This window comes from Artibeus jamaicensis, unplaced genomic scaffold (assembly GCF_021234435.1).
Source record: "Artibeus jamaicensis isolate MK-2021 breed Jamaican fruit bat unplaced genomic scaffold, CSHL_Jam_final contig_1803, whole genome shotgun sequence".
Classification (NCBI taxonomy): Eukaryota; Metazoa; Chordata; class Mammalia; order Chiroptera; family Phyllostomidae; genus Artibeus; species Artibeus jamaicensis.
The window spans coordinates 445,416-565,830 of record NW_026521356.1 but is presented as its reverse complement, the minus strand read 5'-3'; the positions used below and the strand labels follow the sequence as shown (position 1 = coordinate 565,830).

The following is a 120,415-nucleotide window of genomic DNA, read 5'->3' as shown; positions in this document are numbered from 1 at the left end:
TAGAATCCTTAAGTGTAGAAAGTCCCCACTTGGTCCAAGTTTAAACAACTAGGTCATTCACTCTAAGTAGCTGGATAGTCATTAAGGGAGAAAGAGCCTTAAAATAAAAATGTAATATCTACACAAGTAAATTAAGATGTAGACAAGAAAAAGAGAGGAAAGGGTATAGTTTCTTGCCTTGGGGCCCAGCAAATCTCCCTTTTCAGGGTCTCAAGTTAACTGTAATTGCTGAGAATATTTGTGATTGTGATATCTTCTATGTTCCTGTTTTCAGGATTTGACAGAGTGGCTGATGTCAAGGAGAATAGGGATAAAGAAGAAATTCAAGAATGTAAATGTTAAAACAAAAAAAATCATCTGACGGGATCATGATTCTCTTATTGTATATAACACAAAGAAGTACCCAAAGTTCTCCTTCTTAAGATACTGTGTAGTTTACATATTTAATATACTAGCCTTTTACAGTCATAACTGTCTATATCTTTGTCAAAATAAAAGCCTATGTTTATGAAGCATGAAACTTAGATCTTTCTTAATTCTGTGCTATCATTTGCACAGCTGTAGAAAAATTAAAACCAAGGGTTGACCAGAGATCTGGGAGAGTTTGAGGTATACTGATTTCATTTTATATGAGGTGGGATCCATTAGCAAACAGGAAACAAGACCCCCATAAAGAGGTTGTCATCAGGTAAAAGCAGGCTGACAGTGCAAGTACTTTGACATTGCTCTCTTTTAGCACAAGTGTGGAAATGGACTGCTTAGTCAAAGAACATGTGTGAATAACCCATGGACAGGGACAGTGGAGAAGGTATTGACTATGGAGACAGGTGGGCTGGATGGAGGGAGACAAAAGGGAAAAAAATGGGACAACTGTAATAGAATAAACAATAAATTTTTAAAAAATTTTTCTTTCTATTTATAGATTTGAAAGAGAGAGGAAGGGAGAAAGGGACACATAGAGAGAAACATCAGTTTGTTGTTCCACTTATTTATGCATTCATTGGTTGATTCTTGCATGTGCCCTAACCAGTGATCGAATCACAGCCTTGGCATATTGGGACAATGCTCTAACCAAATGAGCGAGCCAGCCAGGGCCACAGTAAAAAAAAAAAAAATTTAATTTGTTTAAAAAGTCAAGGAATCTTTTGAGAGGTATATAGTGGGGATTGGTTTCTCCTTTGCACTATGAGATTTTCACATTTCCATGTAAAACTGAAATTACCAGAGTGTGTGACTCCAGCTCTTTTTTTTTTTTAATGTTTTTTTTTAAGATTTTATTTATTTATCTTTAGAGGGGAAGGGAAGGAGAGAGGGAGAGAAACATCAATGTATGGTTGCCTTTCGTGCGTCCCCTGCTGGGAACTGGCCTGCAGGGAACCTGCCTGCAACCCTGGCATGTACCCTGACTGGGAATCGAACCGCGATTGTCTGGTTCGCAGGCCCGTGCCCAGCTCTTTTTTATTCTCCCCCTTTTGGAGCTGCTGTCTTTGGTCCTTATCTGTTTGATGGTCTTTCTTCCACAGAGTACGGCCTTCCCACTGATTTTTACACTTTATGACTCAATCATCTAGTATTCATAAAGTCAGTTAACTAATGTTATGATAGCTATATCATTTAACCTTCACTCCATGCTTGAAATGCATTCTTTAAATCCTTATGTCAATTCTGTGAAGCAAGTATTTTTATTATGTTTGTATTACAGATGAAGAAGCTGAAGCTTAGAAAGGTTTTATTCCAAGAAACACAGCTACAAAATGGAGCTGGGATTCCAACTCCAATTTAATTCTAGAGCTTATGCTCTTAACCACTAGGCTATACAGGCTTTCTTGGGACCTAGCCTATAAGAGGCTATCCTGCACCCGTCTTCAATATTTTGTTCAAATAACCAAGATCAGAATTTTAAGGGCCTGCAGGGAGATATTTGGGAAAGAGAGGCCTGTACTTGCCATTTAAATCATCCTGTTTGGTTTGCACATTCCCTCCTCCCCCCTCTCCCCAAACCCCTTTTATTCCACCTCTTGTTACCCTTTTTCCTCTCCCTCCACTCTCCTCTTGTCTCCCTTCCATTCCTCCATTTCTTAACCCCTCCTTTCTCCTCCTCTACTCCTTCAAATTTCTGAGGGGCCATATAGAGTAGTGGTCAGGAGCAAGGACTCTGGGCCAAACAGCCTGGGCTCAAAGTCTAACTCCACCATGTATTAGCTGTGTTTCTTTCATCATATAATATATCTTCTTTATACTTCACTTTCCTTTACTGTAAATGAGGATTACAGATGGAACAAAAGATTGTCATTGTGAAGAATAAATAAATATAAAGTGCTAGAGCAGTCCCTGGCACATAGTAAGCACCCAGTAAATGTTAGCTGTTATTATCAATTAAATTTTTATATTTAAAAATAGATAATATATTTATGTGCTACAAAATTCAAAGAGCAAAAGTGTATAAAAATGAAAGTCTTTCCCATTTTTGTCTTCCAGCCACCAGTTTCCCTCCCCACAGCCGAACCATGTTACCACTTCCTTGTGTGTCCCTGAAAAATTATTCTGTGCACCCACAAGCTGTAATATGAGCATTCGCTGTACCTTTCTTTCCCACAATGGTACTAATCAGACATACCATGTTGCTCCCTTTTTGCATTTATTTCCCTTAGGGCAATTTTAAAAGAATTTTATTAAGATAAAATTCACCCTTCTATGGTGAGCAGCAATTCAGTGGCTTTTTGTATATCACAAAGTTGTGCAACCATCACCACTAACTCCAGACATTCTTATCACCCCAAGAAAGGAACTCTGTGCCCATTAGCATTTACTCCTCACTCCCCCTTCCCAGAATCCTTAGTGACCACTAGTCTACTTTCCATCTTTATGGATTTGCCTGTTCTGGATATTTCATATAAATTGAACCATAATATGTGGCCTTTTGCGTCTAGATCCTTTGACTTAGCATAATCTTTTCAAGGATCATCCATGTTGTAGCATATCCATTACGTGGATATGCCACATTTTATTTATCCATTCATCACCTCATGGACATTTGGGTTGTTTCTACTTTTTGGCAGTTTTGAATAACACTGCTATAAACATTTGTGTACATGTCTTTTTATGAACATGTTTTCAGTTCTCTTGTGTATATATACCTAGGAAGCCATTGCCTAAAATGAGGTCACAAAGATTTACTCCTCTTTTTTCTTCCAAGTTACAAAACTTAGTGTTATCGAAGTGTTATCTCTTACATTTAGCTTTTTGACTCATTTTGAGTTAATTTTTGCATGAGTGTGAGGGAAGTTTCCAAATTCATTCCTTGGCATATAGATATCCACTTGTCTCGGCACCACTTGTAAAACAGACTATTTTTTTCCTCATGTAAATGACTCAATACTCTTGTTGAGGTATAGTTTTACTAGATGTATGGGTTTAGTTTTTTTTCCCTGAACTCTCAATTTTCTTCCATTGTCCTACATATAGATCCTTATTATACCAGTACACAAGTCTTGATTATTGTAGCTTTGCAGTAAGTGTTAAAATCAGGAAGTGTGACCCCTCAACTTTATTATTATTTTTCAAGACTTTTTTCCTATTCAGGGCCCCTTGCATTTCCAAATGAATTCTAGGATCAACTTGTCAATTTCTACAAAAAGGATAGCCCTAATTTTGATAGAGATTGTACTGATTCTATAAATCAATTTGGGGAAAATTGCTATCTTAACAATATTAAGTCTCTGACCCATGAAGATGGCTTATCTTTTCCATATATATTTAGGTTTTTTTAACATTTTAAAAAAATATATTTTATTGAGGTTTTCTTTAATTTTTTCAATGATGTTTTTAGTTTTCAAAGTACAAATCTTGTACTTCTTTTGTTAAATCTATGCCTGGGTATTTTATTCTTCCTGGTACTATTATAAATTATTTTTTTCTTAATTTGGTCAGGCCCTTAAAATTCTACATTGCTAATGTATAGAAATAAAAAATAATTTTTACATATTGATTTTGTACCCTGAAACTTTTCTTAACTCATTTATTAGCTCTAAGTATTTTGTGGACTCCTTAGGATTTTCTATATATAAGATCATGTCATCTGTAAACAGAGATGATTTTGTGTCTTCCTTTCCAATCTGGATGCCTTTTATTTATTTTCTTTGCTTGATAGCACTTGCTAGAACCTCTAGTACAATGTTCAATAAAACTGACAACAGTGGGCATTTTTGTCTTCTTCTCAACCGTAGGGGGAAAGCTTTCAGTTTTTCATTTTCAGGTATGATGTTAGCTCTGAGTTTCTTGTAGATCCTCTTCATCAGGTTGAGGAAATTCCATGCTATTCCTAGTTTGTTAAATGTTTCTATCATGACAGGGTGTTGTATTCTGACCATGCATCTGCTGTCATCTATTGAAACAATCATGTAGTTCTGGTTATTTTTTTAAATTAATAGGGGATGTATCATACTGATTTTCATATGTGGAAGCAAACTTGCACTCCTGGGGTAAATCCTACTTTGTCATAGTGTGAATCCTTTCTGTTTCTGGGTTTTATTTGCTAGCATTTTTTGAGGATTTTGGGTTGGTCTATAGTTTTCTAATGATCTCTTTTGGTTTGTGCATCAAGGTAAAATGGGCTTCTCAGAGTGAGTTGTGAAGTATTTCTTCCTTTTCCATTTTTTGGAAGAGTTTGTAAAGGATTGGTTTTAATGTTTTTTTGTAGTATTTGATAAAATTCACGAGGAAGGCCATGAGGGCCTGGGCTTCTCTTTGTAGGAACTTTTATGATTACTAATAAACCTCCTAACACACTTGTTACAGTTCTATTCAAATTTTCTATTTCTTGAGTCAATTTCAGTAGTTCATGTCTTTCTAGGAATTTGTCAGTTTTATCTAGGCTATCTAATTTGTTGATATCTAATCCTTCATAGTATTTCTTATAATCCTTTTTATCTCTTAAAATCAGTAGTTCTTTCTCCAGTTTCATTCCTAATGTAGTGATTTGAGTCTTTTCTTTTTTTCTTGGCCAGTCTAGCTAAGGTTTGTCAATTTTGTTGATCTTTTCAAACAACCAAATCTTGGTTTTGTTTATTTTTTTTTCTATTGCTTTCTATTTCATTCATTTTCTAGTCTCTAGTTCATTAATTTCTGCTCTAATCTTTATTATTTTCCTCTTTCTGCTTGTTTTGGGTTTAGTTTTTTTCTTGTTTCTAGTTTCTTCAAGTGGACGTTTAGGTTATAATTTGAGATTTTTCTTCTTTCTTAATAGAGGTGCTTATAGCTATGAATTTCCCTCTAGGTTCTGACTTTGCTGCATCCTCTATATGTTGATATATCACATTTTTATATTCATCTCAAAGTATTTCTAATTTCTCTTGTATTTCTTCTTTGAACCACTTGTTATTTAGTAGTGTGTTGTTTAATTTCCACATATTTGTGAGTTTTCAAAATTTACTTCTGTTATTTATCATTTCATTCCATTATGGTCAGAAAACATACTTTGTATGATTTCAGTTGTTTTTAAATTTATTGAGATTTGGTTATCCTGGAAAATGTTGCACATACATGCTGTTGTTGAGTAGAGTGTTCTACAGATGTCTGTCAGGTCCAGTTGATTTATAATGTTGTTATAATGTTATAATGTGTACTAGTTCCTTATTGATATTCTGTCTACTTGTTCTATCTAATCTTGAAAATAGGATATTGAAATCTACAACTATTACTGTGTATTTTCCCCTCTGTTCTGTCAGTTTTTGCTTCATGTATTTTGAAACTGTATTGTTAGGTACACATGTATTTATGATTGTTATAACTTCTTGATGGATTGACTCTTTAATCATTATTAACTGTCTTCTTTTTTGTCACAGGTACCAGTTTTTGTCTTAAAATCTATTTTGTCTGATAATAATGTAGCCACTCCAACTCTCTTTAGCTAGTTTGCATGATACATATTTTGCCATCTTTTACTTTCAACATACTTGTGTTTTGAATCTGCAGTTTGTCTCCTATAGGCAGCATATAGTTGGATTGTGTGTTTTTAATCTGTTCTGCCAATCTCTGCCTTTTAATCTACTTATATTCAATGTAATTACTGATAACATAGAGTTAATGTCTGTCATCTTGTGTTCTACTTATCTAATGTTTTTCCCTCTATTCCACTGCTGTCTTTTATTATACAGTGTCCTGCCTGCCTGAGTGTGGTTGGTAGGTAATAATTTGAGTGTAATAATTTATACTTTTAATTTGAACATTTCACCTAAAACGTCATATGGTGTGTTTAACTGTGATATTGTTATGTTACAGAATTACATGCTTATGATTTTGTAGTAAAAGATTTTGTAATAAAAATGGGGCATTATTTGTGTCAGACCCTGCATTAAATAGGTAATTTTTGTTATATTTTATTTTTAATTCCTTTATTGCTTTTTTAAATTTATAATTTTGAGTTATTTTCTTAGTGGTTGCTGTGGAGATTACAATTAGCATTCGAACTTAAAACAATCTAGTTCAGATTAATACCAACTTAATTTCAGTAATGTAAAAAACTTTTATATAGCCCACTCCCTCCCTCCATTTTTATATTGTTATTGCCATAAAAGTTACATCTTAATAAATGGTGTTTGCATCAGTTGTGCTTTATGAAGTTGTGTTTTAAAGTCATATAAGAGGGGGAAAACACATTTTTCTTGAGTAGACATGCATTGAATTGATGCAAGCCATTGTTTAATTTCCAGACTTCGGAAAAGGTAGAGTCTGACAATTTTTACCAGTTTTCTTGTTGCTTTTATGGATGAGAGAATATTTTACAGTTCTTTAACCATCATTTTTGTTTAAATCACTCTTAATGTACTTCTAGTTTGTACTTCCCTCATATAAAGTTAAACATCTTTGCTGTTTATTTTTCCTTTTGTGTGAGCTATATGTATATATTTTATTATCCTATTCTATTGTTTGTTTTTCAGTTGATTTGTAGGGTTAGGGAAATCAGCTCCCTGACTTTGTATGAGTTGCAGAATTTTCCTCATTTTGTGTTTTGTCTTTTGTTCATGGTGATTTTTGTCACAGAGAAAAAGGTATCAGTCTGTTCTTAGTTTATTTTAATGTATCAATTTTAATATATACATGAACTATGTTAGGGCTTCTGAGTTTTTTATAATACTTTAAAGATCTTTTTCCTAAGATTATATTAATGATTTACCAGTGATTTTTCAAATGTCTTTAATATCAACTTTATCAAAATATGGCTTACATACAGTAAAATGCAACTATTTTTACTAAGAATTTTCATAAGTTTATACTTCCATGTAACCACCACCATAATCATGATAGAGAACATTTCAATCACTCAAAAAATTATTTTAGGAAGATGGAGAAGTAGGTGGAGAAACCACCTCGCCTCTGTGCACAACCAAATCTAAGAACAACTATTTTTAACAGCAGTCACAACCAAGCCACACGGAAAATCGACAATACAGACTCCAAAGGACAACTAGATACTCAGCTGGACCGGTACGAGGAGCGAGGCCAGCAGCGGAGCAGGTTAGCAAGAAAAAATTCCCAGGGCGGTGCGCGGTGCGCGCAGGCAACCAAGGGCGCGATCGCGAGCGAGCTGGCTGCCAGAGCGCACAGGGAAGGGGCCCAGTGGGTCGGTCGGTCGCACGCATTTACGTGCCGAGAAACCAGTGAGAAGGGAAGCCGGTGCGGGCAGCAGGCTCGCACAATTCCGATCGGATAAACAAGCCCCAGGCGTGAGGAGTGACTGGATGCGCTGGGCGAGCGGTGAGGACCGCCATTGCTCCCTCTCTGACCACGCCCCAAACCAGCGACCTGGGTCTCCCCGTCCTGGTAAACAACTAAGGCTTCGCTCCGCTCACTTAACAGCACGAATAGACCAAAAATGGCTCTAGGACAACTCAGAGCCCCAGAACCGATAGACCTAAGTGATGAAGAAATAGCCAGTCTTTCAGATGCACAGTTCAAAACACTGGTTATCAGGATCCTTACAGAACTGGTTGATTTTAGTCACAAATTAGAGAAACATATGGAAGCTAAACTAATTGAAATGAATGGTGATACAAAGGATACCAATAGTAATGGAAAGAAAATTGGGACTCAAATCAAGGGAGTGGACCAGAAGGAAGAAAAAAATGATCAAACAGAAAGGAATGAAGAAATAAGAATTCAGAAAAATGAGGAGAAGCTTAGGAACCTCCAGGACATCTTTAAACGTTCCAACATCCGAATTCTAGGGGTACCAGAAGGGGGAAAGGCACAGCCACCAGTGGAAAACTTATTTGAACAAATAATAAAGGAGAATTTCCCCAATCTGGCAAAGGAAATAGACTTCCAAGAAATCCAGGAAGCTCAGAGAGTCCCAAAGAAGTTGGACTCAAGAAGGAACACACCAAGGCACATCATAATTACATTAGCCAAGATTAAAATGAAGGAGAGAATCCTAGAGGCAGCAAGAGCTAAGGGGACAGTCACCTACAAAGGAGTTCCCATCAGACTGTCAGCTGATTTCTCAAAAGAGACCTTACAGGCAAGAAGGGGCTGGAAAGAGGTATTCCAAGTCATGAAAACCAAAGATCTACAACCAAGATTGCTCTACCCAGCAAAACTTTCATTTAGAATGGAAGGACAGATAAAGTGCTTCTCAGATAAGACCAAATTCAAGGAGTTCATCATCACCAAGCCCTTATTATATGAAATGTTAAAGGGACTTACCTAAGAAAAAGAAGATAAAAAAGATGAACAGTGAAAGGACAGCAAACTCACAGTTATTAAGAACCATACCTAAAACAAAAGCAAACTAAGAGGATAGCTAGATCAGGAGCAGAACCATAGAAATGAAGATCTCATGGAGGGTTAGCAACAGGGGAGTGGGAGGAGGGGAAGGGGGGAGAAGGTACAGAAAATAAGTAGCATAGACAGTAGATAGAAAATAGATAGGGGGAGGGTAAGAATAGTAGGGGAAATACAGAATCTAAAGAATTTGAGACACGTGTTCATGAACTAAAGGGGGAAATGGTGGGGGAGGGGTATGCAGGGTGGAGGGGAATGGAGGGTGGAATAGAGCAAATGTAATGGCATAATCAATAATGGCAACTTGTAAAAAAAGTTAAAAAAATTATTTTAGGCCCCTTTATAGTCATTCCCACTTCACCACCAGCACAAAATGCTCTTATGATTTTTTCATTGCCTTTATATCTGAGATTATATCACACTCATCATTTTTTAAAAGCTTTTTGGATTGGCTTTTTTCTATTTAATTACTTTATTGTTGTTCAGTTACAGTTGTCTGCATTTCCCCCCACCACTCCCCCCCACCCCAGCCAATCCCACCTCCCTCTCTTGCCTCCACCCTGTCCCTTGGTTTTATCCGTGTGTGCTTTATAGTAGTTCCTGAAAACCCTTTCTCCCACTGTCCTCTTCCCCATCCCCTCTGGCTATCGTTAGATTGTTCTTCATTTCAATGTCCCTGGTTATATTTTGTTTGCTTTTTTCTTTTGATGATTATGTTCCAATTAAAGGTGAGATCATATGGTATTTGTCCCTCACTGCCTGGCTTATTTCACTTAGCATAATGCTCTCCTGTTCCATCCATGTCATCACAAAGGGTAGGAGCTCCTTCTTTCTCTCTGTTGTGTAGAATTCCATTGTGTAAATGTACCATAGTTTTTTGACCCACTCATTTACTGATGTGCACTTAGGTTGCTTCCAGCACTTGGCTATTGTAAATTGTGCTACTATGAACATTGGAGTGCATAGGTTCTTTTGGATTGGTGTTTCAGGGCTCTTAGGGTATAATCCCAGCAGTGGAATTGCTGGGTCAAAAGGTAGTTTCATTTTTAGTTTTCTGAGGAAATTCCATACTGTTTTCCACAGTGGCTGCACCAGTCTGCATTCCCACCAACAGTGCAGTAGGGATCCCTTTTCTCCACATACTCTTTAACAACTGTTGTTGTTGATTTGTTTATGACAGCCATTCTCACCTGTGTAAAGTGGTATCTCATTGTGGTTTTAATTTGCACCTCTCTGTTGGCTAGTGATGCTGAGCACCTTTTCATATGTCTCTGGGCCATCTGTATGTCCCCCTTGAAGAAGTGTCTTTTCCCCATTTTTAATTGGGTTTTTTGTCTTCCTTGAGTGGAGTTATGTGAGTTTTTTATATATTTTGGACAAACACTTACCCGAGGTATCGTTGGCAAATATGTCTTCCCATATAGTTGGTTCCCTTTTCATTTTAATGCTGTTTTCTTTAGCCATGCAGAAGCTTTTTAATTTTATGAGGTACCATTTGTTTATTCTTTCCTTTATATCCCTTGCTTTAGGGAGCATATCGGTGAAGATGTTGCTGCATGGAATGTCTGAGATTTTCCTGCCGATGTTTTCCTCTAGGACTTTTATGGTGTCATGACTTATATTTAAGTCTTTTATCCACCTTGATTTTATTTTTGTGTACAGTGTAAGTTGGTGATCGAGTTTCATTTTTTTTGCATGTGGATGTCCAGATCTCCCAACACCATTTGTTGAAGAGGCTATTTTTACTCCATTTTATGCTTCTTCCCCCTTTGTCAAATATTAATTGACCATAGAAACTTGAGTTTATTTCTGGGCTCTCTGTTCTGTTCCATTGGTTTATGTGTCTGTTTTTATGCCAGTAACAGGCTGTTTTGATTACAGTGGCCTTGTAATACAGTTTGATATCAGGTATTGTGATCCCTCCTAGTTTGTTCTTCTTTCTCAAAATTGCTGCAGCTATTCAGGCTCATTTATGATTCCATATAAATTTCTGAAATATTTATTCTACATCTGTGAAATATATCATTGGTACTTTAATAGGGATTGCATTGAGTCTATAAATTGCTTTGGGTAGTATGGCCATTTGGATGATGTTCATTCTTTCAATCAATGAGCATGGTACATGCTTCCATTTGTGTCTTCCTTAATTTCTTTCTTCAGTGTTGTGTAGTTTTCTGAGTACAGGCTTTTTCCTTCCTTGATTAGGTTTATTCCTAGGTACTTTATTTTTCTTGTTGCTATAGCAAGTGGGATTTTTTTCCTGATTTCTGTTTTTGATATTTCATTGTTGGTGTACAAAAATGCCTTTGTTTTCTGAATATTGGCTTTGTATCCCACTGTTTTGCCAGGTTTCTTTATTAGGTCAAGTAGTTTTTTGGTGGAGTCTATAGGATTTTCTATGTATACTATCATGTCATCTGCAAATAATGACAGTTTTATTTCTTCTTTTCCAATTTGAATGCCTTTTATTTCTTTTTCTTGTCTGATTGCTGTGGCTAAGACTTCCAATACTATGTTGAATAGGAGTGGTGAAAGCAGGCATCCTTGTCTTGTTCCTAATCTTAATGGGAAAGTTCCCCTTGTCATTTTTTATTTCATCCTTCTTCTTGAGTAAAGTAACTGATACTTAATCTCTTTTTTAGTTAATTTCATTTCAAAGAATTAGCTCTTTTATTTATGTATTAGTTATATCATTTTTCTCCTTTAAAATCAACTAGTTATTTGAGTAATATGTTTAATTCTTGTTGTTAAGGGTGTGAATTTTCCTTTAGGAACTTCTTTAGCTGAATTCCAAAGGTTCTAATGTGAAAGAATCATCTCACCATGTCACCTGAATTTTCTTTGCTTTGTTTTCATGTGTTTCTTATAATAAAATTTAGGTCAGTATTTTTATCTTAAAAGTTATGTATAACTACAACTTCGATTGGTATTCACTGTCTTCCTACCATGAGCAATGAGGTCTTCCTCTTCCCTCCCTCCCTCTTCTCCCCCAGCCCATTGGTTATCTTCCTTATTGCTTTCCTTTGTACTGCTAAATATACTTTTATTTCTGTCAGGTTCTGAAAAGTACAAGATACATTTAGACTAGGCTAAGTTTTTCCCAGAGGGGTTCTTTTTAGGCTTTTTTCTGCCCATCCCCCTCATTCTTCCCCTTCCCTCCATCCCCTCACCTCCCTACAAGGCAGGTCCTGGGTCATCTTATTCAGGGAAAATGAGGACTTAGTTGATGAGGTCAGCTGCTGCCTCCAAAAGGGACAGAAGTAAATTTAGGTTCTGTCACAGACCAAGACTCTATCAGGGAAGCTCAGAACATCCTGCCATAGCTCCCTAAAAATAGCATCTCTAGGCTTATACAGCTGGAGCCCAGGGCACAGCCCTTGCCTGTTCCTTCTCCTGAGATGCTTAGATCAAGCCTAGGGCCCTTCCACATGGGGAAAACCTCTTTATGCCTAGCTCTCCATGATTGTGAGACAACTAGATTCCTGAGCATCTTGGTCATTCACCTCAATGTGGGCAAGTATCTTCAAATTGAATTGTTTCCAAAGAAATCCTCACAGAAATCATAAAGGCTCTCCCACCCCCAACCTGAATTACTTTTTATTTAAACTTAACCATGGCCACACCCATATTATGCATTCCCCATCCCTCCACCCCCATTTTCCACTGGGCTCTACCCATGCTCTAGAGTTCAGGCCAAAAGGAACAGTGCTACCAGACGGCCACCCTGTTGAGAGAGGCAGCTCTGGCAAAACTGGTGTCTGCAAAGGTCTTTTATCTCCTGGTGTTTGAAAGTCCTTTATCCTGCCAAGGGATGATATTGGTGTATATTTGTGTTTCTGTCCTTATCTCTATTTCTTTTCAGCCCCCTTTCTCACACCCCATCTATCCTGAGTCTCCTTGTTTGTTTGTTTTTTAATTGTATTTATTTATTTTTAGAAAGTAGAGAAGGGAGGGAAGAAGAGAGGGAGAGAAATATCAATGTGAGAAACAGTCAGTTGCTTCTTGTATATTACCTGATCAGGGACTGAACCCACAACCCAGTTTGTGCCCTGATCTGGAATTGAAGCAGCGACCTCTCCCTCTGCAGAACCATGCCCAACCAATTGAGCCACACTGGTCAGGGCGATCCTGAGTCTCCTTTAATTATTATCCCCCTCTCCCCATGACATGCTGTCATAACAGAAGATGTCACTTGTTTATAAGGTGTACAGCAGAAGCAGAAAAGATTTGTAGACTCAAGGAAATGAAGCTATACTTTCAGGTATCATGAGAAAAGCAGAAAATACTTTTGAAGAAGCCTTCTCAGTGCCCCTTGAATGAAAATGCATTGCAGTGTCTGGAACAGGGAATGAAGCCTCTTCCCATTGGCTGGGCAGGCAGGAGGTGATGCAGTACAAAATCCAGACTGGAGTCTGTTCAGTTCACAGGCCATGTAAATAGTCAAACTTGGGCCCTTCCCTTTCTCCTCAAACACCAAGAGTTTATATATCATCATTTAGCATTTATTTAGCCCAGGGGTGGAATGGCAGAGGAACCAGCATGGGAGGCTTCTCCAAGACACCTCAATCACACCCAATTGTCACTTTCCAGGTTAGAAAAGTCAAGACATTAGATTAGACCCTAACATCCCCAGTTGCTCTGATAGGGTGTAGAGCATGGACTGGCTGGATGGACGCACAACAAGAAGCCCAGGATGGTCTCTGGGAGCACACAGTATGGTGAGCGGTTCAGCTGAGTGGAGTCTGGCTATTAGAAGGATCCTGGGCTGGCTCCCAGGAGGCCCCTCCACTCTTGTCCCGTCCAGGGAAGATGACTGTGGCATATGTCACAGGCTTGGAACAGGTCAGGACCTTAGGAGTCAGAGGGGGTGAAGAGGATGGGGCTGGGTATGGGGTTTTCCTTGATGGGGGCTCAAGAGGTAGGCTGGTATAGGTGGTATCGTCAAAGGAAGGTGGTGAGTCGAGCCTCGCATATGGTACATTTGACGGCACATCTCCAGCCAGTCCGGAATCATCAGTGTGGACCATTGAGGAGGGTGCCTATAACAAAAGCAGGCAAATCAAGGAAAGAAAGAACACCTTCTTCAGCCCCAGTTCCCTTTGGGGTGAATCCCAGAACCATACTGAATCTGTCTCTCAAATCCTAAATATCTCAGTGGGCAAGAGGGCTTCTTGAAGATTTTTAAGCCCCAAGTTTTTTCCGAAATCTGGGAAGGTGGGATACCAAGGTGGGAAGGTGGAACCATCAGTGCCAAGTTTATAGCATTTAGGGAGATGGTTTGGACCCCGACTAGGCCCCAGTCCTTTCTCCACCCCATCAGCCCGGGACCCCTCAGTGAGCATGGCAGGTAGAGGGTCCGGGGAAATTGTCTGGGAGCCTGCAGAGTCCTCTTACCATGCCTGGAGCTCCACTGCTCTTGGATTGGCCACAGAAAACAAGCCTGTTCCCTGGCAAGACAGAGGATAGCAGCACAGTCTGCTTCCTGTCCTGGCTCAAAGCCCATCCTCTACCCTGTCACCCACTCCTCTTTTCAAGTCTGAACTCACCTTCCCCACTCCCACCACCGAACCTCTCCCCTGGGACTCCACAGCCTCACCCAGCCTGCCCTGACTCTCCCCACCCACTTACTGCTTCCACAGCTCTGGTCCAAACCTGCCCGGACATTCACCCTAGTTCCAGAAGACCTTTTCTCGCCTCTCCAGTCCCCTGTCTATAATACCACTCCATCACCCTTCCCAGTTCCTGTCTTTCCCCAGGCTGCTCCCACTGAATCTCCTTCCTTCCCTCTGCCCCTCAGCCTCAGGGATTCTAGGGTCAGGGGGCAGACCTAGAATGTAGACATTGCTAATGCCCAGACAAGCTAATTGCTAATGCCCATAAAAGCCCTCTGTAGGGGGCAGACCTACATTCCTGGCTTCGTCTGTAAGACTGGCTGACAGGCCCAGCAGGGCCATGCTGGGGTAGGAGAATGAACCACTACCTACCTTTCTTTCTGGCCAACACAGCAAGCAGCACCACTGCCACCGCCAGTAAGCCCAGCAGGAGCACAGAGCCCCAGATCAGAGGGATGCTGAGGGACACAAAGGGACAGGTGAGCTTGACCCTCAACTTACTTGGGAGCTGCTAGCCAGGAATCCTGGAGCAGTGACACAGGGTACAGTTCTCGTGGAGCCATGGTTGGAAGAAGGACATTTGAGGAGTGGAATGAGGAGGGTAGGTGCAGGTGGGGCAGAATAGAGACACATTATCAGGGTATTCTGACTGAAGACCCTGCTGGATGAAAGGACTATTGCTGAACTGGGATAGAGAGGTAGGTCTGTCTGTCTGCCTAGCTGCCTGATCAGAAGTTCCCCAGGAAAGGAAGGAATCATAAGGTTTCTCTCTGGCTTAGTCTGGGGCTCTAAACAAGCCATATCTTCACCACCACCCTTGTTGCAGCTGCCCAGACAACGTTCTTGTCTGTACCTCTTCACATTCTGCCTCGGCTCCAGAGGGCTGGCGCTGGCTCCAGAGTCTGAAGAAAGGTCGTCAGCCAAACTGTCAACCTCCTCTTCCTCGTTCAGGCCACGAACTGAGTCAGAAGGAAATATTTAATGAGCACATACCCACTGGGGGTAGGGTTAAGGGCCTGTTGAGGTCTGAGCAATGGAGGAGTAGAGCTGAGGAAGGAGAGGTTTCAGTAAGAAACACAGGGAAGGGTGTTGGGGTTTTCCTTAGGGTTCTCTCATACTGGGGCCTGGGAATGGCATTCTTTATGCTCTACCTGACTGTGAATATGTCCACTTTCCCCTCTACCACCCCTCCCACCCGCTTCCTTCTTATTTCTCTAAAGGAGCTCAGCACAGCGACCGAGGCCTCTTCACACACCTGCCGCCTCGTGGCCCCCTGCAGGCTGGCTGAGCCCCACCCCGAGCTCTGCCCTCGGCATCTAAGGAACTGCAGGGTCAGCCCTAATGTGATACATACCAACTGACCCTTGCTGAGGGAATGCCCAGATCCTGAGATCCAGTGTGGTGACAAAGCTTCTGTCATCCCTATAACGTGCTCAACTTCAGTCTGAGGGACTCAGGGTTGGCTTCTCTGGACCTGAAGGTCTGTCTTGGGAACCTGGCCAGTCCTTCTAGTCTCTCTGGGAAGGCAGCCTCACCCTGTTCTTAAGAGAGTCGCCAAGCCTACTCCCCACCCCATTGCCAAACCAGGAAATGGAGGTGCTGTGGCCCCAGTCTTGCTGCATATGTCCTGCTCTCCTGGGACCTTTTAAGCCACCACGGAGGAACCTCCCTGAAGCTAAAAGCTTACGTTACCTGCCCCCGACATCCTCCCTGGACACTATGCTCCACCTGCCTGCTCAAACATGCGCCGTCTACAGCTGTCGGGGCCCCACACCTGCCGTTGCAGGTCCCGTCTCCCTGCCCCTCTTCCAGTGCACCTTGTCTCGTCACAATTGCACGAGTTACAGCCTTGAGTTCCCAGACCTTGGAGTGTCAAGGAAGAAGGACAAAGACGACTCGGACGAACAGGAGTGTACTTTTTAGCATAAAATAGTAATCATGGACCCCACATAAGAGGGACTCTCACAACAACTTAGTCCATCCACTTAATTAACAGACAGGGGAAAATGCCTTTCTTAATTAGTTATTTGGGGATTGAGAAAAGACCTGAAAATGAAAACATGTCGGCATCCCTAAGGAAAATTACTAGCAGTCTCTGCTTCAGCAGCTAGCTGACCATTTCCCCCCCCCCAGAACACATTTTTTTATAACATCCTATTTTTCTGGGAAAAATAATTGTAATACTTTAAAGTTTTGTCTAAATTAATGCTTAGACATTAGGTAGCTGTAGCCTGTGTGAATAAAATCTATTTTTTAAAGATAGTGTTTTCTATTCTAGAAATTAGGTTTGAGAATATTAGCTTAAATAATAATGACACTTTTCTCATTTTTAAAATGGAATGGGTTGAAGTAATTAAGACATTGCATGTACCTGCCTGTAGGTGAGACACATACTAGATGCTCCGTGAAGACTTATAAAATTAAATAAGATATGAATTCAGTCATTTTCAGGTCATCAACCCATTATTATAGGAATAAAAAACTGTATGATATAAAAGAGTAGTTCAAGTTGATGTGCCCCAATTAGAACTTTGTTTAAAATATTTTCAAGAAAAAAATTAGCATCGAGTATGTTGGAAACGTTGGATGAGGAGGCCAAGGCCATGGGTGGGGAGGAGGCTCTGCCTTCCTGGGGTAGACCAGCCTGTGCAGGGGGGAGGAGGGGGCTGCGTTTGGCTGTTTTATCTAAGACTTCTCAACCAGTTTGGTTTCCGTTATTGCAGAGCTGTCAAAAGGATGCCTCCTCCCGAGTCCTCTATCCCAGAGCCCCCACCCCAGGACCCAGGAGCAGTAGGTGGGAGTGGGGAGGGCAGTGCAGGGAAGCAGTGGCCAGCCTAGGGTAACTCACCTGCAGGGAGGATTTTCAGAGTCACTCTGTGCACCGTCTGGGGCCCAGTGTCTCCCTCCACCACACAGCCGTATTCCCCAGCATCCTCCTCCCTCAGGGCAATCATCTCCACCTGGAGCAGGCCACTCCCCAGGTCGGTGAGGAATGCGCGGCTGTGCCCTGGCACTCTGCGATCCACTGCTGAAGACACCAAGGGCTGGCACCCCTCTGGCAAGAACCGGCACCACACCTTCTGAGCCTTGATGTCCTGGAGTCCATAGAGACACTGCACCTGAAGGGAGCCCCCCGCAGGTGCCTGAAGCTCCTCAGCCAAGCCCTGGCCTAGGGAAGGAAAGGATGTGGGAGTGTTAGACAGGAGTTGGGGGAACCTCCCAGCCCACCACTGGCATAGGGACACAAGGACCTGGAGGTCCACCTTCTGGGCCCTACACTTGTTACTGTTACCACAATAATGTTGATTATTTCTAGGCATGGAACAGAGTATGCAGGGCCCAGAGTACTGCTCTATCTGAACCTTACCTGTGTGGAGTCCCAGGAGCAGCAGCAGAAGGAGCAGGTTGGGACCCATCGCTGGTCAGGGAGATGCAGCTCAGGGGCTTGCCTGGGCACTGACACAGCATTCCCCCGGGGGCAGGAAACATCTGCCTCAGACAGTCACATGGGGCTCTCAGTGACCATGGGGTGGGAGGCAGATGCTGGTGGGGCCCTCTATGGGTGGGGACCAGGAGTGCTTCCAAATGCTGGTTGGCTGATTGCTCAGAAACTGACCCTGAGGGCAGGGAACAGAAAGGCAGGGCTGGGGCTCAGCTAAGGCAGCTGGAGGGCATTAGAGAAAGAGGAAAAATGATCTTCAAGGTCTTCCAAATGCAGACCAAATACAGACTGAGGATGCAGAGCTGTGAAGGAGGGAGGTAGTGTTCTACCCACAGTCCAAGGCCATTCTGATTCTAAAGTCTGTACATGTGTCCCCGCCTGAGCTTTCGGATGGTCCTCCTGTGGTGCAGCCTCACCTTGGGAGGTCCCCCCTTGAAGATGGACCTGGCCTGTCCTTGTTTACTCTTCCACTGTGGACCCACATTTTTCAGCTCCAGGAATTGCATTACTTCTTTGATAATTGCTCCTCCATTTTCTCTGTCCCCCACCACCCACCATTTCACTAGAACTCCCTAATTAGTCAGATATGGAACCTAAGGTATTCATCTCATTTTCATATTCTTTCTCTCTTATTTTTCATCATTTTTTGTCCATTTTGTCCTGATTTTTGGAGATAGCATCTTTTCCTTCCATCTCTTTTATTTTTGTCTTTTAAATTTTTATTTTTTAGTGCTCCTAATTTTTAGTGCTCTTAATAAGATTTCTTATCCTCTGAGCATTTTTTATTTAGAGCACATTTTTGTTTTAACAATACACTATCCTCCCTGTTAAGGAGATAATTCTTTATAAAGATTTTCACATTTCTGCCTGGTCTGGGCCTTCTGAGCACAGGGCACTGGCCAAGCTCTGCCCCAGGTGGTTGAGCAGCAAACGTGCCTGAGACGCCAGAGACAGGGCTGGCCCGGCCCCGTCCTTCCCCTCCCTCCCTCCCGGGAGAAGGTAGGCTTGTTTTGTTTTGTTTTGTTTTGATTTTATTTTTCAGTTACAGTTTACATTCCGCATTATTTTGTAGCCCGGTAGATATTTATTTTCTTTTTCAGTAGAAAAGGACTGTGAGGCTCTGAGTTGTTAAGGAACTGGCTTAAAGTTTCTTAGCAGGAGGCAAAGCTGAAGCTTAAAACCGAACTATCCAAGCCCCTTCCTTCCAGCGTGCCCCCCAGAGAGTCCATGGCAGGGGGTCCCAAGGCAAGAAAAGGCTGCCAATACCAGGCACTTGGCCTGGGGAGCGAAGTCTTCAGCAATGTGCAGAGGGACGGGCAACAGGAAGGGGGAACCCTGCTCAGTTTAGGCTCCACTCAGTCTTGACGACTGTCCTGCCTGGGGGTGTAAAGAGGAAGTTCCACGTGCCCCTGAGTCAGAAGACCAGGTCGGACAGAGAGGCAGCCTTGCTGGGGAGTGAGGCTCGGCTGGGCAGGGCAGGGCTCTGAGGCCAGAACACAGCTACCTCAAGGATCCAAAATCCCAGGGCCCACACTCAGGTTAGACAGAGGCCAAGCAGCCACGTGGCCCAGGGCAGAGGAGCTCCTTTCCTCTTCTTCCCAGCAGCCCACCCCCCGGGGAAGTCTCGGTCCAGTTTCCCCTTTACTCTTGGCCTGAGTGGGGAATGTGTGCTGAACACTGAGGCGAGATTCGCTACCACACCCCTCCAAGTGCTTCTCAGGTGCTGCCTCTGACTACCCTTTAGAATTCCATCACCCCCATCCCTTCTGTACTCCCAAAGTGCCGGACCAGCTGACTGACTTATTCACTGTTTCCTCTCGCCTGCCATCAGAATGAGGCTCCACAGGGGCAGGCACCTTTGCCTCTTTTGTTCACTCTGCATCTCCGGTGCCTAGAATTGTTCTGACACAGAAAAGATCTGTTAAATGAATAAATGAGTGGATGAGTAGGACTGAGCTAGAGGGAAGGGCCCCTTGAATGCCAAGTGTAATTTGGATTTCCAGGCTCTACTGGGGACTTTGGGTAAGTCCTTTCCCTTATGAGACTCAGTTTCCCTTCTGTACAATGAGGGACTTTGGTCAGTAGTTTCCAGTTCCGTTGTGTTACCCTCTGTAACTCATGTTTTGTCATTCCTCTGGAAGGGAAGTAACATGATGAAAGCGAAGCTCCAGAAAAGGATGAGTCAGCTGGGAATTGGATGGACTTGGGTGTGGGCATGGGAAGGGAGGAGAGAGGCCTGGGGCAGGGAGACCAGCCATAATCTTAGGGAACTTACGGACAGGAGGCAGGAAGAAGAAAGAAGAGGACAGGAGAGGAGAGGAAGACTGGGTGCTAGAGAAATTCCAGGGGAGGAAGAGGACTTGGTAAGTAGATCTAGGGGAGGGAGAGAGGAGAACAGAAAGACTGGCTACTTTGGGGCTTATGAGAATGGAGGGACATACTATATCCAAGATCCTAGGTTCCAATGAGTCTGACCTTTTTGCTCATCAAAATTTATTCTCTTGGCACTGAAGCAAAAGAAAAGAGCTTCATGATGCCCCAAAACAATCCAGTTAAACATGAAGTCTCAGATTTATCTGTGAAAATTTTGATGTCCAATGTCCAGAAATGGGTAGATGGTCTTTCCACCTCCAAGGCACAGGTGCCTTGTACGTGCGCGCGCGCACACACACACACACACACACACACACACACACACACACACACGACTGGAGCCAGGGGAAGCAGAGCACAGGCAAAGTGGCGATTTGCCAAAGCAGAACCGGGAGTCTCGGTGGCTGACAGGCGAGCGTGCAGACCTCCCAGGGCCTGTCATCCCACGTGGGGTCCTCTCCTCTCAGGTGTCTGTCAGCCCTGCAACACACAGAGTACTCACGCTGCCCCTCTCAGCCCCACCTCTCCTCTCTGCCCCACCCACCCCCAGCCACACTGTGCTCTCCAAGCTCACCTGTCAGAGTCTGCAGCTGGTAGCCTGAGTCATGGCCGCAGTCGGGCCCCCTGGCCGGGGATGTGCCCCGTTTACACCCATGCCAGGCAGTAACCCAGAGGGCACTGGCTGCTAGAAGCTTGATGAGAAAGATGCAGGCCAGGAGGAAAAGGATGGAAGTGGGTGGAAAGGGGAGCTCCTCTTCTGAGAGGTTCCTTGGAGAAACAAGGAGAGCATGTGGGAGGACTCCAGGTGGCCCCAGGGAAGGATGCAGAGACACCAGGATCTTCCCACAGCTTAGGGTATGCCCCACCCACCCAGCACCACCCCTGGTATGGAGCTTTGGGGCCTTGGGAAGCCTGTTTTCCGGAGACCTAAGTTCTAGGCAGGGGCCTGCCTGCTAAGTGCATTTAAACACACCACCTTTCCTCGCTGAACAGTTTCTGCCTTTCGTGATGGAATGGAGTGGTGGGGGCGGGGGGGATGTGCACAAGGGGAGAACATGTGAGCTCCATGGTCATGTTTAACAATGTTTAATACAATACACAGACATGAACCAATCAGAAAGGATTCTGGTCCCATCAAAGGAACACATTGGGGTTCCCAGTTTTGCACCAAAGTACTAAAATGCACATTGCTGCTGAACTGTGCACATGTCCTAGGGCTGCCTGGGGAGGTGCAGAAAGCTGACCATTTGGAATCTTGAAGCTGCAAACTGTTTATGAAAGAACTTCAACGTTTTAGCAACTGGCACAGTCATGCCAACATTCACTGGCTGTTTGGAAGGGCGTTTACATAAGATCATTCCAGGCCCTTTCCTACTCCAACTGCCTTGGAATTTGCAGTTCTGGGACCTGCAGTATCAACCCCAGGCCCGGGACCTGGAGGGCCGTCTGCCAGGGATTTAGGAAAGGCCCGTCACTGTACCTGGAGACGCTGTGCTCCACCTGGGCATCCTTGGGGATCCAGAGATCATCGGGGTCCTGGCGATCAAGGGGGTCTGTGGGAGACAGAGTCGCTGAGCTTCGATGCCCTCCCCCTGAGGCAGCCTGCCCAGGTGGGGAGAACTTCTCTGAGCAGGCGGAGGCCTGTGGGCTCTGGCCCTGTGCGGAACAAGTTGTCAACCGTTTTAAGTCTCAGTTTCCTCACCTGTAAATTAGGGCAATTAGGAACATCTCCTCAATAATACCTTTGCAAATTCAGTGGGAACATCTTTGTACAAGTCTCTAACACCCTCTAGGAGCTCAGTAACTGTGATTCCCATCCTCCCATCTCCCAGGGCCTTTGGGAAGATCAGGTCATATAATGAATGTGTCCAGAAGTCCTGAGCAAACTACCAAGCTGTCTGCACCAGCTATGGATTCTTTTCTGCCACACTCTAGGGAGTCGGCTGAGCGTCACCCTGACAGAGCTGAACATTTGTGTCTCCTCACCCCTTACGCCTCTTTCCACTTAGCAAGGTGGTGGAAGTGGGGTCTGGGGTAGGCAGTCTCTCCTAAGCTCCCCACCTTAGACAAATACTACTCTGGAGCCACTTTTCCATTAGGGGCCATGTTGTGAGGAGGAGGAGGTGGGGGAAAAGAGAGTCAGAAAAAGGAAGGCAACCTCAGATTTCTTCTCCTCCAGGATACGGTCTCTCCCTGGAGACACAGGCAGTTGCTTTCCTGGAGGGCACCCCCTGTGCAAAGCTCAGGGGAGGGGGTAGCCCTCCCCCTGGTTCACCCAGTAGAGCCTGGAATGAAGATGCCAAGCAGTTCAGCAGCAGGGGGCTGGGTCCCGGGCTGCCCCGTACCCCTAAGCCCAGTTAACTCTCATCTCACGTGTGCCTCTCAGGAGCCCTGCAGAGTCAGCAGGACTGATCTGCTCCAGATGAGGAATTAGAGTCCCAGAGAGGAGAAGCAGGGGCTCTGTGGCTCAGGGGCACAGTGTGCCTTTCTTGAGTTGTTTTTCTATACCTAGTTAGTGCTTAGTTTATGTTGGTAGGAGCATTGGCTGGTTGGGTAAGGAAATGAGTGAATCTCTTCCCATGGCTCAAAGACTACCTTCAGTGTTCACATCCCAACCGATGCCAAAGGGATAGAGCTGTTTTGGGAATCAGGACCACAGTTAGCTCAGATGGCCCCTGTGCTAATCCCCCTTCTGCTAGTGATGCAGTCCTGCCCCAGGAGCCACGGCCTGGACAGAGGTGGCAGGGTTGGACCATGGCCCCCTGCGCAGCGAGCAACCTGCATAACCACCCACTGTGACCCTCGGTGCAGGGACGAGATCTACAGTATGGGTTTTCCCAGGGCCGCCAAAAGGCCAGAGGGTAGTCCTACACACAGACACCGAAGACATGAGCCCCCGCCCAAGGGCAGGCCAGGGTGCCACCAGCTGCCCACTCACCAGCCAGTACCTCCACTAGGACCTTCCTGAGGGTGTCGGCCTCACTGCCATGGAGGCTCTGACACTGGTAGAAGCCAGCATCCTGGGCTTGAAGATTCTTCATTGTAATGGTGAGGGTGCCACCCAGGGTGTCATCTGCGATGGCCGTGCTCCCATTCCGCCTCTTCACAAAGGACAGCAGCCACGAGCTGTGGGTGCTGACTACCCGCTGGCATTGGTTCCCTTCACCCAGCTGGCGGCACCAGGCTTTGCGTCTCCCCAAGTGCTTCAAGGAGTCGTAGGGGCAGGAGACCCGCAGGGACTGGCCTGCCACGCCCTGGAACACCGTGGTGTTGTGGGCTCGGGACAACGCTGGGGAGGAGACATTCATTCACTCTTTCAGTCGTTTGCCTAATATTTATGAACACCTACTATGTGCAGTGAACAAAAGAGACAGAAATCCTGCCCTTAAGGAGCTCAGGTTCTTCTAGAAGTTAGAAGGAGGTGGCACAGTCCAGGCATAATGTGAGTACGGAAGACTGGGACCAATGAACCCTGGGTTCTGGGTCTGGATCTATCATTGTCGTACTTGCTGAACATCATTGAAGAAGTAACTGACCCTCTCTGGGCCTGTTTCCAAAAGCTCTTGGTTCTGAAGTTCTCTCCAGTTTATTCTACACATCTTCTCCCTATCACATGGAAATGAGGCATCTCCTCACCCCTCTCCACCTCAAGAGAGAAGAGCTAGTGCCCCTCTCATGCCTGGGGCTAGTCCATGGGGGATGGGCAGCCCCTGCTTGCCTGCCCTGTTTGTTCTGCTGCCGCTGCCCACACTGGTGCCTCTGCCCACGCTGGTACCGGCTTGGCATTCTGCTCTTCCTGACCTTTAGCTTCCAGCTTCCCTATTTCTGTGGCTTTGTTCCCCTTTCAAGATGGACTTGTCTCAGCTATTTTGGGGGAGACATGAGGTTGCTATTTTGGGGGTCCTCCTTGGGGTGGGGGAGAGGGGCTTAGAGCACTAGTCTACTTCCAGGGCAGGGGCTACAAGGGAATCATTCAGAGCTCTCTGCCTCAGCTTTCTCTTTCTTGATCCTCCTCCATGGTCACCCCATGGTCCACCGTACGGTGACAGAAACTTGAAAAATAGGGTCGTGGAGCTGGTGACCTGTTTTTTTGGAAACAGAGAGGCCTGGTGAGCAGTCCCCTCCCCGTGCCATCCCTCCATCCCTCTGCCTCCAGGTAGGCCACACCCCCACCTTCCTCCAGCCCACCCCAGCTCCTCTCACCCAGGTTTGTGTCTTGCTCTGGGGAAGCAAAGGCACCCTCCCCTCATTGAGAAGGGGCAGCAGTTGTATGCAAGAAGTGGGGGTGTCAATTCTCCCAGCTCGGTAACAGAAATATTCGGCCCCCTCACCTCCTCTCCAGAGCTGAGGACCTTCCAAGCATGGGAGGGGTCACCCAAAACACATATTCTCAGTCAGGTTCTTTCCCCCCTCCTTCCTGCCACTCCTCTGGGGCTAGTCTTGTGGTTAAGTGGTTCATAAGTCTCGGGGTTCTGACCAGTACCCTCCAAACTTCCCTCAGCTAATCTCTAGTGTTTGAAATGTCACCACCAGAACTCCTTCCCTTTCCATGTGACCAGAATCCACCAGCTCTTTATACCTGAGCGTGCATTAAAGAGTCTGACGTGGGTCCTGTTCCCAGGGAGGGGAGAAGGGGAAGGATACGAGGTGGGCAGAAAGAGAGGGGTGCAGAATGTGCGAGGACTTCAACCTCCTTCAGCTCAGTGCTCCCCAACCAACTACCCACCTGCCATATACTCAAGGAAGGGGAAGGAAAGAAGCTACCAGCAGTGGAGGGAGGGGATCCTACCTGTGACAGAGAGCAGGATGAGCAGCCGGAGAGGCTCCATGACACCCTTCCCTTGCAGAGAGCAGACGCAGGGTGCCTTGTGCAAGATCTCGTTTTTCTCTTGAATTGCAGAAAGAAGAGGGTCAGGACATCAGGCGCTGCCCACGGACACCAGCTCCTGGGGATTGAGCAACGGACCGGACCAGGGTCTGGCTTTATGATTCAGGGAGGGGCTGCAGTGTGGGGGAGGAGAGTAGAGGAGAGGTGGAGCCAGCTACTGCAGCCTCCCCCAGAGGCTGAGGATCTCGGACCTCAGAGAGGCCAGCCCTTCGTCTGTGCACCCCCCAGGGTGACCCCACAGGGCTGGGGCTAGTCACGGCTGGAGGCTGCAGAGCCTACAGGGATCATGACTTTCACCACGGTGCTCACACCTTCCTCCAGTGGCACTGCCTGCCATTCTCTGGTTCAAGCCTAATAGGGGATGAAGGACAGTTTCTCTTCTTGGAAGAAGCCAGAACCCTCACCCTCTGGACTGGCATCCCTGCGGTGTATCAGTGGTATAAAAAAAAATAGCTCTGGAGCTAACTTTGTGACTTCAAGTCCCTTCTGACTCACCCCTGTGTGTGCAGCCACACATCCATAGTCTCTCTGTGTCTCAGTTCCTATCTCTGTCAAATGGGAATGAGAATAGTGTACAGGGTTATTGGGAGGATAACACGGGTTTCTACAGGCAGAGTGCTTTAGAACAGGACCTGACACACAGTAAGCACTCAACAAAAGTAACTAGTACCATATCCTAGTGAGCAAGGGAAAGAAATAGTGGGCTATCTGTGAGAGGGACAACTTTCTGTGCCCCCTGGAATCTCCTGCCCAACTTTAGTCTCCTTTACCCAGCTGGGCACCTCCCGAGGGCACACACTCACATGACCATTATATTGTGCATACACACACCTTTGATTCACCATCATCCTATGGAACAAGACAGGATGTGACATTTCCTTTCTTCCTTCCTTCCTTCCTTCCTTTCTTTCTTTCTTTCTTTCTTTCTTTCTTTCTTTCTTTCTTTCTTTCTTTCTTTCAAGAAAGGAAGGGAGGGAAAAAGAGAGGAAGAGAAACATCAATAGGTTGCTTCTTGCACAAGCCCCAACCAGGGATTGAACCCACAACCTAGGCTTGTGCCTTGACTGGCAAATGGACAGTGACCTTTCCCTCTGTGGAACAATGCCTAATCAACCGAGACACACCAGTCAGAGCAGACATGACATTTCCTGGAGATCTGGGGGATGAGAGGTGCTTTTTCCACAGGTGCAAGTCCAATGAAGGGTGATCCAGGCACAGGGACCTGCATGTGCAAATGCACAAAGGTGTGAAATGACCACGTGAGTCAACATGGGGTGGGGGACCCAAAGCAATTCCCAGGGGCAAGGAGTTGAGCTGTGCCAGCAGAAGTAGCAAGACAGGCTATAAGAGACCACTGTGGCCTACGGATCACCAGGGCCTACTCTGGTTTCCTGCAAGCACTCTGACTTTTTCTTCCATTCATTTATTTATCGATACTTACTATGTGCACACCATTTGGGCAGGGGATGTGCAGAGCGATGGATAGTTAATGATGAACATAAGATCATCCTTCACCTACAGAGCCAACTATCCAGTCTCAACCTGGGGCCTAGAGAATGCAGATCTGAGGCCAAGTGAAGATCACTGTATAAGATCCCTCTATGGTCTTTAAAGTTGGGATTATTGGCATATAGTTTAATACAAAAAATTCACCCCATTAGAATGTCCATTTCTATGGATTCTGACAAACTCTTACATCTACATATCAACCACCATAATCAAAATACAGAACATTTCTATCAGCCAAGAAACATTCCATCACACCCCTTTGAGCAGATCCAGGCCCTGGAAGCTATAGATCTGACTTGTGGTCCTAGAGTACCCTGCCCTTCTAGAATGTCATATACATGAAATGATATAGCAGGTACCCTTTGGGTCTGGCTTTTTTCACATATCATGGTACATTCAACATTCCCAAAGTTGTGCTTCTCGGTGATTCATTTCTTTTTATTGTTGAGTAGTATTCCCTTGTGTGGCTGAACCACAGATGCTTTATCCATTCATCACCTGATGAACGTTTGAGTTCTCTCCAGTTTGGGCAATTATGAATTAACCACTGTACACACTTATGTGCATATATTTGGTGTGGACATATGTTTTCATTTCCCTCAGATAAGACCGAACCAGTGGGGGTGCTAGATCTCGTGGTAAGTGAATGTTTAATTTTGTAGGAGCTGATGCACTGTTTTGCAAAGTGACTGCACCATTTTTGCATCCTTGTCAAGACTTGATATTATCAGGTTTCTTTTTCAGTCATTTTAATAGGCTTATCACGATACCTCATTATGGCTTTAGTTTGTATTTTCCTAATGCCTAATGATGTTGAACATCTTTCACTGTTTATTTGCCATTTGTATATCTCCTTTGGCAAAGTTCAAATCTTTTGTCCCTTTTAGTGGTTTATTATTATTGTTATTATTTAGTTACGATAATTCTTGATATATTCTGGGTATGAGTCCTTTGTGAGATATGTGATTTGCAAGTATTTTTCCAGTCTCTAGTTTGATCATTTCCTCAACAGTGTCTTCCAAAGGGTAGAAGATTTAATGCTGATAAAGTTCAATTTATTGATTGTTTGTTGGGTTGTTTTTGTTTTTTTGCCTACAGACATCCAATTTACCAACATCATTTATTGAGAAGACTATCCTTTCTCCCTTGAATTGTTTTAGCATCTTTTTGCTAAACCAATTTGTTGCAAATCAATTGACAGGTAGATCTGTTTCTTGATTATCCATTCTGTTCCATTGATCTATGTGTCTATCTTTTCACAAATATCACACCATCTTGACTACTCACTGTGGTTTAATGACAAGCCTTTAAATCAAGTGGTATGGGAATCCAACTGTTCTTCAAACTGGTTTCGACTATCCTAGTTACTTTGCTTTGCCATGTAAACTTTAGAACTAGTTTGTCACTTTCTCCCTCCCAGCCCCAATTCCCACCAAAGAGAGAGCCTGTTGGGCTTTTGTTTGGGATTATATTGGATCTATAGCTCAGTTGGGGGGGGGGTGGACTAGACATCTTAGCACTATTGAGTCTTCCAGTCCAAGGACACAGGTTAGCTCTTCATTTATTTATTAATTTTATGGTTTCTCTCACCAATGTCCTATAGTTTTCAGTATACAAATCTTCCACATATTTCATTGCAGTTCTACCTAAGTATTTCATGATTTTGCTGCTATTTTAAATGTGTTTAGCTGTCTACATCTTAGACAGAAACAGGACTGAAAAGTCCCATAAATCTTTATATTACTTCCTTGGCCATTTATGCTCCACTATGACCCCTTCTTACTTCATTTCTACCTGAAGAAAGGGTCCTTTTTCTTCCTTCGAACCTTATGTCAAAGGCCAGACACCAAGAAATATTTACTAGTTCTTCCCAGCACATGTGTATCAAATGTTCTCATCTTCTAGCTTGTGCTAATGAAGTTCAAGCTAGAAGATGCTCAGATCCTCTTATCTGAACACAGGAACACTTATGCTCTGCCCACTCCCAAGCACAGGGTCCTGCCTTTCTCTTTGATAAATCTGAGTTCCAAGACACCTGCCACCTCACATTTGGGCCTGGTGATCTCTTTCCCTCTGTAATTATATCTGAACATCATCATTCACCAATGCATGCATTTAACCACCATGAATGTGCTAGTCACTGTGGTCAGCAACTCAGGTCTCTTGGAGATCCAGTATTTCTTGATATGGTGTTGGCCATTGCTCAGGAAACCACAGAACCAGCAGCATGACCGGACACACAAACTACTCCAGATGTCTAACGTTGGCTGGAACTTCACAGCTGCCTTTCAGAATTCCAGCAGGTTGTCTAGTAGACTCCTTATAGCAGCTGCTCAAAATTGTCACCCTCCTCAAACACACACTTCTATCCACCTCCTCCTTCTACACTAAGAATATATGTGAGAATCTTCACCTTCTTCCAGATCTTCCATCATCCTCTCATTCGAAGTCTTGCCTTTTTGAGCAGCAAGAGAAGTGCCAGAGCCTGGTCAGGACCATGGCCAGCACTCAGGCCTGCACTGGCCTCCAGGAGGGGTGCAGTTGGAACTGATGCCATGGGAACCACTCAGACTAACAGGACACCCCATCAGCCCAGCCTGGGAAAGCCCCACCAGCCCTCCCTGAGAAGTGGGCTTGAGAGAGTAATTGGTGGTGCCCACCAACCTTTGGCCACCAACCTCAAACATCAGATCCCACAAATGTCATTTTCTGATAAGCAGCCAGTGAAGACTTCCCTTCCCCAGTTCCCTCTTTGATCTTGTCTTGGTTTTACTTGATCTAACCTTCCTGGATTCAAACCCCTGCCTTCAAGCCCCAACCTCACCTCTGACCCTTTATAAACTTGGCCATCTCCCATCTCTCTCCTTATATTTATACCATCACTCTGGCACTTCCAGCTGAGTCAATCCCCCCCATTCTTAGCATCTTATGTTTTCTAATTGAAGGTTTCAGCCCTTGTCCAAGGGCAATGACTTTTCTTTTCATGGCAGAGCATCTCTCAGGAGGTGAGTGCGGAGGCAGGGACCCAGGCACTGAACACCATACATGTCATCCTAGGCACCTAGGGCTCAGACACAAGCACAGGGACTCTCACCTGCTGCCTGATTGGGTCAGGACTGGTCCACATTCTGGCTGAGGTTGGGGGAAATGTCTAACCTGGGGTCAAAGTGTGGGCACTGGAAGGCCAGGTGGGACAGAAACTGGAACTACAGGGAGGGGTTAAGCACACAGACTGTGGGCTATTACAAATCTGTGCTCAAATCTAGCTGTTAATTACCAGCTATATGGCCTTAGGAAAGTTTCTTAACTCCCTAGTCTGGCTTCACTCTCTGGGTATTTAAAGTTATTGTACATCGTTAAGTGCTAAAAAAAAAAGTAGCTAGTATTATTTTTTCCCCTCTTTAATATATTTTTCTCAAAAATCTTTTTTCCTCCTGCTTATCTTCATCCTCAAATTCTATCTCCTTTTCCAAGATGATCTCTCTCTCTCTCTCTCAACAATCCCTAGGAACCTCTCACCTACAGCCTCTCTTGTCCTCTTCAAACCCCTCCCCCCACCCAGCACCTTTCCCTTCCTATTCACATGGGCACAGTCTATCCTGTCCTGAAAACCCTTCAGTTGTCTGCATGTCCCCTTCAGTTGCTGCCCTTTCTTTGTCATATTCTTATTATTTGTTTGTTTTACTTTTCAGGGATTGACTGAAGGGGTTTCAGGGAGTGACTTACTAGTCACACTCACTGTTCCTTTGAGTCTGAGAAGTCACCAGTGGCCTCCTTTCAGCCCTCCTCCCCTTGGCTTTTCTGCTGCCTGTGACATCCTACACCACTGTGCCTGGTCATCCTCCACTGCCACCCACCCCAACCCATGCTTTCCCTGCTCAGTCTGATCTGTCCCTAGGAGAATGGCCCTTCTGGTCTCCAAGGCCCAGGCCCACAGCCCGTGGGCTCCCTGCTCAGTCTCACCACATGGGGCTAGTGACAAGAGCCCAGACAGTGGCTGCTTTCCTCTGCAGCCGCAGCTCCTGCAGGTTACTGTATCTCCTTTCCCATAGTACAATAACACTGTTCTCTCTCCCTCTTTGTTCAAGCTTGGGGTGTCAGCAGCTCCCTGTCTTTACACAGCAGCACCCCTCACTGGTTCCCTTATCCTTGCCTGCTGCTCTCTAAAGAACTCAGTTAAAAATGATTGGCAAGTGAACCCTTTTGTGTGCATCCATTCCTGGGAGGGAACTTGGCCTACAGTGCACCTCTCGTTTTGGCATTCTTCTTACTCTTCTAGAAGGGAACAGGAAAGCCAGAAGCACTCTTCCCAGGGGCACAGTCATTTACTCCACATATATTTTCCAAACACTCACTGAGTGCCAGGCAGCATGTGAGGTGCTGGGAAGGTACAATAAGCAGAAGAAGCACTGACTCTTTGTTGTTAGGGTGGCAGTTTCTTGTTGTGGTAAGTCCACACAGCACCTAAATTCTAGGAAGTCAATACTGTGGGTTGGGGGGGGTAAAGAGCAGCCATCAAACGACTCATCAGAGGCTGTTTGGGACATATCTGGCCACCTCAGTGAAAAAGGCACATTTGGGCATCTAAGATGAGTATAAGTTGAAAAGTCAGGATGTCCATCCGGGTAGAAATGGGAATCCAGGCTTTGATCCCAGAATTTGCACAGTGAAGGTTGGTCTTGTCATAGCTGGGAACATAATGCTTTAAAAATTAAAGAAGATTGTCAGAGAATTGCAGCCTTTCTGAAGAGAAAGAAAAGCTTCTGCAGGAAGAGGGTGATTCCCACTCCAGCACTGAAAGGGCCCCACTGAGTGGCACTGTTTCCCTGTAACGCCCTGGCCTGAGTGAGGCCACAGTTCTTTCCCCTGCACCCTGAGCAGGTGGAGCAATTGGAGATCATCCAAGTAATAAATCCCGAAACTAATGTGCATTCAGGTCAGCCCTTTCTAACATCCTCTGACCATGAAAACCTTTGAAACTTCAAGACGTCAGACTACAAAAATAGTCCTAGAGACAAATTATTGGGTGCAAAATATAGGTTCTTGCAGATCTAGCATTGAAATGATAAAACGCAAGCTATAACAGCACTTTATTAAATAGATGACATACATTAACGGTATCAACAGTTACTCAGCAACTGGAACATCATACCTTCAAGCCACGGGCAATTTTCCCCAGCACTACCTGCCACGCTCGGGTGGGGCGCGGCTTGGAAGGGAGATTTCGTCTATTATAAGAATAACTATATATAGTGTGTTCAACATTTAAAACATCTTTTTTAAACTATATTAAATTTATTTTTATGTGAAAAAATATATAATAATTTACTCTAACAAGGTGAAAGTTGTCCATAATTCAACCACTTAAAGAACACAAGCACTTATTGAGTGCTTACTATGCGCTAGACCTTGTTCTAAACACTTTAACTGTGCTACATCATTACCTACAAGGTAAGTAATATTATTGCTCCAGGTAACTAAGATCCAGAGAAATGAAATAACTTATCCAGGCCCATACAGCTGGTACAAGGTAGAAGTTAGACCTGAGTGGAATCTTCCTCTACTCTTCTAATCCCACTCCCCAGGGATAATCGCTGGTAATACTTTGGTGTGTGCTCACCTAATCTTTTTCCAATGGTCACACACAGAGACAGAAACACAAATGAGCTCATGCTAGATATATTACGTTGCGGCTTGCATTTTGTCATTTAATATATCTGGATCATCCTTCCGTATCAACAGATATAGTTTAACTTCCTTTTTATAACGTCTACAATAATATTCCTTGGTGTGGATAAAGCATAATTTATTTAATCAGCCTCCTATAAATGGATATGAAAAGAGTTTCTAAGAGTCGACTCTTGCAAATTGTGATAACCATAACTTATTTTTCTTTATATTCAAATAGTTGGAGAAAACAGATTACTAGCATGGGTTATTTTCACATGACACTTACTAGTGTCTCTTAAAAATGCTAATGGTTTGTGGAACATTTGGAAATTGAATCTAAATACCTCAAAAGCTGTAGTAAGTTTCAGCTTGTGATTCCCTGCTTTTGTGTTCCAAGGCCATTGTCATGTAGCAGAAGCCGCCCGTAGTCAGTCTCCTGCCCCACATCTCCAAACTATGCCCACATACTCAAACATCCCAACTCCTAAAAGACAAGACTAAAATATTAGGGACCAGAGAGATATGGAGGATCCACACTTTCTCCAACCTCAGGCCAAACTTGTTGATCTCTAAGTTTTTGGCCCAAGGGGACACGACATCAGTGCAGACACCGAAGACCACCAGCAGGTGGGCAAAAGGATTGAAGAGCCAGGAAACTATCTCAAAGTGAGACTTGATGGGGAGATGTGAGGAGGTAGCTACCAGGTATTGACAGCAAGGTAAATGTGGACTTGAAAATGTGCTCCTATGTGTGTTTCCTTAAGGAGCAGAGTAGTTTCAGATTATTCTGATGACTTGCGGTTGGTTGCAGCCTGGATGTCCTCAAATGAAACTCTTCAGAAGACTAGGGTGTCATGAAGTACAGCTTGTGTCTTGGTTACACATGTGACAGCTGCAGTGGGTAGACCAAGGAGCTTGTTTTGAGAAATACAGTAAGGATTTGGGGGACAAAAAAAGGTCAAGCAGGAGAAGAGGCGGTAGAAGTTAGGAAAGAGAAGACAGCCGAATCTCTGAATCCTTGGAAGCTGCCTTAAGACTTATAATTTACGTTAGAACTCTTCTTTCACTATGTCTTGACTCTTGGAAGAGGCTGAGTAGTTGTTCACCAAACTATTTCCTCCTGAGAAAATAGCTAGACTATATTGTCCAGTCACTCTTGCTGTTAAAGGTGCCCAGGTGACAGTTCTGGAAGAAATGACATCTGCCCGTTCCAAGCATGACCCGTAAGGCCTCCTGTGCAATCACCCGTGCTATCTCCCTCTCCTTGCATTTGCTGCCCAGATGCCGAGGGTCCAGCAGAGGGCTCCGAGATACGAGAGCGTAACTAGTTGAAAAGAACCTGAGTCCCTGAGTGCCTGTGTGGAGCAGAGCTTCCTCACCAACCTGTGCTGTACTGTGACAGGAGTGAGAAATAGACTTTTCATAGGTTTGGTTTTTTGTTATAGCCGTCAGCTTACCCTGACGGATGCATGCTGAAACAGTAGTATTTCTCCTACTTCTATGGTTGCTTCTTCTCTTTTTCCTTGGATCCTTGTCTTTCTCTCATCACCTGAACAAAACTATATCCCAAGAGTCAGAGTTCTTCTGGCTACGTTTCTCTGGGTCAGCAAGTGACCCTAACTCCTGATCTCTCTTTTCAACTCCAGACTCTCGTCTCTAGATTTAGCTGTCCCACCATTCTAAATACTTTTAAACCTAAACTCACTATCTTCTAACTTCCTCCCCAAACTGGCTCTCTCTTCTAACTGCCCCTGTCACTGGCCATCTCCTAGCCAGACTGGCTATACATCTCTGTGTGTTCCTCAGTTGCTCCCTATCACTCACCTTCCACACCCGACTGGGGCCATGACACTCCCCTTCTCTGTCCCCCACACCCATCCCCAGGCTCCTGCTGCCTTCCCTGCTCTAGCTCTCTCCTCAAACTAAGTGGTACCCCCAGCCCTCTTCTCTAAGCCAGCACCCTAGGCTATCTCCACATCAGCTCTTGCTTGGCCTTTTGCAAAAGCTATTTTTTTTAAATTCAGAAATACATTAAACATTCAGAAAAGTATGTACCTAACTCATGCACCTATCAGCCGACTATGTCAATCTAAGTATTTCACTATATTTGAAAATGAAAAAAAGCAAAAGAGGAAAAAGTAGTTCAGATCTAGGAAGTGAAAAGTGTGTGCTGTCTCTTGCACCGTGGTCGGTGCAGTTTCACAGCACACTTAGGCAACAGCAACTCGCGTGTCCGGGCCAGGTGCGTGCACTGTGCTGTGGTGTCCTCTGTGCCACGTGGATCTCTAGTGGGACAGAAGCCCAGTGGTTTCACGTGCATTTTTACAGAAGAAGATGCCATTTGAAGTGCCTAAATTCATTCACAGAACTAGATTTTTTCCTGTGATTATTATCACAGATTCTCAGAATTAGAAAATTTGAGGTCATCTAACTTTGAAAACGGGTGGGCAAAAGGAGGTTTACAGCTGTGAATAGTGGAAGAGTTTATTCTTGTGTTATTATTCATTTGTTATTGTATTATTTTCCATATGAACAACTGTAACCCACTTTTGCCTACCCCTATATACATATTTTTAAATAAAACATTACAGACATATTTGAAGCCCCTTACTAGTCAGTATGCTGGGTACGAATGTATTTAGGTGAGATTTGATGTCTTTGAACACTGGTTAAATTGAACATTATTTATGTGTTATGATTTTTAAAGTTTCTTGTTTGTGAATTTTTTACTCAAAATTTGCCAACTAAAAATGGCTTGGCCTTTTAATTGACTCATAAATTCTGGCTGCTAACGCTTTATCAGTTTTATGCATTGCCAATGCTGTCTCCCTGTCTGTGGCTCATCCTTCCTTTTATTTCTGGTGTCTTCTTTTATACTCGGGTTTTTCATATTAACATAGTCAAATACATCACATTTTCCCTTTATGGTTTGTGCTTCAATTTCTCCATCTGTAAAATGGGAGAAAGTGCTTACCTTAAAGCAGGGGTGTCAAACTCATTTTCACCAGGGGCCACATCAGCCTCATGTAGTTGCCATTAAAAGGCCGAATGTAATTTTAGGACTGTATAAATTTAACCGTTCCTTAACTAGGGTCAAGGAGCTCTGTGCTGTCACTGGGTGGAAACAAGGTGTCCAGCCAGATAAAACCAGGTGGAGGGCCAGATCCAGCCCATGGGTCTTGTGTTGGCCACCTGTGCTTCAGAGGGATGTTGGGGAGGAAGTTAGAAGATAGTGACTTTAGAGGGATGTTCAAGTCATTAATGCATGTGGAGGAATGTGACCCCTAAGAAGCACTCCATTAATGTTGGTTTATGAGAATTAGTGTCTGTATCCCCAGTCCTGGGCAGTGCCTGGCAATCAACAAGCCCCAGTAGTAGCTGTCTAATGAATGTAAACACAGGAGCTCTAGTCCGAGCACATCCTTTGAGTTTTGGTGATTTATGAGGATCCTGACCCCTAGATGGGTTCTGATGCTTCATGCCACAGTAATGCCAGCCAGAAGCCCAAGTCAGGGAGACCATCAGAAGAGGGGTTTTCTCAGTGGGTCTGTAACCTAAAATAGAGACCAAGAGCAGAGGCACAGCCAAGAGCTTGGAACTGTGAAGGACCAGAGGTCAATGGGGTGCACATCAATGTCAATGACCTTCCAGAGCAAGGTCGGGTCAGGTGGGAGGTCAGGGTACGGCGATGGCCTGCCTCTAAGTCAGATCTGGGCTGCAGGAAAAGGACTTGGGCAGAAGGGCTGAGAGCTGAGAAGCCGAGGCGATTCTGAGTATCCTGTGCTCTCCTTGCTCCCCGCCTCCCTCATCCCAGTGCCTGGCCCTGCAGGTCTGCATGGTCACACATCCATGGAACCACAGACTAGGGAGGAAACACATCCTCAATGCTGGGAACCTGGGAGGCGGGTGACATCAACAGAGACATCACAAGTGACAGGCACTTAAGCCACCTTCCTCCAGGAAGAAGACCTCTTTCCCCCACACCAGCCCGTAGGCCTCAAACTGCAGGCCCCTTCTCTCCCACCCTCCTGTCCCATTCTGTCCCTTTCAGATCCTGGGCTCCTTCTCCAGGGCAGCTGCCCTGGAGTGCTGGGTCTGTTTTTAGCAATGCTGGAATATTCCACAGCCAGAAATGGGTCAGGTGTGGGCTTTGGCCTGGGGTGGGTGTTGACACAGACGAAGTCCTCAAGGCTACAGTGGTTCAGGTGGGTAAGTGAGGCATAGTAGATGTCCCCAGTGTCCTCACCAGAGCCCATCTGCTGATCGAAGCCCTGGGAATCAAAGGCACGCAGATGTCCATTGTATAGATCACACCCAGACACAGCCTGAGCCTCAGGTTTCATCCTATGAGCAGAGGTCCCATCAGGACTGAAGGTAAGCAAGGTACTTCCTAATGGAGACAGTCACAAACAAGCCACCCGAGCAGAAGGCGGTGAGCTCCCAGTCCTCGGAGAGATGGCGGCAGCGAGCGCAGGATGCACTGGAATTTCAGAGAGGGGCTCTGGCGTTCCATTGGCAGTTGGATTCTATGACCTTTAATGTCACCTTCGAGAAGTGATGGATCTGCAACTCCAAGCCATCTTCCCCATAATGCGGTGGGACACAACCCCCCTGCCCAGGTGGCCTGGAGTTCCCAGGGTTCAGAGTCACTCTCTGGGGGCCCTGACCCCAGAAGGGCCCTGTGAACGTGTACTTCAAGAAAGCAGGAAGCCTCTCTCAACAGCTGTTTGACTGAGACACAATTAGCAGAGACATCATGGTTTCCGTGGAAGGCAGAGGAGCCCAAGCCAGTTCTGATGGAGCTTTGTGGGCTACAGTAGGGAACAAGCCACCCCTCCACCCCACCCCCGACTCCATCCTGCCTGGCAAGGCCAAGGATTAGGGGGACCCCTGAGCAGCAGGCACTGCCAACGTCCTGACAGGGTCATTCAACAGGCCGGATTAGAATCGGGCCAAGAAGAAGAGGGCCTGGGGTAGCAGGGAGAGACCTTCCCAGCTTGGCTTTGAGGCTCTGAGAGGACAGTTAAGGAAGGGGACTCACAGGGTTAGTCACCAACAAAGGAACTTGCATAATCCATCAGAAAGATTTCACGGCCCCTGGTCAGGAAGGAAGTGAGAGTCAGAGAGGGCGGCGAAGATTGGGTTAGTCAGAGGCACTGGGTCCCAGACCCTGTGTAGATGGACTCAGTCTTAGTCATACTCCTCCCAGACCCTGTGGAGGGGAGCGGGCATGTCTCCAGAAACCCCCTTTTGGTCCCCATAGCTTGCCCATCGCAACCCTCAGACTCAAAGCTTCTCCCCTCTGGGTTGGTAAGGACTTTCCTTCTTTTGCTCCCCCTTCCTCATCTCCTTCACAGGAAAGAATGACCCTCACTGGTATAGGACCATCTCAGCCACAAGAAGTCACCCCATCACTGGGAGAGCAGCCTGTGCCTCACACGGGTGCTCGGGGGTGTCACAGGTGTGGTGGGATTTGTCCTTACCTGTGGAAAAAGCAGTCAGGTTTAGAGGAGGGACCTCTCTCTTCTGCTCTCATGCAAATTCGGGGTGGGGCAGGAGGTCCTGGCCTGGTAGAAGGGACCCCAATGGGGGAGAGGCCAGGCTTGGCTGGGAAACACCGTCCCACCCGGAAAGAGCCCAGGTGGCCAGGACAGGTTAGTGTCCAGAAAGTGGACTTTAGTGCTAAGGAGCAAATGAAACTGGCTGCCTGTGTTTAATTGCATCAAAGCAGTAAACCTAATCAAGGTGAGGTCACCGAAATTCTCAAATTTACACATCACGTTTAAGCATAATCTATTTGCTGCTGAACAAATACTATATAATAGTGTGTTTTAAATTTTTTGGATCAGGAACCACAAAGAAAAGCATTTTATTTTTTTACCACACACACACATCTCCTAGAATTAAACTTCAATGAAAAATTATCCTTCCAATATGCAAAGCGTTTCTATCTTGTTTTATAAAAGATTACTATGACCTACTAAATAGACTTCACACATTTTGAAAAATTTTACAATCCACTACCACTTTAGTATTTTTATAGCTTGACAAACCAAAAGCGATGTGGGCCAACGCCACTCTGGCCTGCTGTGTCAGTGTCATGTCAGCGGACACAGCCCTGGGTGTGGGATAGATAAACACACAGCACCAGGTGCTGAACAAACCAATCAGCAAGAGAGGTGGAGCCATCCAAAGGCATTCATCCAATCATCTCACACAAACTGCTGTAGAATTTACATGTGATTGATGCTGAACACTTAAAACTTTGATGATCAAAAAGTACTTCAAGTGCTTTTAGAAAGACAGTATTTAAACATGATAGCAACAATTAAAAAAACAATACCATGAACCAGAAAGTGTTTACATACGTTTGTTTTAAAGTCCTTAACTATAAAAAGATGACAAAACATATGACCCCCAAGTGGGACTAAAATACCTAGTTTCAGGCACTTCGGCACTGGCTTCACAGGCCTCGGTTTCCTTGTAGGTAACCGGGCATGATAAGTCCATCTCGTGGCTCAGGAGCACCTCACCCAGGCTGAGCACTCAGTGGTCTGCCCAGGGCCAGCAGCAGGTTTACCTGTCCTGGCTCTTCCTCCGGCTTTGCTGAGGAACAGGATCATGAGGAGGGTGAGCACCAGCAGCAGCAGGAGGGCCGCTGTCACACTGAAGATGATATCCCAGTGGCCTGGGGGGCTTTGGAAAAGGGACCAGTCAGGTGAGGAAAGTCATAGCCAAACATCTGTGGGGAAATCACCCCTCCCCCATGGCTGCCATCACACAAACGCTCCCACTGAACTGGCCAAGGCGTCTGCCCTGGAGGCCACGCAGTGCCACAGTGCCACTCTGACTCCAGGCCTGCTTTGTCTGTAAAGCAGGAACGCAGACGATGTCTCTAGTTTTGCACCGATTGTTTGCTGTTCCCTAACTGGCCTTCTGGGCCCCTGTTTTGGGGGTCTGTGCTCACCTCTCCTGCACCCTTCCCTTAACTATTCTTGGTCCCCGCTCCTCACCCTCAGCCCCTCCCTTTGAGATGCAGTTAACTCTTGCAGAATCCTGGTGTCATTGGACAAGCAGCTCTGTACATAACAAACACATTTACATAGGTCTTGTCTTAAGTCAAAGGAAAAGCAAAAAGTAGACTTCCTTACAACATAGCAGGCACCTAGGCAAGGTGCCTGGGGCGTCAGGGGTCATGGGGGCAAGGCAGCAGCTCTAGGGACACCGACCACTCAGCTCCACGGACCAGCACCTCTTGGTTTCTGGTGTAATAATGCCTCGGACAAGGAACTGTGGTTTGCAGGATCCCAGGATTCACTGCGACAGAGTGGAGTGAGGGCACAGGACTAAGGCAGGAAGAAAAACAGCTGCAGGCCAGTCGGGGCTTGAGGCCTGGCAACCATCCACAGAGGTAAAGAAATCAGGCCATGGGTTGTAGTGATGACAGAGTGAGCCCTTTCCGAGGTCCCCGGGGCTCTGGGATAGCTTCCTGGGAAAGAGGAGACAGGCTGGGAGTGGGGAAAAGGAAAAAGAAGCAGGCCTGGCACTGGGCCCTCCGTGTCCCCCAAGGCAAACCTGGTGACTCTGCAGATGTTTTGATTGCCACCACTGGGTGCCTGGGGAAGGTGTATGCTATTGCCATGTAGTGGGTAGGAGCTGGGGATGCTGCTGGTGTCCCCCCACGCATAGGACAGCCCCTCACAACAAAGAATCACTCAGCCCCAAATGTTGATAGTGCCAAAGGTAAAAAAAAAATTATTGACTCCATTTTGCAGATGAGAAAACTGAGGCTCAAAGAGGTAAAATGAGCTGAGGTGAGCTGACTGACTCCTGTCTCAGCCCTGGGAGTCAGGCGTCCGTGGGGATGTGTAGTTGGAAGCATTCGACACAGCTGAGCATGGATGGGAGGAAATGGAGGTCTTAGAGGACAGGGGAGGGGGTGACAGTACCTGTCACCGACAGGGCTGGTGACAGATGTCCAGGCTATAGTCCTCCTGGTGCTGCTGGTGGGCAGGGTCGAAGCTGTGAGAGATGACAGTGAGGGGGCACTGCTGTCTGTTTACCCCACAGTCCAGGTCTCCTCCTTCTAGCCCCCAACCCTGGGTGGCAGGGGCCCACACGTGGCCCTGGACCAAGCACCCTATGTCCTGCAAATGCATGGAAGTGTTACACAGAGTTGCACTGGATTTCCTTCACAGTGAAGTGCCACTCAGGGGAAGCAGCTTAGATAAGGTGTCACACTGTCATCTGTGACACCTAGGATATATTCTACAGCAGCGGTCCCCAACCTTTTTGGTGCCAGGGACAGGTTTTATGAAAGACAACTTTTCCACGGACAGGGTGGAGAGAGGGCAGGGGGAGGGTGGGGTGGGGGGCGGAGAAGACAGGGGTGAAGCTCAGGCTTCCCTTGCTCACCCAACTGCTTGCCCCCTGCTGTGCAACCCTGTTCCTAGTCCACGGCCAGCATGCTGGGGACCCCTGATCTAGTCTCTTCTAATCTTACTGTTTTGCAACATGTCATGCTCTTTCAACCTGTAATGCCTCCCACCTCTCTCCCAACCCTCTTGTCTCCCCTGGATTAATTCCTGCTCATCCAACCAGACCCATTAGTGTCTCCTCTTCTGGGAGAATCCACATCCCTGGCCTTCACCAGCACCCTGGGCCCGCCCTTCACTGGGCCCCGCTCCAAATGCCTCCGTTTTGCCACCTGCCATGCTGCATCAGAGCCCTTCACTCATCTGTCACGCAGGCTGGACCTCCAGCACAGGAGGGGGTCTCAGGTTTCGATTCCCCTTCCACTGCCCAGCCCCATGCACTACATGGAACGGGTGGTGGGCAGTTTGGGGCAGAGACTGACCGAACAGCTGATCTGGTCCGACAGGCACCCGGCTGACCAGACGGCTGGGCAGGCTGGGCAGCAGGGCCAGGGTCTGAGGAAGTGTTTTAATGCCTGATGCTCACAGAGAAATGCAGGGGAGCTTTGCATCTCTGACACATTTAGGAGGCACACCCCAGGGCCTCCGGGTTAGGGGCAGCCTCAGGGTTAGGGGCAGCCTCAAGCTTCCTACTCTGAGGCTTAAGGACTTTCGTTCAGGTTTTAGGGTGGGCGGCAGGTCCCAGGTAAAGGCCCAGACCTTCTGAGGCATAGGCCACTACACCACCCAGCCTCACCCCTGAAGTCTCGTGTCTCTATCACTGTGGCCGTCTCCAGTCGGTTCACGTGTCTTGACCCCCGACTACCTACCCGTGACCCAAGCACAGCCCTTTGAGAGAAGGTTGGGGATTGGGATCGGGGGTAGAAATGCTCTAGAGCGGACCGATAAGCCAGCCTTGCTTAGGCCTGGGAAAGCTTAATGATCATTACAAATCCGTGGAGGAGCCCCGTTCATAACAACAAAAACGCTCAGAGAAATGTGTGTGTGGGCGAAGGAAGAACAGAAGGGCGGCAAAGGAAGGACCGGAAGCCAGCAGCTCTGAGTTCTGGTGGTGGTTCTGCCCTTCCCAGCTAGTGACCTTGGGCAAGGAACCCCAGTGTTCAGATGTGAGAGGGTCGAAGGAAATTACTTTTAGGGTCCTTTCCAGCACTAGTATCTTCTGACTCAGGAAACCTGAGAAGCACACTTAAGAAGGGAAAGAACTCACGCTGAGATACCACCGGATGGGTGGTTTCAGAAAAACGACCCTGGAAGGTTCCACACCAACAGGGCCCCGAGTCCTTCATCGCAAGCTTAGCCATGGTGTTGATGAAGCTGTCCGATCTGGGGTCATCCTGGATGAACTATGGAGGCTTCCCAGGCCCTGTCCTGAGCCTAGGGTGGGTGACTAGTATGGTACAAATATGCGCTGATGTTTCTCTGCACCAGACTTATGTGTTCGGACGTTTCTGGGGTGGATACAAGCATCTCATGGAGATGGTCTCACCCTCCAGTTTCCGCAGCAATTCTGGCCGCTGTTCCCAGGAGCCTGAGAATAAACCCTCAGGTTAGGGAGGCCCCAGCTACCAGCACAGAGCTGTGAGATGGGACCGCCCTACTCAGGAAGTCCTCTCTGTGTCCACACTCACAATGTGCCCCGCACCGGCCCTGGCCCCTTTTCTCCGCCTAACCCCTCCAAGCCCACCACACCTGGCCATCCCTCCTCCTCTTGCCCTGTTCCCTCTGGCCCTCACCTGCCCCTCACCTGAGACCAGGAGCACCAGCAGGACAAGTGGCAGCAGCTGTGTGGCCTCCCAGGCCATGGCCCTCTTCTTGAGCTGGGGTGGGAGCAGGGAAGCCCCTTGGGAGGGGAAGACAGAGCTGGGTGGGATTCAGCGCTGCCACCCCAGCCTGTCTGGGAAGAAGAGACGAGGAAGGCACAGGCCTCTGGTGGGGAAGTGGGGGCCTGGGGGGAGGGAGAGGCCTTGGCCTGTAGCCGAGACCTCCCCCTGCAGTGCTGCATCTGGCCTGGGCGGAGGCTCTCTTGAGACCAACACGGTCAGGCCGTCTCCCTCTCCCTGGGGTGGGGGGATCTGTGAAAGCCCAGAAGGAAACCATGGTGAAACGAGAATCCATTTCTCCTCCCTCCTTCTCTCCTGTGACCTACCACTTCCTTCCCAGCCTCAGCTTCCTTCTCCCCACCCAACAAAAGGGGCCGAAGGTGAGTGGCACCGTTAGGGGACCCTCTGAGCATCCCCAGTTGTCAGAGGCTTCCTGCCCAGGCCTGCTGGGGATTGGAAACCCTGTGGGGACTGCAGGGGAACAGGAGAAGGAGACGGAGACTCGTTTCCAGAAATGGAGATGCAGGGGAGTCCCTGGCAAGGATGAGAGAGAGCAAAGCAGACCACGGGGGAGGGGGATGGGGTGCAGCAGGGGGGCCCTGTCCCCGTGTCGCCAGCTGCCAGCCTGCCATTATCATCGCTCCATAAGCATTTGTTGAAAGACCACACTAATCAAACACACTTAAAAATAATTTGTGCTTTGCATCCCTGTGACTGATAGGGAATACAGTCAATAATATTGTAATAGCTACGTACGGTGCCTGGTAGGTACTGGAAATATTGGGGGGCGGGGGGACCACTGTGTAAAATATGTGTCTAACCACTGTGCTGTACACCTGAAACCAATGTAAAATAACACTGAAAGTAAACTGTCATTGAAAAATAAAAATTAAAATAAAAAAGAAAAGAATTGTCATTAGATGAGCTACAGAAAAATAATTGTCACAGGTTGCTCATAGTTAAGAGTCCAGCAACGAAGTGAAGAGAAAACCTTGTAAGCAGGCAGCGTGGCAGGTTGGGTTGGAAGGAAGCAGCCCCCTGAGGTGGGGATTAGCACGAGGAGCTGGAAGCGCTAGGGACCTGCCTGGGGAGACAAGGGCAGGAAGCAGCCCTTGGGCAACAGGAAGCTCAGGCCACCCTTTGAAGCACTTCTGAAGACAGGCCGCCCTTCAGGACTTACCTGGATGGCAGGGAGTGCCAGAAATTTAGTCCCTTGCATTGTGGTCGGGGCAGTGGGCTGCCCAGGGGGGCTGGGAGGTCTGCCTTTGAGAGGAAGCCTTCTATTCTCACTGCTTCCAGCACTGGGGCAAGAAGTCTATCAGCTCTGAAGGAGAAGCAGGATGGCCCAGCTGACTGTCTACCAACTCAGTTTGATAGGAAGTGAAAACCAGTTTGGAGCCATTCAGAGAACTGTGAAGCTCAGGCTTGTTTGCTGGCCTCATAGTGGAAGGTATCAGGTCCACCTGCCACTCCTCAGTCCAAAGGTCCCGGGGCGCTGGGTTTTCTCCGTTCTCTCCCTTGGGCACTGCGGGACATCCTTCACAGGCAAGTCTGGCGTCTGGGCCTGTTGCTCAGGAAGCTTGGTTGTCTCACCCACCAAAGGCAGTCAGTCGCAGCCTTGACCTGTCTGAAACCCTCGCCCTCCCTGCACCTCCCCGCTAGGATCTGGGTCCCCCGGAGCTCTGGGGACAAGGGTGAGAAGAGAAAGAAGGAAGTTAAATCCTAGGATGTGGGGAGAAATGTCCCAAAAGCCTGGAGTCCAAAGAGGACACCAAGCCCACAGCAGCTGGAGATCCAGGGCACGAGGTCTGCACCTCCTCTCAGGACTCAGTGTCCCCCTTCCGGCGGAGTTCGTGCGGGAGCAGGCTCCACGATGGGCAGCACATGGGGGTCCCCCAGGAACCCCTTATCCTGGGCAAGCAGGGACGGAGGTCACCCTGTTGGCTACTCTGCCTGACATTTGGGCGCAGCCCAGGCCTCTGCCTGGACCCAGCCCCACCACCTGGGGACTGTCTTCCCCTCTGCCCTCTTTCCTCTTACAGTCGAGGACAAAACAAACGGTGTCCATGGTTCTCTAAAAATGTAGAATATGACACAATGTGTTAACGTGAAAAGAATTTGAAGACCAGCAATCATAAGGCACTCAGTCATCTAAAGTTCACGTTCTTCTGTTTTATTCTGAAAAGTTTCGAGGTAGGAATTAGTGTCCTCTTTCACAGGAGAGGAAAAATGAGGCCCACTAGGTTAGTGACTTGCACAGGGTCACACGGGAGCGGCTGGCACCCCGGGCGCCCTGGGTCCCGGCCTCAGCCCCCTGCAGGGCTCTCCCAGGGGCACCCCACTCACATGGGAAGCAGGGCAGTCATGCCAGTTGCAGGGTCAAGATGGAGCTGAGCTCTCAGGGACCCATTTTCCCTCAAGTGAGTTAAACCTGCTCCCGGTTACTACCAGGTGGTGGCCATACCTTCCTGATAGGGAGGACAGATGTCAGTGTGTGTGTGTGAGTGTGTGTGTGTGTACCAGCCACAGGCCAGGCAGTTCCTCAGTCTGAGTCTGCCCGCTAGTGCCCTCTCCTGGACATGGGGAAGAGGTGCCTCCTTCCTAGGGTCCCATAGGATTACCCCCTGCCCCCTCCTCTTTCCCCAAATCCATCTTGGAGTGGCCCCACTAAGGCTCTGGCTGTGTCTCCTGCCTATGGCACATGCTAGCCCACTTGGGAGGACCCTGACCCAGGGCAGAGAGTAGAGATGCCACATCTATCCCCAGGTGCCTTCTCGGTTACTCCAGGCTGGTGGCCCCCTGCTCTTCAGGGGGTGAATGCAGCCCGTATTCTCCAGCTTTCCCTGTAGACGAGCCAAGTCTGAGCTCAGGAGCCTATGAGGCAGGGGCAGAAGACTCAGGCAATTGGGCTCGGGCTCCTGGGCTCCATCCTCCCAACCTCACCTCACCCCTACCAGGCTGTCATCAGCTGTGAGTTGTCTGCTGGGTCCCAACGGCTCCTCTCTCCCCAGGAGAAAATGAGACTCTGAGGTTGGGGGTGCCAATTGTCTTTTCTCTGAGCTGCAGTCCCCTGTTCAGTGGACCCTGGAGGGCCCTCAGTCTCCTGCAAGAGCTCATGCCTGGAGTCCAGGTGTAGGAACTGGGAGAGACAGCCCTGACTTCAGCCTCTGCACCCCAGTCTGGGGACAGGCTGGTGGTCCTGCTGCTGAGGGGGGCTCTCAGCTGCCCGTCACAGCTGTCACAGGAGAATCTGGCCAGCAGGAGGCAGCAGTGAGAGGGCAGGCTCTGCTGGCTCCCAGGACTTGAGGGACAAGTAGCCCAAATCAGGGCAGGGCGTTATCACAGGTCAGTCAGAGGACACATGGCTCAGGGGATGCAGGCTTGGACAGCTTTGAGGTACCCTGCTGCCAATGCTTCTAGGGACCCCCAGTTCTTATTCACTGTTCCTTCTCCTCCAGGGTCAACCGTTGGGACATGGGCTGCCTCTGAAACTCTTCCCTAAGTTCATGGGGAAGCTTGAGGGGAGCAGAGGGAAGCTGAGGACATAGGGTCCTGGTAGAGAGAGGACAGCTGTCCACCCCACCCCACTCGCCCTCCCCTCAGCTTGACAGCAGGGGTTCTGAGCCAATGGGAGCTGAGGCTCTGTCTGTAAACAGCACCACCCAGCTGGGTCCCGGTCAGCTGTGGCTCTAAGCAGAATTCCCTCAGCAGCTTCCCCTGGGACCTGCTGCATGGTGCCCTCCACTCTGGGCCTCTCCCCAGGTTCCTGGCAGCCCAGGGGCACTGAGCAGGTGAAGTGCAGCCTCGGGTTAGGGAGGGCTTGAGCCCAGCGTTGCGTAAGTCCTCACCCCCCAACCTGGCTCCAGTCCAGACAGGTCCTCATCTTCACTCCTCTTACAGCCTCCTGGGGTCCCTCTGGGAGAAGCTCGCCCACTCCATAAGTGGCCTTAAACCAAGCAGGTGTCCAAGGAGGCTCCGGTCTTCCAGGGGGGTCCCTCCAGGGTCGAACAGGGTCCCTGCATATTCTGTAGCCTGTGAGGACCAGGGAGAGAGCTGAAGAAGGGTGGGCTCCTTCTCATCGTGCCCTGTGCTCCTGGGCTAGAGCAGCCTGTCTGCTGGCCGTGCCTCCACTTCCTGCCAGGTCAGCCCCGGGGAATGCTGCACCTGCCTGCCCACCCTCCTCCCTCACCTGGGCACCTCACAGTCCTCCCGGCTGGGCACAGGTGAGGATATACCGCCTGGGGACCATCCACACTCAGGCACTGTGGAAAGTGTGTCAAGCCCCCAGGGGCCTGGGAGGACGGGCTCTACTCACTTCCCATGTGTCTCTTCCTCCAGAACCCATAGACCACGATCATCGTCACAGGCACCAAGAGGAAGGCCAGCACCCCCAGGAGCACAATGGGGTTGGAGTCCTGGTGCCTGAGAAGGCGGGACAGAGTGGGGAGGTGAGCACCAGGTTCCCCACCTCGACCCACGTCTTTCCGAACACCACATGACAGGACTCAGAAGGGGGAAACCCTGATGGCCCCGCAGGGAGCGATGGTCTCTTTCTTGAGGACTCAGCTGTGGGAGAAGGAACTGAGGCACTCAGAGTTCAGGGGAGGAAGTCCCCAGACAGAGGGGAGCACCCATCCTCTATTCCCCCAAGTCTGCTTATTGTTGAGGACAGGGACTCTAAGAGACCCCCATTTGTGACAGAAAAGACAAAGGTCCTTATTCTGTCATAGTGATGGAGGATATCTCTTAGCACCTTGGTCTCTAACAGATGCTGCCGGTGTCCTGCCTGTATTTCTTGCCTGTATCACTTCCGTGTGTACCTGACATCAGCACCTCCATTCACATGTATGTATGCATATATATATTTTGGCCTAAGGACTTTCTTTTGTCACTGGCCACACTTGGCTACAGCCCTCTCCTGATGCCCAACAGGAGTGGGTATATAAATACCCCAGCTATCTTGCCACTCAGGTGGCTGCTTGACACTGGGGCCCTAAGTTCCCCACAGGGGCTGCGTCCTCGCTGCCCGCAGTGGCAGTGCCTGGGTTAAGCACTCTGTCCGTTGCCTTCCTTCCTCCCCGTCTCACTTCTCCATGCGCTCCCCGTGTTCCAAATATGATGCGAATCCCGGTCTCAGAGTCTGCTTCTGGAGGAACCCAAATTAAAGCATCCCCCATTCCCCATTTTCCAAGCCACCACCCTGTCTTGTCCCTACTCCCTCCTCTCCATCCACAAACCCTCATGGGAAGGGGTGGGCAAAAGGGGAAGGTCTGCTATAACTTCTGCATCTTGCGGCACTGAGAACTGTGGCCATGCCTGGTAAAGTGTCATTCAGCCCCCAGACCCATGGGTACCTGATAGGGGATAATTTGTTGAGGAGAGATCTGCTGGTGTGGCATGTTCTCGTGGTGGGCAATCTGGTGCGCAGGTGGCTGGCCCTAGTGGAGATGGACACGGGGCCAGCTGAGGAGGCTCTGGCAACGCCGGGAGGTGCAGTCACAGTCTGGAGCCCCTTGGTCCTTCTGGGCCCCAGGGCAGAGGGGCTGGTGAAGCTGTAGCCTGCCGTGGAGCTCAGTTGGATGGTCTCTGAGGCACTGGAGGGCAAAAGTCTGTCCAAGGTGAGGACTCCGGGTGTGAACATCCTCATACTGGTGGTGAAAGGGGCATCAGAGCCTGAGGTGGGAGCTCGGCCCGTTGTGACAACTCCACTCTTGAGGGTCTTGGCCAGCTGTGTAAGAGGAGTGTTTCTCTCGGCTGTGGGGACTGAGGGAACAGAGAGGGAGGAACATTAGAGTGAGTTAGGGGCCTAGGTGTTGGGAACACATCCTGGCAACCCACCTGGCTGTCTCTATGCCGGGGTGAGGCCTGTCCTCGTCTCCCCTCCTGAACTGAGACCCACACTTCTGCTCTGCTGAGGGACCAGGTGTGTATTTGTTCAGAGGGTGGTGTCAGGAAGAAGAAGTAGGCACAGTAAAGAAGGAACAGAACTTCAGAGTTTCTTTAGCCTTGCCCGCCAGGCCTCCTGGGCCCACAGTTGGGACCCGTCCCCAGCTCTTTTGTCACTTCTAGACCCTCCTCATTTCTGTGGGTCAAAGAGGTTTCTCTACTGTGATGTTGGGGTGAGACTTTTCCAGTTGCTCCATAATTAATGACTAGGGTCCAGAGACGAGGACCAAGAAGCATGAAAGGCCTAGATTCCAAAGAACGCCACAAGCAGCAGGGTCAGACACCTTTCTTGGGGTTTTTCTAAGAGATACCAGCCCTGCTACCCTCATCCATTAACCCAGACCTTTAACCACTCCATTTTCTAGAAGGCTGGTGTTTGCAAGGTCAAGGATAAGGAGTTGTAATTCTGAGGTCTAATCTAGGGGGCAGTGTTGGGTCTTTCTCTGCTGGGAACAAGAAAACTGGAGAGAGATGGCAGGGGGTTAGAGAAGGCTGCTGAATCCCTCAACTGTGCATGGTGAGGACCCTATTCCTTAGGGCCAGGGGTCACCATTGAAGGTGCCCTTTTTTTCTGGGCAAGGAAACCCAGAACAAGTGGCATTGCTGAGGTGGGCATAGAGAAAGGGGCTGACCTACAGCCAGATGTCCCACATCAGCAGCCTACTGAGCAGAACCGAAGGACTCTTCAAAGAGCTCACACGTAGGCGCCTTGGGAGAGCCACTTAGACACTCTCTTCATAGAGGACCTCACAGGGCTGGGCAGAAAAAAAGTGACACCCAACAGAAAGAGAATTCTAACAAGGGTCAGTGAAGCCACACAACCTTTATTCCTGCTCCAGTACACCAAGGAGTTGGGGGTGAGGGGGAAAACATGGAAAAGGTGACTAAGAGAAACCCACTTCCTCGCCTCCAGTGATGAAGGAGGAGTTAGTCAGCAGGCTACTCCTCTTTCTCATTTCAGGTGCCTTGGGCCATGAAACTTGGTCTTCAAGGAGGAGTAAAGCAAAGCATATATTTCTAGATGATTTCAATTGGGCTGGGGATTTTTTATTTTCTAGTAAATGAAAGGGTCTGCGAATTTGGAATCTCCCCAAATTGTCATTAAGAGATGCAAAGTGAGATTGGACATAGTGCAATACCAAATTCATGTTTGTATCCCTACAAGTTTCAACTGGTTTCAACCACTTCCCTGGATCTAAATTAGAACTGGAGAGTGGAGGAAGGAGATTGAACTCAGCATCTTACAGAGAGCAGTTGGCCTCGTTCAGACCCAACAAAAGACAGGGGATGCAGTTGGGTTGGGGGAACAGAGAAGAATAGGTAATGAACTTCAGAATCATTGGCTACTTTTTTCTGGCTCCTTCGCTGACCATTCACCCTTTCCTATCCATAAACATGGGAGGACATTGGGGCTAGGTTCTCGGCCCTCTCTTCTTTTTCTACACTCAACAGAGAGCTTATATCTTCATGAATTTTTAAGAACTGTATCAAGATATAATTTACATCTCTGATAACACACCCATTTACAGTGTCAAATTAAATGATTTTTAGTAAACTCACAGAGTCACACCACATCACCGCAGTCAATTTTAGAATAGTTTCATCATCTCAAAAAGAAACTCCTCATCCACTGGCCGTTACCTCTCAGCCCCAAGCATCCATTAATCTACTTTCTGTCTCTATAGATTTCTCTAATACTTATAACTTTAAACTGTCTTTATATAGATACTTTTAAATATATCCCCAGCTCTGACCTTTCACCTGAGCTTCAGGCTGATACATCAACTGTCTTCTTCCTTTCTCCATGTGAGGCTTTAAGAGGTATCTTAAAGGTAACATGATAAAATAGAGCTCTTCATTTTTCTCCTCCAAACTCCTCCAAACTATCTCCTCTGTCAGATCTCCCCTACCCAGTCCATGGTACCACCTTCCACCTTGCAGGTGAAATGGCACACTTTGAGGTCATCCTTGATGTTTTGCTTTTGCTCAGCTCTCACATGAGCAAATCCAGTCTTACTTCAAAAACATACAGCAAGGGCAAGAGTGTGACCATCATAAATTGGGGCCCCTCCACTTTTTTCCACCTCCAGGGACCATATCCTATTCTAAGACACTGTCATTTCCAGGCAGGATACCTGTTGGGAACTTCCCTGCCTGGTTTCAGAAGCTGTAATCCCCCATGGCTAATGCTGAGTAAATGACCTTGGGACCATAAGCCACTTAGGAGACAAAGCTTATCTTCCTTGTAGGGGCACCACTTCTGCCCCCTTTCTCTTCACTCTGCCTGGCCTCAAGCGGATGACTGGTTAGCCAATGATGGGTAAGAGTCCTCGAAAGAGTGACGACCTAAGACAGGCATGGATGCAAAGGGACCCTCAGGGAAGAACTTGGGGGCTAAAGAAAAAGGGGGTGATGGAACCTCGCCCCTTGGCTTTGACATAGCCTGAGTTCTCATTCTGTCTGCAAGAAGTCTCCTAATCTCTTGACTGCCTTACTTTCCCTGCCTGACTTAAGCCCGAAACAATGCCTTAAACCCAAAACAATGCTGGACATGTGTGCTGCCCTATGCTGGAAAGGGTGGGTTTCCTAGGGTGATCAGGCCTAAGAAAGAATGCATAAAATCCTATGACACCTACTTTGCTAATACCCTCAATTTAAATGATAAGGGTCCAAGCAGGGGGTGAGTTTGTTCCCCAAAGTTTTATGGCCCTTTAACTGTCTGACCCTGACTCAGAATAAGCCCTCAGAGTCCTTTGAATGTTATCTATTGTTTAATCATTACTGTCTGACATTGATTGATGAGCTTTACATATACACCCTGTATTCCTGTGCAAATTGAACCCAACAAAAGCTTGTCAAGGCAAAGGTTGAGACTTTTCTCCTCTTGAGAGAGAAGCTGAACCATCCCTCTTCCTCCACAGGACTTGGGGTGTGAATTTGTCTCATCTCATCCATAATGCCGTGGAGCCCAGGAGCCGGGATCCACATCAAATGCCCACAGTTTTTCTCTGCTTATTCACTTATCCCTCCACAATCCTCTACATAGCAGCCATTAATGTCTTAAAGATAAGCCACACCCCGATAAGCTCTGCAATAACGATTGTACTTAGAATAAACCTCAAACTCCTTTATTGTGGACTTTAGGGCTGCTGTTTGGCTCTCCAACCTCATCTCCTATCATTCTGCCCCACACTCAGTATGGACAGCCACACAGGCCTGCTTCATATGACCCTAGCTCCTCACCACGGGGCCTTTGTACATGCATTTCTCCCCACTTGAAATGAACTTTGAAGCACCTACATTTCAACAGAGCTAGAAAGCTCTCATCACTTAGGGCTCTGCTTGATGACATTTGCTGAAGGAGGTCTTCTCTGAACCCTGGTACTTCAGTGGCTCCCCCCACCACTGAGTTACTTTTTAGTTTATCACACTGTTTCATTTGCTTAAGAATATTAGTTGTCATCTGCAATTATTGTCTGAAGATGTACTATTGTCAGTCATCTCCCCTAGGGCAGAACTGTGTCTGTTTTTGCTCACCACTGTATCCTCAGGGCCTAGAATAGTGGCTGGCACAGAATCAGGGCTCAATGAATATATATTAAACAGAAGACTGAAGAAAACAAAGCAGAGTCCTGAGTTTGAATCTCACCATTGCTGCTTTCTAGCTCTGTTATCTTGGTTAAGGTCAGAGACACATAGGTGGTTTTATACCTCATTTTTTTTTTTCATCTACAAAGTGGTGACAATAATGTTCATGAAGCTGCCTGTGAAAGCCCCACTGTGCAACATGCCCACTGAAGGATTATTATTCTCAGTATATCCAATGTTAGTGGAGTGCAGGGCAAGAAGGACATCCCCAATCACCCCAGTGCCCCAGCAGGCCTGCTCACCTGGAGATACTTCCAGCTCGAAGCCCATCAGAGGGTAGAGGGTTCCAGAGCTGTTGCGCATGCACCAGTAGCGGCCCGAGTCCTGGCGCCTGAGGGCCACCATGGTGATATTGATCACCTTGGCCTGGGCATCGTCCTGCAGCAAGTAGCGCGGTCCCTGCACCCAGACCCGAGTGAACCCAGGCTCACACTTCTTCTTCCGGATTTTGCACCAGACCTTGCCCTCCACGTGTTTTTTGCGGCTCTTGTAGGAGCACTGCACAGACAGGGTCTCCCCTTCGAAATGCTGCACTTTGGAGTACACACTCTCGGCAGGAGCACCTGGGGAGACACGCCATGTTGAGCAAGGTCTGGCAAGAGAGGAGGAAGGTGACATCTTGAAACCTGAAGCTCGTGGTGAATGGAGAGGAGGTGGGTACTGCCCTGCGGACATGGGATGCACAGTCTGAGGGAGAAACAGCCCCACTCGGAGGGAGCTGACTCGGTCTGCGGGGGGAGGTGCAGGCCCCTTTCTTCATGGTATTTTCTAGTCTGATGGGAACATGACAAGCCCCACCTTCAGAATTTCATGGGCAAGACTCAGGATTTGACCTCAAGAAGACAGACACACAAATGCAAGCACAGGCTTTTAAGTTATGAAATTCCAGAGCACAAATGACTTAAGTAGATAAGAAGATCCAATCTTAATTTTAAAACATTAAGAGTAGTTATTTATTTTACAATAGGTTCACCATAGATACATTTTAAATAGCAAGTTGCATTGGCTCATTCTAGGTGGTCTTTAATTTTAAAATATACTAGCTCCATAAAACCCATAGATTGAATATGCCCCAAAGTGCACAGAAATTTTCATCAGGGTACAAGCCAAAGAATTCTACAATTATCCACTGTTCATTTCCAACACGTTGATTTTATGCCTGGGAGTAAGATGGACGTGGTCTGTGCACTTTATGACCCACAGTCTGGCGGGAAGAGAGTAGAACTAGGTCAGGGTGGTTGAATAGGGGGACAGGGGAGAGAGAGAGGTGGGGAGGGTCCCTCTACCCTTCTGCCTGCTGTAAGCTCAGCACCTGCTCCTTAACACACCAGAGCCTTCTGCAAACAAGCAATACACACAAGTTCCCCCCCACACCCCGTGGGACAGACCAGAGCGCACATTTTGGAGTCTAAATAAACTTGGGTTAAAACTCTGATTCTACCGCATGAACAGATCAGGTTGGCTGTGAGAACTATATCCCAGTACAGTGCCTTGAGTATAGTAGGTGCTCAATGTATACTTCCTTTTTCCAAATGCAGGTAGCTCCAGACTTCTGTACTAGAGCCCAGAGCTGATAACCAAAGGCCTGGCACCTAAGAGATCTGCCTCAGTTTCCAACCCAGCTGCCACTGTAGTTGAGGCTTGGAGTGAGGTAACGCCCCCTCTGAGCACCACTTTGTCCCACACAAACTAAATAGAATGATTCAACTCAGTTATTTGGAGGGTGGGAGGTTTGGGGGGACCCCAGGATGGCTCGGAACAGGCCAGGCACAGAGAGGGTTATGTCTGGGGAAGGTGCGTGGATGGGGTGACCTTGGAAAAGGGTCTCCAGGGTACTGTGTTCATTCCTGTCCACCGCCCATCCCCTCACAGGTGGTGAGGAGTATGTTTTGCCAACCCCCACCATGCCCAGAGCTGATCAGGAAGTGGTAACTTGGTTGCCATGGCAGCGAAGGAGGCAGGATTGGGTGACCCCCTCCCCCTTTGAAGAACATTGGTGTTTGTGGGGTGGGAGAGGACTTCAGGGATTGCTTCCACTCTGGACAGGGCGTAGTGGCGTCAGCATTCTGAGAAAAAGCAAGTTCAAAGCACACGCACACATGATGCAATGATTCCTGTAACAACCAAACGGGGCCTTCCTCACAGAAGCCAAGGGAAGAGGCTTTTTGTGTGAGGAACTCGAGTGTCCCTGGTCAGAAGTCATGAGGAAGCCACGCAGAGATGGTCCAGAGCTTTGTGAGACCTCAGGAGCTTTGCCTGGGGCCAGGTATTAAGATGGAAGCTTCTCATTGGTCTCTGGTAAGGAGCTGCTTAGGCCAGCCCGAGCTCCTCCTCCCCCTCCTCCAACTCCACAAAATATTAAGCAAGATCATTGAGCAAGAAATAGCCCGTTGGGGGGTCCAGGAAAAGGCCGTACGCCCCGCCCGCCCAGCCAGCCCACCCACCTGCTCACCTGAAACGCAGCCCTGGAGCCACAGGAGGAAGAGCAGCAGTAACAGTGTGGGAGCCATGGCTCCATCCAGCCGCGACAGTCGCAGGCCAGCAGGGGGCCAGGACGCCCCCCGTATGCAAGGTCGGGGCTCCAAGCCGGTGCAGTCTGGACCCCTTGGGTCTGCCAGGGGAGAATCTTAACTTCTAAAAGTGAAGTTGCCCATTTAGGGAAGTGAGAAGGTCACGGGACCCACTGTGCACGGCAGACCGCAGGAGCCCGCAGACCCTGTGGGAGGGCGGTGCCCGGTACTGTTTCCGCCTCTTCCTCGAAACTTCAGGCAGGTGTGGCTGCTCCACCCAGTCTGGGCCCCGCAACCCAGGGAGGGTTCACAGGGTCTGACGACTTCCCACACTCTCTAGATTCCCAGAAACTGGCCCCAAAAGTGTGCCTCCTATCCTAAGACAGGGATCCATCTAGGTGCTGGTGCGACTTTTCTAGAACCTCAGGTACAGACTTCCCTGGAATGCTCTGGGATTAGACATCCAGGGTGGGGGCTGTGTGGCCAGGGAGAGGCGTCTTGGATATTACATTGTTCACAAACACACGTTCCAAGGAGTTTCTTAAAAACTCACATTCATTCACTCATTCATTCATTCACTCACTCATTCATCCCTCACCGAATGCATTCGTTCTGGCTCTCTCTCTTACACACACACACACACACACACACACACACACACAGACTCCTGGCTGGTCAAGACTGTCACTCCTGCTCACAAATAACCCCCTACATGTGCAAACACAATCTTAGTTTTGTCACAGTTAGGGTGATAAGGAAAAAAAGATGCAAATTGTAAAACTTAGAGCATAAGGTTTGGGGTCAGGGAGGGGCTTCTGTGCTTTCACACGTGGAGACACGTGCACACACATTCACACACAGAGAGACACTCTCACACACACACACACACACACACACAGTCTGTCCTTTTTGCTGTTAACGTGCCTCCCTAGCTCTGTCCTTCTCATTACCTGTCCTGCTGACCTGCCTACTCACCCACCAGCTCTCAGGAGACTCCTGCTGCCTCTTACAGGCTTCCTGAAGCAAGGGCAGATCCTCCCCTCCCCCACCTCTTCCCCAGAAGCCACACCCCCAGCCCCTTCGGCCCCCAGCTCTGGCCCCCAGCCAGCACCCAGGCATGCCCACTCCACTTCCTCTCGCTCAACCCTATCTCGCCTATACAGCCGCTGGGCTCCAGCTAAAATGACCCAGCATTTGGCCCAAGACCCCACCCTTCACTTAGTCCCTAGAGCTGAGAATCAGGATACAGTACTGACAGGCAGGAGCTGTGTCATCAGCTCCTTTGAGGTGTGGGGACCTAGTGGAGCCCCTGATGTTGTGTGCTCCCCCATTCACCTGTGCCAACTTTCTCCTTCTCTGGTGGGACTCAGTAAGAAGTCCTCAGGTTTGCATGGCCACAGTCTTAAACTGAGTTTGAACCTCCAAGTCCCAAACCAAGGAAGTTTTATCTTTGCTGACCCAAAACGTTTAGTCTCTTAACTTACTCGTTTATTCGTTCCTCAATCTGATATAATTTGTCCGTTCTTACAATCTAATATGCCACGGGTGTGCTAGGCTTGGGGGTAGAGGAATGAGATCCAGTTGTCACTCCAAACCTCTCAGCTCCCAGAAGACCTATCCTGCTCTCCTCACCCACCTCCCTTTTCAACACTGCTGCCACTGTCCTCAGATCCCGAGTTCCGAGGCCATCTCTCCTCCCAACATACATGCTATCTTCCATCCTTCCTTTCCTCCATCAGCACAGTGAATGGCTTCAGGAGTGGGGATGTCACTTATCCCTGGCAGGGATTCCACGTACCTGGAATCAACATTGCTAGCAAAGCCCTGGTATGTGGCCTGGCTGGTGTGGCTCAGTGGATTGAGTGCTTACCTGTGAGCCAAAGGGTCACTGGTTCAATTCCCAGTCAGGGCACATGCCTAGGTTGCAGGCCAGATCCCCAGTACGGGGTGTGTGAGATGCAACCACATATGGATGTTTCTCTCCCTCCTTTTCTCTAAAAATAAATAAAATGGGTTTTTTTAAAGCCTTGGAGCGTGCCCACATTGAGTGAGGCATCGTGAAAAGTGCCCTAGAAGCGCCCTCTCTGTCACAGGGTGTCAATGAGGGTACAAAAACCAAACCCTCTCCCTCCTCTGACAGAGGTGGTATGAACTGGAACCAGTGTTCTTGGAAGGAAATTTGGAAGGCTTTATCAACATCTCTAAAAATGTGTATATGTTAGACTTTTTTCAACAAAGTAATTTAATACAGCATACTGTTTTTCTGTTTCTTTCTACAGGGTGGAGCAGAAGTAGGTTTACATTTATGAATCTGCAAAACACAGTTTATTATTGTATGATTAGTTATTATTACATTATTTTACACACAAGCAACTGTAAACCTGCTTTTAACCCGTGCTGTGTTTCCATTTAAAAAATTAACACCTGATTTACACAGAATAAAATTCATTCTTTTCAGTGGGAAGTTCTGGGAATTTCACATACCCATAGGGATTTGTGACCACCACCATAAGCAAGATATAGAAACATTCCATTACCCCCAAAGTTTCCTCATGTCGCTCGTCAGACAGCCCCTCACTCCACCCTCAGTTCCCAGCAAACAATGACCTGGGTTTTTTCCTGTCTTTAGTTTTGCCTTTTCTAGATGTTACAAAAATGTAATGATACAGTATGGCTTCTTCCCCTTAGCATAATGCATTCGAGATGTGTGTTGGGTATTTTAGTGGTTTGCTCCTCTTTATTGCAAAGTAGGATCCCGTTGTATGGATGTACCACAGCTTGTTTACCCACATCCCAGCTGAGGGTCATTCAGGTTGCTGTGCAGTTGGGATATTTCAGACAAAACCACTACAAATATGTGTACCCAGGTTTTTGTATGATCATAAGTTTACGTTTCACTGGGTAAATCCCTAGAGTGGGGTTGCTGGGTTGTATGGCAAGATTATGTTTAATGTTTTAAAAACTGACAAATTGTTCCCCAGTGTGGCTGCACCATTTTGCATTTCTCCCAGCTATGTTTCACTTGTTCCCTATTCTTGGTAGCACTTTGATACTGTCAGGTGTTGAACACCCCCATTCTAATAGGTGTGTGGTCGTATTCAATGTGGCTTTATTTTGCATCTCTCTAAGAATACTGGACATCTTTTATTGTGCTTATTTGCCATCAATATATCTTCTCTAAGATAGTGTCTGTTCACATCTTCTCATTTTTGTTTTCTTATTATAGAAGCTTGTGATCTTTATATATCCTGATGGTACTCTTTTTTCTTCTAATCCTCACCCAAGGATATGTGTGTTTTTTATTGATTTTAGAGAGGGAGGGAGGGAAAGAGAGAGAAACACTGATTCCAGAGAAACATCAATCAGTTGCCTCTGAGAGCAGAACCCACAACTCCTTGGTGTGCAGGATGGCACTCCCACCGCCTGGGCCACTGGCCAGGGCTGTTCTGATGTATTCTTTCATTAAATACATGCATTACAAACATTTCCCCAGTCTGTTGTTTGTCGTTTTATTAGAAGTATATTTCAGAAGCAGAACTTTTTCATTTTGATATAGTGCAATATACCATTTTTTTGGCTCATACTTTTCATGTCACATCTAAGAAATCTTTGCTTAACCCAAGGTCACAAAGATTTATTTGACAGTCTTACTGAGATGTGATTCACATAATATAAAACTGACTCATTTAAACTGTACAATTCAGTGGTGTTTAGCATAATCCCTGAGTTGTACAACCAAAACCCAAATCTGCAACATTTTCTCCACCCCAAATGGAACTCCATATCCCCACGTCCATCAGCAGTCAAACTCTGGACTGGTTTCCTATTTCTACACACTGAGGGGCTTAAAACAACACAAACTTATTTTTTCACAGTTCTGGAGGCCAGAAGTTTGAAACGGTATCACTGGGCCAGGATGAAGGTGTTGGCAGGGCTGAGGTTTCTCTGGTGACTCTGGGGAAGAATCCATGCCTCTCCCAGCTTACAGTGGTGGGTGCTGACACTCCACGGCTTGTGACCTCGTCACTGCAGTCCTCAAGGCCAGCATCTCCGAAGTCTGCTCCATCCCCACATCACCTTCTCCCCTGTGCATTCACATCTCCCGCAGCCTTTGTCTTATAAGGAAACGTGGGATTGCATTTAGTGCCCAGGCCCATAATCCGGGATCACCTCCCCATCTCAGAATCCTGAACTTAATCTCCTCTGCTAAGACCTATTGTTTACTTCACTTACATGTGGAATCTAAAGGACAAAAGAAACAAACAAAATAGAAACAGACTCATAGATACAGAGAATGGACTGACAGTTTGGAGAAGAGGGTTGGGGGCTGGGTGGAAAAGGTAAAGCAGTTAAGCAGCACAGATTGGTAGTTATAGAACAGCCACAGAGATGTAAATTACAGCATAGGGAATATAGTCAGTAATCTCGTGATAACTACATATGCAGGGCCAGGTGGGTACTCGGAATATGGGGGGGGGGCTACTCTGTAAAGTACATGATTGTCTAACCACTTTGCTGTGCATCTGAAACTAATACAGAATAATATTGAGTGGTTCCAGGGATTAGGGTGTGGAGATCTTTTGGGAAGCCATGTTCCAGCTCATCACACTCCCCATTTCTCCTCTTCTCCCACTGCAGCCCCAGACAACCACTGATCTACTATGTATCTTTATGAGTTCTTTTCCTGGGCATTTCAGAGAAACATAATCATATAGTGTTCAGTCCATTTAGCATAGTGTTTTCAAGATTTGTCCATGTTGTACCAGTACTTGCTGCAACAAGCTGCATCAGGACTTCATTCCTTTAGACAGCTGAATAGTATCCCATTGTACAGAAACACACTTCGTTTATTCTTTCATTGGTCGATAGACATCTTATTCATTTCGATTGTTTGGCTACTGGGAACAATGCCACTACATATATTCAAATACAAGTTTATGTGTGGACATACATTTTTATTTCTCTTGGGTATGTAACCAGGAATAGAATTGCTTGATCATGTGGTAATTCTACACTTACCATTTTGAGGAACTTTCAAATAGTTTTCCAACATGATGCACCATTTGACACACTCGCCAGCAATGTAGGAGTGTTCTAATTTCTCTACAGTCTCCTAACACTTGTCTGTCTTTTTGATGTTGTGAAGTACAATATTATCTCTTTGTGAGTGTGACTTGTATTTACCTAATGACTGCTGATGTTGAGCATCTTTTCATGTGTTTATTTGCCATTTGTATATCTTCTTTAGATAAATGTGTATTCAAACCCTTTGTCCAGTGTTGAATTGGGTTATTTGCCTTTGCAGCACTTGAAAAATGTGCCATTTCATTATGATCTCCATGGTTTCAAGATGAGAAGGTCTGTCTCTATATTCAAATTGGTAATGCATTATTCCTGTCTGTTTTTAAGGCTTTTTTCTTTGTCTGCAATTTTCAGACATTTACTTGTGATATGTCTTGGTATGTTTCTTTGAATTTATTCCTAGCTGGAGTTCATTTAGCTTCCGGGATCTACAGGTTTATATCTTTTGCCAAGTTTGGGCAGTTTTAAATCATTATTTCTTCAAATACCTTTTCAGTTCCACACTCTTCCCTCCCTCCTTCTGGAACTCTGATGATATAAATGGTATAAATGTAGATCCCTGAAGCTCTGCTAATTTTATTTCGGTCTGCTTTTTTCTCTGTTGTTCAGATTGGAAAAATCTTATTGATCTGCCAAGTTTACTAATCCCATCCTGTCATCCCCATATTCTTTTTTTAAATATGTTTTATTGATTATGCCATTACAGTTGTCCCATTTCCCCCCTTCATTCCCCTCCACCCTGCACACCCACTCCCCCATTCCCCCCTTTAGTTCATGTCCATGTGTCACAAGTTCTTTAGATTCTATATTTCCCATACTATTCTTGCCCTCCCCCCGTCTATTTTCTACCTACCCTCTATGCTACTTATTCTCTGTACCTTCTCCCCCTTCTCCTCCTCTCACTCCCCTGTTGCTAACCCTCCACGTGATCTCCATTTCTGTGACTCTGCTCCTGATCTATCTGTCCTCTTAGTTTGCTTTTGTTTTAGGTGTGGTCATTAATAACTGTGATTTTGCTGTCCTTTCACTGTTTATATTTTTTATCTTCTTTTTCTTAGATAAGTCCTTTTAATATTTCATATAATAAGGGCTTGGTGATGATGAACTCCTTGAACTTGACCTTATCTGAGAAGCACTTTATCTGCCCTTCCATTCTAAATGAAAGCTTTGCTGGATAGAGCAATCTTGGTTGGAGGTCTTTGGTTTTCATGACTTTGAATACTTCTTTCCAGCCCCTTCTTGCCTGTCAGGTCTCTTTTGAGAAATCAGCTGACAGTCTGATGGGAACTCCTTTGTAGGTGACTGTCCCCTTAGCTCTTGCTGCTTCTAGGATTCTCTCCTTCATTTTAATCTTGGCTAATATAATTATGATGTGCCTTGGTGTGTTCTTCCTTGGGTCCAACTTCTTTGGGACTCTCTGAGCTTCCTGGACTTCCTGGATTTCCTTTGCCAGATTGAGGAAGCTCTCCATTATTATTTATTCAAATAAGATTTCCACTTGTTGCTGTTCCTCTTGCCCCTCTGGTACCCCTATAATTTAGATGTTGGTACATTTAAAGATGTCCTGGAGGTTCCTAAGCCTCTCCTCATTTTTTTGAATTCTTGTTTCTTCATTCTTTTCTGTTTGGTCTTTTTTTTCTTTTTTATGGTCCACTCGATTGATTTTAGTCCCAGTTTCCTTCTCATCACTATCGGTTCCCTATGAATTTTGCTTCATTTTACTTAGTGAAGCCTTCATTTTTTTCATGTAATTTGTGACTAAAATCAACCAGTTCTGTGAGCATCCTGATCACCAGTGTTTTGAACTGCACATCTGATAGGTTGGCTATCTCTTGGTTGCTTAGAAGTATTGGCTCTTGGGCTTTGAGCTGTTCTTTCTTCTTGAGCCATAATGTTTTGGTCTGTTTGCACCTGTTACATATGAGGTACAGAGCCTTAGGTGTTCACCAGGCTGGGGCAACCCAGTCTCTGAATTGTAAGGCTGTACGTGGGGGCAGGGTCAGAGAGGGGGAATGGCTTTTTTTTTTTTTGCTCTCTTTCAGATTTCAGTCCCCTCTGCTGCTTCCCACAAGCAAATTGGACCCTTCTGGTGCTAGTTCCCAGATGTGTGGGCTTGTGCACCCTCCAGAACCCTGTGAGTCTCTCCGATGAACTCTCTGTGAGCCTGGGAGACTCTCCCAGCACCTAGACCCTTGAAAGTCTTTCTAATTGGTGCTTTTAGGCTATATTTCCTGGCGCTGAGGCTCTGGGTTGTGCAGTCTATGTCACTGCTCACTTCTTTGCCTGGTTTATCTGTGCGCAAATGTGTGACCAGGTCAGCCAGCCGCCTTGCACCCTCACTGGGTCCGCCCGTTGCCACCCCACGCCAGGGATCTGCTAACTGCCACCTGAGCGCCTAGGTCGACCCTGCTCGGCCAGCTGCTGACTCCGCCCCTCTTACCGGTCTGGATGAATGGTTCGTTGTCGTGGGACTTCGGTACAGTGTAATTTTCTCTCTGTTTTGGTTGCATTCTGGTTTTTAAATATTTGTTGTTCATAAACTTGGTTGTGTGAGGAGGTACAGTGTTTCCACCTATGCTTCCATCTTGGCTGGAAGTCCTCCCCATCTTCTATCGAGTTCATCCAAAAAGCTCTTTATTTTGGTTATTGTAGTTTTAGTCCCCAAATTTCTTCCTGCTATTGATTTCTGATTTAATTCCACCGTAGTTGGAGAACACACGATGGTTTCAAAGGGCTTTGTTGTTACTGCCACTGGGCTTTGTTGTTACAGGGGCATGTTTGTCAGTGGCTCCGGGCTGTGCTGCTGTCACTGCTGCTGGTTCATCAGACACACACTGTCCTCTCCAACACCCAGCCCAGGGGAACAGGGCATGAAGCGAAAACTCAGGGACTCGGCTGTGCTGTTTCATCACAAGTCTTGAGGTCTCTAGTCAGTTGCCTCCTCTACCCTGCTCTTAGAATCCCTTTATTATTATCTGTTGACTAATTACAGGACATTTGGTTGTGTTTAGAGGAGAGGCACAGGAAAAAGTGAGTCTACACCATCTGTTCTGGAAACAGAAACTATTTGTATTTTTATTATTGAATTGAAAGAATTCTTTACATTTTATAGATATGAAATATGTGATTTCACACTCTCCAATTCTGTGGATCACTTTTTCACTTTTCAGGTTGGTATTCTTTTTCAGCGCAAGAGTTTTTAATTCTGATGAAGTCCAATTTATCTATTTTGTCACTCATACTGTTGGTGTCATTTTTATAAACCACTGCCTAACCCAAGGTCATAAACATTAACTCCTATGTTCTAAAAATTTCATGGTTTAACTCTTTTATTTAAGTCTATGATCAATTCTGAGTTGATTTTTGTGATGATGAGGTATGAATCCAACTTCCTTATTTTTTTTTAAAGACACATTTATTCAGTGTTGTGATCAGACTATTACATTTAGCAATCAACAGCAGGGGTGCAAATAAAGATATACATTAAAAGTCCTTTGCTGGAATGCTTTACACTTTCCACAGAACAGAAACTAAACTACCATATTTTCGGACCATAAGATGTACCTAGGTTTTAGAGGAAGAAAATAGGAAAAAAATTTTTGAAGCAAAAAATGTGGTAAAATATTTAATAACATAAATAACACAACATTTCACCAATGTAAATGTAAACAGAACTCAACAGCAACATTAACAACCATTATTCCTCCTAAATTTGGGGGACAGGGAGAACGTGCATCTTATAGTCCGAAAAATACAGTAACCTGTTATACAATTAGTCACAAACACAGTCCTCAAGTTTTTTGCCCATTCACATGAGTATTATCTAAAATATATCTTCTCTGTAGCAGCTAGGCCCTGCCACCACTGTGCTTGGTTGAATTCACAAATCTGTTGCAACCTGTAGCTTCCCTGTCACTTCTCTGGCTCCCCTCTCCTGCTGAGCTTTGTTTCCTAGCAGCAATTAAAACCTTCAGCCACTGCCATAGCTGCTGCTGCTGCTGCTGCTGCTGCTGCTGCTGCTGCTGCTGGAATCGCCATAGCCACCTTGGTTTTGTGATTTGGCAGAGTATTGGCCTCCACCACCATAAGGGCCAGAGCTTCCGCCTCCAAAGTTTCCTCCTTTCATGGGTCCAAAATTTGAAGGCTGATTGTTGTAATTGCCAAAATTACTGTAGCTTCCACCACCTCCAAAACTTCTTCCATCATTACCAAATCCATTATAGCCATCCCCACTGCCACTATATCCACCACCACCACGGTTGCCACCAAAGCCACCTCAACAGCTGAAGTTTCCTCCATGACCAAAGTCGTCATTCCCACCACCTCCACAACCACTTTCGAAGTTTCCAGAACCACTTCAACTTCTTTGGCTGGATGAAGCATTAGCCATCTCTTGCTTAGATGGGGCTTTCCTTCCCTCACAGTTGTGGCCGTTCACAGTACAGTATTTCTGAATGACAATCTTGTCTATAGAATCATGGTCATCAAAGGTCACAAAAGCGAAGCTTCTCTTTTTGCCACTGCCTCTGTCAGTCGTGATTTCAATCACTTCAGTTTCCTGACACTGTTCAAAATAATCTCTTAGTTGCTGTTCTTCAGTGTCTTCTTTAATACGACCAACAAAAATCTTTTTCACAGTGAAGTGGGCACCTGGTCTTTGAGAATCTTCTCTAGAGACAGCCCTGTTTGGTTCCACAACTCTTCCACCCACCTCGTGTGGCCTTGCACTCATGTCTGCATCCACCGCCTCCACGGTGGCATATGTGACAAGCCCAAAGCCTCTGGAGTGCTCGGTGTTTGGAACTCTCATCACCACACAGTCTGTGAGTGTTCCTCAGACTCTCATCTGCTGTTGCAAAGCTCCAACCTGTGATCAAGAGCTTCTGTAGCTGTTCGGCCCTTTGGGAAACTCTGACTTAGACACAATGACTGCAGGAAAGGGGACTTCAACGATGCTTACTCAGAGGCAGAAAGGCCCAACTTCTTTCTTTTCTATGTGAATACTTAGCTGTTTCAATTTGTTCAAATCATTTGTTGAAATGAGAATTCTTTCCCCACTGAATTGTTTTCATACCATTGTCAAAAATCCAGACTCTCAATTCTATTTTTTTGATCCGCATGTAAGCCAGTACCACACTGTTTTGATTACTGTACTTTTGTAATACACCTTGAAATCAGGAAGTGTGAGTTCTCCAACTTCGTTGTTCTTTTTCAAGATTGTTTTGGCTGTTCCAGGTCCCTTGTATTTCCACATGAATTTTAGAATAAATTTGTCAATTGCTGAAAAGAGCAACTTAGGATTTTGATAGGAATTGTGTTGAATAAGTACGTCAATTTTTATAATATATTTTATTGATTATGCCATTACAGTTGTCCCATTTTCCCCCTTCATTCCCCTTCACCCTGAACATTCCCTCCCACCCACATTCCCCTCCTTTAGTTCATGACCATGTATCACAAGTTCTTTAGCTTCTACATTTCCCACGCTACTCTTGCCCTCCCCCTGTCTATTTTCTCCCCATTGTCTATGCTACTTATTCTCTGTACCTTCTCCCCCTTCTCCTCCTCCAACTCCCCTGTTGCTAACCCTCCATGTGACCTCCATTTCTTTGACTGCTGCTGATCTAGCTGTCTGTTTAGTTTGCTTTTGTTTTAAGTGTGGTTGCTAATAACTGTGAGTTTGCTGTCCTTTCACTGTTCATATTTTTATCATCTTCTTTTTCTTAGATAGTCCTTTTAACATTTCATATAACAAGGACTTGGTGATGATGAACTCCTTGAACTTGACCTTATCTGAGAAGCACTTTATCTGCCCTTCCATTCTAAATGAAAGCTTTGCTGGATAGAGCAATCTTGGTTGTAGGTCTTTGGTTTTCATGACTTGGAATACTTCTTTCCAGCCCCTTCTTGCCTGTCAGGTCTCTTTTGAGAAATCCACTGACAGTCTGATGGGAACTCCTTTGTAGGTAACTGTCTCTTTATCTCTTGCTGCTTCTAGGATTCTCTCATTTTAATCTTGGCTAATATAATTATGATGTGCCTTGGTGTGTTCTTCCTTGGGTCCAACTTCTTTGGGACTCTCTGAGCTTCCTGGACTTCCTGGAAGTCTATTTCCTTTGCCAGATTGAGGAAGCTCTCCATTATTATTTATTCAAATAAGATTTCCACTTGTTGCTATTCCTCTTCCTCTTCTGGTACCCCTATAATTCGGATGTTGGAACGTTTGAAGATGTCCTAGAGGTTCCTAAGCCTCCCCTCATTTTTTTTACTTCTTGTTTCTTCATTCTTTTCTGTTTGATTGTTTCTTTCTTCTTTCTGGTCCACTCTATTGATTTGAGTCCCAGTTTTCTTTCCATCACTGTTGGTTCCCTGTGCATTTTGCTTCATTTCATTTAGTGTAACCTTTATTTTTCCATCCAATTTGCAACCAAAATCAACCAGTTCTGTGAGCATCCTGATCACCAGTGTTTTGACCTGTGCATCTGATAGATTGGCTATGTCTTGGTCACTTAAAAGTATTGGATCTGGAGCTTTTATTTATTCTTCTGTTTGAGCCATAATTTTTTGGTCAGGTCACACTTGTTACATATGAGTGGTAGAGCCTTAGGTGTTCACCAGGGCGGGGCAACCCAGTCTCTGGGTTGTGACATTGTATGTGGGGGCGGGGTGAGAGAGGGAACATTGGTGCTTGCTCTGCTCTCTCTCTTATTTCAGTCCCCTCTGCCACTTCCCACAAGCAAACTGGGCCCCACTGATGTTGGTTTCTGGGTGGATGGGCCTATGTACATTCTAGGACCCTGTAGGTCTCTCCAGTGAATTTTCCTGTGAGGCTGGGAGTATCTCCCAGCACCTTTTCAATCAGTGCTTTTAGGCTTTATTTCCCAGTGCTGGGGCCCTGGGTTACATGGTCCATCTCACTGCCCATTTTTGCCTGGTTTATCTGCACATGAATATGTGACCGAGGTGAGCCAACCGCCCTGCACGCCTCACTGGGTTTGCTCATTTTCTCCCAAGCCCAGGACCTGCCAGCCTTTTCCTGCCATGACCCCTCTCCACTGGCCGCTGACTCCAATTCTCTTTCTGGTCTGGATGAATTGTTAATGGAGTTTCGTACAGTTCAATTTTCTGTCTGTTCTGGTTGCGTTTTTGCTCCTAAATCTTTGCTGTCCTTAATTTTGGTTGTGCAAAGAGGCACAATGTTTCCACCTATACCTCCATCTTGGCCAGAATTCTCTGAATCAGTAGGTCAATTTAAAAAGTATTATCATGTTAGCAATATTAAGTGTTTTAATCCATAAGTGTGATATCGGTTTATTTAGATTTTTAATTTCTTTCAATAGTCTCTTGTAGTTTTCAGTGCACAAGTCTTACACATTCTATTGTTAATTTTATTCCTAAGTATTTTATTCCTTTTCATTCTAATGTAAGTAAAATTATTTTCTTAATTTCATTTTCAGATTGTTCAGTGCTAGTGTATAGAAAAACAATTGGATTTGTGTATATTGACCTGTATTTTTCCATCTTGATGAATTTATTCGTTTTGATATTTTTAAAATATATAGTTTTGGGGTATTCTTCAGGATCTTCTGTATAGAAGACCATGCCATCTGCTAATAGATAGTTTTACTTCTTTTCTAATATAGATAATTTTTATTTCCTTGTCTTGCCTAATCGTCCTAGCTAGAGCCTGCAGTACAATGTTGGATAGAAGGGGCAAGAGTTTACGTCCTTTTCTTGTTTCCGATCTCAAGGGTAAAGCTCTCAGTCTCTCATCATTGAACATGTTAGCTGTAAGATTTTCATAGATGTCCTTTATTAGGTGAAAAAAGTTCCTTTCTATTTCTTGTTTGTTAAGTGTTTTTGTTTATCATGATAAGATGTTGGATTTTTTTCAAATTCTGTTTTTGTATGTCTTGAGATGATCATGTGTTTTTTCTCCTTTAATTCTATATGTATGGTATGTTATGATGATTTATTTCCATTTGTTAAATCAACCCTGGATACCTAGGATAAATCCCATTAACATGGTGTATAACCCTTTTTGTATTTTTGCTGGTTTTAGTTTACTAGTGTTTTGTCGATGATTTTTACATGTGTGTTCATAGCAGTTATTGGTCTGTAGTTTTCTTTTTGTTGTGATGTCTTTGTCTGGTTTGTTATCAGGGTAATAGTGGCCTCATAGAATGAGTTGGAATGTGTTCTCCTCTATCCTCTATTATTTTGGAAGACCTCTTGAAATTTTTATATTAATTATTCTTTAATATTTGATAGAATTCACCAGTGAAAATATCAAGGCCTGAGATTTTCTTTATGGGATTTTTAAAATTATTATTGACTCAATCTCTTTATTGGTATAGTGTTGCATCCGCCGTCACGAGAAACAGAGGTTGAGAGACTTTCAGAATTTTCAAGATGTTACTTTACTGGCCAAGTTTTACCTGCGCAGGGGCGAGCTCTCTGAGTGTCCGAGGACACTATGCTCAGGAGAGCTGCAGATGAGAGCCGCGCCCCGGCGCTTACAGCTATGTCCTTATATAGGGGTATGCAAGCAAGCTTTGAACAGAAGCAGATGTGGCTGTTAGCTATTGGCTAGCTCTAAACAGCTGATTGCCATTGGCTTATTAGGAAAATTGGCGGTTAGCCCTTTTAGGAAGTAAAAATTTCCCTGCTCCTGGTCAGCCTAACTTTAGTTCCTGGTCAGCCTAACTTTATCCGGGGCTCGTTTGGGATTGTCCCTTTTCAACATCTGTTTTGGACCTCAACATATAGGACTATTCAGATTTTTCTCTTTCTTGGGTCACTTTCAGTAGTTCGTGTCTTTCGATGAAGTTGTCCATTTCATCTAAATTAATTTCTTAGCATATGGTTTTTCATGGTATTCCCTTATAATCTTTTATATTTCTCTAAGGTCAGTAGTACTGCCCACCTCTCCTTCATTTTTTATTTTAGTAATTTGATTTTTCTATTTTTTTCTCGACCAGTCTAGCTGTACCTTGTTAACTTAGTTGAGCTTTCTAAAGAACAAACTTTTCATTTCCTTAATGTTCTCTATTGTTTTTCTATTATCATTTTCAACTTCCTTTACTCCCTCTCTAAGCTGTATTATTTCCTTCCTTCTGCTTCATTTGAGTTTAATTTCCACTTCCTTTTTCTAGTTGCTGAAAATGGAAAGTTAGCTAATTGATTTGAGATCTTTCTTCTTTTTAGAATATCGGCATTTTCAGCTTGAAACTTCTTTCTAAACACTGATTTAGCTGCACTCTACAATTTTAGTGTGATGTATTTTTGTTTGAATCCATCTCAAAATATGTTCTAATTTCTCCTGTAATTTTTTCTTTGACCCATTGGCTATTTAAGTGTGTGTTGTTTAATTTCCACATATTTATAAAGTTCCAAATTGTAATATTGTTGGTGATTTCTAATTTAATTCTGCTGTGGTTAGAGAATATATTTTGTGATTTCAAACCTTTTAAATTTATTGAGGCTTGTTTCATGGCCTAGTATATGACTGTCCAGTGCCACATGCACTGCAAAGGAGTCTGTATTCTGCCACTTTGGCAGGGGAGTATTTTATAGATGACGGTTAGGTCTGGATGGTGTATAGTGTTGTTCAAGTGTTCTATTTCATTGTTGGTCTTCTTCCTAGGCATTCTGTCAGCTATTAAAAGTGGAGTATGATGTCTCCAATTAATACTGTTAGTCTCTTTCCCCTTTCATTTCTGTTAGTTTTTGCTTTGTGTAATTTGGGATGTTGTTGTTAGATATCTATGTGTTCATAATTTATATAATTTATAAAAATATAGTATATATATATATGTATATATATTCCCAATGGATTGACCCTTTTATCATTGAGGTATTTTTTTTGTTTCTAACAACAATTTTTATTTTACAATTTATTTTATCTGATATCTGTATAGCCATGCCAGCTGTCCTTTGATCACTGTTTGCATTGTGTATTTCTCCTGTCCTTTACGTTCAATCTATTCATGTCTTTGCTTCTAAAACATGTTTCTTGTAAATATTGTATAGTTGGTTCATGTTCCTTTTCCTATTCTTCCAATCTCTGTTTTTTTTTATTGGAGTGTTCAATACATTTAATGTAATTACTGATCTATGTCTTCCATTTTGCTATTTCTTTTCTGTCTTTTGTAGTTTTTGTTCTTATATTCTTCCATTACTGCCTTTTCTTGTGTTAAATAGATACTTACTATGTGCAGTTTTAATGCCCTCATTGTTTTTTTCTCATTATCGAAATAATTTTTAATGGTTGCCCTGGGGATTTCATTTTGCATCTTAAGAATTTTTGTTCCGTTATAGCTTCATTCCCTTTCCCGCTCATTTTTTGCTATTATTGCCATGTAAATTAGATCTTTAAACATTATAAGCCATCAATACAGTTATAGTTATCACTGTATCCAGTTGCCTTTTAATCAGGGGAACAGTTATAAACAAAATAATACATTAGACTGCCTTTTATATTTACTTATGTAGTAACCTTTTTAGTGTTCTTATTCCTTCATGTGGATTCAAATTGTTGTTTAATGTGCTTTCATTTCAGCCCAATAGATTCCCTTTAGTGTTTTTTACAGGGCAAGTCTGCTACACAGAGTTCCCTCAGCTCTCTTCTAATTTTGCCTTCATATTAGAGGAATAATTTTGCTAACTACATAATTCTTGGTTTATAACCTTTTCCTGCTAGAATAAAAAATCCATATGCATACTTGGAATTGCTTAACTCTCCTTTATTGATAATGAGCAAAACACATAGACCAAAATAAAACTCAGTAAAGATATAAAATATTTGAATAAAACTATCAATCAACTTGACTTAATTGACATTTATGCACTTAATGACTGAAAAATACACATTCTTTTCAAGGACATATTTTATAATATAAGCTGGATCACACTATACAACTCAATAAATTGAAAAATATTGCAGTCATATAGAGTGTGTTCTATGACCACAATGGAATTAAAATTACAAATCAAAAGTAATTATCTAAATATTTAAATCACTGGGAACTAATCAAGGCATTTATTTCCAATAAATCCACAGATCAAAGAAGAAATCATGGGAGAAATTAAAATATATTTTGAACTTAAAAACATCATATGAAATGTTTCAGGATCTAGATAAAGCTGTCCTCCTACAGAAATGTAAGGTTAAAACACTTATATTAGAAAAGTAGAAAGGTCTCCTTTAGGGTAGTATGCAAAGTAAAATAAGTCAGAAAGAGAAAAACAAATACTGTATGATATCACTTATATATGAAATTTTAAAAAGCGGAACTCATGCCTTGGCCAGGTTTCTCAGTAGTTGGAGCATCTTCCTATATACCAAAAGGTTGTGGGTTGGATTACTGGTTCAGGCACAACCTAGGTTGTGAGTTCAGCCCCTGTTGGGCTATGTTCCAGAGGCAACTGATCAAAGTTTCTCTCTCATATCCATCTCTCTCCCTTCCTCTCTCTCTAAAATCAATAAATATATTTTTGGGTGAGGATTCAAAAACAAAAGCCAAACTCAAAGTAACAGAGTGATGGTTACCAAGGGCAGAGGATGGGGTGCAGGGTTGGGGTGGCAGAAAGGGGGAGGTACTGGTCAAAAGGTACAAATTTTCAGTTATAAGATTAAGAAGTTCCGGGGATCTAATATACAGTGTGGTTACTAAAGCTAATAATACCGTGTTATATATGAAGGTTGCTAAGAGCGTAGATCTTAAATGTTCTCACCACAAAAAGAAATTGGCTATGTGTGAGGGGATGGAGGTGTTAGCTAATGCTATGGTGGTAGTCACATTGCAATATTTAAGTGAGATCAGCATGCTGTACACCTTGAACCTCACAATGTTGTATGTTAATTATATCTCATTAAAGCTGGGCGGAGAATAGAAAGTTTTAAAATCAGTACTCTAAGCTTTCCCATTAAGAAGCTTGAAAAGAAGAACAAAATTTAAATGAAAGTATGTTAAAAAAAAGAAATAAAAATGAGTGAAAACCAATGAAATAAAAGACAATACAGAAAACTCACAAAGCTAAAGGTACTCAAAAAATTTATTTGTTTGTGGCCAAGATGGAAGTGTAGGTAGACAGACTGTGCCTCCTCACAAAACCAAAAGAAAAACAACAACAAATTTAAAAACAAAAACCAGCCAGAACTGACAGAAAATTGAACTGTATGGAAGTCCAACAACCAAGGAGTTAAAGAAGAAACATCCATCCGAGTTGGTAGGAGGGGTGGAGATGGGCAGGACTCACGGCAAGGCGGCAGATGGCAAACCCAGCAAGGCAGAGGATTATAGACTGGGTGGTCACACATTCACATGCACATAAACTCAAAGGAACAACTGGGGAACAAGACAGACTGTGCAACCCAGGGTCCCAGCCCAGGAGAATAAAGCCTCAAAACCTCTGACTGAAAAAACCTGTGAGGGTTGCGGTGTCAGGAGAAACTCCCAGCCTCACAGGAGAATTTGTTGGAGAGACCCACAGGGTCCTAGAATGTACACAAGCCCACCCTCACGGGAATCAGCACCAAAGGGCCCAATTTGCTTGTGCGTAGCAAGGAAAGTGACTAAAAACAAGCAGAAAGCAGAGCACGTAGCACTGTTACCTCTCAGACTCCTCCACCACTGACAGTGTCACAACACAGCCACCTTGGTGAACACCTAAGGCCCCTTACTACTTCACTGGCATGCTGAAACCAAAAAAAAAAAAAAAGAAAGAAAAGAAAAGAAGAGAAAAATGGCCCAAATCAAAGAACAGATCAAAGCTCCAGAAAAAAATACAACTAAGCAACAAAGAGATAGCCAACCTTTCAGATGCACAGTTCAAAACACTGGTAATCAGGAAGTTCACAGAACTAGTTGAGTATGGTCGCAAAATAGAGAAAAAAGTGAAGGCTATGCAAAGTGAAATAAAGGGAACCAACAGTGAAGGGAAGGCAACCAGGACACAAATCAATGATTTGGAACAGAAGGAAGAAAGAAGCATGCAATCAGGACTGAATGAAGAAATAAGAATTCAAAAAAAAAGAGGAGAGGCTGAGGAACCTCCAGGACAACTTTAAACATTCCAACATCCAAATCATAGGGGTGCCAGAAGAGAAGAGGAAGAGCAAGAAATTGAAGACTTATTTGAACAAATAATGGAGGAGAACTTCCCCAATCTGGCAAAGGAAATAGACTTCCAGGAAATCCAGGAAGCTCAGAAAGTCCCAGAGAAGTTGGGCCCAAGGAGGCACACACTAAGGCACATCATAATTATATTACCCAAGATTAAAGATAAGGAGAGAATCTTAAAAGCAGCAAGAGAAAAGGAGACCATTACCTACAAAGGAGTGCCCATAAGACTATCAGTTGATTTCTCAAAAGAAACCTTACAGGCAAGAAGGGGCTATAAAGAAGTATTGAAAGTCATGAAAGGCAAGGATCTACATCCAAGATTACTCTATCCAGCAAAGCTCTCATTTAGAATGGAAGGACAGATAAAGTGCTTCCCAGATAAGGTCAAGTTAAAGGAGTTCATCATCACCAAGCCATTGTTATATGAAATGTTAAAGGGACATATCTAAGAAAAAGAAGATAAAAAATATGAACAGTAAAATGACAATAAATTCACAACTATCAACAACTGAACCTAAAAAAAAAAAGTAACAGAAACAAACTAAGTAAACAACTAGAACAGGAACAGAATCACAGAAATGGAGATCACATGAAGGTTTATCAGTGGGGCAGTGGCAGAGGGATAGAGGGGGATAAGGTACAGGGAACTAGTAGCATAAATGATACGTGGAAAATAGACAGGGGGAGGTTAAGAATAGTATAGGAAATATAGAATCCAAGGAACTTATATGTATGACCCATGGACATGAACTAAGGGGGGGGGATGCAGGTGGGAGGGGGTGTGCAGAGCAGAGGAGAATAAAGGTGGGGAATGGGACAACTGTATTAGCATAATCAATAAAATACACTAAAGAGAAATTAGAAGAAAATAATACATGTGTTAAACATTAGCTAGACTGATTAAGAAAAAGAAGAAAACAAATTATATAGGGACATTCCTACAGATCTTTACAGATATTAAAAGAATGTAATATTATGATGCTCTTAATGCCTATTAATTTGACAACTTAGATAAAATGCACAAATTATTGAAGCATACATCTTACCAAAACTAACACAAAAAGAAATTTAAAATTTGGATTATCTCATGTTTATTTTATACAGTTTCTTTCTTTTAGAAAAGAAAAAGCTTGATTTTCTTGATTAACATTCATCTCTTTAATCCATTTAAAATTTTATTTTAGATTACTGTGTGAAGAGAAGGTAAAATATTTTTTCCAAATAGTTATCCCTGTTCCATTTGTTAAATAAACCCACTGATGTAGATGGCTCTTTGTGATAAACACAATGTATCTTACACATTTGGACTATTTCTAAAAACCTATCATCTCTTCACCTCTGAGGCTGCTGCCTTCAGCAGAATTTATAGTGATTCACTAACCTTTAAAGACAAAGGAAATATCCCTGACTGATGTGGCTCAGTGGACTGAAGGATGGTCTGCTAATCAAAGGGTCACCAGTTTGATGCCCAGTCATGGAATATACCTGGGTTGTGGGCCAGGTCCCCAGTAGGGGGTGCTTGAGAGGCAGTCACACACTGATCTTTCCCTCTTCTCCCACACTTTTCATCTATAAAAATAAATAAGTAAAATTTTTTCTTTAAAAAAATGGAATAAAAGATAACACAAAAAATTACCATGTGCTATGAAACAAAATGACAAATTAAACAAAGCTATTTCAGAGAAAGAAATTTAACAATCTTTTACAGAGAAAGAACTACCGTATTTTTCAGACTATAAGACACACTGTCCCCCACCAAATTGGGAGGAATAATGGCTGTTAATGATGCTGTTGGGTTCTGTTTACATTTACATTGGTGAAATATTATGTTATTTATGTTATTAAATATTTTACCAGATTTTATGCTTCAAAATTTTTTTTCTATTTTCCTCCTCTAAAACCTAGCTGTGTCTTATAGTCCAAAAAAAGGTAATCAGAGAACTATAATTTAAAATTAATATAACATTGTCAGAGAGACAAAAGACAATATAGAGAATTTAAAGAAATATATAAGATTGAACTCATTCAGAGTCTCAAATATAATAAATAAGTAAATACCCAACATTAAGATACATTATAATACAAATTTCAAGTAAAAAAATTCTAAAATATTCTACAGAGATCAACAGTCCAGTTTAAATGAACAAAAATGATATTAATATCAGATTTTTCCATCACAACTCTGGAGGTAAGACAATGATGTAATATCTTTACATTTTTTAAGAAAATTAAACTTTTTTAGACATTAGCTTAAAGCATAGAATTTATCACAAGTTTGAAAATAGCAGTTAAGGGAATTAAAACAATTAATTTTTTTCAATTACAATTGATATTCAATATTAATTTATATTAGTTTCAGGTGGGAATTAAACAATTTTGAAACCAAAAATGTTAAGATAAAATATTAGAAGTTATATCTAAGTGTTAGCTCTTAATCCACTTTTATTCTATTGCTAATGTTCTTTAAATGAATTTCTGTACTGGTAGAATAAATTTGTCCAAATGCATTATAGTTGTGTAAGTTCAATAAATAAAGAAATAACTGGGTTCAGCCACTTACAACTGAAAACCAAATAGCTGTAACTTCAACAAGAGTGTTTATATGTATGTGGGTTTTAGTATAAAAATGTCCAAGCATGCACAAAAATAGAGATAATAATACATCTGACCTCTAGGTGCCATATTCAGCTTTATTTATTCTCATTCCCCATTTCGTTTGACAAAAAACACCCCATAGATGGTGCTGTGGTACTTCCTATGGTTGTCTAGATTAGTGTTCAAGGGTCACAACGTGGCATCATTAATGAGGTGTCTGAGATCTTACAACCCATCTAGTTCCACCCAGGTATAAATGCTGAAGGAAGTCTCACAGAATTCCACATGCAAATATGACGGAGGATATTCATCCCCCATTGACCGCAAGGTGGGGAGTGGAGTCAAGACAGCATACCCACCCTGGGTTCTGAGTGATGCTCTGGGGCGGGGAACACCGGCAGTGGAATATGCTGCAGCACTGAAAGGCACTGGGCTGTGGATGTGCACCCGGCCACAAGTGAAGCAAGCACGTGAAAAAGGTACATCACCATTTTTATACAGAAGTGAAAATACGGTCACAGTAACAACACCAGATGTTTTTAAAGATGCACTTAAATTCAATATTAAATGTCAAATGCATTAGAGTGGTTGCCTCAGAGCCATAGGCAAATGGAAAGGGGAATGCGGATAAAAAACATAAATTGAAGAAATAAAGTAAAAGCGCTGCCTCACACAGACAGGCAATGGTCCTGTGGCATGAGCCGAAAGGAAAAGGAAACGGTGCGCTGAATGCTCGGGGCTCTCGGGATGGTGACCTCCTCCCCGGCTGGCGTCCAGAGCGTCCACACTGGCACCACCACGTAGGTGGTTCATGGTAGACACCAGTTCTGAGTAGGCAACGCCCAGGCCTTACTGGATGTTAAACGCTCTAAATATGACTCGGCTGTTTCCTTGTTTTATGAATGTGGCATCCTCTTCTATCCCCTAAAAGATTTATCTTTCACTCGCAGCCAATTATTCTCTTTGTTCAACTTGATTTTCTTTTTTAGTCTATAAATTTCCTCTCGTGCAGAGCAGCAAGCACAACTGGCGCGGATTACCCCATTTTCTTTAAGGAACAAGCATTTGGAGTAATTGTCTTCTGCTCATGTTTTGAACTGCTGAGTCATCTGTTCTCTTATTTATTTATTATGGAATTTATTGGGGTGACATTGATTAATAAAATTATATAGGTTTCAGGTATTCAATTGGACAACACATATGTACTCATCATATTTGTTGCATATGATTTTTATTCCAACGTCTGGAATTCCTCTGTTTCTGGTTTGCCGGTTACAGCCTTTCTTATTTTCAATTTTAGGACTCATTTTTAAGTCCTTACTATCTCATTTTAAGATGTGTGGAGTGGGAGGAGAGGAAGGCTGGTGAGATTTGTCTGCCATCTTGCTTAGTTTCCCCTACACATTTCAGCTCAAGGGCTTGGATTTGGGCCCAAGAGAAAATACATAGGAACTCTTCGGTAGTGCAGTAGCAAGAAAAATGTGAGGAATCGTGGTGTCCCGCTGGGGTGGGGATGAGAGACCATGGGAATCCCCAGAGAGGAACGAGGTCGTGGGAGCGGGAACATGCTGAGCATGCCTTGGACCAAGAGTGGCATCTAGTGACCCAGATGCAGATCGACCTTCGGTGGGTGGTGAGTTTGCGGAAAGTCCAGGGCCCGAGAAGTCGATCTCAGAGTAGCACTCAGGACCTCGATGAAGGGACACCACTGGTGAACTCAGGAGCTGAAGGGTGTCTCCAACAGCCTTGGACCCTGGCCATCCAGCACCAGGCTGTGGTTCTCAATGGTTAGGGTGCCCCCCACCCCCGCCCCAAGCCAGAAGGGCATGGGACAGGGAGAAGAAAGATTCATCCTGGATCCAAGGATGAAGTTAAATGTACCCAGGGGTCCTGGGGCCCAGGCTGGGCAGGTGCAGAAACCGCCATCACTGCTGTCCCCACCATGACGTTTTCACCCTGAGGAGGAAGAGGAGGAAATTAACAAATTGAAGTGCATCCTTTCCTCACCCTCTTTCCCTGCCCTTCCTTCTACTGTGTCCCCGATATCAGGTCCTCTTGTCCCCCTCTCGTCTCCCTTTCACCTACTTGCACCCATGCCCCTTCCTGTCTCCTGAACCTTCTCCCCCAGCTCTCTGCTTTCTCCTCCTGCCCTCCTTCCTCTCAGGACGGAGAAGGAGGCAGAGCCTGCGACGGGGGCTCTGGGAATGCATCTGTCTCTAAGACCTGTTTCTCTTAAATGGGGACAGATAACATCTGAGTGAAAGGCAGAAATTGTGAGGAATTGATGAATAGTTAGATTAGACACTATTTAATGATTGAGAAATATTTAGATTAGACAGTATTTCAATTAGATTTTTCCCACCTCAGGGTTCTCTGGTTCCCTCTTCTTGGTCATCTTTTCTGAGACAGAAACTGTCCCCAGCTCCATGCCCCCACCCCCTTACCAAACCCAGCCCACCCACCCTGTGCCCAGCGCGTGCTCAGGAGGACAGATAGGACTGACAGCACCAGGGCCTTGGCCACCAGGAAACTAGAAGCAGTCCAACCAGGGGACAGAAGGAACTTGATTTCCTGGTGGGAGGAAGGAGAGGGAGAATGGACTTGGGCTGGCTTATCAGCTGCTGCTACGGTGTCCCCGAGCCAGGTCCCTTGTGGTTGGAGCTTGTTTGTATGTATAAGGACCACCCTGAACTGACCGTGCAGGGGCAATGCACACAGGAGAAGGGGACAGGGTTACAGGGGTCTCTGGGCCTCTGAGGAGACCCGGTCGTAGGGAACCCAGGAGGCTTGGATAGGGAAAAAGTCTGGCTCCAAGCACTAATAGGGATCAGAGATCAGTGGAATTGGGGGTGTGGGGGGAGGAGAGTGGAACCAGGGGGTAGGAGGAAACCAACCAGCTTAGAAAAGACAGGGCTGTCATGCCGGACCATCAACAGGAAGCTACCAAGGCCAGAAAAGAAAGGCAGATTTGGGGTGGGAGAAGGCTCCAGAATCAGGGCTAGGAAGACCAGGTGTGGGAGTCACAAAGAGGGCCCTGGGGAGGACTCTCAGGTCCCAGCAGTCAGGAGCCTGGGTCTTTGCCCTGTCTCTGTTCCTACGTGGCAGGGTGACAGTTTGGACCAGCCAGCCCCGTGCAACCTCTGGGCCTCATTTCTGCCCTCTGATGTCTTGGATGGTCCCTAAGATGCTCTGGGAATTCTAAGAGGCTTCTCCTCACACCTGTGGGCTGTCAGGGAGGGAGGAGTGACTGTGACTGTGACTGTCTACACTCTCATTGAAGTTCCTGGGTGCCACGTTCCCAGGGACACCAAGCACTTCACAGTGTCCTCATCTTGCTGGTTGAAAAGGTGTAAACTGGCACTTCATGGTTGTTTTAATGGACATTTCTTTGATTGCTAACAAGTGTGAACATCACTTGGATGCCTTTTGGATTTCCTCTTCTGTAAACTGCCTTTCAAATGCTTTAATCATTCCCACTGGGACACCTGTCTCTCTTGTTGCGTAGTATAGCTCCTTGTATGTTACACATTGTATTATCGTGATAGTTTTAGACATTTTCAGTTAATTTTTCCCAGCCCGTTATCTGCTTACTAACTTTCCCATAGTGTTGCTCACTGAAGAGAATCCTTCAGTCTTGATGGAATCAAATCAACTATTTCTAGCCTTATAACTTGAGCTTTTGAAACTGTTCAAGAAGTCCTTCCTTGCCCTTGCCAGTGTGACTCAGTTGGGTGAAGCAACCAAGAATATTTCTGCCAAGTAGACAAATAGTTGTTGCTAACCCTCCACCACTGGAGTATTAAAATATCAAGACAAATGGCAACTGACAAATCAACGGCAGTAGCTACAAAGAAGTGTATTGAAGGCTTTATGAAAGCATAGCTTTCCCTGGCCTTTCAGTAGTCTGTGGCTGCCATGAAACTGACATTGCCTGACTATTACACCATTATAAAAAGCCCAATGGATTTAAGTACAATTTAGAAGTGCTTAGCACATAAATATTATGTGCAGGCTTCAATATGTATAGGAGACTTCAATACGATGTTCCAAATTGTCATTTATACAACAAGCCTGGAGATGGCATTGTGCTTATGGTGCAAGCTCTAGAGTTGTTTACATGGAAATATTACAGAGGCCACAAGAACAGCAAGTTGTGGGTGGTAAGGGAAGCATGAAGAAGGCGCCCAACAATATATGCACCCTGTTTTCATAGCAGCGTTACTTGCAATAGCAAGATCTGGAAACAGCCCAAGTGCCCATCAGTACATGAGTGAGTAAAAAAACTGTGGTACATTTATACCATGGAATACTACAGAGCTGTAAAAAAGAAGGAACTCTTACCCTTGGCAATAGCATGGATGGATCTGCACAATACTAAGGGAAATAAGCTAGTCAGAGAAAGGCCAGTGCCATATGACCTCATTTATATGTGGAATCTAATGAACAAAATAAACTGATGAACAAAATAAAACCAGAGCCATTGATATATGATCAGACTGACAGATCTCAGAAGGGAGGTGGGGGCTGGAAGAGATTAACCAAAGAACATATGTGCATATATACATATCCATGAACACAGTCAACAATGTCCTGAAGGCCAGAAATGGGGTCGGGGCTGGGTGGAGGGGGGAAAGGGAGGAAAATAGGGGACATCTGTACTAGTCTCAACAATGAAACCAAATTACTTATTTAAATAAAAAGAATGTAGCAGTTTCTTCTCTTAAAGAAAAACAGTCTCCTACAGTATCAGAAAAAGTACTTAAGCAGCAAGTGAATCCCTCTGTATTTCCTGAAATATCCTTTAAGTATGCTTTCTTTAAGTACCCTATTTCTCCTTTAAGTATGGCACGAGGTGCTCCATCCAATGCTTCCTCACCAACGGTGGCCCAGGTTACAAGGGGTGTGAAGAAGGAAGCAGATGCAACAACTCCTACAACTTCAGTAGTGAAAGCAGGGGGTGAATCTCTCCCAGCACTTACAGAAAAAAAAAAAAAAAGCGAAAATGCCACCTATAAAAGAAACTGTGCTGAAGAATGTTTTGCTGCATTCTCAGCAACAATATTAAATTGTAAAGAGTGTGAAAGTAGCCAAACAGTTAAGACACTGTAGTGAGAATCTTAAAGAAATCCTTGCAAAGAAGCACTTTTCATGTGCCTGGCCCTTTATAATCCTCTTCCTGTTAATGCATTGGGAGTCCATAACTGCAACGATGTGATGAAAAATCCAAAGGATCTTGGAACTATCAAGAGAAAAATGGACAACCAAGCCATAAAGACGCATACGAATTTGCTGCAGATGTTAGATTAATGTTCATGAATTGCTACAAATACAATCCTCCAGATCATGAAGTGACAATGGCAAGAATGCTCCAGGGTGTTTTGAAATGCATTTTGCAAAGGTCTCAGGTGAACCTGTACACCTGTACGTAACATCAAAACAGCACAGAAATCCAAGGTAGAGAAAGCAGCAGTGAAGCTTCCCCTGAAGATAACTTTTCCGGTAATTCTGAAAATGAACTAGTTCAGCGAGTTGCAAAGCTTCAGGAGCGGCATAAAGCTGTTCATCAACAACTACAGGCTCTGTCTCAAGTACCTTCCATAAGCTAAAGAAAAAAGAATGAAAAGTCTGGAAGGGAAAAGTAAAATGAAAATGTTAATAACGGAGAGGAAAATCAAAGAAAAAGTTTTAAGCAAATGAAATTGAAGGAAAAGTCTAAGAGCAATCCAGTCAGAGAAAAAGAAACAGCTGTGCTGGCTCTGAAACCCGAGGGTGAACACTGAACCTATGAACTAGAGGAGAACAGGCAGCTAAGTTTGGATATAAACAATCCCTGCAGATAAACCTGGGAAAGGCACTCATATAATACAAGCCAGAGAGCCTTCACTGAGAAATTCCAGCTGTGCTGAAACAGAGATTGACTTTGAAGCACTGAAAGCAACAACAGTAAGAGAACTAGATTATACGTTGCTGCATGTCTAAGAAAAAGACCACTAAAACCTCATGGTAGGAAAATAATGAAGTCCAAAGAAAAGCTTCATTCACAGAGAAAAAGAAAAAGAAAAAGGAGCTGGAAAAGCGATTACTGGATGTCAATAATCAGCTACATTTCAGAAAATGTGAAACAAAATCTGAGGACACTCTGTCGTCCAAGGCTGTTGCTGGGAGTGGTTTCCGAGGGAGCGAAAGCAGCAGCAGCTCCTCAGAGTCTGAAAGTAGCAGCCGTGGTTCAAGTTCTTCTGACAGAGTCAGGGTGGCTGTTTCTTTCAGTACACCTCTGGGTTCGTGTCGTATTGAGACACACTGTGTTTGCTATGTTAATGCACACCCACATTCTTGGTCCAAACTTTCAGGAAAAAAGTTTTTTGTTTTAATTTTTAATTTAATTATTCATTTATTTATATTTAGATACTTGGCCTTTTGTATTATAAATGAATTTTAGCATTTATTTTTTTCCAACCCTATTTTTATTTTTTTATTATTTTTTTTAATTTTTATTTAATTATTTTTTCAAGTACATTTTTTTGTCTATTTCTCCCATCCCAGCCCCCCATGCCCTGTCTCCCCACCTCCCTCCCATTCCCCCCCCAGTCCTCATCCCTGTGTCTTTCATACTTGTTCCTCAAAATCCCTCCCCATTTTTCCCCTTAAATTCCCTTCCCTCTCCCCTCTGTTCACTGCCCACTTGTTCTCTATTTCAGTCTTTGTTTTTATTATGTTTTTAGCATTTATTTTTGAACATATTATAGTACGAGAAATTTTTTGTAACAAATATTTACAAAACACAGGAACAGATACAAGGTATTTCAAGTACTATACACGTACAATGTGCATCCTTATTTTCCCTCAAATATTTGGGGAAAAATGTGCATGATACAAGGTGAAATATGGTATTTTGAAGAAGTGTTTGGTACTTACTCAGAGCGTGTGGTTTGGATGCCACACATTATTTAATTGTATATTGATGATCTCACCATTTTCCTTAAGAGATGCTGGGTAAAATGAAATTTCCTATTATGTATATGTGACTTACAGGCTTGTAATATTGAAAATAATTTTACTAAAGGTGGAATAGCCTCAGTATATAATACCAGGTCCAATCTTAATACCAGGAAATATCAAATAATAAAATGCTGATCTTTATTTTATAAGATAAAAGATCATTTGAGGACATCTTTCACTTTACTCTCCATGACGGCAGATCACTCTAACGTTGCTAAAGCATGTTCTGTTGTGACAATATATTCTCAATCAAATAATCATTTTGAATTAAGAAACCAGTCATCCTAATAATGGTGCAAAGCAGATTTTTTCACTTCTGTATTTTCTTCACTGTAGAATATTATCTTCCATTTACAGAAAATTGTACTTCAAATTCAGATTCTCAGTTATGCTAAGTACCATATGACCTTGTAGAGTTTATTGACAATTGCATCAAACTTAACTCATTTATATTTTCTTAGTGCTTTTTCATGGATGATTACATAGCTGACTAGCAATCTCTGGCCCAAGGATCTGGACTTGACAGTGACATTCCATTGTCGTTCACCAAAAGGCAAATTCAGAATACAGAACACTTTAGTGCCTAAAATTTTGCTTTATTTTACTTTATCTTTATCCTCACCCCAGGACATTTTTTCATTGCTTTCAGAGAAGGAGGAAGGAAGGGGTGAGGCAGGGAGGGAAGGAAGGCAGGAGAGAAGGAAACTTCAATGTGAGAAGAATCACTCTGCTGCCTCCCGTCAGAACCTTGACCAGGGATCAAACGTGCAACCCAGGTACATGCCTGATGGGGAATCCAACTCACAGCATTTTGGTGCACAAGAGAGTTCTCTAACCAACCAGAACCACACTGGCCAGAGCAAATTTTGCTTTATTTTAAATGAGATGCTTGTTTTTCACAAAACTCAAGTTCTCTTTTAAAAGAAATCCCACACAGAATATCGTCACATCAGGTATTCTTAACCATTTATAAGAATATCCCTCTTGTTTCGGTCTGGTAATGAGGGTCTGCTGGCTTGCACCACATTCTATTTTCATTTTTGGTTCTGTTTAGTTTGCATTTATGTGGTAGTGATTGCTGTGTTTTGTTTTTACATTTCTGATGTACCTAGTGGTAAACATTTTTGTCAGAGTAAACAGAACTTTTATAAATAAATAAGAATCAGGACTCCCGCCAAGATGGAGGTGTAGGTGGAAACACCTTGCGTCCTCGCACAACCAAATCTAAAAACAATAATGTTTTAACAACAATAAACGCAACCAAACTACACAGAAAATCGATAATATGGAGTTCGAAAACAACAAAATGCTCAGCTAAACCGGTAAGAGGGGCGAAGCCAGCAGCAGAGCGGGTTAGCCAAAAAGATCCCCAACCTGGGTGGTGTGCAGGAATCCGAGGGCGTGGATCCCAGGTGCGGGCTAACTACGGGTGGACACAGGGAGGAGGCGCAGCTGGCTGTCTGCGGTTGGTCGGTTGGTCGAGCATTTGCGTGCAGATAAACCAGTGAAGAGGCGAGCATTGAGACCACAAGGCGCAGGGTGGTGGGCTCGCACATTTCTGCTCAGATAAACAGGTGGGGGCGAGCGGTGGGTTGGACTGGGCCAGCAGAGAGGACTGCCATTGCTCCCTCTCTGACCCCGCTACAGAATTAAAGAAACCACATCCATTCACACTTGTAGGAGGGGCAGAGATACAGAACAGGCTGGTGCCACATTCATGTGTGGTGGATAAAAATTTGGGAGGGATAGCCTGAGAGTAAGGAGTCTCAGCCCCCCATCAGGTCCCCTAGCCAAGGATTCTAGTGCCAGAAAGAGAAATCCCTATAGCTTCTGGCTGCAAAAACCAGCAGAGATTGAGTTGGTAGAAGAAACTTCTGGAGTCCCAAGCAGTACCTTTTAATCCACACATGGACTTATCCAATCACTCTCCCAGAGCTCCAGCACCAGGGTAGCAGCTTGAAAGGCACCAGTGACATACAGGGAGGAACTGAAGTGTCTGGCACCAAGGCAAGAGCTGGGGTGCAGCTTTCTCCCAGACGTAAAGGTGGGTGGAGGCCATTGTCCCTTTTCTAAACCCTCCCCCAACAGAGCTAGCAGACTGAAGCCATATGTGAGACTCCATCAACCCAACACAGTTTGCCCCACCCTGGAGATACCCTGAGACTCTGTCCCACCCACCTTATGAGCCCACCCACACTGTTAACAGTGAGTTTTCCATATGAATGGTCTTGGTTCATACTTCACAACTTCCTAAATCCTCTCAAACAAGCAATAGCCAGCCTTTGTGAGCCCCCAGTCCCCATACCTCTTGCTAAGTGGCCCCAGGCCTGGCACTAGATTGCCAGCCTTGATTCACAGCTTAGCTTTGCCTGGGAATCCCCAAGTCCAGCACAAGTAGCAGCCATCTCAGATTGCTATATAGCTCAGACAGAGTGTCCCAAGCAAAACACAGGTGAGGGCTAACGTTGGCCTGCACCAGAGAAATCAGGATCAGTGCACCCAGCGGACAGCTACAGACCACATTCAGAGAATCAGCACCCTGCCCCTGCACAGCTGATCCTCCAGGGAGGTTGAAGGTTGGTGGTCAGTGGTCACAGCCAATCCTTACAGCTGGCTGGCCTGGGTAAATCCCTCCCATTAACCTGCCAACAAGTAATCAAGGCTCAACTACAGGAAGAGGGTTTACTCAGCCCGCACAAAGGGTGCACCTTTAGTTCCCAGCTTGAGTGATAGGGGTGGATGTTCCACCGGATACTACAGGACAACTACTACATTAGGCCATGCTACCAAGACTGGGGATCATAGCAGCTCTACCTAATATATAGAAACAAACACAGGGAAGCTGCCAAAATGAGGAGACAGTTATCTACAAAGAAGTTCCCATAAGGCTATCAGCTGATTTCTCAAAAGAAATCTTGCAGGCAAGAAGGGGCTAGAAAGAAGTATTCAAAGGCATGAAAGGCAAGGACCTACATCCAAGATAACTCTATCAGGCAAAGCTCTCATTTAGAATAGAAGGGCAGATATAGTGCTTCTCAGATAAGGTCAAGTTAAAGGAGTTCATTATCACCAAGCCCTTATTATATGAACTGTTAAAGGGACTTATCTAAGAAAAAGAAGATAAAAAGTATGAACAGTAAAATGACAACAAACTCACAGCTATTAACAACTGAAGCTTAAAAAAAGCTAAGCAAACAACTAGAACAGGAACAGAACCACAGAAATGCAGATCACATGGAGGGTTAGCAACAGGGGAGTGGGAGGAGGAGAGAAGGAGAAAAGGTACAGAGAATAAGTAGCATAGACGGTAGGTAGCACATAGACAGGGGGAGGTTGAGAATAGTATGGGAAATGTAGAAACCAAAAAACTTCTATGTACAACCCATGGACATGAACTAAAGGAAGGAATGCGGGTGGGAGGGGGTGTGCAAATAAGAGGGGAATAAAGGGGGGGGAATGGGACAACTATAATAGCATAATCAATACATTTAAAAAATAAAAAATAAATGTTGAAATTAATTGTGTGGGAAGACAAACCACTTTTAGGGTTTTCATCCCTCCCACAGCAGAGGAAGGAAGATAGAATTTGTACATCTGTACACACAATTCCCTACAATTTACAGAATTATAAAATAGTTCTCATTGAGTCAGAATAGGAGAACACAAGGAAGAGTGTGCTAGACACAATGCAGTTTTCCATGGAAGTGCACATTTTTTATTAAAAAAGTATGGCTTTGAGAGTAATTTCCAAAAATTTAGAGTAAAATTTGCGTAAAATAAAGTGCATGAATCACTTCTATATATTTTCAAGGAACCACACAAATGTAAATACATGTATGGAAAGTACATTAAATGTATTAAGAGGATGCCTGTGGGGAGAAAGTGTAGGAAGCGCAGCTACGCGATGAAGATGGGGAAGGTGAAACACACACACACATTAAACAAGATGAAGGGTAAGGTGTGTCTGTGGCTGACAGCGCGTATGAAACAGGCAGTGGGCAGTGGGGCGGCTGCGTACCTGTGGGGGCAGGAGCCACATGGGAGCTCTGTCCTGTCTCCTCGATTTTGCTGTGAACCTAAAACTTCTCTAAAAAATGAAGTCCAATTGTTTAAAATGGCCGGAAGATGAAATCTATATAATTTTATTAACCAATAGCACTCTAATAAATTTAACTCAAACATAAAATTAAATAAAATGTTTTTAAAAGTTGACCAGAAGAGCGATGGGTCTTGCTGTAGGTTTCATCCATCAGAGGGCCAGAGACGTCCCCAGCAGGGCGAGTCTGGACAGCAGTAAGGGAACAAACATAAGGTTCATTTGAATTACACTTTGAGTGCCAATTCTTGTATTTAATGCAAAAATTATTTGCCATTTTCCTGGCCTCTGATTATTTCAGTGGATGTCTTTCCACCCAGCTCCCCATACTTCCCCACTCATTACTATTTTCCTCTTTCTGAATAAGAAAATGGCTGGGCAGAGATCTCACAGATGTTTAGTAAGCCTTTGACTTCCCTGAGAGAGAAGTTTGTTTATTTACTGAACAGAACGTGAAATGCAATGTTTGTTTGCGAGGGGAGGAAGCCCTGACTGGTCAGCTCCTAGAAGGACGACTTTGCTCGTTCCCTCAGTTTGGCTCACCTGAGGAGTGAGAAAAACAGACAGTGTTTTAAAAAGATCTATCCATGCAGCCCCTGCTTTACTCTCCCTCCCTCCTCTGGGAAAAAAAAAAAAAAAAGACTGGATTGCCAAGCAGCAAAAACAGCAGGTCTCTCCCACCCCCAGGTCTTCCTGTTCATCCCCAGGGCTGGCCCTGCCTCCTGTGCAAAGACTCCTGTGAACAGAAATGGGGAAAGTCAGGGGAGAAGCTCTGAGGAACCCCTGGAACATGGTCCCTCTAAACCTACATCTGCAGCCACCATCTGGGTCCCCTCATTCACTTCCACTTCAGACTTGGCCCCAGCCCCCACTCACCTGAGGCCCAGCCTTTACAGAGAAGGACAAACGGGACTGAGAACACTAGGCCCTTGCTCAGGACAAATCCACAAGTCAGAATAGTGGCCAGCATGGGCAAACTGGAAAGGTCAAGGGCAAGAGGTAGGCCTGGAAAGTCAAGTGCAAGCACTGGTGTCCTAGGTTTGACCCTCCTAAATCCCAAAGGGTGGGTGTCTGCCAAATGTTCTGCTCTGAAGCTCAGCAGGCTTCCCTGCCTCTTGGTCAGGAGAGCAGCCAGGAAGGGCATTGCCCACTTGGAGGCTGGGCTTTCTTTTTTTCTATAATCCTCTGCCCTGGCTTTCACCCTAAAGGAATCTACCTGGTCTTCTGCCTCTAATATCTCCTTTCTGTGTATCTCCTGCACACAGCTCCTGGGTCACTCTGCACTGAGCCCTCACTCTTCCACTCTAGGGGCAAGGGGAAGCCCTTCCTGTTCTCACTGCCTATAGGACAAAGTGCGCAAGACTGCATGGCACCAAGGCTCTCACAGTCTGAATTCACTGGCCAGATTAACCTTACCCATCTCCTCTCCACTCAGTCGAACTGTCTACCTTTGTAGCTGACACGCTCTGCGAGGGCATTCCCACCACCTGCTCCTGGCATGGCGGTCACCCCTTCTTCTGCACTGATTACTCTTCTGCTACCTTTTCTTCCCCTAGGTAGTGTTTTCTACACCCACCTCCAGTCCTGCACTGCAGCAACCCTGAGTAGGGAAGGACTTCTGTTGATCCCATTCCTGTAATTTCAAGGAAGAGTCCTTTGATTACTCAGATTCCATTCACACCTGGGCCACATTTTCTAGGCGATGCCTTATCATCAAGGGTATAATACACCTTTATGATCTTAGCTCTCCAACCCTCGACTCCTTTCCTCTGTGACTGGTTGATGAGACTTTTACCATTTTGAGGTAGTAACATTCAAGGCTTGCTTGAGGACTTCAGGAGAGGAATAGTGGTGAAGGTCATTCAGCCTGCTGGGGTTCAGGATTTCCTCTGCCTGCCTGGATCAGGAGCCAGTCCTTCATGTGGTCTAGCCATGTGGCTCTCTGGAGCCCACTCGAGAGGCATGAGCCAAGAGCCCCAGCTAATATAACCAACCCCAAAGTGTTCTGCTTTGCTATGGGCTCTGTGCAGCAACCCTCATTCAGATCCAACTTACACTGAATCCAGATTGCCCTTTAGGGTTGGTTCTCTTTGGTAGGTGCCACATTCCAAAAGAGATTAAAAACTCTTGAGGGCCTTGACTGACACAAGGACCCTACTGGGTGCTCAGAGAATTCTCGGTAAAGGCCGGAAAGCATACCCTGAGCTTGCCAGGCTGTCGGCACAACCTGGCTGCCTCAACATGAACTGGAGAGGGATCTCCAAGATGTTTGGAACAATTTTTCTTCTACAGGCTAAGCAGCCATCTCCCAAGTTCATTGCCATGGGGTTGTACTCTCTATTTAAGTGATCAACATTCACAGGGTCCTAGAAGGTCAAAGGTGGAAGCAACATACAACACCATCCAACCTAACCCCTGAAGAATAGGATGAACAGGGAATGTCAAGGTTACTCAGTAGACAGTAGTAGAGCCAGCACAGGGACCCATGTCCCTGACTCTTTCCTGTGTATTCCTGTGACATTTTGCTGGTCTCAGCCTTCAGAGTCTTGTCCAATAAGCCTGGCCTAATTTTTTATCTCTTGGCCCCCACATCCAGCCAGCCCATCACAGTCAAGTGGCCTGCTCACTGTGCCTACGACAAGCCCTGGTCTTGCCTCTGACCCATTGTAGAGGTCCATTAGGCAGGAAACTTCACTCCTCTTGCCTCCCATGGCCCACCTGCTCTCCCTTAAATTCCCATTCCAAGTCTCTCCTCCTATAATTGGTTTGGATGGACAATATCCATCACCTCTGAATAGCATCACATTAAGTAAGTTTCTTTCTGTGACCACCAGCTGCCATGTTCTCCCCACATGGAAAAGTGAAGAAAAATACAGAAGGATTCCCCACAGGTCACTGAGGATAAGTCCATCTATCCCTGGACAAGCCCAGCACCACGCCAGAGAGAGCTCTCCATTCATTTGTTTGAACCTGACTAAAAGCAGAGCCTGGCTGCCAACCCCTCTTCAGGCAGCCTAAGGGTTTACTGCAGGTGTCCTTCTCAGAGGGCTCTGTCTTTGTTTCCCCTGGGAGGCCAGTCAGCCCTTCGGGCAGGAACAATCTGTACTAGACTCAGTTTCCTTGGCTCCATCATCCTAAAGTTTTCTCCAGTTACTGCTATGAAAACTCCTCTGGCTTGTGGTTTGACAAAAATAATTATGTTCACATTTATTCTGTATTAAACTTGATTATCATTCTCTTTCAACAATATGTGCTCGGTTATTCTCCATTATTTCTCTTATTGTCTTTAATAAGACTTGAGTTAAAGAACCAGGTAGCTGTTAAATGATGGATTCAGACCTGGTGGGCCCAAGCTGTCTATTAGAGTGGGTAAACTCTGCCGAGGGTCAAATATAAGGCCTTTGTTTCTCTGAACTTCAATATGGAGAAACCAGAGAATTGGAGCCACTTAATGTCACACCAGAGAAAGACGAGAAGAGAACAAGAAGCCAGCTCAAGGTCACTGAGTAGGTTCAGGGTTGAGAGGGAGGGGAAATCCAGGCCAGAGTATTTTTTATTCTCCTGCGACGGCCCCATTTATCTTTATAAAGAGCAACATTTTTAGTACTTCCACATGTACAGGCACTAAGACTGAATTAATAAACTGTTCCTGGGTAGAGGACATTGGAACTGCTTAATTGACTATGAATCATTTGTAACCAGGCTCTTAATTAGTGGGCACCACTGGATGTTTCTAAAAAAGTGGAGGATTTTTTTTGTTGTTGTTGCTATGTGGGTTCAGTAGCTTCCCTCCACTCCTGCCTATAGCACTGTCATTTTGCTTCATCAGCTCTTTGTCTCCAGACACTACTATGAAGTTCAGGTTCAGCCCAGCCCTGCCCTAATATTCACACAGTTGGGTAACCAGGAAGTGGATGAGCAGGGTCCTGCATGGTAGAGTCCTCTCCAATTCACTGGCTCAGAAGGAGAGGGTTTGTTGAGAAATGTGAGGCAGAAGTATGAGGTTAGGTGGGTAGACAGGCTTTCTAAGAAAAGAGGGGGAGAGCTGTCAGTGCCCCCACTGGCAAGAAGCAGTTCAAGGTCAGTGAAAGTCCTTCATCTTTCTAATATCTGTTCCTTGGCTGCTCCCTTTTAAATCGCTTGAGAAAGGGGACAGTTTTTACTGGCCATACTTGGCCCACTTCCAGGATTCACCAAGGACAATCAAATCAGATGGGTCTCTGTCACGATCAGCTGAGAGACACAGTGAGTAGCGTAACCTCTTTGTGCCTTCTTCCCTTTGTACAACAGAGACAGCGGTGATGCTGGGCTATACATAGTCGGTGTTCAGTTATCTGGTTTCTCTCTCAGGTACTCTGCCACAAAGAGGATTTTTGAGACCACCTAGTCCAACTTTCTTGCATTAATGGGCAAGAAAACTGGGACCCAGAAAGGAGCTATGACTCTCAAAGTCACGAAGCAAGACAATGGAAGACCCAGGTGCTCTGGTTTTGGGTAGAGAGCTTGTCCCATTACACTGTGCTCTCCAAAGCAACCCTGGTGGCAGATGGAGCCCTGGCCTGTGGCTAAGGAGCTCAGCCTGCACAACCCTTCCCCCTTTGGGCTCTCACTGCCGCTCACCTTTGCACTGTACTAGCCAAGGAGGCAGGACAACAGGGTCCTGAGGGGAGAGGTCAATCACACACTGATACCGCCCCAAGTCCTGCCTCCAGAGCTCTATCACTGTGACCATGAACATGGTGTTGGTGGGAAATCCTCTAGTAGGTATCTCCCATCCCGAGCCCAGTTTAGGACCCTGTTTCTAGTGTTCTTGCGTAACAGTGTCTCTGGGAGGCCTGGCTCCCCACCCCCTGCCAGGCCTTCAGCCTGGAGTCCTGTAGCATGATGTTGTAAAAACAGGGTATGGTCAGTTTCCTTCCTTCTACCAGGCACATTGGCTCCTCGTCTTCACCTGCCTCTTGGAATCCTAGAATGAGAAGTCAGAGAGCTTCAGGGAGCCAATCTTTCTCCCACCATCCCTACCTCTACAGACCATCTGGCAGCTACAAGAGAGCAGACGAGAGTCCCAGTAGGTTCATTAAACATTAAGGAATAATTTAGAATTTCTTTTTTTAAGTATGTTTTATTGACCACGCTATTACAATTGTCCCATTTTTCTCCCCTTTATTCCCCTCCACCCGGCACTCCCCTCCCACAAGCACTCCCTGCCCTTAGTTCATATAAACTACTATGAAATGGCTCAGCATTTTCAACAATACACAAGTATACACATATGGAACAAATGAGGCTCCATATTGATCATGGTTCAGTGTTTGAATCTAGATGATCCATTTGTGGTGACTATTCTTTATATGTGCTGTAGGTTGAAAATTTTTCATAATAAGAAGTTTTAAAAAAGTAAAAAGAGAACTTAACCAGTTTTGCCTTTCTGCTCTACTTGATTCCTCAGACATGCCCCTTGCTTTCAGGCATACAATACTTTGTGGTAGCGCCTGATGTCCCCATCTGAATGCTCTTCCCACTCCTCTCCACCCATGTCCATTCCATGTGGCCCCACAGGGGAGTGTACTGAGTAGTTCCAGCCTCCTTTCAACCCTCAATATCACTGATCACCCTACACTTCGTTACATCCTCATTGTCAATATCACCATCATCATCATTGTCATTGTAGTTGTCATTGTCATGCACCGTAACTTTTAATAAGCATTTACTAAGCCCTAAATACTGAGCCAAGTGTTTTACATCCTCTCCACTCCATCTGCTGTGTGCTGGCAGTTTAACTCTTAGGACAACCCTCTGAAGTAGGTACTATTTACAAATGATAAAACAGGCTCAGAGACGTTAGAGGATTTCTTAAGGTCACATATGTGGAAAGTGGCAGAAACAGGATTTGAACCCACCTTTGTCTGGTTGCAGAACCTCTATTCTGCAATCCCTCCTTGCATCTTGCTAGACTTCTGCTGTATTTTTGTCTTCATGTTGCCACTTGGCCCCTTTTCGTTATTTGCCTTTTCCCCTCCTAATGCTTCTCTACCTCAGCGCCTGAATGTTCCATTAAGGGGAGACTGTGCCTTGTACCGCTTTACATTTCCCAGGGGCCCAGCCCAACAAGGAGCAGTTGTTTGGTTGACTTCACATAATTTTCTCCACTTTGAGATGCACTAGATCCCTGCTGGGTCAGGATCAAGCAGCACAGTCTGCATTCATTACCTTCCTTTTCCCATTCCCATCTCTAACTCCTGCCTTGATCCCATTCCAGTCCTCCTAAATAAGTGAGAGAAAATCCCTCTTAGTAGGTGCCTCCCTTGCCTACCTGCATCTCTCTCCCTGCCTTTCCTTACCTGAGACACAGCAGCAGCAGCAGTGGCGGCAGCAGCCATGGCCACCCCAGTGCCCTGTCCTCTCCATTCCATCTGCTGTGTGCTGGCCATCCCAGGGGCTCTAGTAGTTGGTGAAGGATGTGGCCCGTGTGGGTATTTTCTATCTACCCTGCAAGATTTAGCTGTTACTTTGCAATTGAGAAACCCCAAGGAAAGTGTGATGAGAGGCACAGGTTCAGGAAAATGCAAAAGGAGAAAAGAGAGATCATGGCCCTTGCAACATCCTCCTTCCTGTTTTCATTATGCCCTGGCCCTATCCTATTGGGCAACACTCGATAGCTCCCCATTCTTCACCACAGCAATTCTTGACTCACCCATCTGATGTCCCACCTCTGCTCCACTCACTTCCTCAGGTCACCAAGACATTCTCATCACTGGACACTGACCACTACTACATTCCACAACCCCTCTTGCCACTCTCCCTGTCTGGAATGAACTGTACATTCACATTTGGTTTGCCCTTCAAGGCCTGATTCAAACCTTCCTGATGCCATGCCTTCTTTAATCTTACTCCACACCATGATTCTCAAGTATGGGCGTGTGACTGAGTCACTCAGGAAACCTGGCAAGCACGCATGTGCCTGGGCTCTATCCCCAGAGACTATGATTTGGTAAGTCTGGAGAAGGCCCAAGAATCTGCATTTTAACAAGCAGCCCAGGTGATTCTGAGGCAAGTGGTCCAAATAGCCAATACCTATAAAAGCTCTATACAAGGCCTGGCTTGTGTTGCTCAGTGGGTTGAGTGCTGGCCTGTGAACTGAAAGGTCGCTAGTTTGATTCCCATCCAGGGCACATGCCTGGGTTGCAGGCCGGGTCCCCAGTTAGGGGTGTGTGAGAGTCAACCAATTGATGTATCTCTCACACACCCATGTTTTTCTCCCTCTTTTTCTCCCTCCCTCCCCTCTCTCTAAAAATAAATAAGTAAAACCTGCACCCAGATTCTTTGCTCAGGTTATCTCATTTAATCCAGCTTTGGGAAGTTGTGTAGAAAATGCCATCTTCTGAGTCTGCAGCACCCAGCACCTTTTATCTTTGGAGGATATGCCCCAAAGTGTGGGTGCCCCTAGGCTACAGAATTCCACTTCCCTCTCTGTTGATATGGAAGCAAATTTCTCCACCCCTTCTCCCTGGTACCTATGGCACAGGCTTGTGACTTGACCCAAGCATGGCAAAATGCATGATTCTGCCCAGGGTTTGGATCCTATGCATGTGATACAACTTGCAGCATCAATTGGAGGTGACAGCACCTTGAGAGTCCATGAATAGTATGGTCTCAAGTAGCTCGTGGCTCCAAGTGTGCAGGGGCAGTGGCATGAATGGCAAGCTCATCACTAGACTGCCTCATGCTATAACCTCCGCTGTGGCCTCTGCTGTCCATTCTCTCTTGGTTTCTGCTGTTTTGTAAACCTGGTCCTTCTGCTGTTTTGTAAACCTGGTTCGTCAGTAAAACCAGGTCTTACTGACTCTATGAACTACTGATGTCTTTCTAAATTACCTTGCCATTTAAGATAGCCAGAATTGGATTCAGTTGTTGGCATCAAGAATTATGACTGGTATTGGTTATTTTGCCCATGAGGCAATGGGGAATATCTCCAGAATGAGGCCCAGAGAGATTAACTGTGTCACTCAAGATCAGACATACTTCAAGGATGTTGTTGAAATAGGATTCAAACCGGGTGTTGTTTAATTCCAAGGCCTGTGGAATTAACCACATTACACTGTTGTATTAGTTAAAGCCCCAACAAGAAGCAGGGGGCTCTCTGAAACTGAGTAATTGAGAAGTGTTTGATAAGAGTGGGGTGGTATTTGGGGAAATCAGTAAGGGATGCGAAAATACCCTGAGGTTGGTGACAGTGGTGTCATTACCACCTCTAGGCCTAAAGGGGTAAGGGGATTGAGCAACTGCCCAAACTTGGAGATAGTGGCTCTTTGTTGAGGGGCTTGAAGGGACCTCCATTGGAGCAATGCAGCCATTCCACACAGGAACCCAGAGGATGAAAACCCTGCCCTCATTCTCTCCCCATCTTCTGCTCTGCTTTCATGCTGCCCACTTGCTAAACCCAACCAGAAGTTGGTGGGCAAGGGAGCCTGTTGATTTAACCCACCTTGGTCAGGAAAGAAAAGGATGGAGGGTGGGCCTATAGGTGCAAATGGGAGAGCACCCAGCACAACCATTTGCCTTCCAATTTAGTGTACATAATTTCTCAGGCAAATTTAATGTATTGGACTTAAACATGACTTAATCTATAGTAAAGCATGCTAACTCATGCAGTTGGTTATGGAGTTTAGTAAAGAGCATGATGACTTCTTTGAACTCCATCTTCCAAACAAGCTTGAGGACCACTTAGAGAGAGCCACTGCTGTGATTCATCAGGTATGGGGGGAGCCCTGGAACCTACATTTTAAATAAATGTCCCAAGAGACTCTGATGCAGGTGGTCTAAGGACTAGAGTTAGAGAAACACTGCCCTGAAGTGTTCTACATTTAACAATGGTACCTCCCTTGCCCTGGCCTTTTTGTCAACTTCATGAACAGAGACAGCATTGGACCTGCTAAACTGCAGGACCCAGGGTCCCAGACCAGTAACCTCAGAGAGCAAAGACTGCATACCCTGTGGTTACTGCCTCTGAGCTGCTTGGCTCTCTTAGGCAGAAAAACAGATGAATTAGGATGAATGGTTTCTGTAAGAAGTCCTTCTCATAAGACATGAATTCCCTTAATACATCTTCTGATGGACTCAAAATTGGGGGATGAGAGAGAATCTCTATGGGTTCAGTGCCAACCTCCTGGAGGCTTCAGACAGAACAGCTGTTCTCTGGTTGATGAGGAAGTCCTTACATGGTGGCAGTGGGATACAGATAGGACAGAGTAGTTGCAGGGGGTGGCTGAACCTTAGAACTCAGGTACCTTTTTACACAGTAGTGGGGTAAAGTTATGCTGATTGTAGAAATATGTTTCCCTAGCACAAGATGGGCTGTGTGTTGGGAGGTGTGTTTGCTCTTGGGGAATTTGATATGAAATTGGCCTTGGCCATTGCTGAGTTGGAATAGAAGGATCTATAATTTTCTCCCCACTGATGGGGGACTCTTCTGTTTTAGAGCCAAAGGAGGCAGGAAACTGGAAAGTCTTAATTTAAATCTGTTGGATTTTGCAAGACACAGGTCAGCCTGGACACCTATTTCATCAATGATCATGAGGGACTCAGAGAGGCAGACCTGGAAAGTAAAATGAAAGCAGGGTGAGGAACTGGGAGTGCACATAGGGAAGAGCCTCCAGAAGCCTAAATGGCGAGATCTTGTCACCCCTGGCCCTTGCGTGATACAAGGAAAAGAGGCATTTAGAGGCATTACACCCAGAACTCCTGGCTATTCTCTTCTATACGGGCTTAGTCTTCAGTAAAGGAACTCTGTAGTTTTTTTTATCCTACCAGCAAGTCATGACACACTACTCATGTGGTCTCATTCCAGACACGCACTTCTCTGCCTTCCCGGCATTGTTCTGAAGATCCAGTGATGACACAACTGATAGGAAAATGGTATTCTCTATCAGTCCTATCTGATCCTCCCAGTATTGCCCCAGGATGCTGCATTCTGGTAAACTTGGTTTTTTCTTCCCAAATACACAATTCTCACTGCGGTAACATGTCTTTTCCTCATTCCAAAGTTTTCCAACACCTTTCTGTTGGAAAGGGCCACAGATAAAGGGAGAAATCCAAATGTCTGATTCTAGAAGAAAGGAAGATCCTGTAGGCTAGGAGAGCAGATGCTTCTATAGTGCAGCTCTGTCTGGGTCAGGCCAAAGTGCTGTGGTCCAGAGCAAGGACCAAGACAGATTCAGCAGCTATGCCCTTGTACCTCACAACCCCCACAAGACAGCGAGCAACGGTGAAAAGCACTGGACTCTGTATTTATTCTTTAACATGTATTTATTTATTTATTTTTTAGAGAGGGGAAGGGATGGAGAAGGGGAGGCAGAGAAACATCAATGTGTGGTTGACTCTCACGCACCCTCCACTGGGGACCTGGCCCACAACCCAGGCATGTTCCCTGACTGGGAATGGAACCAGCAGCCCTTTGGTTTGCAAGCCAGCTCTCAATCCACTGAGCCACACCAACCAGGGCAGGATTCTACCTTTATTTAATGGAAACCCTAAGCCGCTGGTAGAATGGAGGCCTGTGGCATATTGGAAACTGTATTTTCTCTTCTGATGGGACAAAGTACACACCCAAGGTTATTAGTGAAATGAGGGGACTCAGCAGGCCAGGAAGTTGGGATCCTGAGCCTTAGAAATAACCTGTGTTACAGATTCAGCTCAAGCATTGCCCACTCCTCCTTTCTGTCCCCTTTCACAGTCGTCTTCTAGCAAAACTGCCAGGTGGATATGGATGGAGGTCACAGGGCATCATTGTGGGTTCATGGATCTAGGGTCCAAATGACCTCTGTGTGACAACCAACAGGACAGTGAAGACCAGGCTCTTGGTCAGGATTCCGCATACCACAATAGTGATGATACTGATTAGAGAGATCCTGGGGGAGAGAAGAGATTTAATGCTGCTGCTGGCAATGGCACTCCCTCACTCTTGAGTTTCACTCTACAAAAGTTCTTCATATCACTTATTTTATCTGTATAGTTTCTTCCAGTACCTTTCTCCATACTGACTAGACCCTGGCATTCAGCATCCCATTGCCTAAAACTGCCGATTAGAAATACATTTACTAGAGAATATAAGGCCAGGAGCAACAACAAGGAGAAAAGGCAGGTTGGTTAAATTTCCCTTCCTTCACTGTGATGAGTAGAGAAACAGAGAGGTCCCAGAATCAGGAAACCTAGTTCCTATCCTCAGCATCATGATCTACTTCCAAGGAGAGGCCCCTCATCTCTTTGGTCTCAGTTTCCTCATCAATCAACTGAGAAGAATCCAATCCTTATCAAAATTCTATCATGAATTTTTACATATTTTTACCAAAAATGATCCTCAATGTCCTGGGTAAATGTCAGTAGATAACATTTTTTTAAGAAGAAATAGAGGTGGACTTCCAGCCAAGATGGAAGCATAGATAAATACACTTTGCCTCCTTGCACAACCAAAAGAAGGACAACAACAAATTTGACCACAAAATACAACCAGAAATGCCAGAAAATCAAACTGTATGGAAATCTGACAACCAAGGAGTTAAAGAAGACACATTCATTCAAACTGGTAGAAGGGGCAGAGATAGGAAGCTGGGATGGAGAGGACACGTGGCAAAGCAGCAGCTGGAGGAGTGGGTGGGCAAAGTGGCAGCTGGTGGTCCCAAATGTGTGTGTGGATAAACCAGGAGGAACAACTGGGGAGTGAGACAGACCATGAAACCCAGGGTTCTAGCGCAGGAAAAGAAAGCCTCAAAAATCTTTGGCTGTAAAAACCAGTGGGGGTTGCAGCAGCAGAAAAAAACTCCCAGTACAGAGGAGAGTCCATTGGAGAGACCCACAGGGTCCTAGAACATGCACAAACTCACCCACCTGGAAATCAGCACCACAAGGGCCCAATTTGCTTGTGAGAAGCGGGAGAAGTGACTGAAAGCCAGGAAAGAGCCGAGCAGGCAGCATTGTTCCCTCTATCACCTCTGCCCCACATACAGTGCCACAACACAATGTAGTGGGCTGCCCGACCCTGGTAAGTAACTAAGGTCCTCCCCTTACAACATAACAGGTATACCAAGACAAAGAAATATGGCCCAAATGAAATACCAGATCAAAACTCCAGAAAAACAACTAAGCAATGAGGAGATAGACACCCTATCAGATGCAGAGTTCAAAACACTGGTAATCGGGATGTTCACAGAAATGGTTGAGTATGGCCGCAAAATAGAGGAAAAAGTGAAGGCTACACAAAGTGAAATAAAGGAAAATATACAGAGAAACAACAGTAAAGGGAAGGAAATTGGGACTCACATCAACAATTTAGAACAGAAGGAAGAAATAAACATTCAACCAGAACAGAATAAAGAAACAAGAATCCAAATAAAAATGAGGAGAGGCTTAGGAAACTCTGGGACAACTTTAAATGTTCCAACATCTGAATTATGAGGCTGCCAGAAGGAGATGAGGAAGAGCAAGAAATTGAAAACTTATTTGAAAAAATAATGAAGGAGAACTTCCCCAATCTGGCAAAGGAAAAAGACTTCCAGGAAATCCAGGAAGCTGACAGAATCCCAAAGAAGTTGGACCTAAGGAATCATATACCAAGGCACATTATAATTACATTAGCCAAGATGAAAGATAAAGAGAGAATCTTAAAAGCAGCAAGAGAAAAGAAGACAGTTACCTACAAAGGAGTTTTCATAAAACTATGAGCTAATTTCTCCAAAGAAACATTGCAGGCAAGAAGGGACTAGAAAGAAGTATTCAAAGTCATGAAAGGCAAGAACCTACATCCAAGATTGCTGCTTTATCCAGCAAAACTATCATTTAGAATGGAAGGGCAGATAAAGTGCTTCCCAGATAAGGTCAAGTTGAAGGAGTTCATCATCACCAAGCCGTTGTTATATGAAATGTTAAAGGGACATATCTAAGAAAAAGAAGATAAAAAATATGAACAGTAAAATGACAACAAACACAACTATCAACAACTGGACCCCCAAAAAAGCACAAAAACAAACTAAGCAAACAACTAGAATAGGAACAGAATCACAGAAATGGAGATCACATGGAGGGTTATCATCAGGGATGGGGAGAGGGGAGAACAGGAGAAAATAAACAGAGAATAAGTAGCATAAATGGTAGGTACAAAATAGTCAGGGGGAGGTTAAGAACAGTATAGGAAATGGAGAAGCCAAAGAACTTATATGTATGACCCATGGACATGAACTCAGGTGAGGTGCTGGTGGGAGGCGGGGTGCAAGATGGGGAAGAATAAAGGGGAGAAAAAATGGGACAACTGTAATAGCATAGTCAATAAAATATACTTTAAAAAAATAAATAGAAATGAGTGAGGACACTTGGCTTATCTAGACTCAGTAGACATGGAAATAGGTCATAGCACAAGTCACCTGCATGACAAGACATGAAACAAAAGGAGAAATAGGTAGCAGTGAAGCAAATCAAAATCCAAAGACAGATGTAACATTATATAAGAATTAACATCTAAGGAGCTCAATCAAGAGCCCACTACATAGGCAAGGGTTGTTTAGTAAATAGTCTAGCAGTACCTAGATATTAATATGAAGAGAAAGTCATCTTTTCTACAATTTCTACAATAGAAAATAATCACCCCTCCCAAAGATGACTAGAAATTCAAATAAAAAATTTAAATAATGAAATGTCACTGAGAAATAGAATTAAGCACAATTAAGAAATAAAACAAAGCAGTAATTTCAGGATCAACATTTGCCTACGCAAAACTGAAAACTGAATGTACACTCTAGCAAAGGGACAAAGGACATAATGGCCATAGAAAGCTGCAAATGGCCCTTTTGCATTACATCCAACTCTAGCCTATGAAACTATCCTGACTCAGCATTCCCCTAGGTGTCAAATGTGGCCTGGTCAAGTTCAGCCGCTGGTAGTGCTGGCGAGGGTGTGGGGCAGGGGCCAGCTGGCCCAGCGCTTCTGCAGCCCTTGAGCCCTTGTGCCCTTGTGCCGGTATGAGCTCTGCTGCCTTAAGGTCCCAGCTCTAGGCTCGGATAACTCCACCTCTTTCCTGTCTTTCCTGCCAGTGTCCTGCCTTATGCTATGCCAACCTTTTAAGATTTTCATGCAGGGAGCTCGTGGGTGTATTCACTCTCCCAAGGCCAGCACCCAGCCCTTCCAGAGATGACAAAGACCAGTCTGTCAAATCTCTGCAGTGCCTGGCAGTTCCCTGGGCCACCACTGAGGACTGGAAATTCGGGAATATAAATAATCCAGCTTTCTGCCCCTGAGACAGGCAACTCTGGGTGTGACCTGTGGGTCCCCAGGGCCCTCTGCAGCACTGAGTCAAAGTTCCCCCTGTGAGACTCAGCTTGGTTATGACACCCTTTGCTAGGCTTCCTTCTCTCCTGGTCCACTTCCCTAGTGGTTTTATCTGGTATCACTTCCTAAAGCATCTTCATGAGACTTTTTCCACAGCCTGCCTCTGGGGAATGCACCCTAGGTCAGAGTGACAAGTGGCTTCCTCAGAGGAGCCTCTCCATCCATCCCCAAACTGGGGTCCCAGCTCTTCCATCACCTGGGCAAACAGCTCCCTGTATTAAATTATATTGTTTTCACACAGTTCAGTGGCTTCTGCTTTCCTGCCTGGACTCCAAGAGGCTAGTTTATAATTAGTTAAGATAAAAGTTAATAGATAAAAGAAGTAGGGAGGGGGAACTCCAGTAGGAATGTGGGCAAAGGCTATATGTGCTCATTTACACACTAGAAATTAAAAGTTGTGAATACAGAAAAATGTCGACCCTCAGTAGATCATTTATTTTATTTTGTTCATAGAGATTCAACGAGCACCTATTACATACCAGGCACTTAGGCTGGTTCTGGTGAAACAGTGCAAGGGAAAAGTCGCCACTTCTACCCACAAGGAGCTCATTGTCCACAGTAATAGAGAAACTACCAGTTCACACCTATCTGGGCAGGAATGGTTTAAAAATACTAAATCTGCCCTAGCTGATGTGGCTCAGTGGACTGAGTGCTACCTTGCAAACCAAAGGGTTGCTGGTTCAGTTCCCAATCATATACCTGGGTTGCAGGCCAGGTCCCCAGAAGGGGTTGCATGAGAGGCAACCAACTGATGTATCCCTCACAAATTTATATTTCTTCCCCTCTCTTTCTCTCTCCTTTCCCCTCTCTCTAAAAATAAATAAATAAGGTCTTTAAAAAAAAAGAAAGAAATGCTAAATCCTTGGAGGCCATTCGGCAGAGACACTGCTATACTTACGCCTTATGGACCACACTGAAGATTATTTCTGATCACTGGAAGAGCATTTGGCAAGATGTATGCAGAGCAATAAAAATGTTCAAATTCTCTTAACAGTAACTTTGTTTGAATAAAGCATTTCAAAGAAGAAAAAGACATCTGCAAAAATATGTCCAGCTCAGAGTTAATACTATTAAAAAAAAAGGGAACAATCTCAACATCTCAAAACAGGCGCGTGATTATGTAAGTTACAGTTTTTCCACTGATACAAAAGTATGCACACATTGAAATTATCATTACAAAGACTAGGTAGCAGCATCAAGAAGAGTTTTAGCACGGAAAAATAATGAAAATGTTTAGAATTACTATTGTGTTAAAATATATAAACATGAATAAACATTGGAATCCAGCAAAGGTGCCATTTCCCTCCCTCCTCTGGCATGAGAGGAGACAGAGGGTGAGTTGGGGATCATGGCAGCCTCACTGCCATGCTCCTCCTAACTCTGGCACCACCTCCTTCCTCCCCTGGGAAGTCCTACCAGCTGACTTAAGCCTGCTCCTGCGCCACCCCCTCCCCCTTCCCCTACTCCCCACATCCTCTCAGCACGTGGACTGGGAATCAAGGGCTAGGTGTTTAAACCAGCCCCCTCCTCCAGAGACCTGGAAACCATACCTAATGACATCCGTCCCATGTGTGGAGTTGACTCTCAGATTAGGAGAGGAGAGGCTGGCAGTTGATGTGAACCAGGGTTGAGTCACAGCATTTGGGCTGATAGGAAGCTTGCCCCGGGCCTTGGTGGTGATAGGAGGAATGGTGGGAATCTCAGGCACCTTCTCGGTAGGATTACTGTCTGAAGCAGGATCTGCAAGAAGACACATTGGATGGATGGATGGATGGATGGATGGGTGGTAGGGTAAATGGAGCTGAGGAGGGACATGAACATGGACATTCATGAAGCAAGGTTTTCTTTTGCTGAGATTTTAAAAAGAATGTGTGGGGCCAGCCTGGGTCAGAGAGAGGAAAAAGGAAAGAAGGAAGGGAGGGAAAGAGAGAAGGAGGAATTTTCTGTTCCCGTCATTAGAAATGCCTGCTATCCTTCACCAATCCATATGCCCGCTTCTTCACAAACAATTCCTTGATTACTCTAGCTTTTACCATTCACTCCACCTCATACTCAACCACACCCATGGCACATAGCTTCACAAGCCATCTTTTATTAATATATTGCATATGTTTCCTTGTCTTCCTTAGGCTTAGGATTCCTCAGGTGCTAGGAACTTGAACTTGTCTCTCTTTCCTCTGCTTTCCTTAATTTATTGGATCAACATCTACTTCAAGCTTACTGTGTGCCCCACACCATATTAACCACTTGGGGATACAGAGTCGAGCAAAGTGCTGGCTCCTCCCTCAAAGTGCTCAGAGATCAATAGGGGAGACATAAGTAAACTGGCCACTACCACCCAGGGAGATGGTGTTGTCCATGGGAGGGGATACAAAGCGAGCTCTGTATTTTGGGTAGCCTTACTGCCCAAAATGGGAGCCATGGACCACAGCATCAACATCGTCTTCAAGCAGGTCAGAAATGCAGAATCTCGGTCTCACCCCAGACCTCTTGCATCAGTCTGTATTTGAAATAAGATCCCCTGGTGGTCTGTGCCCTCAGTGAGGCCTGAGAAGCACTGCTAAGGAAGCACTTAGGAGGGCCATCAAATGCATCCTTGGGAGTGGGAGAATGGATCCCAGAGGCTTCCCAAGGAAATGACTACTTGGAGACCTGAAAAATGAGACTAAATTATCCAAAGTCTTCCACTCACCTTTCGCTGTACCCCTCATCCTATAAGAGCACCCCAAATTAGGCTCTGTCACCCCAGAGGAATTCCATACATAGAAACCACTTTCACTGTCGGACCAAATGCCTCTCAGGGACCTCAAATGAATGACGTGGAGCTTCTGGGAGAAAGACAGGCTACTAGAAATCCTGAGCCACAGCTCTGCAGTGATACCACCACAGCCTCTTTCCACCACCCAGCCTGGCTCTCCCCATCTCAACCTCCCAGTCCCTGGTCACTCACCCTTTTTCACCACCAGGCGGATTAGACGGTGCAACATGAGGGGTTCTTTGGGAGGCTGGTAGATCACACACTGATATAATCCCGAGTCCTCCTGTCGTAGGTCAGTCATTCGGACAACCAGTAAACCTTCACCTGGGATGTCTTCTAGGAAGTACCTCCCCACCTGGACTTTATTGGTCTGCCCTGAGTTCCTCTCTGTCCTTGCCAGTGTCAAAGGCTTCTTTCCTTCTGTCAGCTTCTGCCACTCCTTCTGGCTGTATTGGTACATTTTTACATTGAAGGGACAATCCACTTCCAGGCTCTGCCCCTCTATTCGTTCATACTTCTTCTCCTGTGATTTAGCTACGTTTTGGAGTTCTGTAAGCAGAGAATCAAAGTTAGGCTCTGTGAGGAATAGCTTTCCTCTCTTTGGAAAAAAAGACAGAAGAACCACCTCCTTTTCTTGCTTAACTACCCATTTTTCAGACAAGAACCTTATGGCTCCAGCAAAGAGACAACTTTCTCCGCCAGCCAGCACCAGACCCCAGGTCTTTTCACTGTGAGTAGTGGTGTGTGTGTGTACAGGGAGTGAAGAGTGGGTGTGCAGACATGATACTAGCAGACAGCGACTCCTTCAAACAGCTAAAGGAACTTCATCTAAGCCAAGAGAAAGATCAGTTCAAGAAACTATTGGAAAAACAGTGAGGAAACCATCTTGAGGACATGGTGGACAGATATCTGACTCTCTGGTATTCCTCTATGTCTTCCTTGGGCATCTTTCTCAGGGGGCCAATCCTATGTGTCTTTACTGATAGGGCTGTCCACATTCTCAAGGGTGGACACGTGACACAGGCTTAGCCAATTAAAGAGCCGTATCACCCTGGCCACTCTGGTTGCTTTAACAATGGGCACATGACTGGGGCTGAGCCAACTGGAAATGCCCCCTGAGACTGCTGTAGCTATTAAGAAGAATGCTCTTCCTTGCTCGAGTTGATGTGTTAATGGGACATGAAACTTCAATTGCCAAATTCTACCGGGGGCAATTTTCCCTCCTTGGGGACATTGGGCAATGCCTGGAGACATTTTTGGTTGTTGGATCTGGGAGCACAGGGTGCTACTGGAATCTAACTGGTAGGGGCCATCCTACAATGCATAAAACAGCTCCATAACAAAGAACCATTCCACCCAAAATGTCAGTAACACCAAGGCTGAGAACACTTGGGTTATATACTGACGATAGTTGCAATCATACTCTTAGGGGCTGAAGCAGATTAACCACCTAGAACTGGGGGTGATCTGGTCTGGCTGAAGTAAGCCTTCCTAGTGGGGAACCCAAGTAAAGTGGAAGCAAGAAGAAGATCCAGGTCTATGTTTTCAACTGGACACAACAGGGATGACAGTTTATCCAGTCAGACCTGGGATACCTTCCTCCATGGAACACCAAATATTAGCTGGACAGTAATGCTGAATTAAATCATAGTTCAGGCTATTGGTTCCCTACAGCTACTACTGCTACTATTAACACTATTGCTGCATATACACACTTCCATCCCTGAGCAGTAGCTCTGACAGTATACATTGTTGAAAAAATGACAACTGCCCCTTCGATGGGGTCCCTGGGCTCATCACAGCCCACCTCTGTGCCCACCTCAGGATGGGCCAAGAGCTCTAGCAGGCCCCGGCTACCTCAGCCTGACCTTGGAAAGACCCAACTCAAGGACTCCCGAGGATTTTGAGAGGGAAACCAGGCTTGAAGGCCAATTCTTCTGGGATCATCAGACTCCAGTTTCTAAGGAAACCTTGAAAACAAAATTCCTGGTGACTCCCATGAACCTTGGTCAGAAATGCCATTCTAAGAGACAGGTGAGCAGAAGCTAAGGGTTGTCTTAAACCAAGTCTAGTCCCTCGTTCATTCACTCAGTCATTCATCAAACGGCGGGTGAGAACCTATTCAGTTCCAAGCACTGTGATGGGCTCTGAAGAAAATACACATGCTCCACTCTCCACCTCTATGACATTAATTTAAGAAGCCCTAATCTTTTAATTCATGTTATAGGTAAATTATTTGCCAACTCCCCGGGCAAGGTGGATACTATGGTCTGAAAGTTTCTGTCCCCCCACAGTGTTGAAGTCCTAATCCCCAAAGTGATGGTGTTAAGAGGTGGGGTCTTTGGGAGATGGTTAGGTCATGAGGACTTTTCCCTAATGAGCAGGATGAATGCTCCTGATCCACCATGTGAAGACTCAGTGAGAACTCAGCAGTCTGCAGCCTGGAAGAGGGCTTTCACCAGACCACAACCATACTGGCACCCTGATCTCGGACTTCCTCCCTCCAGAACTGTAAGAAATAAATTTCTGCTGTTTACAAGCCACGCAGCCGAAGAGCAGCCCAAATGGGTTAAGACAGTAGGAACTACAGGAGACTGAGATTGCTTGCAAACTTGCCCATCTGTTGTGAATAGAGACAGTCAGAAATTGATGCTGAAGTGCTATCTGTAAACCACGTCTTCCACCATTTCAAGAAAGAAATTCCTTATGTTAATTTAAAAAAGACTAACAAATACCATTTATTAACTAGCAACAGTTATTGCTGTTTTAAATACTATCTCATTTAACCTTCATAACTTTTTCCTTTAATCTTCATAATGTATGAGATGGACACTGCTGTTCCTGTTTGAGAGTAAGGAAGCCAAGGCACAGGTTATTTAATGAAGCGGAGCTCATTAAGTGGCTTGCCCAAACTCCCACAGTACAGAGTCAGGACTCCAAGCCAGACAGTCTGACTCTAGAGTCAGCCCTCACCCTCTGAGCTACCTGGACCACAGTAGCTGTCTGCTGGGGACTAGAGCAGTCCCAGCCATGGGTGAAAGGGTGTCAAGTGACTCTGTTTCCTGGACACAGAAGCTGGGAGCTTTTAGATAACCCTGATTCCATCCCCATAGGACACAACAAGTACACAACCTTCAACCCTTCATCTTCTCCCAATTCTCCTTTGGAAAACCATGAATGAGACACAAAGAAATGCACTGGTCCATGAGAACCAAACTCCACTTGAACCACATGGATTACCACCCCTGATTCTCCTAGGTTTGGGTAGAGAAAGCCAGCCTGGAATAGCTATTGGTTGACTCTATCTTGGGTGGTCATTTCTCCCAGAGCTTCAAAAGAAAAGGGAAACCTTTCTCATGGTGGAAACTTCCAAGGTCCTGAGCAGACCTCACCTGCTCACACCTCCTCCGTGCCTTACCAAAGAAGAAGGACATCCAGAGTAGCCCCCAGAGCCTGGTCCTCCTCATCCTTCAAGGGCACCGACTCTGACTGCCACCGTGGCTCCTGAAACAGCTACAAGGCAACACCCTGATATAGCGGCTCCAGAAAGTTACACAACAGGATATGATACTACTATTGGGAAGTTCCAAGTCCACTGTTGTTTTCACCACTGGTTGCCTCAGCTCCAGACGTCAAAGACAACGCAAGAATCCAGAGACAAAGCTCGACGTTCAAGTAAGCCTGTCCAACCGCCAGTTTTCTGTTCTCTGGGGACAAAGACAATGACCTTTTCAACCAACCTTATAGAATTGTAGTGAGAGTAACATTTTTGTATAAACAAATGTGAGGAATTAATATCATCAGTGAAATAGAGGGCTGCCTAGCTCTCCAGAGGTGCTCTCTCCATCCAGTTCAGCACAGGCCAGAGTGTCAGGCACACAGAGGGACAGGTCGGAATACTAATGCTTCACTTTTTAGGGTTTTGTGAGGACTAAGTGAGAGCTATATGGAAAGTGCTCAGTGAGGTACCCGACCCAAGTGTTTTCCACATTCTGTCCCTACTCACGCTCACCCTGTTTCTCTTGGCTTTTTCTAATGCGAGGTCCACACCCTCTTCATCATCAGGCTGGCCCACCGCCTGCAGCTGCCTCAGCATTCTGTAGGTGTGGCCTAGGTGTGGGAAACCCCAAAAACAATTTGAGGGGACGTGGCCACCGTTAAACAAGAATAAACTTAGATTTTTTTTTTTTTTGAAAAGGAAGAAAAGGAAAGAGGGCGCTATGGGACAGGACAGTGATGAAAAAAGAAATAAATCCAACAGGTTCCATACTAGAATCAATAAAATGCAGATTCGATGGTGTGAAAAAACAAATCAATAGCAGAGAAGATTCACATCAGAAATACTTCCAAATATAAAATAAATAAAGACATTTTGAAAAGCTTAGAAGTATATTGGAAGACAAGTCACAGAAATCCAACCTATAAATAATCTAGAAATAAGAGATATTCTTGAAGTATAACATGGAACAAAGGGACATAAATGAGGATATAATGTACATTAAAAAAACTTTTCCCCTGGATGGTGTGGCTCAGTGGATTGAGTGCCAGCCTGTGAACCGAAGGGTCACTGGTTCAATTCCAGGTCAGGGCACATGCATGGGTTGCAGGCCAAGTCCCCAGCATGGGGCACACAAGACCCAGCCACACATTGATGTTTCTTCCATGTTTCTCTCCCCCTCTTTTCCCCTCCCTTCCCCTTTCTAAACATAGTTAAGTAAAATCTTTTAAAAAAAACCCTCTCAGTACAGTGCAGCAGCCATAGGTAACAATACTTGGAAGTTGCTAAGAGACTAGATCTTAAAATTTCTCATCACAACAAAAAAAATTTCTCATCACAACTATGTGTGGTGATGGATGTTAACTAGACTTATCATGGTGATCATTTCAAAATATACACAAATATTAAATCATTATGTTATCCACCTGAAACTAATATTATATTGTATGTCCATTTTACCCCATCTAACAACTGTCAAAGTGTTCTCTGTATCTATGAATCTGTTTCTACTTCACTTGTTTACTTATTTTGTATTTTTTAGACTCCTCATATAAGTGAAATCATAGGGCGCTTGTCTTTCTTTGTCTACTTACTTCACTTAACATAATACCCTCTAGGTTCATCCATGTTGTTGCAAATGGTAAGATTTTATTCCTTTTTATGGCTGAGTAAAATTCTATTGTATAAATGTACCACATTTTCTTTATCTAATCATTTATTGATGGACACTTAGGATGCTTCCATATCTTGGCTATTATAAATAATGCTGCAATTAACATAGAGATGCATATATCTTTTCAAATTGGTGTTTTGGATTTCTTTGGATAAATACCCAGAAGTGAGATTGCCGGGTCATATCGTAGTTCTATTTTTAATTGTGGGGGGAACCTCCATACTGTTCCATAGTGGCTGAACCAATTTGCAAGCCCATCAAAGAGTAAATCTTTATGACATTGGAGTGGATGATGGTTTGTTAAATATGACATCTAAAGCACACCAAAGAAAAAAATAGATAAATTGAACATCAAAATAAAAAACTTTGTGCTGCAAAATTATACAAACTTGAAAGTGAAAGAACAATCCACAGAATCAGTAAAGATTTACAAATCATATATCTGATAAGGGTCCAGTATCCAGAATATAAAAAGAACATTAACTTCTGAATAATAAAAAGATGAATAAACTAGTTTTAAAATGGGCAAATTTCTCCCAAGAAGATAAAACAAATGTCCAATATGTATTGTTCTTTATTCGTCTTTATTCGGTGAAATCCTGGTAAATATTCAATAACCAGCTTTCTGAAAAGCAGCTTAATTCATAGCAATTGCCAATTTTTATGGTATAAATACTCTTGTGATTGGTGACTTCAAACTACCAGCATGACATCACAGAAAGTGGAGTTGAACAGAGTTGCTTACAACCAGCTTTTCTAAACATATTAGTCAGTGGAAGTCTCCACTGAGCAAAACCATTTTGCATTTATTACTATACCAATAAAAACTCTAGTAGCATAACTGAAATATAATATAAATGTATAAGTAAACTTTCAAAATTATTGGCTATTAACTTTGACATGCTGCAGATTGGTATTGAGGTTAATGGCAAAGACCAAACAAAGTAAAAATAGAATATATAAAATAAATGATCTTCAGCCCTGGCTGATGTGGCTCAGTGGATTGAGCACCAGCCTGCAAACCAAAGGGTCACTAATTCAATTCCCAGTTGGGGCACATGCCTGGGTTGTGGACCAGGTCCCCAGTAGAGGGTGTGCAAGAGGCAACCACACATTGATGTTTCTCCCTCATTTCTTCTTTCTCACCTTTGTCTAAAAACTAATAAATAAAATCTTTAAAAAAGAATATATGATCTTCAAATGCATTTTAGATACATCCGCTTCAACTTTACTGTCATTTTTCTATTGAATCTCGATATAAAAGCATATTAAGTAGATTTCCCTCTTTTGCCAACTTTTTCTTGCTTGTTAAAATAACTTTTTTTAAGTTTAAAATTTTTATTTATATTTTGAGTGTATTTTTCAATTATAGTTGACATACAATATTAGTTTCATGTGTCCAACATAGTGATAAGACATTCATATACCTTACATAGTGATGACCCCATTTTCTTAATCTTAAAACATGTGATATATATTCTTGCCATCCCATAATTAAACTATTCTTGTGTTGAACATGTAGTAACTTTTGGATTGTTCACAAATGCGTCTCTTCTCTTTCCTGGCATTGATGGGATTGCACCACCATGCAGTCTTGGAAGTAAGGAATGGCCATGAGATTGGTTTTGGTCAATGAGTTCTGAGCAGAAAGCTGTTATCAGTTGTAGTGAGGCTTTCTGTGTCTGCACAGAATTCACCATATTTCCTCTTCCTCTAAAGGGGTTGTGGAAGCTTTTATCAGTCAAGTCTCTAAGTAACTTGACTGAGCAGAACTTTGAGGGCTCATTTGCATCAGAAATGAGGCATGAGGGGCACATTTTTTGGGGCCAAGCCAGTGAGATTGGAGGAGGAGGAGGGAAAAGGTTATGGTTCTTGTAACACAAGCTAGTCCACCTTGACTATTATAAAATAGTTAAATCTTATTCAAACATTTGATAAGATAATGTCCATAATATGTATGTTTCCTTTTTCATTTTGAGTTGTAGGAAAAAGTAGTGTGTTCTATATTTTGACAAGTATACATAGGTGTAGAACTCATGGGCATGGTGTGAAGACTATACTTATTATTTCAAATCCCTAGCCCAATATCTGGGCATTTATGTTACATGGCATTTGTCCAGAGTATCCTTCTGCTAGTATGACCTTAGCATAGTACCAGTAAACTGAAAGGAAGCAACTCTGTGTCAGCCCCAGGAAGAAATTAGGGAAAGTAAAAACTTGAGGGAGACCTGGCTGGTGTGGCTCAGTAGATGAACAACAGCCTGCAAACCAAAGGGTTGCTGGTTTGATTCCCAGTCAGGGCACATGCCTGGGTTGCAGGCCAGGTCCCCAGTTGGGGGTGTCAGAGGCAACCGCACACTGATGTCTCTCTCCCTCTCTTTCTCCCTCCCTCCCCCTCTCTCTAAAAGTAAATAAATAAAATATTTCTTATAAACTTGAGGGAGAATTTCATAGGATGAATAAAAGGGAGAATGCAGACAAGAACAAGTTTTTGAAACTTTCTAAAAGCACCTTAGTTCTTTATTCCATTGGTCAAAATTACGTGTGTGTGTCTATGCATTATATATATGCATGTATGCATGACATATATTAGACCTTTAATTGATACTTGGTCCCTAACATATACAAGTATTAATTTATTTGATCACAATCCATTTTAATTTTGAACCCCAGTTTCTCAAAAGTATTTAGAGATATTCATTGTCTTAGTATTGTAGTAAAGTATATTAGTAATTTTATAAAATATGACTAGATTATGATCAACAATCAACTGAGTTATGTTAAGAATTATTACAGAGATATTACATTTTTTGCCTTGGCTGGTGTGGCTCAATGGATTGAATACTGGCCTGTGACTGAAGGGTCGTGGGTTCAGCTCCCACTCAGGGCACATACCTGGGTTGCAGGCCAATGTTTTTCTCCATCTCTTTCTCCCTCCCTTCCTTTCCCTCTAAATATAAATAAATAAAATCTTAAAAGAATAAATATTACACTTTTAAAACTTTACCAAAAGGTCCATGTGAAAAGATAATACTGACTTTCAATTTTATGCGGATTATAAGAACCAATTTATATAGACACCAGTTATTTATACAATAACCACAAAATTTTCATTTTTTAATATGTTTTATTGATTATGCTATTACAGCTGTCCCATTTTCTCCCTTTATTCCCCTCTGCCCTGCACACCCCATCCCACTCCCATTCCCCACATCCCTTGGTTCATGTCCATGGGTCGTACATATAAGCTCTTTGGCTCCTCCATTTCCTATACTATCCTTAACCTCTCCCCTGTCTATTTTCTACATACCATTTATGCTACTTATTCCCTGTACCTTTTCTCCCATTTCCCCCTCTCCTTCCCCACTGATAACCTTCCATGTGATCTCCATTTCTGTGATTCTATTCCTGTTCTAGTTTTTGCTTAGTTTGTTTTTGTGGTTTTTTAGGTTCAGTTTTTGACAGTTGTTTGTTGTTATTTTACTGTTCATATTTTTTATCTTCTATTCTAAGTGATAGTTTTGCTGGATAGAATAATCCCAGTTGTAGGTCCTTGCCTTTCATAACTTTGAATACATCTTTCCAGCCCCTTCTTGCCTGCAAGGTTTCTTTGGAGAAATCAGCTGACAGTCTGATGGGAACTCCTTTGTAGGTAACTGTCTCCTTTTCTCTTGCTGCTTTTAAAATTCTTTTCTTATCTTAAAGATTCTTATCTTTAATCTTGGCTAATGTAATTATGATGTGCCTTGGTATGTGCTTCCTTGGGTCCAACTTCTTCAGGATTCTGTGAGCTACCTGGAAGTCTATTTCCTTTGCCAGATTGAGGAAGTTCTCCTTTATTATTTGTTCAAATAAGCTTTCACTTTGTTGCTCTTCCTCTTCTCTTTCTGGCACCCCTATAATTTGGATGTTGGATCATTTAAAGATGTCCCAGAGGTTCCTAAGCCTCTCCTCAGTTTTTTGGATTCTTGTTTCTTCATTCTGTTCCATGTGAATGTTTATTTCTCCTTTCTGTTCCAAATCATTGATTTGAGTCTCTTCCCTTCATTGTTGGTTCCCTTTATTTCACTTTGCTTAGCCTCCACTTTTTCCTCTACTTTGTGACCACACTCAACCATTTCTGTGAGCATCCTGATTACCAGTGTTTTGAACTGTGCATCTGATAGGTTGGCTATCTCTGCGTCACCTGGTTGTACTTTTTTTCTGGAGCTTTGATCTGTTCTTTTATTTGGGCCTTTTTTTTTGTCTCAGTGCACCAGTTATGTAGTAAGGGGTGGAGCCTTAGGTATTCACCAGGGCGGGGCAACCCACGTAGCTGGGTAGTGGCGCTGTATGTGGGGGAGGGATCTAAGAGGGAACAACGAAACCTGCTCAGCTCTCAGCAGGCTTTTAGTCACTTCCTCCACTACCCACAAGCAAACTGGGCCCTTCTGGTGCTGATTCCCATGTAGATGGGCTTGTGTACATTCTAGGACTCTGTGGGTCTCTCCAACAAACTCTCCTGTGAGGCTGGGAGTTTCTTCTGCCATAGTTTCTTCTGCTGCCTCAACCCTCCACAGGTTTTTTTTCAGTTAGTGGCTTTAAGGCTCTATTTCCCTGCACTGGAACCCTGAGTTGCACAGTCTGTCTCGTTCCTCAGTTGTTTCTCCCCATTTATCCTCACGCAAATGTGAGACCACCTGCTCCACCAGCCTCCGCCTCATCTGCCCTGATCCAATAGCCGCAGCCTTGCTGCGAGTCCCCTCTGCCCAGATGCCTGTCTCGGCCCCTCCTACCAGTCTGGATGACTGTTTCTTCTTTAACAAAATTGGTTGTCAGGCTTTCTTGGTTGTCAGATTTCCATACAGTTCAATTTTTGGCAGTTCTGGTTGTTTTTGGTTTTTAATCTATCGTTGTCCTTCCTTTGGTTGTGTGAGGAGGAACAGTGTATCTACCTATGCCTCCATCTTGGCCGGAAGTGCAATTTTCACTTTTACATGAATTACAAGAACCAGTTTATGTAGACACCATTTGTTTATATTGTACAATGGCAACTTTAATTCTTTTTTGTAAAATAATTATAGCAGAAACCCTTAGCTCTGTAAATAAGAAAGAGTTGCCATTCATTTCACAGTGACTACACTATTATTAAATAGAAGAACCACAAGTCAGGCTTTTATTTATTTATTTATTTATTTGTCCCAAAAGGAAACAAAACAAAATCTTCAGGTCACAATCTTGTATACACTTAAAATCACCACTAGAGGGTGCGATTTACCTGGCTTACCTTTGGATAAGTTTCTGTGCCTTCCTATGGCTTAATTGAGGCATGTGGAGTGTGGCATCCTAAAAAGCCATTAGTTTTTAGACTACTTATCCTCAGCCCTCAATACTCCAAAAGTAATATCTTTTATCCTAGTAATATCTTTCACACTAAATTAATTTTAGCCTAGGATAATTTTTTTTAATATTAGAGCAGCTGTTATTTTGAAGGTCTACCCATGAAAGCACAGGTTGCCTTCTGAGCCAGCTGAGTCTTTGTTTAGATACAGGGTTTATGATCTAGGGCAGCGATATTCAACCTTTTTAATCTCATGGCACACATAAACGAATTACTTGAATTCCACAACACAAAAAAAATAGATTATATTTTTTGCCGATCTGACAAAAAATAGGTATAATTTTGATTTATTTATACGGGATCACCACTGTTGTGTTGACTGCTATAATTTTATTTATGTGACAATCTAAGGGAGAAGAGGTCAGTGCCCCTGACTAGTCAGGTACCAGTTGAAAATTGCAGCTCCCTACAGGTCCCAGGGACATGAGGTTCCTCTGTAAATGAGAGGCATATGTCTAGTTCTGATTCAGTTACAGTTAGTTGGCTAAATATAACAGAAAACTCTTGGGTTAAGCAACAGTACTGTATTATCTCTCACTAAAAAAAGTTCAAAGATATGCCCCTCAGGGCTGGTATGGTAGTTTTACATCGTCAGGAACTTTGGTTTCAACTCTCTATCCCAGCATCCCAGCTCAGGGCTTTCAAATTCTGTCATCTTGTGGCAAAGATGACTGCTGGAGCTCCGGTCACCACATTGGTGTTCTAGGCAGCCAGAAAGCTTTTTCAGAGATATTAGCTTAGCTTCAGGGGGTCTTCACCTCTGCTCTTGGGTATCAGGGCTTGTTGCCCCTACCCAGGGGCTCAATGCTTTTGTTTACAGAGGATAAAGGTCTGTTTCTCACTTTCTTTCTTCAGGTTCTCACCTAGGGAGATTCGATGCCTCCAATCTGTCTCATGAGCACCTGGAAGAGATTGCAAGTGGGTGTGAGCACTCCCCTTGTGCCTCAGGCTCTCCGGAGCTTTGTATTGTCAGCTAACCTGAGCTGACCTTTGACACTAGGTTAAAATCTTAGCTGAATGGTTCATGCCCACTTGTTTGTATTCTGCATCTCTTTCTCCCTTTCTGTGAGCAGGTGAGCCAATGCTCACTTGGAGTGGCCTATCTTCTCTTGGATATTAGGTTACTTGGTTGCCTTACAAATTCAGCTCTCTTACACGTTCATGAAAAGTTATGGTTTTGTAGTTTACTTGACTTGTTCTTCTTGTTCAAAAGAGAACAATACTCGGTTGAGCTTTCAAAATCCTAAGCAGAAACTGAACGTGAGAAGCAATGTGTGAGGAATGGCTAAGAATTTTTCAGAGCTATGAAAAGTCATTAAGCCACAAATGCAGGCTATCATAAGCCAATCAATATAAACAAAAAGAAATCCTCATCTCAGCAGATTGCCAAGAAATTGCAGAACACAGATCAGAGAGGAAGCAGCCATCGCCTGTGAAGAACTTGAAATAACAGACTGCTCAACTGCAACATGCAACAATGCTTAGGGAAAATAACCATTAAACTAAAATGGTACACCTAACAAAGCTCTCAACAGTGAAACCTGTGTTTGTTGGGATTAAGCTCAGCTATAAAGAATAGAAAAACTCCAAATAAATATAATCCAGACCCATCAGATTAGCAAACACTGAAAAGTTGGACAACATAGACCATTAGCAAGGTTCCAGGCATGTTCATGCACTGCTAGGTGTTAGGGGTGCAGGTTGGTGTAAACTCCAAAAAGGACAATTTTGACAGCATCAATATAACATGTGTACCCATTAACCCAGCAACCACACTACTAGAAATCTGCCTATAGATGTGTCACAAAGCTACCAGTGTATGTACAGGGAAGCTTTTTGCAGCACTGTTGGTAAGAGCTTTCTCAACTTTCATAATCATTAGGAAAGTGGTTGAGTACTTGGCAATGAAATGCCCTGCTGGTATTGAAAAGAATGAGTCAAATTTCTGTGTGTCAGTAAAGAACAATGTCAAGATCAAGTTCCAGTGAAAAAAGTTGCAAGGCTCTATTTATTGCATGGGGACTTTGGTGTAGAAATGCAAAAAGATAGAAATATATATATGCCAGCATATATTTCTATCATATGTATATATATGACTTTCATATAAAAAGCTCTCATATATATATACCATTTTCTGATTCTGAGGACTTCCACCAAGATGGAGGTATAGGTGAAAACATTGTGCCTTCTCGCACAACCAAGTTTAAAGACAATAAAGTTTTAGTAAAACAAAAACACAGCCATAACACAGAAAATTGAACTATACTGAAGTCTGACAACAAGGAACACTTCAGCTAGACTGGTTAGAGGGGCGGAGCCAGTGGCTGGCGGAGCAGGGTTGCACAGGAAATGGCCAGACTGACCCAGGCGTGTGGTCAGTGGTTGGTGGATCCCAGGTGTGGGGCTGCGACAGGCAGACCCAGTGAGGGTACAAGGCGGCAGGCTGACCCCGGTCACACATTCACGTGCAGAAAAACAGCAAAGGAGCGAGCAGTGAGACAGACCGCGTAGGCCCCAGTGACAGGAAGCAGCAGAGGGGACCACCATTGCCCCTCTCTGACCCCGCCCCCACATACAGCGTCACAAACCAGAGACCTGGGTGGCCTCTCTCTGACCCCGCCCCACATACAGCATCACAAACCAGCGACCTGGGCGGCCCCACCCTGGTGAACAACTAAGGCTCTGCTCCTCATACCTAACAGGCACGAACAGATCAAAACATGGCTCAAGAACTTAGAGCCCCAGAGCCAATAAATCTAAGTGATGAAGAAATAGCCAAACTTTCAGATGCACAGTTGAAAACACTGGTGATCAGGATGCTCACAGAACTGGTTGATTTTAGTCACAAATTAGAGGAACATATGAAGGCTAAAGTAATTGAAATGAAGGGAAATGCACAGGAAAGAAATGGTGATGGAAAGGAAACTGGGACTCAAATCAATGGAGTGGACCAGAAGGAAGAAAAAAATGACCAAACAGAAAAATATGAAGAAACAAGAATTCAAAAAAATGAGGGGAGGCTTAGGAACCTCCAGGACCTTTAAACGGTCCAACATCCAAATTATAGGGGTACCAGAAGGGGAAGAGGAACAGCCACAAGTGGAAAGCTTATTTGAACAAACAATAAAGGAGAATTTCCCCAATCTGGCAAAGGAAATAGACTTCCAGGAAATCCAGGAAGCTCAGAGAGTCCCAAAGAAGGTGGACTCAAGAAGGAACACACCAAGGCACATCATAATTACCTTAGTCAAGATTAAAATGAAGGAGAGAATCCTAGAAGCAGCAAAAGATACAGAGACAGTTACCTACAAAGGACTTCCCATCAGACTGTCAGCAGATTTCTCAAAAGAGACCTTACAGGCAAGAAGGGGCTGGAAAAAAGTATTCCAAGTCATGAAATCCAAAGACCTACATTCAAGATTATTCTATCCAGCAAAGCTATCATTTAGAATAGAAGGGCAGATAAAGTGCTTCCCAGATAAGGTCAAGTTAAAGGAGTTCATCATCACCAAGCCCTTATTATATGAAATGTTAAAGGGACTTATCTAAGAAAAAGAAGATGATCAAAAATATGAACAGTGTCCTGACTGGTATGGCTCAGTGGATTGAGTGCTGGCCTGTGAACCAAAGGGTCACTGCTTTCATTCTCAGTCAGGCCACATGCCTGGGTTGCAGGCTAAGTCCCCAGTGGGGGGAGCACAAGAGGCAATGACACATTGATGTTTTTCTCCCTCTCTTTCTCCCTCCCTTCCCCTCTCTAAAAATAAATAAATAAAATATTTAAAAAATATGAACAGTAAAATGACAACAAACTCACAACTATCAACATCTGAACCTAAAAAAACACAAAAACAAAAACAAACTAAGCAAACAACTAGAACAGGAATAGAATCACAGAAATGGAGATCACATGGAGGAATATCAGTGAGGAGAGGTAGAGGGGAGGATGGGGAAAAAGGTACAGGGAATAAGAAGCATAATTGGTGAGTACAAAATAGACTAGGAGAGGTTAATAATAATATAGGAAATGGAGAAGCCAAAGAACTTATATATATGACTCACGAACATGAACTAAGGTGGGGAATGCTGGAGGGAGGGGTGTGCAGGGCAGAGGGGGATAAAGGGGAGAAAAAAATGGGACAACTGTAATAGCATAATCAATAAAATATGCATTGAAAAAAGGAAAGTTTCCTGAGAAACATATTTATCAATTGGAGTGATTTCATACAAAATACTAAGGGTTAGCTCTTCTGAAGATTTTTACAAATGTTTGAATACCTGCTTCTGTTGGGTATAACTTTAAATAGTTCACACATATATTTTATTCCATTGGTTTTTACTTATTTTCCTGCTTCTGGGCCAGTACCTGGCCTGCCATTCCCTGAGCTCAGCCTCCCAGAGTCCTAGGCCCAGCATGTGTGCAGCTCTGTGGCCACAGGCGTCATCTCCTCCTGCAGCCCTCCCTTGACATTGAAGTTAGAGGCAATGAGAGGCTATGGCAAGTTCAAGTCTCCATCTGTCCCCATTCTCTCTTCCTTCAAGTCCAACTTCTCTTTCAGATGTCAGCCCCAATGACTAACAGTGATTTACACACAGCGCCAAGTGGCAAGTCAACATCGTAGACTTGCTCACCAGCTCCCATCATGGTGCAATGCGTCTAATTCCTCTAATTCCAAATGACTCAATGTGCTCCTGTTTTCTGAGCACACCATAACTGATTCAGAGGGTTTTATCTGTCTGGGAATGGGAGTTGCTATTCCATGTAGAGGGGCAGAGAAGGCTTCACTGACAGGGAGACATTTGAGTAAAGACATGAAGGAAGGGAAGGAGCAAGGCATCTATGGTCCAGAGGAAGAACACTCAGGCAGAGGGAGGAAAGGTGCAGAGATCTTGAGGTCAGGACACACTTGGTAAGTGTTTGACGAGTAGCAAGGAGGCAAGTGTGGTTGGAGCAAAGTCAGAAGGGGAGAGTGTTAGAAGAGGGGCCAGGGAGAGGGAGGGGACAGATCCCAGGGGACCTTGTTGGCCAGTTTATGACTTTGTCTTTTACTCTGAGAAGGGAAGTCACCAGGGGGGTTTGAACTGATTTACAGTATAAAAAGATTGTTCTGGCTATTGTGTGAATGGTGCTCAGTAGGAAAGCTGGGGTAGAGGTAGAGAAATCCGCTAGAAAGCTTTTGCAATAATCTAGGTGAGAAATGATGGTGGCCTGGAAGAAGCAGGTGACCAGAAGAACTCTTCAGGCAGAAACAACAGTTTGCTCACGGATTAGACATGGGCCATGAGACAAAAAGAAGAGTTCAGAGTGGCTCCGGTTTTTGCCTTAATTTTTAACTACATGTTTTTTTCTAAAATAACTAATTATAAAAGTTCTAGCCCTGGCTGGCATAGCTCAGTGGATTGAGCGCGGGCCTGCGAACCAGAGTATTGCAGTTCAATTCCCAGTCAGGGCACATGCCTGGGTTGCAGGCCAGTTCCCAGCAGGGGATGCATGAGAGGCAACCATACATTGATATTTCTCTCCCACTCTTTCTCCTTCCCTTTCTCTCTCTTGAAAAATAAATAAATAAAATATATTTTTTAAAAAGTTCTAGAAGGAAAATCATATGAAACATTTACATAAGCTTGCAATAAATAACTTCCTTGTCATGACTCAATGGTGGAAACTATAAAAAAGATTGAAAGATCTGGCTGTGTAAAAAAGTATAACAAAATAAAATTACAACATAAAGTAAAAGAAAAACTAAGAAATATGTCTATACATAATTATATAACATTTAAAGCATTGTTGCATGTAATATGTAAGAATTCTTTGAGATCAACTAGAAAAATATAAATGTAAATAGAGGGAGCATCTAAGACATCAAAGAGAAACTAGAAAACCAAATAGACAATGAGTAAATGTGAAAATGAAATTGTTCAACATACCTAGTAATCAAAAAATGCAAGTTAAGACAATGGGATATATTTGTTTTACCTTCTGATTGGCAAAAATAAGAATGATATACACCATGAATATAGTGAAGGTCACTCTCATTTGCTGCCAAGGTGGGAGTGGACATGGGTGGGGAATGTAACTGGTGCCATCTTTCAGCAAAACCCAAAGACTAGAAGGAGAGGAAATGACGAAAGTAAAGGCAGAGCTGCTTTGTGCTCACCAAAACCTATTTTCTTGTCTTCCTGAGGGCTGAGGTAGACCC

General features: G+C 44.6%; 4 protein-coding genes and 2 pseudogenes across 6 annotated transcripts; 1 reads left to right on the top strand and 5 right to left on the bottom strand.

Moving 5' to 3' along the window:
* Nucleotides 1-12,978: 12,978 nt before the first annotated feature.
* On the bottom strand, nucleotides 12,979-17,848 carry TREML1 (triggering receptor expressed on myeloid cells like 1). Its single transcript, XM_037153895.2, has 6 exons — nucleotides 17,761-17,848; nucleotides 17,242-17,562; nucleotides 15,247-15,352; nucleotides 14,766-14,851; nucleotides 14,176-14,228; nucleotides 12,979-13,820 (listed from the first exon to the last, which is right to left on the bottom strand). Exons 1-6 carry the CDS (start codon nucleotides 17,807-17,809, stop codon nucleotides 13,509-13,511), a joined length of 927 nt encoding a protein of 308 aa, XP_037009790.2. The 5' UTR covers nucleotides 17,810-17,848; the 3' UTR covers nucleotides 12,979-13,508.
* Nucleotides 17,849-18,866: 1,018 nt separating this feature from the next.
* TREM2 (triggering receptor expressed on myeloid cells 2) lies at nucleotides 18,867-25,151 on the bottom strand. The gene is made up of 5 exons (XM_037153726.2): nucleotides 24,998-25,151; nucleotides 23,147-23,497; nucleotides 21,689-21,761; nucleotides 20,783-20,976; nucleotides 18,867-20,688 (listed from the first exon to the last, which is right to left on the bottom strand). The coding sequence occupies exons 1-5, from the start codon at nucleotides 25,035-25,037 to the stop codon at nucleotides 20,672-20,674; spliced, it is 675 nt and encodes a 224-aa protein (XP_037009621.2). The 5' UTR covers nucleotides 25,038-25,151; the 3' UTR covers nucleotides 18,867-20,671.
* Nucleotides 25,152-45,484: 20,333 nt separating this feature from the next.
* TREML2 (triggering receptor expressed on myeloid cells like 2) lies at nucleotides 45,485-54,865 on the bottom strand. 2 transcript variants are annotated; one of them, XM_037155195.2, is made up of 5 exons: nucleotides 54,577-54,865; nucleotides 52,367-52,687; nucleotides 47,885-48,293; nucleotides 46,846-46,952; nucleotides 45,485-46,562 (listed from the first exon to the last, which is right to left on the bottom strand). In XM_037155195.2, the coding sequence occupies exons 1-5, from the start codon at nucleotides 54,632-54,634 to the stop codon at nucleotides 46,375-46,377; spliced, it is 1,083 nt and encodes a 360-aa protein (XP_037011090.2). In that variant the 5' UTR covers nucleotides 54,635-54,865; the 3' UTR covers nucleotides 45,485-46,374. The 2 variants fall into 2 exon arrangements, with proteins under 2 accessions (XP_037011090.2, XP_037011097.2); XM_037155202.2 differs by lacking the exon at nucleotides 46,846-46,952 and having other exon boundaries at nucleotides 46,390-46,562.
* A 3,994-nt stretch (nucleotides 54,866-58,859) lies between these two features.
* Nucleotides 58,860-64,634, bottom strand: LOC128628306 (heterogeneous nuclear ribonucleoprotein A1-like; annotated as a pseudogene).
* Nucleotides 64,635-76,951: 12,317 nt separating this feature from the next.
* Nucleotides 76,952-82,931, top strand: LOC119055637 (bromodomain testis-specific protein-like; annotated as a pseudogene).
* Nucleotides 82,932-87,006: 4,075 nt separating this feature from the next.
* On the bottom strand, nucleotides 87,007-107,168 carry TREM1 (triggering receptor expressed on myeloid cells 1). Of its 2 annotated transcripts, none has more exons than XM_053671324.1 (4): nucleotides 107,083-107,168; nucleotides 103,857-104,213; nucleotides 102,457-102,646; nucleotides 87,007-87,076 (listed from the first exon to the last, which is right to left on the bottom strand). In XM_053671324.1, the coding sequence occupies exons 1-4, from the start codon at nucleotides 107,129-107,131 to the stop codon at nucleotides 87,073-87,075; spliced, it is 600 nt and encodes a 199-aa protein (XP_053527299.1). In that variant the 5' UTR covers nucleotides 107,132-107,168; the 3' UTR covers nucleotides 87,007-87,072. The 2 variants fall into 2 exon arrangements, with proteins under 2 accessions (XP_053527299.1, XP_037009609.2); XM_037153714.2 differs by lacking the exon at nucleotides 87,007-87,076 and adding an exon at nucleotides 96,855-97,440.
* Nucleotides 107,169-120,415: the final 13,247 nt, after the last annotated feature.

What these genes read in the sequence shown, in the direction of transcription:
- TREM2 (XM_037153726.2), bottom strand. Translation starts at nt 25,037, where the DNA reads ATGGAGCCTCTCCGGCTGCTCATCCTGCTCTCTGTCACAG. An exon ending in CCTAGTGGAGGTACTGGCTG is followed by an intron (nt 21,762 to 23,146) that starts GTGAGTGGGCAG and finishes TGTCTCCCACAG; the next exon opens with ACCCCCTTGATCGCCAGGAC. An exon ending in GTGGAGCACAGCGTCTCCAG is followed by an intron (nt 20,977 to 21,688) that starts GTACAGTGACGG and finishes TGTTTCTCCAAG; the next exon opens with GAACCTCTCAGAAGAGGAGC.
- TREML2 (XM_037155195.2), bottom strand. Translation starts at nt 54,634, where the DNA reads ATGGCTCCCACACTGTTACTGCTGCTCTTCCTCCTGTGGCTCCAGGGC. An exon ending in GCTCCAGGGCTGCGTTTCAG is followed by an intron (nt 52,688 to 54,576) that starts GTGAGCAGGTGG and finishes GTGTCTCCCCAG; the next exon opens with GTGCTCCTGCCGAGAGTGTG. An exon ending in CGAGCTGGAAGTATCTCCAG is followed by an intron (nt 48,294 to 52,366) that starts GTGAGCAGGCCT and finishes CTGTTCCCTCAG; the next exon opens with TCCCCACAGCCGAGAGAAAC.
- TREML1 (XM_037153895.2), bottom strand. Translation starts at nt 17,809, where the DNA reads ATGGGTCCCAACCTGCTCCTTCTGCTGCTGCTCCTGGGACTCCACACA. An exon ending in GCTCCTGGGACTCCACACAG is followed by an intron (nt 17,563 to 17,760) that starts GTAAGGTTCAGA and finishes TTCCTTCCCTAG; the next exon opens with GCCAGGGCTTGGCTGAGGAG. An exon ending in TGTGTTGGCCAGAAAGAAAG is followed by an intron (nt 14,229 to 14,765) that starts GTAGGTAGTGGT and finishes CTGTCTTGCCAG; the next exon opens with GGAACAGGCTTGTTTTCTGT.
- TREM1 (XM_037153714.2), bottom strand. Translation starts at nt 107,131, where the DNA reads ATGAGGAGGACCAGGCTCTGGGGGCTACTCTGGATGTCCTTCTTCTTT. An exon ending in CCGCCTGGTGGTGAAAAAGG is followed by an intron (nt 102,647 to 103,856) that starts GTGAGTGACCAG and finishes GTCTTCTTGCAG; the next exon opens with ATCCTGCTTCAGACAGTAAT. An exon ending in CATGGGACGGATGTCATTAG is followed by an intron (nt 97,441 to 102,456) that starts GTATGGTTTCCA and finishes TCTCTCCCCCAG; the next exon opens with GATCTCTCTAATCAGTATCA.